Genomic DNA, 144,179 nt, shown 5'->3' on the forward strand with positions numbered 1-144,179 from the left:
GCGCTATTGAGTTCTTATCAGAATACTGTGAGACCAAGTGTCATGATAGGAAGACTCTTATAAATAATCCTTGCCTTCCATTGATGGATACAGCCACTACTATCGGAGCCATAGTATCAGGGGAATTGCCCATGGAATATTCCGGCTTTCAGGATGTGTTCGATGAAGGGGGTGGTACTGTTTTACCTCCTCACAGACCATATGATTGCCCCATTGATTTGGTTCCTGGGGCTAAGATCCCATCAGGAAGGATCTACTCCCTAACCCACAAGGAAGATGTCATTCTTAAAGAATATATTGATCAGGCTCTTAAATCAGGTTTCATTTGTCCTTCACGTTCACCTGCAGCCTCCCCATTATTTTTTGTACCCAAGAAGGAGGGAGACCTCCGCCCATGTATAGACTATAGGGCCCTTAACGCCATCACGGTGCGTAATCAGTATCCCATACCACTTATTTCTGTACTCTTGGATCAGTTGGGATCATCCGTAATCTTTACAAAATTGGATCTCCGTGGGGCTTACAATTTAGTAAGAATCCGTAGCGGAGACGAATGGAAAACAGCCTTCAAAACCAAGTACGGCTTATTTGAATATAGAGTCATGCCATTTGGGCTCTCTAATGCACCCGCTACTTTTCAATACTTCATTAACGACGTCTTCCATGACATGATGGACCAATTTGTAGTGGTTTATCTGGATGATATCTTAATCTATTCTGCATCCTATGATCTCCACATGGTTCATGTTACTCGTGTCCTTCAGAAGTTACGTGATAACTGTTTGTATGCGAAATTAGAGAAATGTATCTTTCATGCTACAGAAGTCGAGTTCTTGGGGTATGAGATATCCGGTAAAGGTGTACAAATGAGTACCTCTAAGGTCAAGGTAGTTTTGGACTGGCCAGTACCCACAACGTTGAAGGCATTACAGTCATTTTTAGGCTTCGCTAATTTTTACAGGAGATTCATCAAAGATTTCTCATCCTTGGTTGCTCCACTGACCGCGTTGACTAGTAGCAAAGTAGCATTCCTTTGGAATAGAGTTTGTGATCGAGCTTTTCAAAGTCTTAAATCGGCGTTTACCAGTGCACCGGTACTACAACACCCAAATCCTGAATTACCATTTGTGGTAGAAGCTGATGCATCTAACATCGCTCTTGGTGCCATTCTGTCTCAAGTATGTCCGGAAACTGGAGGATTGCATCCAGTGGCCTTCCATTCAAGAAAACTCACCCCTTATGAAAGGAATTATACTATCACAGAAAGGGAGTTGCTAGCAGTACGTGACTCGTTTTTGACTTGGCGACATCATTTACTGGGGTCAGCCTTTCCAATTCAGGTATTCACTGATCATAAAAATCTGGTAGCCTTACAATCCGTAAAGTGCTCCACGGCCCGACATGCTAGGTGGCATGAATTCTTTTCCATGTTTGATTTCACCATTACATATCGACCCGGTTCCTTGCACACTAAAGCGGATGCACTCTCACGTATACATGGGGATTCATCTCCCCCTAGATCAGACGGTCCGCTTCTTTTACCACATCAGGTGATTTGTGGGTGTACGCTCCAGTCTTCTCTCTGTAATGAGTTACGTGAATGGGTAAAGACCCACCCCACAGACATTACGGAACTTAACCTCAACATTGTAGAGGGTTTACCCCATATCAACGGTTTATTGTTCCTTCCGGATGAGGGTAGCAGGAAGAAAGCTATCCAATGGTGTCATGATGCCAAGTTGGCTGCTCACCCGGGTAACAAGAAGACCGTTGATCTTCTACAACGTTGGTGCTGGTGGCCCTCTATGTTAAAGGATGTGGCCGTTCATATTGCTCATTGTTATATATGCGCCCAGTGCAAGACCTCAAATTCCAAACCTGTTGGACTTCTACAGACCATGCCGATTCCAGATTATCCTTGGTACATGATTTCAATGGATTTTGTGGTCGAATTGCCTCCGGTCTGTGGTTATGACACCATATGGGTGGTCATCGACTATTTCACCAAGATGGCTCTTTTTGTACCTTGTCGAGGTGTTCCTTCTGCCCCACAGTTGGCAGATCTATTTCTCAGGAAAGTCTTTCGTCGTTTTGGGCTACCGTCTGTTATCATCACGGATAGAGGTTCCCAATTCACTTCTCATTTCTGGAAATCGCTCACTGCCTCTTTTGGCATCAATGATAGATATTCCACTGCTTACCATCCTCAAACAGACGGACAGACGGAACGTCTCAACTCCACCATGGAACAATATCTCCGTTGCCTTACGCACCAGTATCAAGACAATTGGTTGTCATTACTCCCTATGGCGGAATTCGCCTATAACAACTCTTTGCATACATCGACGCATTCCTCACCATTTTTTGCTATGTTCGGCAGGCATCCTAGATCGTTACCTGCTTCTCCTGTCCTGCCCGCACGCCATCCGGCGGCATCGTCCTGCATTCAACACATGTGTTTAGTGCATCGACGGGTGAAAGAACATTTGGAGACGGCGCAGATTAACACTAAGAGGAGAGGTTCGCAGATGCCCATCGTTCTCCGGCTCCCGCTTACATAGTAGGCAATAAGGTATGGTTATCCACCAAGAATCTGCGGATACCTGGAGGGAGGAAGTTTCTTCCGCGTTTTATAGGACCATATGTTGTTACGGCGGTGATTAATCCTGTGGTAGTGCGTTTATCTTTACCTGCAAAGTGGAAAGTGCATCCGGTGTTTCATGTTTCCCTTGTCAAACCTTTTCTACCGGATACTACCCTTCCTTCTCGTCCTCCTCCAATCATGGTACAAGGGGAAGAGGAGTACGTGGTGCGTAGGATTTTGGATACCAAGGTTTCCAAAGGGGTCAGGATGTATTATGTGGATTGGGAGGGTTATGGTCCGGAAGAGAGGACCTGGGAGCCTGTCCGGAACATTCATGCTCCCCGTTTGAGCTCCGATTTTTGGGCCTCAAGGAAACGTGGTCGTTCTTTAGGGAAGGGTACTGTCATGCGTGGACCGCTGCGCGTTGGTTCACGCAAGTTTGGTCCCGCTAATGCAGTAAGAGAACATTCGAATCGGAGCACGGCTCGCCACAGTGAATGGAGGTTGCCATGGAAACTACGTGATACGTTGCTAAGGAAGCGCAACGTTCGTTTGGGATCACGGCAGTGATCAGGTGACCTGGACTATTTAAACCACGCCTCCACGTTGTTCAGTGCTTCTGATCGAGCTTTCTTTGGCGTTCGGTTTTTGGCCTTTTTTTTCTTGTTCTGATTTAATACACGTTCCTGACCCGGCCTTCTGACTCGACTACTCTTTTGGATCATCCTTGCCTGCTTTGAAAACTTTGGTCTTCTTGGTAACGAACTCTTGCTTTTGTCCCTCGATTACGTCTGGCCTTTTTTCCTTCTGTTCCTGTTCTTGCCCGCTTGGATTTACGACCCGGTTTGTACTTGGCAACTCTTTTCTTTCTGTTGTTTTGCACTCGGTAAAGACATTATCTCACCTCCGCGTTTTAGAGACTAACATAACCATTGGACACCGTGGGACAGCCGCCGCTGCACCGTGGGACAGCCTCCGCTGCACCGTGGGAGAGCCGCCGCTGCACTGTGGGACAGCCTCCGCTGCACCGTGGGAGAGCCGCCGCTGCACTGTGGGACAGCCTCCGCTGCACCGTGGGACAGCCGCCGCTGCACCGTGGGAGAGCCGCTGCAGTACCGCGGAACAGCCTCCGCTCTACCTAGGAAGAAGGTCTCACTTGGTAAACTTTCTCCATTATTATAAGCAAGATATGGTTCTTGTTGCTTATTGTCACTCTTCATTTGATCCCAGGGTTATAGGCTCACATTGTTTTTTCCTTCTTTCAGAACATCTATTGGGTTTCCTTTATCCGTTGTGAAGTCTCTAAACATTAGTCAGGTTAGTTTGGAGTAACTCTAGAGAAATTAATTTCTGTACCCATTGTCAGTTGTTCTAATCATATCAATCTTGTTTATTTTCTACAGCCACGAGGTCTCGATGGGAATCCAATCTTCCAGTCAATAGATTGCTTTGTATGTTTATTTGCACATTCAAAGTGATATATTAGCAGGAAGAATTCTTCTTCTACACTACAGGGCCAAGTCCAAGAGGAAGAATTCTAACAAGAACCCCGTCATGGAATGCTCTAACCGAGCGGGGCTGCTCATCGCTGTCCTGATCTGCTTGAAGCTCATCGAACGAGGCGGGAACAGAGGCGGGAACAGAGGACTGGTACATTACGCATACCGCCTCAGGTTTTAATGTGTTGTCCTGGTCCGCCAGTGTCTTCTCTATAGGAGACAACAGAGGCAGAGGAGGAAGAGATGGAGGCGGTCCAGAGGCAGCAGTGGAGGGAGTGGCACCACCGGAACCTGCAATGGACCAGCCGGGGGCGAAGGTGGGACAGGGGGCTCAGGATACATTTCCCTGAAAAGACACTTGAAATACACCTTCATAGGGTCAGAGTACATGAGCATCTGAAACTTCCCAAAAAACTCATCCTCAGCCGAAGGCTTTGGTGCTGGTACAGGAAGAGGCTGCTCGTGAGGGGCATACCCCCATGAACGCAAGGAGGATGGTTGCCAGGAGGGCCCACCGCCGGCCGGATCTACGTAAATCAGTGGAGCAAAAGCAGGAGGTAGCGAGACTGTATGATACAGCAGTGTCCGGGCGCGCCAGTCAAATGAAGGGTTAAACGGATTTCTGTTGTCATGGAAAAGGCTGCTCAGCCCCAAAAGGAATGCTCCCAGCACCAGGCGGCGTAAAAGCCGGTGTAGAAGAGGTATCCAAAATGCCCGCCGTAGACTACAGGGGTTGGGCCACCATTTTTTTCAGGGGAGTCAGGGGATTCAAGTAACACATTAGCCTTGATACAAGAATCCTCGGCAGAGCCGGTACTGGGTGGTCTCGGATGTTTACTGGACATCTTAGAACCGGTAGCCTCCAGTGGAGGAACCTCAGCAGAGCCGGTAGTGGAGGTGTAATGGTCCGTGACCGCCCTCTTTGCCCCCTCGACAGACCCGGTACCACCACGACCATGAGCGTGGAACGTTTGAGGGATATGCCTCACCGACAAGACCTTCAAAGATGATCTCTCAGGTCTATTGGTTCTTACTTTAGCTTCAAAAAGAGGAACCTCGGGTTTTAACCCGGTACGTAAAGCTCCCTCAAGAGGGGCCTCCAGTCGTCACTCGCTATGGAAAGCTCCATAAATGGAGACCTCTGGGCGTACCGCAGTGTCAGTGTGGAAAGCTCCAGAAATGGAGACCTCAGGCGAACCCCGGTATCCAGAGCTACAAACAAACTGGGTTTAACCTTAGCACCGAAATGGTGAACCTCGGAACGATGTCTGGTACTGGCAGGTCCGCTGCGGGAACCCTCGGAGAACACTCCAGTATGCCTATTAGGCCCTTGGAGCACCTCAGGGTACCTCCTGGTGACAGAGCTACACAAGCCCCTCCTGGACCTGGAAGACCCCAGGAAGGAGTCCCCTGGCCGGGGAGCACTAAAAAGTAAAGAACTTACCAGATGTTGCAGTAGAAGCACAAATCCCAATGATGTTCTGGGACTAGACACTCCAAGCAAAGAGTGTGGGGATCAGCCCCAGCGAAGCCGCGTTCGCATGAAGAACAGGACACAAATCCCAGATGCTCCGCTATAGACGGAGGACTAGATAACCGAGGAACTGGAGCAGGAAGGAAGAACAAAGGGAATAAAAATTCCCAGTGATGGTAGTGCGTCCAGCCCCTTGCGTGGAGAAAAGGACTGAAGGGCGATGCGCAGGGCGGAGCTCGGGAGGGCGGGGTTACGGCCATGTGCGGTACCCCACGTAAAAATAAAAGAAGGACAACATTTGCAATTTTTGATGCTTTTTACAAAAGTGCTCCGGTCCCGTCCCGAAGGACGGAATGTCCCACAAGTATGAAGGAAAGGGGACGGGGCGTAGGAGTAATCCTTGAAACCAGAGGATAGTTCCCTTCCCCTGGATTTTTAGGTAGGATGACAAAAGTGTCTCTTTTCAACAACTGTTTCTTGAGGTCACAAGGATGTCTCGCTGTCCAACAATTCCTTAATGTTTTTACCCTGGATTCAGAAAGTTCTTATTTACACAATTTGTTCCATAACATCCAACAATGCCTTTGTAGTCAAAAGTGTCTCTCTTGAACAACAATATCTTTATTCACACGTTTCTAGTTCTTGTAAACTTAAACATTTGGCCGTTGCAGTTACATATCAGAACTTCTTTCAGGTACTTTCCAGGTTATTTGGTACACTTCCTTGCCAGGTATGTTATATTACTGTTAAAACATTTCTTTACATGTCTAATGGATTGCCTTGTATACTTCTCCACCAGGAATCCTCTTATGGGTTCTTCAGATCCCCTTGTATACTCCCCTGCCAGATATCTTTCCACAGTTTTCAAAGCACCTGCTAGCTTTGGCTGCCAGGACCTCTTGTATACATTTCTTCTTTGGTGGATTACCTGGTATACTCCTTTGACAGGAATCTTTTCAGGGGGCTCTTCAGATTCCCCGGTATACCTCCCTGCCAGGTATCTTCCCTGAATGTTAAAGTTTGTTATACAGTTTCAAAAGAATGGTGCATTTCACTCCCAGGACATATATTTATGCCCTTCCTAGATCCCCTGCTATACTTCGCTGCCAGGAATCCTGCCACAAGGTACAAGTCTATTCACAGCTTCAGTAGATTACCTGGTATACGCCACTGCCAGGAAACCTCTTTCCTTTGGGGTATTACAGATCCCCTGGTATACTCTGCTGCGAGGTATATTTCCCCAAATGGCAGCTGCCTGGTTGCCTTCTCTTTACCATGACTTCCTTATTGGTTTCAATATAAAAATTGTTTCAACTGTCCCCCACACTGATATCTCATACATATATATTTGTTCAGGCTTCGCTTCTACACTTTCTGTATTCAAATGTTCTCACTCTGGAACATGGATTTAACATTAAACTTTGTCGGCATTAAAATTGCCTTTGAGTATTGTCTAAAATATCAATCTCACATGATTCATTCACTTGATTGCCTCTTTGCCGGTACGCCACAGGGTGCTACCCAGTATTCGTGGCGTCTCCAATTTGTGGCGTACCTCAGCAGTGAAGCTTCCTCCCTGGATTGGCTTCTCACGCAACGAGGGCGTCTTTTCAGCGTTAACTGCAGCTCCGCAGTTACTCACTGGCTTCGCGCAGTGGCCTGGACTGGAGAACACGGATTCCTGCTACGCCCATACTTCCAGGAGCTCTGCTGTGCTTACCGATGCTGCCGCGGTCTTTCAGGTATGCCTGCTGTTCCACTCCTTCCTTCACGCCACACTGGGGTCTGTAACCCGCGTTCGCAAGCTGCTGGCTGAATGGGCCAGTATTCAATTCCACAGTTCTCGCCCGTACTGCCTCGCTGAATACTGCGGTTGCCATTTTTAAATGTCCTGTGCGGTTTACTTTGAATGAAACAACTAGTCTGCACGTTAGTCTTCGGAATTTGCTTAGTTTGCATTAACTCTTCCCTCCTCTTTCTTGTCTCAGTACTTAAAGCTTTATGGGAGTTGAAGTCCATATATCCAATGGGTTTTCCAACATGATGTTGTTCCAAAATAATACATAAAGAAATGTCAGAAACAGAAGATGTTTTACGTGTGTTGTGAGTGTTTGAGGTATACATGGGGTTTTGTCTAGAGCAAAAGAAAGGACAGGGTTTCTGAGTTTTACCATGGGAGGGATCTGTCGGGTGACAATAGCGAGAGGCTACCCAAAACGGCATTGCCATGACGACTAACTCCATTTAGCTTTGTACGGCCGCGTTTCTCCCTTTTCAGCCTCCAGTTTCACGCTCGGAGCACACAGCCATCCCGGAGTGGCAGTTTCCACTACAGTTCGGATGCAGGGATGAGATAAAGTGTGACACCGCAACCACGATCTAATATTCCCCCAAGAGTGAAAGTCTCTCACCAGCTAATACAGCTGGATTTGAGCCCATTTGCTATATCCCACAACAGGAATATATGTTTCCAGAATACCAGCCCAAGTCTGCATCACTACAGTCTTTAAGCTGAAAAAGACCCCCAGGCAGTTCCATTTAAAACTAAGGGGAGACCACCAGAATCAACATCAGGTGCAGGTGCACACCAACACTCGTTGCACTACAGGACTACAGACCACACAGCGATCAAGTCCAAGGATTGCCGCGTGCTCCATTCCAGACATGACTCAAGAATTGGGATATTAACCCTTTAAGTGCCAAGGACGAGGTATCTCGTCCTTGGAAGTGCACACGCAGTGCCAAGGACGAGATAGCTCGTCCTTTTTGGCACCTTGTTTTGAGCGATCCCTGCAAAGCAGGGATCGCTCAAAACTGTAATCCAACCCCCGGGCTATGCGAGGGGGAGGTCCCCCCTCACTGCCCGGGGGTTGGATTTCCTTCAGTTTCACGCCGACGTGCGTTACGCACGTCGGCGTGAAACGGAAAGTATTTCCAACGCAGCAGCCATTTTCGGCTGCTGCGTTGGAGAGAGAAGGTGAGTGCCCTTCTTGTTCCGCCTCGATCTCCGGCTGTATTTCAAGCCGGAGATCGAGGCGGGTACCGTTGGAAAGGGGAGATTCTCCCCTTTCCAACGGTACCCATTGTGTGACTTTGCTGCCCGCGGATCGGGCGCAGGGCGCCTCGATCCGCGGGCAGCAACGTCACGGATCAAACGAAGATCCTTTTGTGACGCGTGGGGGAGGGGGGGCTGCTTACTAGGTAAGCGGCCCCCTTCCCCCGTGGCCCCAAAGCATGGGGCCACAGCGCCAGGGACCCCTGGGGGCAGATGATCACTGCCCCCGGGGGTGGGGGGGAAAAAAAAAAAAAAAAAAAAAATCGAGGGAAGGAGGGAGGTGGGAGGGGGTTTTGGGCCCTGGGGCCCACTGGGCCACCAGCGATTGACCTAAAAGTGGTGTCCCTGGAAAGGGGACTTTCTCCCCTTTCCAGGGACACCACTCATATGCCGCATTGCTGGTCACGGATCAGCGCAGAGCGCTGATCCGTGACCAGCAACCCACTGAACCACCATGGATCTGTTTGCGAGTTGGGGGGGAGGGGGGCTGCTTCAGGTAAGCAGCCCTCTCCCCCCCCCCCGGCCCCCAAAGCATGGGGACACATGAAAATGTACCCTGGGGGCAGATGGCTGGCCATCTGCCCCCAGGGAAATATATATAAAAAAAATAATAATAATCTGAGGGATGGGGGGAGGTGGGAGGGGGTTTGGGGTCCTGGGGCCCACTAGGCCACCAGGGATTGAACAGAAAGTGGTGTCCCTGGAAAGGGGACTTTCTCCCCTTTCCAAGGACACCACATATGAGGCATTGCTGGTCACGGATCGGCGCAGAGCGCTCGATCCGTGACCAGCAACCCACTAGACCACCATGGATCTCTTTGTGAGGTGGGGGGTGGGAAGGGGGCTGCTTCAAGTAAGCAGCCCTCTCCCCCCTCCCGACCCCAAAGCATGGGGGCACGTGTATGTGAACCCTGGGGCAGATGGCTGACCATCTGCCCCAAGGGAATGTAAAATAAAAAACAAAAATGAAATGATGGGAAACAGGGTTGGGGGAAGGGGTGGGGGCCACTAGCCACCATGGATTTTTTACTGAATGAAAGGGAGGGGGTGTCCCCCCATAGGGGCGGGTGCCCCCCCAACCAAAGTAGAAAGGGGGCACCGCTTGTAACCCTCCCTGGGGGCAGATATCTGTTCCTAGGGAGGGCCATCTGACCCCAGGGAGGGATGCATGAGGTGGGGCCCCCCCTATCTGCCCCCAGGGAGGGTTGCATGAGGTGGGGCCCTCCATTTGGGGTGGGGGGGGGTTGAGGGCCACCCCCCGTTGCGGTACATCATGCGCTGCCAATTTAGGGTGGCCCTCAGCCCCCCCTAAAAAGCAGCCTGTGGTTTTGTAATTTTTTTTTTGTTTACCCAACTTTGCTTGGTGCAGATGGCCACATTAGTGTGGCTATCTGCCCCCAGGGTGCCCAAACCCTACTGCCCCATCTATTGGGGGTCCAGCCCCACCTTTTGGGGTGGCCCTCTTCCCCCTCACCCCAAATGGAGGTGGGGTGTACCTCACGCAGCCGTTTGGAGGAGGCCCAGGGAGGCCTGCATGAGGTGTGTCCCCCAGCCATTGGGGGTGGGGTGGGGGGGCACCCCAAAAGCTGGGGCAGGACCCCCAATAGATGGGGCAGTAAGGTTTGGGCACCCTGGGGGCAGATAGCCACACTAATGGGCCCATCTGCACCAAGCCAAGTTGGGTAAACAAAAAAAAATATACAAAAACACAGGCTGCTTTTTAGGGGGGGCTGAGGGGCACCCTAAATTGGCAGCGCATGATGTACCGCAACGGGGGGTGGCCCTCAACCCCCCCCCACCCCAAATGGAGGGCCCCACCTCATGCAACCCTCCCTGGGGGCAGATATCTGCTCCTAGGAAGGGGCATCTGACCCCAGGGAGGGATGCATGAGGTGGGCCCCCCCCTATCTGCCCCCAGGGAGGGTTGCATGAGGTGGGGCCCTCCATTTGGGGTGGGGGGGGGTTGAGGGCCACCCCCCGTTGCGGTACATCATGCGCTGCCAATCTAGGGTGGCCCTCAGCCCCCCCTAAAAAGCAGCCTGTGGTTTTGTAATTTTTTTTTTGTTTACCCAACTTTGCTTGGTGCAGATGGCCACATTAGTGTGGCTATCTGCCCCCAGGGTGCCCAAACCCTACTGCCCCATCTATTGGGGGTCCAGCCCCACCTTTTGGGGTGGCCCTCTCCCCCCTCACCCCAAATGGAGGTGGGGTGTACCTCACGCAGCCGTTTGGAGGAGGCCCAGGGAGGCCTGCATGAGGTGTGTCCCCCAGCCATTGGGGGTGGGGTGGGGGGGGGCACCCCAAAAGCTGGGGCAGGACCCCCAATAGATGGGGCAGTAAGGTTTGGGCACCCTGGGGGCAGATAGCCACACTAATGGGCCCATCTGCACCAAGCCAAGTTGGGTAAACAAAAAAAAATATACAAAAACACAGGCTGCTTTTTAGGGGGGGCTGAGGGGCACCCTAAATTGGCAGCGCATGATGTACCGCAACGGGGGGTGGCCCTCAACCCCCCCCACCCCAAATGGAGGGCCCCACCTCATGCAACCCTCCCTGGGGGCAGATATCTGCTCCTAGGAAGGGGCATCTGACCCCAGGGAGGGATGCATGAGGTGGGCCCCCCCCTATCTGCCCCCAGGGAGGGTTGCATGAGGTGGGGCCCTCCATTTGGGGTGGGGGGGGTTGAGGGCCACCCCCCGTTGCGGTACATCATGCGCTGCCAATCTAGGGTGGCCCTCAGCCCCCCCTAAAAAGCAGCCTGTGGTTTTGTAATTTTTTTTTTGTTTACCCAACTTTGCTTGGTGCAGATGGCCACATTAGTGTGGCTATCTGCCCCCAGGGTGCCCAAACCCTACTGCCCCATCTATTGGGGGTCCAGCCCCACCTTTTGGGGTGGCCCTCTCCCCCCTCACCCCAAATGGAGGTGGGGTGTACCTCACGCAGCCGTTTGGAGGAGGCCCAGGGAGGCCTGCATGAGGTGTGTCCCCCAGCCATTGGGGGTGGGGTGGGGGGGGCACCCCAAAAGCTGGGGCAGGACCCCCAATAGATGGGGCAGTAAGGTTTGGGCACCCTGGGGGCAGATAGCCACACTAATGGGCCCATCTGCACCAAGCCAAGTTGGGTAAACAAAAAAAAATATACAAAAACACAGGCTGCTTTTTAGGGGCGGCTGAGGGGCACCCTAAATTGGCAGCGCATGATGTACCGCAACGGGGGGTGGCCCTCAACCCCCCCCACCCCAAATGGAGGGCCCCACCTCATGCAACCCTCCCTGGGGGCAGATATCTGCTCCTAGGAAGGGGCATCTGACCCCAGGGAGGGATGCATGAGGTGGGCCCCCCCCTATCTGCCCCCAGGGAGGGTTGCATGAGGTGGGGCCCTCCATTTGGGGTGGGGGGGGGTTGAGGGCCACCCCCCGTTGCGGTACATCATGCGCTGCCAATTTAGGGTGGCCCTCAGCCCCCCCTAAAAAGCAGCCTGTGGTTTTGTAATTTTTTTTTTGTTTACCCAACTTTGCTTGGTGCAGATGGCCACATTAGTGTGGCTATCTGCCCCCAGGGTGCCCAAACCCTACTGCCCCATCTATTGGGGGTCCAGCCCCACCTTTTGGGGTGGCCCTCTCCCCCCTCACCCCAAATGGAGGTGGGGTGTACCTCACGCAGCCGTTTGGAGGAGGCCCAGGGAGGCCTGCATGAGGTGTGTCCCCCAGCCATTGGGGGTGGGGTGGGGGGGGGCACCCCAAAAGCTGGGGCAGGACCCCCAATAGATGGGGCAGTAAGGTTTGGGCACCCTGGGGGCAGATAGCCACACTAATGGGCCCATCTGCACCAAGCCAAGTTGGGTAAACAAAAAAAAATATACAAAAACACAGGCTGCTTTTTAGGGGCGGCTGAGGGGCACCCTAAATTGGCAGCGCATGATGTACCGCAACGGGGGGTGGCCCTCAACCCCCCCCACCCCAAATGGAGGGCCCCACCTCATGCAACCCTCCCTTGGGGCAGATATCTGCTCCTAGGAAGGGGCATCTGACCCCAGGGAGGGATGCATGAGGTGGGCCCCCCCCTATCTGCCCCCAGGGAGGGTTGCATGAGGTGGGGCCCTCCATTTGGGGTGGGGGGGGTTGAGGGCCACCCCCCGTTGCGGTACATCATGCGCTGCCAATTTAGGGTGGCCCTCAGCCCCCCCTAAAAAGCAGCCTGTGGTTTTGTAATTTTTTTTTTGTTTACCCAACTTTGCTTGGTGCAGATGGCCACATTAGTGTGGCTATCTGCCCCCAGGGTGCCCAAACCCTACTGCCCCATCTATTGGGGGTCCAGCCCCACCTTTTGGGGTGGCCCTCTCCCCCCTCACCCCAAATGGAGGTGGGGTGTACCTCACGCAGCCGTTTGGAGGAGGCCCAGGGAGGCCTGCATGAGGTGTGTCCCCCAGCCATTGGGGGTGGGGTGGGGGGGGGCACCCCAAAAGCTGGGGCAGGACCCCCAATAGATGGGGCAGTAAGGTTTGGGCACCCTGGGGGCAGATAGCCACACTAATGGGCCCATCTGCACCAAGCCAAGTTGGGTAAACAAAAAAAAATATACAAAAACACAGGCTGCTTTTTAGGGGCGGCTGAGGGGCACCCTAAATTGGCAGCGCATGATGTACCGCAACGGGGGGTGGCCCTCAACCCCCCCCCCACCCCAAATGGAGGGCCCCACCTCATGCAACCCTCCCTGGGGGCAGATAGGGGGGGCACCACCTCATGCATCCCTCCCTGGGGTCAGATGCCCCTTCCTAGGAGCAGATATCTGCCCCCAGGGAGGGTTGCATGAGGTGGGGCCCTCCATTTGGGGTGGGGGGGGGTTGAGGGCCACCCCCCGTTGCGGTACATCATGCGCTGCCAATTTAGGGTGGCCCTCAGCCCCCCCTAAAAAGCAGCCTGTGGTTTTGTAATTTTTTTTTTGTTTACCCAACTTTGCTTGGTGCAGATGGCCACATTAGTGTGGCTATCTGCCCCCAGGGTGCCCAAACCCTACTGCCCCATCTATTGGGGGTCCAGCCCCACCTTTTGGGGTGGCCCTCTCCCCCCCTCACCCCAAATGGAGGTGGGGTGTACCTCACGCAGCCGTTTGGAGGAGGCCCAGGGAGGCCTGCATGAGGTGTGTCCCCCAGCCATTGGGGGTGGGGCGGGGGGGGCACCCCAAAAGGTGGGGCAGGACCCCCAATAGAGGGGGCAGTAGTGTTTGGGCACTCCGGCGCCAGATTGGCACACCAATGTGCCCCTGTGCACAAAGGGGAGTTGGGTTACCAAAGGAAAACAGTGAAATTGTTGGAAGGTTTTTTAGGGGGGGCGGTGGAGCACCCCAAAGGGTTGGGAAAGCTGAATGGGGCGTTAACCCCCCCCCCTGCCCACAATGGAGTGGGTGCCATGTCATGCAGCCCTCCCTGGGACCAGATATCTGCTCCTAGGAACGGACGCCTGAGCCCAGGGAGGAGTGCAGGACAGCCTTCCCCCTTATCTGCCCCTTGGGAGGGCTACATGAGATGGGCCGCCCCTCAAATTGGGGTGGTGGTGGAGAGGTGCAACCCCCCTCACGTTAGAAAATTCCACAGCGGTGTAGGGGGCCCCTCCGCCCTCACAAAAGGGCAGCCTGCCATTTTGAATTGGGTTCTTCGTTTACTATACCTGCCTTTGCGTAGAGGGGCACATTGGTGTGCCAGTCTGGCGCCGGGGTGCCCAAAACGTACAGGCCAATGCTACAGTGGGGCCAATATGGGTGGTCTGGTATGTGGGTGGGCTGACACAGATAATATATGTTTTGTTCTTCCCTTTACAGGTCTTGAGCAGTTCAAGCTTCTCCCTTGTTATGTACGTATGAAATTTTGCTTATTCCAACATTTGATAGTGGGTGGAGGGCACATTGCTATTGGGGTGGGGGTGAACAGGGCCTGTAGTGTTCTGTTGTGAAGGAAGTGGGTGCTCTGGGGAGGTATTGGGGTGGCCAGGAACACACTTGTCCAGGTTGCGGACAAAACGCCCCCCAGTGCAGCTGAACAGTGCTGTTTCCCTGGGAGGGAAGTTTGCCAATTAGCCATCTGTGCAATGTTTGTTTTGTGTGCTGGGGGTTGCCATACACCCATAGGTCTTAGGCCAGTTTGCTATCACTGTGCAGTCCATCCTTCTGTGGAGGTAGATGACAGAGAAGTTTCATGTATGTGGTGGAAGGAGCTGAAAAATGTACAGATATATGCCAGACAGTTCGGATGTGTTATTGGTAGGCAAAGCACTGAATGTAAATCTTTTATGTTTCTGTTGCAGTTGCGGCTACAGAAAAGCTTATGCTGACTTATGTAAGTACCACATATATTACTTGGTAATGTGCGGGTGGAGGGTTACTGTGGTGGAAGAAACTGTGGCTGCAGTGTCAGTGGTATGGGGGAGAAAGGGTAGGAGGGCGGTTCGGGGGCCAGTGATGGGAGTGCCTTGCATTGAGGAAGGTGGCTGCTTTGCAGAAGGAAAAACTGGGCAACATAAGTAGCAGCTCCTTTTCAAAAATGTTGCCGGTAGTAATGCAGATGGTCATTTTGTTATGAGCATGGTACGCGTACTTGATACAGAGAACACTACTTTTACTGCAACGATCACCATTTCTGTGGTCCTTTTCCAGCAGTCGTCCCAGTGAGCCCCGCCTGGCTCCCCATCCTTTTGCAGGGGGAAAACCTGTAACGCAGGGTAGCTAGAGGGGCAGGAGGGGTGGGGGATTAAGTCATTGCCCTTGGGCGTCCATCTCCCAGATGGATATTTTGTCCCTCAAAAGCAGCAGTGGGTGCAGGGTGCCCCGGCACGGTCCCCATCCCGTCCTAGAGGGGAAAGCTGCAGTGCTGGCCAGGCAGAGATGTAGTGTGGTGGTGGTTGATGTGTGTGACCTTGGCTGCCTCTCGGCCTTGGTAGTTGAATGGCCCCAAGTTCACCAGTACTTTAGGAGCTGCGCCCCAATTTCTCACAATCAAAGAGTCCAAATGTGCATGCATTTGTAATGAAAGGGGCACATTCTGTCAGAGGAACTATATTCGGAGAGGTTACAAAACACCCTTGCTGCACAGGTCATATCCTCTGTCAGACTAGTCACCCTGCCAAAGTGTAATGGTGTAGCATGTGGAAGTCACTTTACTACCGTGCAGTGCAGGCGGTGGGCCACAGGAGCAGACAACCTTTACTGATTACAATTGCCCCAGCAGAACTGTGTTATTGGCACAAGGTGACATACTGTCTTCCTCACCTCCTTCCCCTAAAACACAAGTGCCAATTAAGTAATGACCTACTGTAAATTCACATGAGAGGTGCATGTCCGAATAGGTGAAGTGTGTGTCTGGGAGTGTTACAAGAGCCATGTGTTCACACAATCATTCAGCTAGTTGGTAAACTGTATGTATAGGCATATTCATGGGGGTTCACTTGTTTCCATATCATAGTGACGATGAGGGTTGTGTAGATAATTGCCTACTCTTTCACCCAAAGGGCTGCACGATTTTCCGAGGGCCAACCACATCTGGCTCTCAAAGGGATGCCCTCCTGGTACATTGGTTTGGGGTTAGGGGGAAGTGCTTTCACCAGCTCAGAGGAGCCATCAGCGATGTCCATGCAAAAGGAGATGCAAACCCAACACCCTACAGTGGTGCACCTGGGAGGAAAAGATTTAGCGTCTGTGGGAGGGGAAGGGATACATGAGCTGCTAATGGAGGAACTGGAATGGATAGCACAGATGTTTCCAAACAGTGATGGGTTGGTGCCAGATTTCCGGGATTTATTTATTTTTATGTTTTTTCTGCAGGATGCCATATGCCCACTTGTCTTATTTCCATTTCCAATCCGTCTGCAGTCTAGCCTTCCGTAGTGGTAGATGACTGAGAAGTGTCATGGAAGTGGTGGAAGGAAGTGAAAAATGTACAGATAGTTGCCAGACAGTTTGGATGTGTAATTGGTAGGCAAAGCATTGAATTTTAATCTTTTATGTTTCCTTTGCAGTTTCGGCTACTGAAAAGCTATTGCTGACTTATGTAAGTACAACATTTATTACTTGGTAATGTGGGGGTGGAGGGTTACTGTGGTGGAAGGAATTGTGGGTGCATTGTCAGTGATAAGGGTGGGAAAGGGTAGTGGGGAGGGTCGGGGGCCAGTGATGGGTGTGCCTTGCATTGAGTAAGGCAGCTGCTTTGCAGAAGGAAAGGTTTGGCAGCAAATTTTAAACATTTTTTTCCAGTAGTTATATAGAAGGTCATTTTTTCTGAGCATGCTATGCACACTTGTTACAGAGCTCATTCCTTTCACTGCAAAGTTCACCATTTCTGTGGTCCAATTTCAGCAGTGGTCGCAGTGTGCCCTGTCAGGGTCCCCATCCTTTAGCAGGGGGAAAAAACTGTAACGCAAGGTAGCTAGAGAGGGGGGTGTCATTGGCCTTGGTCGTCCGTCCCCCAGGTGGATATTTAGCCTCCAAATTCAGCAGTGTGTGCAGGGTCCAATCCCTTCCAGGAGAGGAAAGCTGTAGTGCTGACCAGGAAGCTATGTAGGGTAGTGGTGGGTGATGGGTGTGACCTTGTCCACCTCCCTTCCTTGTAGTGAAGTGGCCCCAAGGTCACTAGTGGTCCTGGAGCTATGGCCGAAACACTCACATTGAAAGTGTCTGAAGGTGCACCCATTTGTGGTAAATGTGGCACATTCTGTCAGGGTACCTATATTCACAGAGCGTACAAAGCACACTTCCTGTGGACTTCATATCCTCCGTGAGACTAGTCACCCTGCCAAATTGTAACGATGTAGCATGTGGACGTCACCTTACCACCGTGCTGGGCAGGCGGTGGGCCACAGGAGCAGACAACTTTTACTGATTACAATTGCGCCAGCACAACTGTGTTATTGGCACAAGGTGACATACTATCTTCTTCACCTCCTTCCCCTGAAAATAACGTGGCAATTATGTGTCGACCTACTGTTATCTCAAATGAGAGGTGGTTTCCGAATGGGTGAAGTGTGTGTCTGGGATTGTTACAAGAGTCATGTGTTGGTGCAAATGTTGTGTAATGTGGTAAAATGTATGTGTAGCCATAATCATGGGGGTTTTCCTGTTTCCATTTCCTAGTGAGGATGAGGGTTGTGTGGATTTTCGGCCACTCTTATATCCAAAGGGCTGCACGACTTTTCCGAGGGCCACCTACATCTGGGTCTGGAAGGGATGGCCTTGCGGTGCATTGGTTTGGGGTGGGGGGGATGCGCCTTCACCAGCTCCGAGGAGCCATCGTCGCTGCCCAAGAAAAAGGAAAGGCCCCCCCCCCTGACCTTATAGTGGTTCACCTGGGAGGAAATGATTTTGCGTCTGTGGGACGGAAGGGGGTACGCGAGCAGCTCATGGCAGACCTTGAATGGATTGCAGAGAGGTTTCCAAACACTGTGGTGGCCTGGTCCCAGATGATTCCCAGGATGGATTGGAGAACTGAAGGGAATAGAAGGGCCATCAACCGCTCGGTGTGGAAAATGAATGGCGAGTTCACTAAACTGACAGAGGGCAACACCAGAATACGGACCATTCACCATGGCAATATCAAAGGTGCTGTGATGTTTCACAGAGATGGGGTGCACCTTTCCAAAACAGGCATGGAGCTGTTCATTGGAAACATAATGGATTTTGCCCAGACGCTATTTTAGGGGGAGTTTGCCCAGTGACTGATGGACACACTGGAAGATCTGAAAGGTGAATAGAAGTGGTAGTAAGTATGTTGGCAGTGAGACTTCCACTTTCTAGCAATTGTTTGCATTCATGGCATGTCAAAGCATTTAGTATGTTTCTGCTACTTATTTCTTTGGTACCCATCACTACTTGCTTCAGCCTACATCAATTTGCTTGGCCTTGCAATAATTTTGTCCATGTGAGCTTTCCCCTTACAATAGACACCCCTATATGAATGAGCAGGTGTTATTGTCAAAAGTGTGCCAGCAGTTGGCCGGAAGGGCCAGCCGTGTACTGTATTTATCTTCCCTCTCTGCTTCTTCATTGCCTATGGCTTTTCAACTCACCCAATCACTAATACGTTGCATGGTTCCTTCTCACCTCGATTTCCCATCCACAAGCATCCCATGGGGGAGGGCATGGTGCAAAGCATGTTGGCTGTTTCTGAATAGGTAGTGTGGCTGAAATCCTCGTCCCCACGCTTGTATTTCTGTACAGTTTAGCGGAATAGTACATTGGCCATAGATTTTTTGTTCTCTTTCTTTTAGGTGCAGGTGTGTTGTAGCTGTCTACACACTTGTAGGAAAGCAGTCAGCTGGTCCTTAGCATTTCACGTGAGTGTTTGCAAAGTACTACTCTGTTTATTGTAGCGTGCAGGGAGTACGTCATATTGCAGAGGGCTGCTACTGTTAGTGAGCAAAGTCTGGACCTTTTGGTGTACCTGTGTGGAGTAGGTTTGTGGCACTGAATACCACTTACTGTGCTACGTTCCATACTTTCAGAAGCACACATACTTCTTGTTTCAGTCTTCATCTGGTCTTTGGGCATTGAAGGGTTCCATAGCGAAGGTACTCATGGCTTCTCGGCGATCAATGTCTGGTGCGGAGGCATTAGCTGTAGTGATGGAATCTGGCTCAGAGCAAGGCACAGATGTGTACATGCATTCTGAAACAGATAGTGCTTCTGAGGGGCAGGAGGGAAGTGATTGGGGAAGTGAGATGGCCATTGACGAAAGTCCCTCCTCCCACTCATCATCGTCATCATCTGATGATGAAGAGGAAGGAAGAGTGCGTCCACCTTTTCGCACACTTCCCACACGCAGGGGACCTGTAAGGGGGAGGGGACGTGCAAGACTGCCACGCAATGTGGCAGTTCCTGACATGACTCAAGAGTCGCTCTGGGTGCCTCCAGCAATGGCTCAGCCTGTTGTGCCCCCTTTCACTGGTATATCAGGGTGCACAGTGAATACAGAAGGGTTTCAGCCTATTGATTTTTTCAACCTTTTTGTTGATGATGGGTTCATTGCAGACGTGGTTGAGCAAACCAATTTATACGCTGCACAGTTCATGAGGTCTAGGGGTCCCACTCTGAAACCCCACTCCAGAGCACAAGCATGGGTACCCACAAACGATGTTGAAATGAGACAGTTTTGGGGTCTCATTTTGCTCATGGGAATTGGACACAAGCCGTCTGTCGCAATGTACTGGACTACTGTAGCACCACTTTATTGCCCGTTTTTTTCAGCTACAATGAGCAGAAATCGCTTTCAAGCACTGCACCGTATGTTGCACTTCAATGACAACTCGGCAGCATTACCCAAAACGGACCCAAACTTTGATAGGCTGTTCAAACTTAAGCCATTTCTGGACCATTTCACTCACCGATTTGCAGAGGTGTATGTTCCTAGCCAGAACATATCCATTGATGAATCGTTGGTGTTGTTCAAAGGTCGCCTTGTATTCAGGCAATACATTCCTAGCAAGAGATCACGATATGGGATTAAAATGTACATGTTGTGTGAAAGTACCACTGGGTATGTCAGCAGCATGAGAGTCTACACCGGTAAAGACTCTACCCTAAACCCTCCGGGCTGCCCAGCCCATTTAGGGACAAGTGAGAAGATTGTTTGGGATCTTCTCACACCATGGCTCCACAAGGGACATCATTTGTATGTAGACAATTTCTACACCGGAATTCCACTGTTCAAGGAATTGTTCAATGTGGGCACACTCGCATGCGGTACAATCCGCAGTAACCGCAAACGCTTCCCCAGACAACTTGTGTGTAAGAAGTTGGCTAAGGGACAATGTATGGCATTGCGGCAGGATGAATTGTTAGCAGTGAAATTCTGCGACAAAAGGGATGTGTACATGCTAAGTACTATTCATGATGAAAGTACTTCAGCTGTCCCTCTGCGCAGGCAGACTCAGCAAGTGTTGAAACCCAATTGCATTCTGGATTACAACAAGTACATGGGTGGAGTAGACAAAAATGACCAAGTGCTTGAGTCATACCACGCTGAACGCAAGTCGCGTTTCTGGTACAAAAAGTTAGCCACACACATTGTGCATATGGCAACGTACAATGCTTATGTGGTGTACCGTGCAGCTACTCCACAAAACAAGCTCTCCTTTTTGGATTTTGAATTAGAAATTGTTCAATCTCTGGCTAATGTTCATGTACAAATTCCCTCCTTTCCAGAGGTCGAAGATGTAGCCAGATTGCAAGAGCGACACTTTGGTGATTATGTTCCTCCCACTGCCACGAAGGCACAACCGTACCGAAAATGTAAGGTGTGTACAAAACAAGGAAAGAGGAAGGATACTCGGGTGTACTGTCCCCAATGCCCTTCCCAGCCTGCCCTCTGCTTTCAGCCTTGTTTCCTTTTGTATCATACAAAGGAAAAATATTGGGAGATCGACTGATTTCCGAAAATGCCCATCATTCCTTGAAAGGGACCCTTAGCCCCTGAAATCGTGCATGTCTTGTAAAGGAATGGCACTCTTGCACCCTGCCCTGGAGGAGTACCTTCAATGAAAATGCAACAGGATGTCAACTCACTTCACTTGATTTAGCGTGCATTCACGAGCATCGCTAGTCCTGCTTCCTCCACTCGAGGCCTGCCTTGGAAAGGCAACCACAGCCGTAGCTTTCCCTTGAGGCCTGCCAAGAAAATGTACATCAGTCTAGATCCCTCAGCTCAAAGCGTGACTTGCAAAGGAACGCTAATCAGGCTCCTTCCATTGGAGGCGTGCCTACGAAATAGTAATCATTATGAGTCCCTGTACTTGAGTTGTGCCATGCGGGTCTTTCCCCTTTGGCGTGCTTTGGCAAGCAATGCTAGTCCTGCCCCCTCCACTTGAGGCCTGCCTGGGAAAGAGACATCACCCCCGGTACCTTTCCCTTCAGGTCTGCCTCCTAAGGAAAAGGCAGTCTAGCTCCCTCTGCGCGTGGTGTGCCTTGCAAAGTAACGCAATGCTTGTTACGTCCAAAGCAGGCGCATCTTTGAAAGAAATGCCACTCTAGCTCCCTCCACTTGAGGTGTGCCTTGGAGTAGGTGGGGACAGCACTCTTGCTTTACTCCCCTTTGGCGTGCTTTGGCAAGCAATGCTAGTCCTGCCCCCTCCACTTGAGGCCTGCCTGGGAAAGAGACATCACCCCCGGTACCTTTCCCTTCAGGTCTGCCTCCTAAGGAAAAGGCAGTCTAGCTCCCTCTGCGCGTGGTGTGCCTTGCAAAGTAACGCAATGCTTGTTACGTCCAAAGCAGGCGCATCTTTGAAAGAAATGCCACTCTAGCTCCCTCCACTTGAGGTGTGCCTTGGAGTAGGTGGGGACAGCACTCTGCTTTACTCCCCTTTGGCGTGCTTTGGCAAGCAATGCTTGTCCTGCCCCCTCCACTTGAGGCCTGCCTGGGAAAGAGACATCACCCCCGGTACCTTTCCCTTCAGGTCTGCCTCCTAAGGAAAAGGCAGTCTAGCTCCCTCTGCGCGTGGTGTGCCTTGCAAAGTAACGCAATGCTTGTTACGTCCAAAGCAGGCGCATCTTTGAAAGAAATGCCACTCTAGCTCCCTCCACTTGAGGTGTGCCTTGGAGTAGGTGGGGACAGCACTCTGCTTTACTCCCCTTTGGCGTGCTTTGGCAAGCAATGCTTGTCCTGCCCCCTCCACTTGAGGCCTGCCTGGGAAAGAGACATCACCCCCGGTACCTTTCCCTTCAGGTCTGCCTCCTAAGGAAAAGGCAGTCTAGCTCCCTCTGCGCGTGGTGTGCCTTGCAAAGTAACGCAATGCTTGTTACGTCCAAAGCAGGCGCATCTTTGAAAGAAATGCCACTCTAGCTCCCTCCACTTGAGGTGTGCCTTGGAGTAGGTGGGGACAGCACTCTGCTTTACTCCCCTTTGGCGTGCTTTGGCAAGCAATGCTAGTCCTGCCCCCTCCACTTGAGGCCTGCCTGGGAAAGAGACATCACCCCCGGTACCTTTCCCTTCAGGTCTGCCTCCTAAGGAAAAGGCAGTCTAGCTCCCTCTGCGCGTGGTGTGCCTTGCAAAGTAACGCAATGCTTGTTACATCCAAAGCAGGCGCATCTTTGAAAGAAATGCCACTCTAGCTCCCTCCACTTGAGGTGTGCCTTGGAGTAGGTGGGGACAGCACTCTGCTTTACTCCCCTTTGGCGTGCTTTGGCAAGCAATGCTAGTCCTGCCCCCTCCACTTGAGGCCTGCCTGGGAAAGAGACATCACCCCCGGTACCTTTCCCTTCAGGTCTGCCTCCTAAGGAAAAGGCAGTCTAGCTCCCTCTGCGCGTGGTGTGCCTTGCAAAGTAACGCAATGCTTGTTACGTCCAAAGAAGGCGCATCTTGGAAAGGAATGCCACTCCACCGCCTCTAGTTGAGGCGGGCCATGGAGAAGAAGGGTGGAGCACTGTGGGTCACTCCCCTATGGGAGTGCAGCTTGCTCCTGTTCGGGATTGCCTTACAAAAAAAAAACGTCTGGAAAACCCCATCCGCTTCTGGCGTACTTTGGACAGGAACCCAAATCTGGCTCCTTCCACTTAAGGTTTGGCAAGCAAAGAAAGGCCAGTCCCGCTCCCTCTACTCAAGCCGTGCGTTGTGGAAGACCAGAACGGCATTCAGGTTCCCTCCACTCAAGGGGTGTTTTTTCAAAATATTACACGCCACTTTGGCTCCTTCCCTTGAGGTCTAAGTGTCATGAAAGTGGTACTTGGACACCAACTATATGGCAGCGGTGTCTTGCGTACCTCGTAAGATCCTGCCTTGTTTATTGTTTTACCTCGAGTAATGTTATGTGTGGTGTAAGTGACACGTCATCTGTAGGAATGAATTGGATATGATTGGTGTGTGAATTAGGTAAAGATACAAAGAACATGCAGTTGCAATTTCTGTGAATGGACTTTTCCAGCAGTGACGAAATGATTGTCATTTTGCAGGATGGCTGTTTTGTGTGGGTACGGTGGGACATAAGAATGTTTGGCCATAGTTGCTATGGGCATACTGAAAGCTGGTGTGGAAGATAGCGCCTGTAGGGCAGGGTAGTGAAGTCAGGCAGTATGCACTTGCTATCACTGTCCACATGTGATTGCCAGCACATAAAGTTTGCATGCAGACACAGTTGCTATGAAATTGATGCCAAATGATAGTTAAGATATTGCTAGAGACACAGTTGCATTGTACACAGATGTCCATGTGGTATAAGTGTGTAGATATGCTCATGTGTAGATACACTTGCTCTGGTGCTAGTGATTTCGTAGAAGTGCAACTGCTGAAATGGATGCCGACTGACTGCAGACACGAAAGGGATACGAATGGCCAGTGATCCGGTGGGTGCCTTGACGTGGCATCACTGCTCACAAGGACAAACCTTCTTGTGCAATACAAGGAGGTTGGTCCTTGTGCTAAATCCCACCTTGCGTGTCTAACTGCATTGCGTCTGCTATGTATGGGAAGTGTGAGGAAAGGTGCATGTGAAATGGCTTACTGGCAGTACTTTACTGTTTCCTAAGCGCACTACAGCGAAGTTACTATACTAAAGATGTGCCCATTGTCACTCAGGTACCACACCTGCACACAAAGAGGTCAGCCTCTCATTGGGACACGTGTGGCGATGCGGGAAGGTAGGCCACGTGTTGTTGGCGGTGTGTTTCGGTGAGTGGCCAGAGGGAAATGTCTGAGATTTGTCTTCATTTCCGGCCAATTTCAGAGACATTTCCCTGTGTCCACTCACCGAAACACGTCGCCAACAGCAGATGTCATACCTTCTCGTGTTCCCACAGGTGTTCCGACGAAAAAGGTACCTCGCATGTGTGGGTGCACCTACCGGGGTCGCAAAAGGAAAAGGGTAACCCGCTGGTAACCCCAAGCCTTTCGCCACAGCACAATTTGTTCATGTGGGCAACCTACAGATTTGGGCCTAGGGTGTCGAAGCCAGCAAGGAAAACAGGGAACCCCATGCATTTACCAAAAGAGGACACCCGTGGGAAAGCACAGAGGTCTGATTTGCGCACATCGCCCCAGATTTTTTTACCCAGACAGCCCTGCAAAGTCGGAAATGTGGGGAAAAAAACGCTTTTTCCGCACATTTCGTTCGCCGCACCCATCGAAACACGCCCCCCACAACACATGGCCTACCGTCCCGCGTTCCCACAGGTGTCCCGATGAAAACGGTACCCCACATGTGTGGGTGCACCTACCTGGCCGCCAAGGGGAAAGCCTAAAACACAAGTAACCCCAAGTCTGTTGGCAGAGGGAAATCTCAGACATTCTGCCGAGCCGCGCAACTTACAGATATGGGCCTCGGGTGTCCAAGCCACCGAGGAAAACAGGGAACCCCAGGCATTTTCGAAAAGAGGACACCCGTGGGAATCCGCAGAGGTGTGATTTGCGCCCATCGCCCCAGATTTTTTTACCCAGACAGCCCTGCAAAGTCGGAAATGTGGGGAAAAAACCGCTTTTTCCGCACATTTCGCTCGCCGCACCCATCGAAACGCGCCCCCCACAACACATGGCCTACCGTCCCGCGTTCCCACAGGTGTCCCGATGAAAACGGTACCCCACATGTGTGGGTGCACCTACCTGGCCGCCAAGGGGAAAGCCTAAAACACAAGTAACCCCAAGTCTGTTGGCAGAGGGAAATCTCAGACATTCTGCCGAGCCGCGCAACTTACAGATATGGGCCTCGGGTGTCCAAGCCACCGAGGAAAACAGGGAACCCCAGGCATTTTCGAAAAGAGGACACCCGTGGGAATCCGCAGAGGTGTGATTTGCGCCCATCGCCCCAGATTTTTTTACCCAGACAGCCCTGCAAAGTCGGAAATGTGGGGAAAAAACCGCTTTTTCCGCACATTTCGCTCGCCGCACCCATCGAAACGCGCCCCCCACAACACATGGCCTACCGTCCAGCGTTCCCACAGGTGTCCCGATGAAAACGGTACCTCACATGTGTGGGTGCACCTACCTGGCCGCCAAGGGGAAAGCCTAAAACACAAGTAACCCCAAGTCTGTTGTCAGAGGGAAATCTCAGACATTCTGCCGACCGGCGCAACTTACAGATATGGGCCTCGGGTGTCCAAGCCACCGAGGAAAACAGGGAACCCCATGCATTTTCGAAAAGAGGACACCCGTGGGAATCCGCAGAGGTGTGATTTGCGCCCATCGCCCCAGATTTATTTACCCAGACAGCCCTGCAAAGTCGGAAATGTGGGGAAAAAAAACACTTTTTCCGCACATTTCGCTCGCCGCACCCATCGAAACGCGCCCCCCACAACACATGGCCTACCGTCCCGCGTTCCCACAGGTGTCCCGATGAAAACGGTACCTCACATGTGTGGGTGCACCTACCTGGCCGCCAAGGGGAAAGCCTAAAACACAAGTAACCCCAAGTCTGTTGTCCATTCTGCCGACCGGCGCAACTTACAGATATGGGCCTCGGGTGTCCAAGCCACCGAGGAAAACAGGGAACCCCATGCATTTTCGAAAAGAGGACACCCGTGGGAATCCGCAGAGGTGTGATTTGCGCCCATCGCCCCAGATTTTTTTACCCAGACAGCCCTGCAAAGTCGGAAATGTGGGGAAAAAACCGCTTTTTCCGCACATTTCGCTCGCCGCACCCATCGAAACGCGCCCCCCACAACACGTGGCCTACCGTCCCGCGTACCCACAGGTGTCCCGATGAAAACGGTACCTCACATGTGTGGGTGCACCTACCTGGCCGCCAAGGGGAAAGCCTAAAACACAAGTAACCCCAAGTCTGTTGTCCATTCTGCCGACCGGCGCAACTTACAGATATGGGCCTCGGGTGTCCAAGCCACCGAGGAAAACAGGGAACCCCATGCATTTTCGAAAAGAGGACACCCGTGGGAATCCGCACAGGTGTGATTTGCGCCCATCGCCCGGCTGTCTGGGTAAAAAAATCTGGGGCGATGGGCGCAAATCACACCTGTGCGGATTCCCACGGGTGTCCTCTTTTCGAAAATGCATGGGGTTCCCTGTTTTCCTCGGTGGCTTGGACACCCGAGGCCCATATCTGTAAGTTGCGCCGGTCGGCAGAATGGACAACAGACTTGGGGTTACTTGTGTTTTAGGCTTTCCCCTTGGCGGCCAGGTAGGTGCACCCACACATGTGAGGTACCGTTTTCATCGGGACACCTGTGGGTACGCGGGACGGTAGGCCACGTGTTGTGGGGGGCGCGTTTCGATGGGTGCGGCGAGCGAAATGTGCGGAAAAAGCGGTTTTTTCCCCACATTTCCGACTTTGCAGGGCTGTCTGGGTAAAAAAATCTGGGGCGATGGGCGCAAATCACACCTCTGCGGATTCCCACGGGTGTCCTCTTTTCGAAAATGCATGGGGTTCCCTGTTTTCCTCGGTGGCTTGGACACCCGAGGCCCATATCTGTAAGTTGCGCCGGTCGGCAGAATGTCTGAGATTTCCCTCTGACAACAGACTTGGGGTTACTTGTGTTTTAGGCTTTCCCCTTGGCGGCCAGGTAGGTGCACCCACACATGTGAGGTACCGTTTTCATCGGGACACCTGTGGGAACGCGGGACGGTAGGCCACGTGTTGTGGGGGGCGTGTTTCGATGGGTGCGGCTAGTGAAATGTGCGGAAAAAGCGGTTTTTTCCCCACATTTCCGACTTTGCAGGGCTGTCTGGGTAAAAAAATCTGGGGCGATGGGCGCAAATCACACCTGTGCGGATTCCCACGGGTGTCCTCTTTTCGAAAATGCATGGGGTTCCCTGTTTTCCTCGGTGGCTTGGACACCCGAGGCCCATATCTGTAAGTTGCGCCGGTCGGCAGAATGGACAACAGACTTGGGGTTACTTGTGTTTTAGGCTTTCCCCTTGGCGGCCAGGTAGGTGCACCCACACATGTGAGGTACCGTTTTCATCGGGACACCTGTGGGAACGCGGGACAGTAGGCCATGTGTTGTGGGGGGCGCGTTTCGATGGGTGCGGCGAGCGAAATGTGCGGAAAAAGCGTTTTTTTCCCCACATTTCCGACTTTGCAGGGCTGTCTGGGTAAAAAAATCTGGGGCGATGGGCGCAAATCACACCTGTGCGGATTCCCACGGGTGTCCTCTTTCCGAAAATGCATGGGGTTCCCTGTTTTCCTCGGTGGCTTGGACACCCGAGGCCCATATCTGTAAGTTGCGCCGGTCGGCAGAATGTCTGAGATTTCCCTCTGACAACAGACTTGGGGTTACTTGTGTTTTAGGCTTTCCCCTTGGCGGCCAGGTAGGTGCACCCACACATGTGAGGTACCGTTTTCATCGGAACACCTGTGGGAACGCGTGACGGTAGGCCATGTGTTGTTGGGGGCGTGTTTCGATGGGTGCGTCGAGCGAAATGTGCAGAAAAAGCGTTTTTTTCCCCACATTTCGGACTTTGCAGGGGTGTCTGGGTAATAAATTCTGGGGCAATTTGGGCATATCATACCTCTGCGGATTCCCACGGGTGTCCTCTTTTCGGAAATGCATGGGGTTCCCTGTTTTCCTCGGTGGCTTGGACACCCGAGGCCCATATCTGTACCTTGTGCCGGTCGGCAGAATGTCTGAGTTTTCCCTCTGAAAACAGACTTGGGGTTACTTGTGTTTTAGGCTTTCCCCTTGGCGGCCAGGTAGGTGCACCCACACATGTGAGGTACCGTTTTCATCGGGACACCTGTGGGAACGCGGGACGGTAGGCCATGTGTTGTTGGGGGCGTGTTTCGATGGGTGAGTCGAGCGAAATGTGAGGAAAATGCGTATTTTTTCCCACATTTCGGACTTTGCGGGGGTGTCTGGGTAATAAATTCTGGGGCGATTTGGGCATATCATACCTCTGCGGATTCCCACGGGTGTCCTCTTTCCGGAAATGCATGGGGTTCCCTGTTTTCCTTGGTGGCTTGGACACCCGAGGCCCATATCTGTATGATGTGAGAGTGTGACATTTCCGGTGTGAAAACAGACTTGGGGTTACTTGTGTTTTAGGCTTTCCCCTTGGCGGCCAGGTAGGTGCACCCACACATGTGAGGTACCGTTTTCATCGGAACACCTGTGGGAACGCGTGACGGTAGGCCATGTGTTGTTGGGGGCGTGTTTCGATGGGTGCGTCGAGCGAAATGTGCAGAAAAAGCGTTTTTTTCCCCACATTTCGGACTTTGCAGGGGTGTCTGGGTAATAAATTCTGGGGCAATTTGGGCATATCATACCTCTGCGGATTCCCACGGGTGTCCTCTTTTCGGAAATGCATGGGGTTCCCTGTTTTCCTCGGTGGCTTGGACACCCGAGGCCCATATCTGTACCTTGTGCCGGTCGGCAGAATGTCTGAGTTTTCCCTCTGAAAACAGACTTGGGGTTACTTGTGTTTTAGGCTTTCCCCTTGGCGGCCAGGTAGGTGCACCCACACATGTGAGGTACCGTTTTCATCGGGACACCTGTGGGAACGCGGGACGGTAGGCCATGTGTTGTTGGGGGCGTGTTTCGATGGGTGAGTCGAGCGAAATGTGAGGAAAATGCGTATTTTTTCCCACATTTCGGACTTTGCGGGGGTGTCTGGGTAATAAATTCTGGGGCGATTTGGGCATATCATACCTCTGCGGATTCCCACGGGTGTCCTCTTTCCGGAAATGCATGGGGTTCCCTGTTTTCCTTGGTGGCTTGGACACCCGAGGCCCATATCTGTATGATGTGAGAGTGTGACATTTCCGGTGTGAAAACAGACTTGGGGTTACTTGTGTTTTAGGCTTTCCCCTTGGCGGCCAGGTAGGTGCACCCACACATGTGAGGTACCGTTTTCATCGGGACACCTGTGGGAACGCGTGACGGTAGGCCATGTGTTGTGGGGGGCGTGTTTCGATGGGTGCGTCGAGCGAAATGTGCAGAAAAAGCGTTTTTTTCCCCACATTTCGGACTTTGCAGGGGTGTCTGGGTAATAAATTCTGGGGCAATTTGGGCATATCATACCTCTGCGGATTCCCACGGGTGTCCTCTTTTCGGAAATGCATGGGGTTCCCTGTTTTCCTCGGTGGCTTGGACACCCGAGGCCCATATCTGTACCTTGTGCCGGTCGGCAGAATGTCTGAGTTTTCCCTCTGAAAACAGACTTGGGGTTACTTGTGTTTTAGGCTTTCCCCTTGGCGGCCAGGTAGGTGCACCCACACATGTGAGGTACCGTTTTCATCGGGACACCTGTGGGAACGCGGGACGGTAGGCCATGTGTTGTTGGGGGCGTGTTTCGATGGGTGAGTCGAGCGAAATGTGAGGAAAATGCGTATTTTTTCCCACATTTCGGACTTTGCGGGGGTGTCTGGGTAATAAATTCTGGGGCGATTTGGGCATATCATACCTCTGCGGATTCCCACGGGTGTCCTCTTTCCGGAAATGCATGGGGTTCCCTGTTTTCCTTGGTGGCTTGGACACCCGAGGCCCATATCTGTATGATGTGAGAGTGTGACATTTCCGGTGTGAAAACAGACTTGGGGTTACTTGTGTTTTAGGCTTTCCCCTTGGCGGCCAGGTAGGTGCACCCACACATGTGAGGTACCGTTTTCATCGGGACACCTGTGGGAACGCGGGACGGTAGGCCATGTGTTGTGGGGGGCGTGTTTCGATGGGTGCGTCGAGCGAAATGTGCGGAAAAAGCATTTTTTTCCCCACATTTCGGACTTTGCAGGGGTGTCTGGGTAATAAATTCTGGGGCAATTTGGGCATATCATACCTCTGCGGATTCCCACGGGTGTCCTCTTTTCGGAAATGCATGGGGTTCCCTGTTTTCCTCGGTGGCTTGGACACCCGAGGCCCATATCTGTACCTTGTGCCGGTCGGCAGAATGTCTGAGTTTTCCCTCTGAAAACAGACTTGGGGTTACTTGTGTTTTAGGCTTTCCCCTTGGCGGCCAGGTAGGTGCACCCACACATGTGAGGTACCGTTTTCATCGGGACACCTGTGGGAACGCGGGACGGTAGGCCATGTGTTGTTGGGGGCGTGTTTCGATGGGTGAGTCGAGCGAAATGTGAGGAAAATGCGTATTTTTTCCCACATTTCGGACTTTGCGGGGGTGTCTGGGTAATAAATTCTGGGGCGATTTGGGCATATCATACCTCTGCGGATTCCCACGGGTGTCCTCTTTCCGGAAATGCATGGGGTTCCCTGTTTTCCTTGGTGGCTTGGACACCCGAGGCCCATATCTGTATGATGTGAGAGTGTGACATTTCCGGTGTGAAAACAGACTTGGGGTTACTTGTGTTTTAGGCTTTCCCCTTGGCGGCCAGGTAGGTGCACCCACACATGTGAGGTACCGTTTTCATCGGGACACCTGTGGGAACGCGGGACGGTAGGCCATGTGTTGTGGGGGGCGTGTTTCGATGGGTGCGTCGAGCGAAATGTACGGAAAAAGCGTTTTTTTCCCCACATTTCGGACTTTGCAGGGGTGTCTGGGTAATAAATTCTGGGGCAATTTGGGCATATCATACCTCTGCGGATTCCCACGGGTGTCCTCTTTTCGGAAATGCATGGGGTTCCCTGTTTTCCTCGGTGGCTTGGACACCCGAGGCCCATATCTGTACCTTGTGCCGGTCGGCAGAATGTCTGAGTTTTCCCTCTGAAAACAGACTTGGGGTTACTTGTGTTTTAGGCTTTCCCCTTGGCGGCCAGGTAGGTGCACCCACACATGTGAGGTACCGTTTTCATCGGGACACCTGTGGGAACGCGGGACGGTAGGCCATGTGTTGTTGGGGGCGTATTTCGATGGGTGAGTCGAGCGAAATGTGAGGAAAATGCGTATTTTTTCCCACATTTCGGACTTTGCGGGGGTGTCTGGGTAATAAATTCTGGGGCGATTTGGGCATATCATACCTCTGCGGATTCCCACGGGTGTCCTCTTTCCGGAAATGCATGGGGTTCCCTGTTTTCCTTGGTGGCTTGGACACCCGAGGCCCATATCTGTATGATGTGAGAGTGTGACATTTCCGGTGTGAAAACAGACTTGGGGTTACTTGTGTTTTAGGCTTTCCCCTTGGCGGCCAGGTAGGTGCACCCACACATGTGAGGTACCGTTTTCATCGGGACACCTGTGGGAACGCGTGACGGTAGGCCATGTGTTGTGGGGGGCGTGTTTCGATGGGTGCGTCGAGCGAAATGTGCGGAAAAAGCGTTTTTTTCCCCACATTTCGGACTTTGCAGGGGTGTCTGGGTAATAAATTCTGGGGCAATTTGGGCATATCATACCTCTGCGGATTCCCACGGGTGTCCTCTTTTCGGAAATGCATGGGGTTCCCTGTTTTCCTCGGTGGCTTGGACACCCGAGGCCCATATCTGTACCTTGTGCCGGTCGGCAGAATGTCTGAGTTTTCCCTCTGAAAACAGACTTGGGGTTACTTGTGTTTTAGGCTTTCCCCTTGGCGGCCAGGTAGGTGCACCCACACATGTGAGGTACCGTTTTCATCGGGACACCTGTGGGAACGCGGGACGGTAGGCCATGTGTTGTTGGGGGCGTGTTTCGATGGGTGAGTCGAGCGAAATGTGAGGAAAATGCGTATTTTTTCCCACATTTCGGACTTTGCGGGGGTGTCTGGGTAATAAATTCTGGGGCGATTTGGGCATATCATACCTCTGCGGATTCCCACGGGTGTCCTCTTTCCGGAAATGCATGGGGTTCCCTGTTTTCCTTGGTGGCTTGGACACCCGAGGCCCATATCTGTATGATGTGAGAGTGTGACATTTCCGGTGTGAAAACAGACTTGGGGTTACTTGTGTTTTAGGCTTTCCCCTTGGCGGCCAGGTAGGTGCACCCACACATGTGAGGTACCGTTTTCATCGGGACACCTGTGGGAACGCGGGACGGTAGGCCATGTGTTGTGGGGGGCGTGTTTCGATGGGTGCGTCGAGCGAAATGTACGGAAAAAGCGTTTTTTTCCCCACATTTCCGACTTTGCAGGGGTGTCTGGGTAATAAATTCTGGGGCAATTTGGGCATATCATACCTCTGCGGATTCCCACGGGTGTCCTCTTTTCGGAAATGCATGGGGTTCCCTGTTTTCCTCGGTGGCTTGGACACCCGAGGCCCATATCTGTATGATGGGAGAGTGTGACATTTCCGGTGTGAAAACAGACTTGGGGTTACTTGTGTTTTGGGCTTTCCCCTTGGCGGCCAGGTAGGTGCACCCACACATGTGAGGTACCGTTTTCATCGGGACACCTGTGGGAACGCGGGACGGTAGGCCATGTGTTGTGTTTGTGTGGTTTTCATAACGTTTTGACCCATTTGCTGGAGCCCTTTGTCTCACAACCCTTTCTTTTCCCAAATGTGACCTACATTTAGTCGCTGCTTTAGCCACCATACACTTTTGTAACCTGCACAAGTCACCTACCCTTGAAAAGGTCTGCCTGTGCTCTTTCAAAAAATGTATGGCTGCCGTTCCTCACCACATTGGTTTTCCCAATTTACACATGCTAAGTGCGTCTGGTCAGACCGTGAGCGTAAAACTCCTGTGTACCATGGCTCAGTGTTTGGCTTGTGGTATTGCTTGTTTTGTACAAACACTACAAAAATGGTATGCTCTCCTAACTGCAAGAGTCGGGGGAATGTAGCGGAGCATTGCTTTTCTCAAAATTCATAGAAGCCATTGCCGTACCAAGCCAACCATGTCCAACACATACCTTTTTTTTCAGTCATTTTCCCGCTTTTCCCCCATTCGATGGCAGTTTCCCCTACCTAGTTGTTGCCTGACCTATACAAATCACCCCTTCCTAAACTTGGAATTTTGTCTACTTTTCAGAAATATATGCCTTTCTGTCCTCCAATTTGGCTTTCCTGCCCTTTTCTTCCATTCCGTCCATGCATGTCCAATTGGCAAAAATGGCAAAAATCGCCTACCTCTCACAAAACGGTTGATATCCCCATCAAAATAATTTTTTTCCATTTCCACTCAACCTGTTCCTGAACTCAGCACAGCAAACCATTTGTTCCTAGCTCTTACAAGGAAAAAACCACTGGCTTCTTTGTGCATCATTTTATTGGCATTTTTTGAAAAAACCCAAAATTTTCGCACATTTTCCTTATTTTCTCTCACCCCCCTACAGCAACCTGGGATTCCTGGGTGGCGTTACGACCGCCTACATGTGGGAAGAAAAGGAGCCAAATTTGGCCGAGATATCTCATGTAACAAAAAAGTTACAAGCCATTGAATGGCCACATACCAAAATCACCAAAAAAGGCTCTGGCACTGGGGAGAAATACCCATGGCACTTAAAGGGTTAAAGGATAGTTCCGGGACTTTTTTTTTATTGTCCCTACGGGTCGGCCATGTGTTTGTAAGCATAAATCGGTAGATCGTAGGAAACTTTCCTATGGACCTTACCCGACTTTTCGCCCATTATCGCACTCGAAATCAGCCTCCATTTTGTGATAATCCTATCATTCCGCCGCATCGACCTGGCTCACCTGCCTTTGCGGCACTAAATCAAATCCCCCGCCCCTGAAACAGACTTTATCAAAACATTCATATTCCCCGCCTCTATCCGTGACGTGACTGTGCTGCGTAGGCAAACGCGCCCAGGCGTCTTCTACGCGACTCCACACAGACCCCGGAAATCAACACAGATCAGCTCACAATACAGCGCACCACAATTCGGAATATGAAACTGTACTTTGAAATCAAACCGCAAGATTGTAAATGTGGTAAAGTACATTTATTTGACATCAAATGTTTAGAGAATATTCAGCGATTTGCATTTTTATTTGCTCATGTTCCAAAAAGTTCGTATTGAGGAACGCGATGGTCCTTTGCTGTACACAGGGTCTTAGAGCATCTCACAATACAGCACCACAATTCGGAATGTGAAACCGTGGTTTAAAAGCAAACGGCAAGATTGTACATTTGGCAAAGTACGTTTATTGGACATCAAATGTTTAGAGAATATTCAGCGATTTGCATTTTTATTTGCTCATGTTCCAAAAAGTTCGTATTGAGGAACGCGATGGTCCTTTGCTGTACACAGGGTCTTAGAGCATCTCACAATACAGCACCACAATTCGGAATGTGAAACCGTGGTTTAAAAGCAAACGGCAAGATTGTACATTTGGCAAAGTACGTTTATTGGACATCAAATGTTTAGAGAATATTCAGCGATTTGCATTTTTATTTGCTCATGTTCCAAAAAGTTCGTATTGAGGAACGCGATGGTCCTTTGCTGTACACAGGGTCTTAGAGCATCTCACAATACAGCACCACAATTCGGAATGTGAAACCGTGGTTTAAAAGCAAACGGCAAGATTGTACATTTGGCAAAGTACGTTTATTGGACATCAAATGTTTAGAGAATATTCAGCGATTTGCATTTTTCTTTGCTCTCGATCCAAATTAGTTCGTCTTGAGGGAAGCGATGTTCGTGTGCAGTACACAGGGTGTTGGTTTACGATAAAAATAAGCTCTTCTGTCGAACTGATAATCGCATGGCTGTTCCAACAACGAGGCACTAGGCCACCACAATGGTAGGTATGTTGCATCTAACCGTTAGTACCGCGTAAGGGCATACTTGTACTTGGCGATCGTCCCATAAAATGGTCAGGGTGGTAACGTTGTTCACGCGGAGAAGCAACTGGCGGCTGTAGAAGCCGTCCGCCGGTGTCTGGTACTCGTGACACAGACAGTAGTGAATGATGTACCTAAAAACATAAAAAATGAAATTAGTCTCACCATCAGATCCTTATTAAAATTATTCATTTCATAGCGAGGACAGCGCTACTGGGTGTACACAAGTGTTTAAAGGCGTGGCGAGGCATGGAGGGGGGGGAGTGGAGTACAAGGTAAGTAGCATAAAATAATAAATAAATAGGGCCAGCTGGTGGCAAGTGCAAGGTAAGTGCAGAACAAGTGCTGGGAAGGGGGGGCTGTAGGATACTGAGACAGTCCCCCAGTGCAGGGGTTGACAGGGAGGCAGTGCAGGTGGAGAGTGGAAGGGCCCAGGACCGAGGTCGCAGACAGTGGACCAGTTGTAGCAGGGGAGAGGGAGAGAGAAAGCAGAAGCAAAGAGGAAGGTTTTGAGGTGCTTCAGTAAAAGAAGATGGTTCTCCTCCAGATAGTGCGCGGTAGAAAACACTATGCCACATAGAACGAACAAGTACAACTGAACCCGTCTTTAAAGCCACTGTATAGTAATGAAATTGCGGTATAAACTCATCAAAAGTTACTTACATTATATTTGCATTTTCCATTGTGTCTCTGTGTAGGGCAGACCCGAAACACCACTCCTTCTTTGCCGACGTTACTTCTTCTAATGAACGTGGCTCATCGTTTCGTTTCTGAAATTTTATTCATTATCTTTTCTTAGTCTTTCAGGATGGTCCCGGCCTGTCAAGGTCAAATCACAATAGAACCTTATATTGGGTCGTGGGCCTTTCCGCCACCCGAGCAAAACATCAAAGCAGCTGACCTTCACTTTGAGCGAGCACACATTTCTAGTTAGCTCCAGTTAGTGTAAGGGCATCTTGTCTGCGTGCCTTTTTTTTTATTGTCCCTATGGGTCGGCCATGTGTTTGTAATACGGAAACATTCTATAATTTTTGTAAAAATGATTTATATTACTGTTTGGTTTAATTGCAATGGGCCTGCAACATGAGGAGACTCGAGAGAACAGACAATCGAATTACAATCATTTAAACCGTGATGTGTATTTCTCAATGAGCTCTGCTTTAGGTGGACATGGAACAGAGGCAATGTTGGGTGGCAATGCAGTTGTCCCCTGCATAGGTTCGTTCACCACTCCATGTATGTGCCTATCGAGGACATCTACGATAAGTCTCTCAATAAACTCATATTGCATATCCTCAAACACTGGTTTGATCACCCATTGTTTACTTCTTTTAGTGAAGGCCTTATTGTAGCGAAGCGTCCCTAAAGTTCCGGTCGTCCTACTTTGTTGACGGCCAACATTATGGTTATGTGCCAAGACCGCTAGAAGAGTCCGATTTATCATGCCTTCCATGCCAAAATGCAATCTTTTGGGCCTGTACTTTAGGCACATATTGTGGAACACCTCCAAATCTCCTGTGTGGCAGAATTCCGTGAGTCCCCTCAAATCTCTTGTTATAGTTTTATCAAATACAATCTTTTCAATGGCCTTGTGAGTGGGTGATGAAGGAATCAACCACTTCTTCTTCCGTGCCTCCTCTGTGGACAAATGGCCATGTTCACATTTGTGGAAATGCTCATTTGTCGACCATTGATGTACGTTGCTACAGTGCAACATTACTGACCGCCATTTTTCCAGTAGAATTTCCAACGACCCTTCACATGTTTTTGAGCTCCACCAAAGATGGTTGCTGATTGACTTGGACCACTGTGAAATACCTTGCATATCTTTTTTTTTTCCTGCAGCCGACAATTTTTTATTGATTGTTTTTGCAAGATGCCATACGTCAAATTGGTGATTTATATTTTTGTACTGTTCTCTCATTGTCTTGGCAATTGAAACGTGTCTGTCCGTGGCTATCAGGTCGATCACCATTCCCCGCGATTGTAGTTCTTGCAATGATGCTACAAAGCCAACTTTCTCCATGGCCACTGAGGATGTACTTTGTGACACCTGCACGACCACCGAACTCACAATTTTCTTACTTTCCATGTCCTGAAAGTGGTAGGTGCAGTACTTGGCTGAAAATCCTGGACTGTCGCATTGTCCATCACCGGCTAGCCTGAAGCGTTTGCCCGCGAATGTACTTTCCATTGACATTTTTTCCATTCTCCAAGCTTCGCTGATGGCTGGAAATAGATAATCGGTTTGGTATTTGTAGAACTGACTTTTCGCAATGAAATGGATTCCCACAAACTGAAAGAAATACTGTAACTTTTTAAAACTTGAACCACTAAAAAGTGCGGCCGCTGCACAAAGTAGATTGCCTGCTGGCAGTTGCCCCAGCATGGGTTGTGCAGACCATGCGAACGGATGATATTGTGTACAGGTGGCATGTATTTTAAGGTTAGTGCCTCGAATTGCACGAGTCACATTAATCAATGGCTCCCCACATACTTCCCCACCAACCCAATGCCCACATTTCATCATCATAATAATATCCATCAAACAGCTATCGAATACAATGAATTTGGCCTCTTTCCTTATACTGTCACTCTGCATCCCAGCTGGTTCGGCCTGTAACGTTGAGGACATGTCACTCGCATGAAAGGTACAATCTCTGATATCGTCTTCCGCTATGCTGAGTGATATTGATGGTGTTTCATTGTCGTCCACTTCATTCTCTTCCATTGCAACATCTGTTCCTTGTCCGGAGATGGGAGAAAAAAACAATGTCTTCAACTTTCGCGTGCTCTTATTTTTTGCGGGTGTGGATTCTGTGAATTGATCTACGACTGCATCCAAACTACCAGGAGGACATTCACTATCAATGGCTGGTGGTGGTATAGCTTCGTTGTCAATCACTTCATATTCTTCCCATTGGCACGATGCATCTCCAGTCTCAAGTCCCTGCCAAAAGGTTTGACAAGCAACATCTCTCGTTCGCTTCACTGTCTGTGTAGATCTAGTTCTTACACCCACTCGCAACTAGAGGACAGATTAGAAAAGGGATGTTCAGTTTAAACACAACTTACAGTATTGAACTATTGACAGTGAAAGACAACATAATATAGTGAACAGGACACTAACCTTCTTTTGCTTTCTTTTCTTTGAAACTTTCTTTCCTCGAACTTCAACATCTGGACGCTGTTGCTCCGACTCGTGTGTGCATGTCTCCACTTCCTCTCGCGCTGCAACGACTATACTTTCATGATAAGCACATCCATCACTCACTGAGGCTCCATCGACTCGCTGAAACATAGAACTTTCATTAGTATGTATAATAATATTGAAAACACAAAATGTACTTGGGGACCAATACCCATACGTACATCTCAATAGCAAAACACGAATGAACGCATTGTGTAGAACATTCAAACGACAATAGTTCACGCATTGTTGATCTAGTTAGATTGAACTGTCAAGATCCATACCTCGGGCTCCGCATAGACTTCCATTGATGATATTATTGAAGATGACGCTTCAGCAACTCCCTGAAACACAGTAATTGCATTAGTATGGTTTTCTATTTTGTTTAAAAGAACATAAACTTTCTGCAGGCGTCAACGGCTCATCTAAATAGACCTGCACAAATGATCAGTTGTCTAAAATAAATAATGGATATCCAAATATGATTCGATTTGCTCCATCGTTGGAAGTGTCACCACCCAGAGATCTGCATCAACTACTAGGGGTGATGTTCTTGTTGAAGAAGCTCCGTCAGCTCCCTGAAACATAGTACTTGCGTTAATAAAGAAGGAAGTATAGCGGATGTAATCACGTCATTTGATCTCGCATGATTGATCTGTCAGTATCCATACCTCGAAATGCATAAGAACATCAAGGGACGCTGTAACTGCGGTGCACACTTCTGCAAGCTGTTGCGCCGACCCGTAACTGCATGCTCCCCCTTCCTCTTGGACTAATGCTCCATCGACTCCCTGAAACATAGGACTTTCATTAGTAATGAACACAATATTGAAAAAAGAAGACACATAGGAGGGCGACGACAGAAGGACATACCAATGGCTAAAAACGAAAGAAACATTGGCCCTCATTACGACCCTTGCGGAAATTGACTGACCGGACCGCAACAGCGTAAATAGCGTTTCCGCCATTGCACGAAGGAGCAAAGTGCGGCTAATTACGACCCATCGGGCACGAGCATTACGCCATGGCGGAATCCGAAAGGCTGCGATGGCGGAAATGACCCCAAAACGGCCCTTACCGCCGCCGTACGCTGCACCAGGTGCAATACCGCCACCCATCTTAGCGGTCACCGTAATGAGCGGGCACCGTAATGAGCGGGCACCGCAAATTACGGGCACCGTAAATATACGGAAACGGAAGTAAAAGCATGTGGCCGGAACGGGAAACAGCACGCCGCACAACTATAAAATCCGAATCCCAACACAACCATTAAAAATCCGACCCTGACACACATCCCAACCCGTTAGCAACCCCAGTTCAAAAAATAAATATGGGAAAGGTAGCCAAGAAAGCGTGTGATCGCAAGCGGCAGGTCCACTTCTCCCGAGAGGAACTGACCGTGCTGACCGAGACCCTGCAGGAAAATGCCGCCGTCGTCTTCTCCAGTCAAATGACCAGGACGGCCCTTGCCAACAAGAAGGCCATATGGGCCCTTGTGGCACAGCGCGTAAGTGCGGTGGGGACAACACCCCGCACGCCACAGCAATGTCGCAAGCGGTGGGACGACCTGCGGATCCGCGTACGCAGCATACTTTCTGCGAACAGGAACATCGCCACAGCTACCGGGGGGGGATCAGAGTCGCCCATCAAGTTGACCCCCTGGGAGGAGATCTGCGCCTCCACCATAGGAATGGAGAGCATAGAGGGAGTCGGAGGGATGGAGAAAGGAGTGCCGACATCCGGAGAATCAGGTAGGTTTGCCAAGAGAAACAATGCGAAATCCACAAACCACGAACATGTGCAGTACCATGTGACCCCATAGTGCAATACATACTTTGCCCTGACAGCGCCCTCTAAAAGTCAGAATGAATAAACAAATTAATCAAGATGCCATAAACAACCCCTACATGTGCAGCATGCACCCCCTAACTGCAGGCAGCCAAATGAATGCATCCTCAATCCACACGAAAATGAGACCACCTCCAAGGCCCAGTCCCATATCAGCCTCATGTACCACCCCAATGCATTTGACACGTTGCCATTCCAAATCCGACAGACCCATAACTAACGCTCGCCCCTCTTTACTCCACCACAGGGTCCGATACCAACGACGAGCTGCAGGACACCCCTACCAGCACGCCTGCAAAGAGGGCCAGGACCAACGTCCCAAGAGCCTCCACCTCAGGTGCAAGGATCAAGACACGGCAGCAGCAGGAATCAAGTGCCAGCACACTGGAGGGGACTGCAACAGGCACCCCAGCAGCCAGCAAGTCCACAACCCCAGCACCACAGGTCCCCCCAAAGAACGTATCTGATGGCACTGCCTCTGGTGGTAGCAGCACCATAGGTGACACAGCTGTCATGCCAGCATGCTCCGACACGGAAAACAGTGCTGGCGACGTAGGTACCATCCATGACCTTTCCCAATCCCCCTGCATGTTCCATCCCCTACACCATGACGAAACCACGCAGGGGCACCCTGAAGACGACGACTGGCCAACCCCCACAAGTCCTGTGCCAAGGCAACATGTGTTGAGCAGCCCCCCTGTCACACCACCGCAAATGTCCATGGCCCAGCAGAGGCAACAGTCCCTCGACCTGCTGATCGAGCAACAGCAGGAAGCGTCCACGCTACTCAAGGACCATGCAAATGAATGCGGGGGTTCCAGGGCAGCCATGGAAACATCCACCGAGACACTCAGGGCACAAATAGAGAAAAGTAGTGAGAGCCTCAGGGGAGAAATGGAGAGAAGCACCGAGAGCCTGAGAGCACAAATGGAGAGAAGCACCGAGAGCCTGAGGGGGGAACTGCATGCGACGTCCAAAGACGTTTGTGCTGAACTTGCTGCTGTGCGCCGTGTGCTCTCGGAGCTCTCACAAACCCTCAGAGACATGCATGGACGCGAGCAGGCAGAGACGTCATCCGTGGCAAGTTCCGTCCAGGGCAGCCCCCAACGCAGATCTGGCAGGAACCTGCGCTCCACGGGCAGGGGTGCCCCTGATACCCGTAGAGGGGGCTTGCAATAGCGTCTACCCACGGGCAGCATGCATATCTGGACACTGGTGTTGGGGGGGGAGGAAGTAGGGTGGAGGGGGTGTGTTGGGCTTCACTGGGTGGCGGGTCCATAGGGTGTATGAATCAAATCACATTAACAATACAGCACTTCATTATCATCCAATGACATGTGTGGACATTGATATTTGCGTACGAGGCCTTCATAGGCGTACAGTCCACTATGTGCCTGTACTACACACACACAGTGCCACAGGTCCCCTTTCCGTGTAATAGGCACCATGCGTGGTTGCTAGAAGCATGCATCTATGATGCTCTGTCGGATTGCACGTGCATCCTGTGCCTCATGGACTCCCTGGCGTCCCTCCACATCCCCACCCTCATCATCATCATCTTCAGGTGCATGCAGTACAGCGTCAGGGGGCATGGGCACATTCCTACGTATGCACATGTTGTGCAGCATGACACATGCCATGACCATCTTAGAAACCCTCTCATGGCTGTACATGAGTGCCCCGCCAGACCTGCTGAGGCTGCGGAAACGAGCCTTCAGTAGGCCGAATGCCTGTTCAATGACCACACGGCTACGTGAGTGGGCATGGTTGTAGTCCTCCTCATGCTGGTTCTGTGGGTTCCGGATTGGTGTAAGGAGCCATCTCTTCAGTGGATACCCGGCATCACCTGTATGGGACGAATAAAGGGTGTCAGTGGAATGATAGTGCTAAGTAGCCCCCCCCCCCTCCTGCAAGGTCATTGACGCATCAAATGGGCCACGATGTCATGCATGGAATGAGACTCACCGAGTAGCCAGGATCTGTGCCCTGCGTGTCGCTCCATGTAGCGTGGTATTCTTGTGTTCCTCAGGACCATAGAATCATGGGTAGATCCTGGAAATCTGGCACAACAATGCGTAAAGATCTTGTTGGAGTCACACACCATTTGCACATTGATTGAATGAAATTGTTTCCGGTTGCGGTACTGGACCTCCATGGCATGTGGGACAACCAATTCAACATGGGTGCAGTCGATGGCACCAATGCAACCCGGGATGCCGCCAAGTGCATGGAATCCCACCTTTGCGTTGGTAATCTCCTGGTACGTGCGTGGTAGTGTGATGTGGTCGTCGGCGTGCTTCAGGAGGGCATCGTGCACTTGGGAGAGTGTCCGTGAGAACAGTGGCTGTGAAATGCCATGCAACTGTCCCACTGTGTGCTGGTAGGTGCCTGTGGCCAGGAAGTGGAGTACAGACACCACCTTCAGTAGGGGTGGGATGGCGGTTGGGCTATCTATCATGCTCACGAGGTCAGCATGTGTCATGTCCACAATGGCGATTATGGTGTCCCGGTCCAAACGGTAGAGGGTGTGGATCTGCTCAGCAGTGAGGTTGAACGGATCAGCTCGGAGGCGTGGGATTGCGGGCCGCCTGCGTGGTGGTAGTGGCAGTGCTTGTGGGCCTTGCTGACCCTGCCTTGCCCTCCTCCTCCTCCTTCTCCTCCGTCTCCCCTGTGCGCCCGGTTGTTGTACCTGTTGTTGTTCGTCGTCTTCTTGTAGTTGTAGCACTTGCAGTGCTATCTGGTGCCCCAGGCCCAACATCGCTAGTCCTGCCGGTAGCATTTTGGAGTGGGAGTGGTTGTGGGAGGGGTTTGGGTCTGCTATATATGTGCTGTCGGCCTGTATGGCCTCCACCTGTGCTGATTGAATGAATCTGTGGCAGATGCAATCCCTTCTGGCCGAGCACGTCCCGCACGTAAGGCTGCATTTGGCCGCATGGCATCTTGGGATTGGAATCATGTATCAAATCCCGATGGCAGTGTGATGTACTTTGACTGATTTTCATGCTATGCTCCCATTGTTACACATGCTATGATTGCAGCCGCTTACATACCTGTGAAGAGTCAGTGGTATGTAGGGCTCGATCGATGGCCGACCCTCATGCAGCACAGTATCGTACTTCACCGACGGGCGTGGCGTCCCATTTGTGATTGCAGCCAGTTAGCATTATGACACACAGCCGCACTACATTGATGTAATTGTGAATGCAAGCGTTCACAGAAGCCTTTTCGACGTAATGTTGCAAGTGAGGAATTCGAAGGCCAGGATTTTTGGTTGCGAAGTAGCGGTGAGGAGACGCCCACAGGTCTGCCTGGAAATGTAACGTTCTATTGTTGAATGTCCTTGGGACAGGGCCCATAACGAGCAAGCAATGAATGACATGAATTGAATGGGATGCGCAATAGCGTAGTGGACGATAAGGCAGGACGTTCCCAAGTCCATCTAGCTTCACGACACTACAGATCCGGCCAGGAGCACAGTGGTTTTTGCAGACTGCATTACGCACAGACGCGATGGAAGTTTCACATATTATGTGAGTGAATGTTCATGCGTTTTCATTGCGGGATGAGGGAATGATGAATGGATGCATGGACAGATGATTCCATTTAGGGTCTGCCATGTACATGTGTTTTTTGATTCAATCCCCTTCCCCTGCGCTATGTGATGCAAGGCTGCCATAGTGGGACTTACGTCTATCTGCCCTTGTCGGATCCTCCCTGTCTCGACGCGCCTTCATACACTTGTGTCTAGGCACGTTACTAATCCCATGTCATGGGTTCTATCTTGACGGACGCATGCACAGTAACCGACGTTGCCAATGGTGTATTAACCTCGATTGGTTTCGTTATGTATCGATACTGATTTAGGGGTGTGTATATTCCTTTGGAGTGGGCTAGCATGCATATGGGTCTGGATTTGGTGTGTTGAATGAAGATAGTGATGCATCATGTGTCATGTAGTGCAATCGGTTAATTTGTGTTTCATTTTGGTGACAGGTATCTCCTGCCCTATTGCAGATGCCATCTGTACGCCACTCCTCCAGATGGTTTTTACTCTCGACACCTGCAGCTTCGGGTGAATCAGTGGAGCAGCATTACGATCTTATGGGACGATCGCCAATGGGCCACATGCCCTTACGCTGTTCTGGTGGCTAGGTGCAACATTTCGGCCTTTCAGCTGGACTAGTGCCTGCCTCATGGGACGGACCTGCGGTTCTTGCCGCTTCCATGTTGCCTTTTGGAACGTTGATGTTGGCCCTGTGTGCCATGATGGTACAGGGCGTCACACAAGTGGAAGCTGGTCAATTATTGCAGATGCAGCCCTCGGTGATGATGGATGTTTTGGTGTTATTTTACAAATTGCTGTGAGGCCTTTGTCATTTGGATGTGCATTTAAATTGTATTCCGATATTTGGCGTGTTGCGTTATTCTTTGCAGGTGATGTGGCGATTTTCGATTTGTGGCGGTATGTATTGCGAGATGATCTGCATTGTGTTCCGCCTTCTGAGTTGAGTTGTGTGGTACAGTACTGGCCGCTTTTGCCTACGTAGCACAGTGTGGTCACGGATAGGGGCTGCCATTGTGACTGTTTACATGATGTGCTGTTCAGGGGCGGGGGATTGGCTTTTGGCCGACTGGTGCCTGTCAGCCAGGTCGATTGATGGTATGATGGGATGTTCAGAATGTGGCTGGTCACAGGTGCCTGTGTTTGCGTGCGTTTGTTGGAGGGGGACTGGGGTCATGTCCATTGGAATAGCTTCTGTATTCATGCCATCTGTGCCCTGCAGCTCCCATCGGCCCCTCTTGGGATGTGCCTGGCTGCTCAGTCACTCTGCCAACTTGTGTGGTACATGCTTCTGCTGATGGTTGGTTTGTTTACTGGCAAGAGTACAGGTCTGGTGCAATCCCCCTCAGGATGCTGTTTTGGATGTTGCCTTGCGCTGGTGGCAAGCGATGGGGGACTACTGTTGTTTTGTGTCATGTGTTCTTGATTTCCATTTTGATGTCTTGTACCTTCACATGCCTGTGCTGCATCAGTACGGCTATGGTGAAATGCCGTACATGGATGCCCACTCACGGGGCGCTTCGAACACCTGCATGCATTTCTACGTTGGCATGCATGGGTGAATTGTAGATTTCACTGGTTGCATGGTGTGAGTACATTGCGCCTGCCAGGAGTTGTGCAATGTGGCCAGGGAGTGGAGTACAGGCACTCAGTGGGCCATTTACGGTTGGTTCACGATGCCGTATTTCTCGCCATGGCGGAATGGTCCATTCCGCCATGCCTGATGGCGTTAGGTACATGTCCGCTAGGGTCGGAATTGCCGTACCGTTGCACCATGGTGGTGTTTGCGGTTTGGCATGGTGCGCGCGCGCGTGCTTAGTGCAGTTAGCGTTGGCGTTCACTACGGTGTCGCTAATGGCTTCGTACTTTGCGGTGACGGGTCATAGTCGCACCGAGCGCTTTTCGATGGCGGTATTGCATTTCCGCCATCGTTTTCCCCTTTCCGCCAGGGTCGTAATGAGGGCCATTGTGTGTAACAATCACGCTACAAGAATGCAAGATCTGATGATCTCCATCGATGGAACTGTCCGGAAACGTACCTCGAGCATCTGAGTGACATCTACGGTTGTCGTCAATGCGTTGGACTCCTCAGCATCTCCCTGAAAGACAGTACTTGCATTATTTTGGATAACAATAATTATAACTGAAAACAAAGACTAGAGGACAAGTACTGTGGTGTACCATTAGGTAAAATAATTACACGATCAATTAAAACTATTGATTTACATGCCTAAAACAAGTCAGTGTCAGAATAGCTAAGTAAGATTACCCGATAGGCGCTTGAAGTGGCTGATGACTGCAATAACGACACGGATGGAGAATCTTCAGCCTTCATATTGAGTGGATACATAAATGGGGAAATTATTGTTAGCTAATGCTACACACTACCGCAATGCCGAGAGATAAATACGTAAACTTGACTCACCAGTGGAGGGATGTGGACGAATAGAGTGGGAATAGCGGTTGAGAGCAATTTTCGCCTCGCTCGCGGTGTTTTCGTCCTTATTAGCAATGATGTGGAGTACATGTCTGGGCTAAAGTGCCTGCTGCAGATGCGGTATCGATCACCCCTCTTGTCCGCAAAGACTTCTAGGACTCTACTTTCTATCTCAGAGGCTGGATATCCGCAATATCGGACCCATTCTCTTATCTGATCTATTGTCTTAGGGAAAACATGCATTATAGTACCTTCAGATTTGTTATGGGTCTTCGAAGGGCAACCGCCAATGGAACAGGCAGGCATTATGGAAAGTTCTGAAAAGTAAAGATCAACAATTCTCTATGAATACCAATGTGTTAAAACATTAAATGACACATAAAAGGTTCAATGCAAGGTCCGTTTTGGTTCTTGGAACTATACATGTTATTCACATGCGGATAAGTATTTCAATAACTTTCAAAAAATAGAAAAAGTAATTTGACTAAACTCAGAACATGTGACTAGTTCCTTGCATGTACTGTCGTGAACGAAAAGAAAACATGGATGCAATTTGATGACTACTAGCAAATAGATATAAATTAAAAAATTGGACGCAAAATGATTATGGTACATGGACTTACCTTGACGAACAAACAGTTAGATGCAGGGATCAGAGTAGTTTCTTGTCGTAGAACAGGGAGCAGTTCACAGGTTGCAAACTGACGAGTTTGCTCAAAGTGGTCACGGAAGTTCACAGAGACGAAGAGCAGATAACCAGCACCTTCACGGGTTGACTAGCAAAGCGCAAAGACGTTCTCATTAGAAATATGAAGTGGGTTATAAAGAATTCGAAACAGGGGTGTGTTTGTGAATGAATGACGTGTATATGTCGTGGCATTATGCGGTCTGCAGGGGGCCGTCCAGCGTGAGGGGGGATGCTTGGCAGGAGACACGGGGTCTGGAGGTAGACATGGGAACAACAACCCATGCTCTATAGACCACTTTGAAGTGTACATGGTCTTTGGCACCTCTTGGCCTTTATCGCTCCCTGACAGCTCCACTTGCCAGCACAAGTACCCCGGTGCGAACTGTCTTTGATAGGGCGGGGGGGTGGATCGGGGCGGTGGTCGTGCAGACAAGACACAGGAAGACTCGTGAATGGAGACACACTTATGTGGATTGCAGGGGGCCGTCCAGCGTGAGGGGGGATGCTTGGCAGGAGACACGAGGTCTGGAGGTAGACATGGGAACAACAACCCATGCTCTATAGACCACTTTGAAGTGTACATGGTCTTTGGCACCTCTTGGCCTTTATCGCTCCCTGACAGCTCCACTTGCCAGCACAAGTACCCCGGTGCGAACTGCCTTTGATAGGGCGGGGGGGTGGATCGGGGCGGTGGTCTTGCAGACAAGACACAGGAAGACTCGTGAATGGAGACACACTTATGTGGATTGCAGGGGGCCGTCCAGCGTGAGGGGGGATGCTTGGCAGGAGACACGGGGTCTGGAGGTAGACATGGGAACAACAACCCATGCTCTATAGACCACTTTGAAGTGTACATGGTCTTTGGCACCTCTTGGCCTTTATCGCTCCCTGACAGCTCCACTTGCCAGCACAAGTACCCCGGTGCGAACTGCCTTTGATAGGGCGGGGGGGTGGATCGGGGCGGTGGTCGTGCAGACAAGACCCGTTTGCCGCAGGGCCTCACCAAGGAGAGGCCATCTAACTGAATGTAAGAGGATGGCTGCAGGATCTACTACATGGAATGCAGGGGGGTGAGTTTATAAATACCTCACCCTCCCAGGAGAATATACACTAGATTCATTTAAAAAATCAAAACAACCATTGTTAAAATATATGTTGGGCTTTATTTTAGATTTTAATTAAACATAAATAATAAACATTACACATTGTAAAGTTGAGGTTGCAGCACATCGAGGGAAAATCCGCGGTATTGTCCACTGTCACTGGGGAAATGTTGTCTAATGGCAAGTACCGCACAGGCAGGTATTACTCTCCGAACGCGGTGTCCGAGCCTCCCGTGAAGCCACCAAGTGAAGCAACGATAGGCCACCAGCCTGTACCACCTGTGAAAAAAAAAGATGCAAACTGTATTAAACTGACCAAACTTTCTTATCAATGTCGATTCAGGTAACACATGTCATTTTTCTTAGAAAAAAATTATATCTAGAAAATGCACTATATGGAACAAATTTACATGCGTTCGAATGATATGTAAATGTAATTTTATATGTGGGAGACGACCATGAAATAGTGGTGGCATCACTGACATCACAAACAGAGTATACTTACTCGTTACTCGGATTACGCGGACGAACAGTGCCGCGAAGTTCGTGCATAAGCACCATCATCATCCTCAACACGGTCCGTGAGAGGCAGGCTTCCCTGAACTCTGGCAGCTCGGTGATGCATTGCGGACTTTGCTCGCCTTCCTGCAGACTTTGCTCGCTTTCCGAAATGTAGGCCAAGCACCCGGAATTTTCACGGCAGCAGCAGTTCTCCTCCTCAGTTGGCATTAGCTCGCACCGATTGCACGTGCACCAGGTGGAGACGCCGTCCATGCGACATGGTCCAGGCTCTTCATCCGTTGACTGGTCCTCCCAACTGCCGTCCGAATCCCCATCGTTTTCGCGTGCTTGACTTTCCAGTAGTTCTTCCTCGGTGTACTCGGGCTCGTACATATACGGCATTATTGTGGCCATTGTGCGGTAAAGATAGTAAAATAATTTACAGAGATGGTACAGGTGTTCACACGGGCTACAAGCGGCGAAGGTAGCTGACCAGAGCACTGAAACGAGTCACAGAATACTCAAAGTAACACAGAGAGAGGAATGGAATCGAAAATCTGCTGCTGTGTGTTGTGAAACGGTCTGTTTATACTTATTGGGGAAAGAGGCGTCCTGCCATTTCCATGGCAACACGTCAATAGCTGAGGCGCAGCGATTGATGACACGAGACGTGCTTGAAATGGGCAGTACGCGTCTGCTGATGTCAGGCTCAGGGGCGGGGGATTTGATTTAGTGCCGCAAAGGCAGGTGAGCCAGGTCGATGCGGCGGAATGATAGGATTATCACAAAATGGAGGCTGATTTCGAGTGCGATAATGGGCGAAAAGTCGGGTAAGGTCCATAGGAAAGTTTCCTACGATCTACCGATTTATGCTTACAAACACATGGCCGACCCGTAGGGACAATAAAAAAAAAGTCCCGGAACTATCCTTTAAGTACCGGCAGGGTCTCCAAACTGACGCCCTGACGAGGCAAAGATTTCTTTTACCTGAAGACGCGGATATAGGCCCAACCTAGCCCAAGGACACTATCCGACATCAGAACTCTCTGTTTTACACCAAGCAAATAGACACTTGGTATCTCAGGAAAAATTCTAGAACACTTCTTATCTTAGGTCTACAATTGGGAATTGAACCAAGTCTTGCAATTGACTTATTCCTGGCTTTTCATTCACATATTAGGTTTATGTTTTTTGATGTTGATTGAGGACTACATTGTATTATGATGTTATTTGTTTACTGCACTGTTTGAGTTTACTCCTTTAGAGACATTTCTTGAAATATTGTATTGTTAAAGTCATACCCTTTTGTTTTCCCCTTTTTTAGTATACGAGAATTAAAACACCATGGGCCTCATTACACGGTAGGCGGTAAAAAATGTGATTTACCGTCATGGCGCTATTAGCGTGTCCGCCATCGTAGGAGACCGCTAATAGCGTTCCATTACGAGTTAGCGGACACGCGCATAGGGCCATGCCGGTAAATGACCTTACCGCCATGGCGCAAAAGCACCTTTCCGGCTCCGACCAAAGTGCTGATAGCACCTCCGCCCTCATGCTGCACGCTATTAGCGGTCACCGCTGTTAGCGGTCACTGCTATTAGCGGTCACCGTAAAACACCGGAACCGGAAATAGCGTCATCGCACCGGAACGGGAAAGAGCCCGGCGGCCATCTTTAAAAACACAATCCATTGCCATCCCCTGCACTCAGGACCTGCAGCAACACCACGACTGGCAAAACCACATCCCACAAGAATAAACAATGCCGAAGGCCCTAAAGAAAGCCGATGCGCGCCAGCGCAAAGAACGCTTCTCAAACGAGGAATTGAAAATGCTGGCAGACACCCTGGCTGCAAATGCAGACGTAGTCTTCGCTAGCGACATGCGGCGCCCTGCACTCCTGAAAAAAAAGGAAATCTGGGCTGAGGTGGCGCAGAAAGTCAGTGCGGTGGGCTCCACCCCCCGCACCGTAAAGGACGTGCGCAAGCGGTGGGATGATTTGCGCCTCCGTGTACGCAGCATTTTATCGGCCAACAGGAATCTGGCCATGGGCACAGGAGGCGGAGGTGGATCCCCGATGAAGATGCAGGAGTGGGAGGAGACATGTGCCAGCACCATTGGCATAGAATCCATCGAGGGAGTGGGCCGAATGGAGTGTGGTGTGGCAACTACGTCAGACGGAGGTGAGTGACCACGCAAAACACAGCAATGCTAAGCATGAGTCCCTCCCCCAAATGTGAAATGGGAATTAGCTAATGGATGGGGTCATCACACACACATGTACACAACCCTGCATATATGCCGTGCACATCCCCACACAACCACATGCATGCAGCACCTCACACACGTGTCACCCTGACACATGTCCGGATGACCCACCCATCTGGCCAACAACCTGCAGGCCCAAACTAGATGTCCAAATCCATAGAACTGCAGCAACAACAACATATGCATGATGCACGTTGACCCATCACTGATGCTATCCCTGTCTTGCTCCCCCACAGGGTCACATTCTGACAGTGAGGAGCTGGACTCTGCAACGCAGGCCCCACCACCCAAAAAGCAGGCCAAGGGAAAGGATGCAGGCACCAGGCCCAGTACATCGAGGGGCACTGGGATATCTGGAGTGGCCCAGCGTTCAAAAGCCACACACGCAACAACCACACCAAGGATCGAAATGCCATCCGACACTGTGGCAGCACCCCCACCACCCACCCCCACCACTCAGGAGCCAGTGCCAGAAGGCACGCCGTCCGCAGCCAATAGCTCCGTCGGGGAAGCAGCAGCCACGGCACCTATGAGTGATGTGGACGACCCATGTCCGACACCGGAAGGGCAGCGTACACCCAGCACCCAGCTGTCCCCACTCCACAGCCCATGCAACACATCCAATGGCAGCATCCATGAGGTGCATGCCGGAGATTCAATGGATGGGTCATTCAGTCCCGTGGCGAGCTCACCTGATGTCGGCCACATGCAGCAAGCTGCACCGAGGAGTAACAGGGGCAGGGCCGCAGTCGACACCATGAGCCTGATACGCCAGCGCCAGGAGGAGCTCAATGCCCTGGTTGCCCGGCAAGTGAGCGAGGCTGCCTCGACCAGGGAGGAGATCCGGGTGTTGTCAAGGGACATGAAAGCTGCCATGGACAGCAACACGACGCGCCTATGTGACGAGATGGCCGCTGTGAGGCAGGTCCTAACGCGCATTGCTGAGGTGATGGAGAGCATGCGTCACTCACAGGGAGCAGATCAACCAGCCACCCCCTCGTCTACTAGCTCTGACCAGACAACCATCCTGCGCAGGTCCAGCCGGTCCTTGCGGCGGTCAGACTCACAACCCCCCAATGGTGGTAGTGGAGGAGGGAAGTAGGGCCAGCCTGTCCCTGTTGACACTTGGGAACTAATGCAGCACTGATGTGCACACTATGTTTGGTGGAGTTGTGGGGGGAGGGGGGTGAGGGTGTTTGGGGGAGTTGTGGGGGGAGGGGGGTAAGGGGGTTTGGGGGAGTTGTGGGGGGAGGGGGGGAGGATGTTTGGGGGAGTTGTGGGGGAGGGGGGGGAGGGTGTTTGGGGGAGTTGTGGGGGGAGGGGGGGAGGGTTGTTGGGGTGGAGGGTACATGCACGTTTGAATTACATTATGCTCAATACACACGTAATGGCATGGATAATCACATGACTGGACATTGATCATTGTGTATGTGTGCTTTATTGTTGAAGGGTGCACTGTGTTTATGTCCTCCATACACCCCGTGCCCTGAGCTGAACACCAATTGCACCCTCCTAATCCATGTGCATCAGAAACAATGGTCTATCAGGTGCTGCCGCACAGCACGTCACTCATGGGCATCGCCACCTGCATGACCTGCAGCCCCCTCTCCTCCATCCTCATCCCCGTCATCATCCTCAGACGGTGGTCGCAGTTCTATGTCAGGGGGCATTGGCACATTCCGTCTGATACACATATTGTGAAGCATGACACATGCCATGGTGATCTTGGCCACCTTCTCATGCCCGTACAGGAGTGCCCCGCCCGACCTGCTGAGGCACCGGAAGCGTTCCTTCAATAGGCCGAATGTCTGCTCGATCACCACGCGGGTACGGGTGTGTGCATGATTGCAGTCCTCTTCGTGCCTGTTCTGTGGGTTCCGCACAGGGGTAAGGAGCCACCTCTTCAAGGGATAACCTGCATCACCTGCATGGGTGCAACAATGGGTATGTGTAAGTGTCTACATAATGTGGAGCGTGCACATATCACACAAACAAACATTGCATATTCAACGACATCCACAGATCCAAGCACGCATGGCAATCAGGGTAACTGCAATGTGGGAAGGTGAGGTGGTCCTTGCAAGTGGACATGCGCCATGCATGCATACGGCAGGGATTGCCATGTCCCGCCTGAGTTTAAGTGATTTGTGTTTCCTGGCCCTGGCACCGTTAGTGCCACACTGCTAGTACACTGCCATTCCTTAGTTGATGTCCCCATGCTGTTTGATGGCAATTCAGTGGTGGGGTACGGGTGTGCCTCACCACAATGGCTACAGGGGATCCATTTGTATGCACTCATGTGCGCGGACCATTTCTGATGTTGTTCAGCGTACATTGCAGTTGTGATTTTGATATGCATGTTGCTGATATGTGTAATGGGGGGAATGGTGTGTTGTGTGGTGTGCATGTTGTTTGGAATGGCCTGTTTGGCGTAATGGATTGATATGTTTGTCGTGGCACTCACTTCCAGCATGTGGTTTTGTCTGTGGTCCATTGTGGGCTGCCTCACTGTACAGTGATGCAAAAATGTATGTCCATTCTTCTCATGACACCAGTTCACGCCCAGTTGGAGTATGCATCTCCCCCCCCCCATTCACGCCCAGTTGGAGTATGCATCTCCCCCCCCCCCCATTCACGCCCAGTTGGAGTATGCATCTCCCCCCCCCATTCACGCCCAGTTGGAGTATGCATCTCCCCCCCCCCATTCACGCCCAGTTGGAGTATGCATCTCCCCCCCCCATTCACGCCCAGTTGGAGTATGCATCTCCCCCCCCCATTCACGCCCACTTGGAGTATGCATCTCCCCCCCACTCACAATCCACATCACACTGACATGTGGTCGGCCTGCTACTCACCAAGTAGCCACGAACGTTGTCCAGCATGTCGCTCCATGTATCGTGGTATTGTCGAGTTCCGCAGGACCATTGCATCATGGGTTGAACAGGGATATCGGGCACAGCAATGTGTGATGATCTTGTTGGAGTCACATACCATTTGAACGTTGATGGAGTGGTATAGCTTTCTGTTACGGTACACTGCCTCATTGGCATGTGGGACCACCAGTTCTACATGGGTACAGTCGATGGCCCCGATGCAACTTGGGATGCCTGCCAGTGAATGGAAGCCAACTTTGGTGTTGGAGATCTCCTGGGCAGTCCGTGGCATGTATATGTGTTGACTTGTGTGCTTCAGGAGGGCATCGAGCACCTGGTTCAGTGTGCGTGAGAATACTGGTTGTGATATGCCATGCATCTGACCTACCGTATGCTGGTAGGTGCCTGTGGCCAAGAAGTGGAGCACTGTTACTACTTTCAGTAGAGGGGGGGTGGCAGTACGGATGTCAATGAGACTCACAATGTCGTTGTATATCATGTCTACTATGGTGGTGATGGTATCCCAGTCCAGATGGTACAGGGTGTGTATCTGCTCAGGGGTTAGGTTGACTGGACTGGCTCTGATCCTGGGAATTGGTGGCTGCCTCTGTGGTATCACTAGGTGCACTGGTGGTGCTTGCTGCGCCTGTCTTGCCCTCCTCCTCCTCCTCCTCCTCCTGCGTCTCCTATGTGCTGCCTGTTGTTGTAGCTGCTGCACTGCAATCATGTCCTCTAGCCCATGTAATGCTGCTAGTATTGCATCCATCTTGGTGTGGGAATGGGTGTGGGGAGGGGTGTGGTGTGCTCTTTTGTGCTGCCAGTCTCCATTGCCTCCACCTGTGCTGATTTTGTCCACCTGTGACAGGTGGGAACTCTGCTGTGCTCTTTTAACGTGTGGGTCGCGATGCCGGTATTAGCGCCTTGCCGGTAAGGGTTCTTTGGGTCTACTACATGCCGGTATTGCCATGTACGCATGGCTCGTGATGCCGTGATATTAGCGCTATGCCGCTATTTCCGGTCTGAGGGGGCGCGCGCTCACGGACTTGCCGCTAATAATACCACCGTACTTAGCGGTGTCGCTAATAGCGGTATGTCCGGGTCGTGATTGGGGAGGGGATTTACCGATACCGGTAATCCCTTACCGGTAACGGTATGTCCCTACCGCCTACCGTGTAATGAGGCCCCATGTGTTTCAGAACTATTAATCTGGTTATTAATTTGCACAGTCGAGACATATGATAATTGTTTGAACTTTATATAGAGCATGTGTTCCCTCTCCAATAACTTCAACTGTCTGTAGACACTGTTAAATAATTGGTCTGGATGCTTGAAGATACATAAGTGACACCCGCTTAGCAACAGTTGGGGTGTTGAGCAGAACAAGTTTTTCTCCATATATTTGTTTCTTTTTCGGGTTGGATACACCTATATTTGTATATAGAGCAACAAAAAGGACATAGTTTCTGAGTTTTAGCATGGCAGGGATCTGTAGGGTGACAACAAGCCATCAGGAACGTAGGTATGATAGGGTCTTCTGTGTCTCATCCAATGGAATCATCCCCTCTCCCTGGTAGTTGTCCCCTCCCATGTGATCCTTCCTCATATAACCACCCCCCGGGTCAGGATCAGGTAGTGGCTGCCATCCCCTAGCCACATGGGAGGAGGTTACCGCCGGGGAATCAGTGATGAGGCCATTAGATTCATCACAGATGATACTGGCTTTGTCCACTTTTACAAGGAACATCATATTATGCTGCCACTAAGAAACTACTCAGTACTTAACATCTCCTTCTAGTTGAGGGGCGCACACTGTATCTTCTACCCTCCTGAAAAAACATCCCTCTCAGAAACAAAAATCTGTACCTTCTCCAAAGGTCTAGTTTATTTTTGGAATCTGTTCTAACTGAGAGCTCTTCGACTGTTTTAAATCAGTGCAATGTATTTTTGCGCACGTTTCATATACAGCACTTATCTTCTTAGAACTGATCTAGTGTTTCTACTGTACCGTTGAGAATTGAAAATGCTACTTAGAGACGCTGAATATTTCTTGCTAATAGGCTATGATTTGACAAGGTACGGTGATAAATAGGCTTTGACTTGACAGGGTACAGTGATAAATATCTGTACCCATGTAAAATGATTCCCGCTCTTCTTCAGACTAATGAAAACAGGGTCAAGGACACTACTTCAAAGAAGGCCTTTAAATAAATTGTGAAGAGTGCATCACTTCCATGATAGCCAATCTATATCTAGCATTTGATCTTTTGATTGGTCTTGACTGGTCTTGGCTGCCATCTAATCTGCAAGCGAAAGATGCAGCCAATCATTGTGCAGAACAGTATATTTAATAAATCCTCACTAAAGTTTCTTTCTTAGCATACCCATGGCCCTGTCCATCTACTTGAGAATGTACACTTATGTACTTGGCTCAGGGAATTTTCTATTCTATTTTTACAAGACGTTTGCCTGCTAAACCCCCTTTATTGGGATCTTTTTAATACTAACCTCCAACTGGATTCTCAAGGTATTCTTGGAAAATCTTCTTTAGGCCGTATTATTTCTATAAATCATACACTAGGGTCACAAGCCACTCGTTGGCATGGCGCCTACACTGGCCTTCTTGCAATGGCTTAAAACTGTTCCTTTAAATGTGCATGTTTTGATACCTCTCACATAATGAGTGACAGCCATTTGTAATGGTTTTAGATGATATATTGGATACACGGCATAATGAATTTAGCTCAGGTCAAAAACTGTTAGTGGGTGATCCAAATTCATGCTGCCTGGATTTAGAAATTGAAGTACGTAATTTACCTTTTACAGACATACAGCGTTATCCCTGGGATAATTTATTTGCAAATTGAGGGCTGTTTAAATTAATCTAAAATGTGAAGGATGACATTCTGGCCAGACCCACATGTCATAGGGGTACCAGCCATTTTTGTATTCACTCCATTTATGCTTCTGCCTTATTACATTATTCATTTAACCTGGTTAATACATCACTTAGTGACCATAACATACTTTAGCCCTTTTTACTTAAGATCGATTTTTGAATGTATCTTACAGAATACCTACTGGTCGTAAGGTAAATGTATCTAAGAATCAATTAACATGGCATTTTAAGACCACTAAAAATGTAATCAGATAATTTAGAACACATTTTTCTTATTGTACCTTAGAGCAAAGATTATTAATGACCAGGTTCAGTGCTGGTAAGCGTCCCTATTTTCTTTCCTGGACCGACCATGCAGGTATTCCTTTTAGCATTATGATAACGGGTGATTGTTCTTGTAGCCTTCCAAACATTCGTATTTAACCTTTCATAAACATGATGATTTGCTTATAAAGAGCCTTTGCCCTTTCTTGGATGAGAAGGAACAGAAAGCTTTATATTTAAAACAATCTCAAGACAATTAGAGAGGGCCCGAAGGAACAATTATGACTAAATGCATGTTTAGGCAGCACTTGTGCATCTATAAATAAAAATGCTGATTTAATCAAAGCCCCACTTTTGCTCAAGTCTTATAATGCCCTGAACAAATACTGCTCAGTAATTATTTGCATTGCTGTGAGAACTCCTTTCTAATCCAGCCTTAAATGAATCATTCACTCTGACCCTCTGTGATGATTTGGCCCAAATCTTTGTGGACAAAAACACCAAGATTCAGGTCAAGCAGGCTGCCTTTGAGCGTGGGGAAATAATCTGGCTTCCAGTGGTTCTCTGAAACACATAGGAAATACAGACTATGTCCTTCTCCTGTATTTTACCAGTATTTAGACCACAAACAGTAACAAACAGATAACATGTATCATCAGGTAGCAACAAGACTCAAAACCTCTTTAGTTATGTGCAGGAAACGTTGGATACATTTATTTCACAAGACAGTTTCCTTATTGCAAAATAAAATCTGATATCGAAAAATATAATTCACAACATGATTTTCACAGATACAAAACATTGTTCATGGGTTAGTATACAAAAAACAGACTGGCATTTTTGTTATGCCATCTGATCATGACTTCTACAACAACATAAGAAGGATTTGTAGAAGTAAGCCTTAATTATTAAACACCTTTTTTTAAAGAGCAGTTGAAAAACCTAGAGACAGTCAAGCACTTACACAACATGATTTCTTATTTAAAAAAAACTTTTGACATCAATAGTCTCTTTTCATTTGTTACACAGTTTGTCTGTTCTTACACAGAACACAATACCCATGGTCTTATCTTGTACCCCTGTCTCTTCATTGCTTTCTAGGTCTCTTTGAAGTAATAAATGTCCGTTACTTCCACAAATATTTTTATTTGGATTGGATGTTTTTCAGGATAATGTGTCCACGCACTGCCTTTCGGCCTATACTAACAGGGTAAACCCCATCCTCAAGTAGGTTTTCCCAATGTGTTTAGGGAGGCCTTCGTCAGGACAGATGATGATTACTTTGATAGATCTTTACTCTTCTAACCCTTTACTTAAAGTACTCTAAAAACATTAAAGCAAACAGGACAGTGAGTCAGTTAAACTAATTAAAGTGATTAAGAAATACCATTGGTCACTAATTGGTCTGGTCTACTAACCTTATTTAGTAGACAGGAACAGGGACAGGATTCTTATTTCGGGGCCCACTTAGTGAGGCCATTTTTTTAAACTGTTGAGAAAAACATACAGGATATCTATTTAATTATATTATAGGTGCACACCTATATGGATTAAATGATGGTGAATAATAAGGTTACTCACCGTAATGACCACCTGACTCCTAGTCCATAGTCCCCTTTCCTCCATACTTATGGGACATTCCTCCGTCCTGTGGGACGGGACCGGAGCACTTTGTAAAAAGCATCACATTTTTCAAAAATGTGTCCTTCCTCTCTTTTTACACCGGGTACTGCACACGGCCGTAACCTCACCCTTGTTAAATCTGCCGAGCGCATTGCCCATCAGTCCTTTAGTATCGCCTACAAGCAATAACAGAGGAACCTTATTAGAGGGGATGGCGGGCGGGCATATGGAGGAAAGGGGACTGTGGACTAGGAGTAAGGTGGTCACTACAGTGAGTAACCTTATTATACTCCTACGTCCCGTCCCCTTTTCTCCATACTTATGGGAGATTCCCAAGCACTCCTCACAGGAATTACGGGTGGATGGAAAACTCCTTACTGAAAAATATTTTTAAGCACAGCCTGGCCAAACGGAACATCAGACCTTGAGCTCAGATCCAAACAGTAGTGTTTACAAAAAGCTGATGGAGAGGCCCAGGTAGCTACTTTCGCGAAGGTCTTCCAGGGGACATACTTTTGAAAGGCAACAGCAGCTGCCCCGTACCAGATGTGCATGAACCCCTTTTGGAGGTTGAAGACCTTGAACAGCGCAAGACTCCATAATACAGGCAGCGATCCATCTGCAGATAGTTGCTTTGGAGGCCTATTTACCCTGCGGATTACCGAAGGTCACCAAGAGTTGAGAAGAACTCCTAAATTCAGATGTTCTGTCCAGATAGAACATAAGAGCTCTTCTAACGTCCAGGCAATGCAAAACCCTCTCAGCCTCTGAGGCTGGGTTTGGAATGAAGACAGGCAAGGAGATTGACTGATTCAGATGAAAATCATAGACCACTTTTGGAAGGGAAGAAGGATTCGTCCACAGGACAACCTTATCCTTATGAAAAAACCAGAAAGGGGTGCTCCACCGACAAGGCCTGGAGCTCACTCACACGTCTTGCCGAAGTCACAGCGACCAAGAAAGACACTTTCCACGAAAGGTGCTTAAGGTCTACAGTAGACACTGGCTCAAAAGGCTTATGGCACAAGGCCATAAGGACCACGTTCAGATCCCACGTCGGATGCGGTTTGCGAACAGGAGGGTAAATATGCACGAGACCCGCAAAGTGCCTTTTAACCACTGGGTTTGACAATGAAAAAGAGCACTGGTCCATGGATAGGTATGCAGCAACCGCCGAAAGATAAGTCCTGCATGACAAGACATGAATGCCTGATTCTGCTAGATGAGAGACAAAGGACAGCACCGCGTCACGTCGATCGTAGACCCTCTGGGATCCAGCTATCTGGCTAAGCACCAGTGGCAGAACCAAAGCCATTTGATCCTGTATTGAGATCTCGTCGAGGGCTTCCTGGCCACCTGAATAATACGCATGTTATCAGTAGACAAGTTGAGGTGTTCTAAAGATCTGAACTCAGGCACCATGCCGCAAAGCTGAACGATTGTGGGGAGGGGTGACACAGCTGCCGATCTCTCTGGTGAAGCAGGTCGGGAACCAACGGAAGCATGATCGGTGCACACACCGACAGATGCTCCGACAGATGCTGAAGCTCTGAAAACCAAAACCTGGCTGGCCACCACGGTGCTATGAGCAGAAGAGAACAGTTCACCGTGCTCCTCAGCTTGCACAGTGTCCGATGAATCAGAGGCAGAGGCGGGAAAGCATAGGCTCTCATGTTGAACCAGGGAATTTCAAGGGCATTCCCCAGATAGGAGACTCCCAGCCCGTTCCCGGAATACAGGGAAAGTTTCCTGTTTGACGCTGTTGCGAAGAGATCCACTTCTGGAGTGCCCCAACACCGGATGATTTGCAAGAGGACCTCCGAGTTCAGTTTCCACTCGTTGCTGACCATTGTACGCCGGATGAGGGCATCCGCAGTAACATTCAGCTGACCCGGGATGTGTACTTCCACCAGTCAGATGCCATACTGAATCGCCCATTCCCATATCTGAATGGCAAGATCCACAAGAGGAGGGGACTTGGTACCCCCTTTCTTGTTGATATAAAACATGGACACCACATTGTGCGTGCCAATCCAAACTACTTTGTTGACAATGACAGGCCGGAACGCTTTGAGCGCCAGGAAGATCGTCAGGAGCTCCAAGTGATTTATATGAAGGAGTTTGTCCTGCGGTGACCAGAGATCGGAAACCTGAAGAAGGTCCAACATTGCATCCCCATCCCAGCAGGGAAGAGTGCTTGTGATTGTCACTAGCGGACCGGGATCCTGAAAGGCCGCACCCACCTACAGATTGCTGAGAGACGACCACCACACAAGGTCCGCTCACATGAAAAATGGAACAGGAATCATTTTGTCTCAGTCCACTGCTTGGCACCAAGAACTCCGAAGAGCCATCTGTGTTTGCCTCATCTTGAGACGGGCAAGAGGAAGAGCCAGCACACACGAGGCCATGAGGCCCAGAAGCCTCTGGAACCACCAGGCCGACATGCTGTCTGACTGCGCAAACACCTGACATGTGGCCAATAGATCCGCTACTCTGTCCCCGGCAGATACACTCTGCAGTCGATCGTGTTCTACCGAAAACCCAGGAAAATCAGGTCGAGAGACCGTCATGGAGGATTTTCCACCAGTTCACCGACAGCCCGAGATGGAACGGGAGCTGGAGGAGAGACTGAAGGTTGCTCAAGGCTGATTGAGGACAAGGACTGCGCAGCAGCCAATCGTCCAAATACGGATACACATGTATACCCTGAAGCCGAAGATGAGCTGCGATAAATGACATCATCTTCGTACGCAGTGCCGAGCTAAGGCCAAACGAGAGCACTCTGAACTGGAAATGCTCCTTCTCCACGGAAAAACATAGGTATTTCCGATGCAGACTCCAAATCAGAATATGCATATGGACATCCTGAAGGCCCACCACGCTGAGCCAATCGCCCTTCTGTAAAGAGGACTTTATCTGACAGGGCGTGACCATCTGGAATTTCTCTTGGGGTAGAGAGAGATTGAACTGGGAAAGGTCTAGGATGGTGCGCAGGCCAGCCTGGTTGGGTTTGGGCACCGTAAACAGCTGGGAGTAGAAGCCCTACCCTCGCTACCCTAGGGGAACGGGTTCCACTGCTCTGAGATCCAGCAACTTCTATATTTCGGCTCTGAGGGAGGGTGGCCCGACTGCTGGAAGGGGGGATTGAAGGGTGGGGTAGGGGGAAGGGGCAAGCGGAAGCACGCCCGAGCGGCTGACAAGACCCACCGGTCCTCAGTGATGGCCTGCCACGCCTTCCAGTGTGACGCAACGCGCCCTCCCACCGGGGTCTCTTGCGAACGCAGAGAAACTTCATTTAGTTGGTTTATTGGTGGCGGCGCCACCTGAACCTGAAGTGGAGGCTGAGGAATGGGCGAAAAACCTGCCCCGTTGTTGCCGTCGGGGGGAATTTCCTGATGGGGTATCGACCCTACAGGACTTCAAATCCAAAAATCCCCTAAAACCAGAGGAAGACCGAGGCTGCAAAGCCGTTCTCTGTGCCCTGAAAGGCGGTTTCACCAAGAAAGACAAGGACTTGTCGGTCTGGGTGCTGTCCTTAGTCTTAGTCAGTTCAACATCATTTGTTAAGTGAAAAAGCTCCTTTCCATCAAAAGGCAGGTCCAGAACTTTATCCTTCACCTCTTTAGAGAACTTGGTAGCGTGCAGCCAAGCCTGACGAGAGGTGTCCACGCCAAGCATAAGGCCCCGGGCCGAGGTGTCGACATGATGCACCACGGCCTCCAGCATATCCTGTGCCAGGACCCTGGCATCTGACAATCCCGCTTTAAAATCCTCTAGTTTATTAGCGGGAATTAATTCCCCAAATTCTGACAGACATTTCCACATTTTCATATTTGCCCTCGCTAATACCAGTTCCGCATTAGCTTGATGTAACTGCAGGGCTAAAATAGCGAAAATCGTCCTCCCCAAAGAGTCAAGAAGCTTGTCCTCTTTGGCCAGAACCTGCGTTGCCACTGTAGAAGACAATGAAGCGGGTCTGGATTGTAATGTAGCAGCAGCCACCACCGTGGAGGAAGGGGGTGGACACGACGCTAAGGCCACTTCTTCCGAAGAATTGAGCCTATAACGAGCATCAATCTTTTCGTTAACAAACAGTCCAGAGTGTGGTTGCTCCCAAACTTTACGGACCTCGGCTAAAACATCCTTTTGCAAGAACAAGCAGGTGTGCTCCAAGGGAGACAATGTGAGTGCCCCCGAAAGCACCCCTTCCTGTGATTGGTTGCCTTAGGTACTGGAACATCCAAAAGACACATCATGTCCAGAACTGGGTCATGAAAAGCTCTAACAGAGCGGGTCTGGTCCTTGTTGTCCTGATCCCCCTGTGCGTCGTCCAACACATCTGGCACTCCTGGAGATTTGTCCACTGGAGACAATGGAGGCAAAGGAGGGGGGCTGCCGGGAGCCCGGCCGGTAGAGGCGGCGCTGGCAGAATCACTGGTGCCACAACTGGGACTTCATGGGGTCGGAGTGCATTAGCTTTTGAAATTTGCCGAAAAAAGCGTCCTCCGCCGACGATTTAGGGGCGACTGGAGGAGGCCTCTCATGAGCGGAGTAACTCCATGGACGTAAGGGAGAGATTGCCAAGAGGGCCCTTCTCCGCTGTTATCAACATAGATCAAGGGCGCAGATGGCGCAGGGAGCAAGATGTTGTGCGGTAGGGGCATCCGAGCGTTCCAGTCAAAAACTGGACAAAAGGGATGCGCACAAGGAAAACTATGTTCACCTGAAATGCCACTCCCCACACCCAGCGCCGATGGCGTAGATGTAAGGTAGGTATCCAAAATGGCTGCCGTAGTCTTGGTGGAAGTAGCCGCCATTTTGTCAGCACCTGAGGAGAACTGCGACGCATGTGAAAGTGAGACAGGGGTCTCCACGGATGGGTCAGGGGTTTTTATCTTAGCCTTGACACAAGGAACCTCAGCCGAACCGGTACTGCGTGGCCTAGAATGTTTTTGAGACATGGTATCAGCCAGAATAGCCTTCAACGGAAGGACCTCGGCAAAGCCGGTAACAGAGGAATTCTGGTCAGAAACCTCACTCCGTGCCCCCTCAGCAGAACTGGCGTCACCGCTTGAGCAGAAACGATGAGGAGTACACCTCACCGACAAGACCTTAACAGGCCTCTCAGAACTGTCAGTCACCTTAGCCTCCAAACGAAGGACCTTGGACCCAAGCCTGGTAAAAGCCCCTTCTGGAAGGGCCTCGAACTTTAGTTCGGTACAGAATAGCTCAAGAGACCCCAGGGCGTACCCCAGTGTCTTTACTGGAAGCTCCAGTCAAGGAGACCTCGAAGCAAGCTCCGGTACCCGCCGCCTCAGTAGAACTGGGCCCACAAACAGCCACCACAGGAGGGGCCTAGGATTGTAATCCGGTGTCAACAGGCCCCTTACGGAGGCCCTCGGAGAAAACGTAAAGAACTCACCGGGCTTTTCTTTTTCTCGTCGATGAAAGTGTGAAAGTGCGTAGGGGGAGTGCGCTGAAACACCGCCTCCCACCGTTCTTAACGACGTTGAAGCGCCCGGACCGAAAGGGCATCGCAGTAAAAACACGAGTCCCACCGGTGGTCCGGACACAAACGCTCTAAACCATGAGGATGGGGATCCTCCCTAGCGAAGCGTAGCTCACAGGAAGAACAAATAGGAAAATCTAACTGAACCGGCATAGACGGACTCCCACAAGACCGCTAAGCCGGAGCAGGAGAGGAGGACACTGGAAGGAAAACATCTTCCAAAGATGCAAGTGCGTCCAGTTCTGATCGAACGGAGAAAAGGACTGATGGATGATACGCTGGGCAGAGCTAAGGAGGGCGGGGTTACGGTCGCGTCCACAGGACGGAGGAATGTCCCATAAGTATGGAGGAAAGAGGACGGGACGTAGGTGTATATTAGTTTACCATTGTGTGTACTTGTGCATTAAGGGCGTTTTAACAAACCTTACGATCTTGACGAGGTGCCACAAATCACTGGGTGCATCAAAAGAGTTTCCTCTCGTCGATCATCGTCCTGTTGGTAAAAGGGGAGACATTTACTCTCCTGTCTAGCATTGTACACCTGGTATGACAACATTACCTCATAGTCTCTTATGTGTTTCCCTAGGCCAATAAAGACCTTCTATGCATAAACACAAATGCATTTACTCTCCTCATCAGTGCTGTATGGGGGTTGTGTACCTTGCTGCATCTTTACTTATATATTTTATCTAGGCCAGTAAAAGCCTAATGTGTATACTGCACTGTCTAACATAGACTATTCTGCTCCATTAATACGGCTCCTGCTATAGATTCCTATGTCGTCCCTCTCTTATTTGTGCAGATGCTGGGTGTTGATCTACATGTGCTTCAGGTTACAGTTACTTGAGCACACATACAGACCACCCCACGAGACTAGGAAAAAGTAAGGAAACTGAAGACTCGCCTGGCAAATATATTTTGCATGTGGTTTCAGTTCAAAACAAATACATTGAGTAGATACGGGAGAAATGCTTTGCCGGTACTTAGAAACATGTGTTCCATTCCCACGCAACCGCTCGTTACTCCGCTTGTTCTTACCATTCTAAAATCAGTATTCTTTTGTCGATATTGACAACTGCTTTCGGCTAATACTGTTCAACACACTCGGAACGCCGAACGCCGAGTGCAAAAAGTCCCTCGCGTCTTTCTTCAAAGTCAACCATTTAAAAGGGCAGCGTGGTTATTGCTCAATGTTAATTATAACAGCTAGAAATGGGACTGAACCTAATCACATCATAACTCCCTCCAATGGAGGTTCAAGGTGGAGGATAACAGATACAAAATGTATTATATCTCGCACTCATTTCTTATTCGCGAATTTTATTTTTATTTTGATGGCGTCTTTTATTTATAAAACAAATACATTTTCTTTTCTAGGTCCAGTTATGCAAGGCGAAACACCTGTCATCATCACATTGTGTCCTACTTATACATTTCAGCACTAGGGGCTAACTGACACCACATTTGTTAAATGTTGTTAGCACATAGAGTATTGATGATTCTGTATTCTCCACATGCTGTCTAGCCATATATACATGGGCCTGCATATATTTCATACAGTTCATATATCTTCACGTCAAAGCGCTTTTTACTGACTTTGTGTTACATTAAAAGAAACAGCCACATTATTTAAGCATATAAATTGATGATGACTTGTACTGACTTCACTTTTACAAAGCATACATAGCTTCATATTATACATTTATAACAAAAACACATCAAATTGTCCTTATGTGCAATAAACTGGTTTCCTTTGTACTAGGGTACATCATTGCTTGACATCTTTGTTGTCAATACATCTGCTGCACAAAATAAATCGATGTACTTTTGCTTAGTATTTTGTACCGGTCTACCTAATGATAAACGTGATCCTCACAGGTGCAAGATCTTGAATTCAAGACATTTTGTACAGTGTCCAATCTCTGGATCAATTTCTGTTCCAACCTCTTAAGCACCAGGTTCCTATAACCCCTTCGGGTTTTTGCTTTCACAGTCTGTATCACAAACCATTTCATATTTGGGTATATGTGTTTCTTGTTTACATAATGGTCTACCAGGGGTTTATCCGGTACGTTGTTTTTCAAACAAGACCTGTGTTCACATATGCGTTGACACACAGGTCTTTTTGTTTTGCCTATGTACCAGGGGTTACATGGGCATCTGATGCCATATATTGCCCACATAGTCTTACAGTTTGTAAATTCTATCAGGTTCCATTTGATGTTGTACAAATCAATACTTTTCGTATTGGCCGTCAAATCGCATACGGAGCATTGCCCACATTTAAAGTGACCTATTACTGGAGGAAGTGCCCACAAATCGGTTTTTATTATTCCTCATGTTCTGTTAATCTTTATAGGTATGCACCAATATTTGTTTGAGGTTGCTGGGTTTTTTAAAGAAAATCTTGCTTTTTAAGGGTTGAAGTTAGGAGTCTTTACCAGAGGCCAGTGTTTCAATATGCTCTTCTTGATTGCATTGCTAATTGTACTGCATGTCATAACACATGTAATTTTGTCGTTGGAGGCCTTGGTTTGTTTTGTCAGGCAGATTTCCCGCAGGTTGTTCTTAACTCTTTTCCTTGCATTTTTCATACATTTGCATGGGTACCCTCATTGTTCCATACGTTCTGTCAGGTCAGTGGCATTTAATTTGAATTGTTGGATACTTGAGCAGTTTCTTCTAATTCGTAGGAACTGTCCGTACGGTAGGTTCAATTTCAAGTGGGTTGGGTGGTAACTGCCATATTGGAGCAAAGAGTTCTTGTCGGTTAGTTAACAAAATAACGTAGTTTCCAGCCTACCTGGGCCCTCTTTCTTGATCATTAGATCCAAGAAAGCTAGGGAACGTTGAACCGCCACCATGGTACATTTCAAGAAAGGATCTTGGGTGTTCAGCCAGGTTTTGAAATTATCCAATTCTTGTCTTGTATCCGTGGTTCCCTACATAAAGGTAGAACACCTGTGGACCTCTTCTCTTCATTTCACCCCATCTCTGAATCCTCCTTGTTGGAGGCAATGAGGGCTCACCTCCTGTCTTGCTAACCACATAATCCATGCTCAACAAGGACCTTAAAGAATGTAAGACGTCTGAGATCTCTCCTTAATGGTAAACAGTTCCTTTGAATGCAACGTGGTTCTGAATAGGTTTAAGAGAGCAGCAGTGACCCATTCACTAAAAAGCCAACGGACTGAAACACCGTTTCCGCCGCCTGAGATCCCGGTGCCACTGGGACATTACACGTCTCGTCGTCCCAGGATCCCGGGATCTCAGGCGGCGGAAAATGTTGTTCCCCATTCCCATATAATCCCATATGACTCTATGAGAGTGGGCACACGGAAGCACCAGCACTGTTCCTAATGGTACTATTGCTTCCGTGACAACTGTGCCTACCGGGGCCGCTCCGCCTAGCATGTCAGTCCTGCCGGGTGCAGAGGCCCCGGCAGGCCCAGTCTGCCGGTCCGGAATGGGTGCCGGTACGTTGATAACTGCACCCTAAATTCCGGACCAGCAGACTTATAATGAGGCCCAATGTCAAAATGACAATCTTCTGTGGAAAATCACAGCTGTTGATACTGCACAGGTGGAGTTTCGACCCAAAGGTAGCACAACATTGGTGGTTGTGGCAGCTATGGATGATCTTAGATGTGTAGTTGACAGCTACGGTATGGGGGTTTGATCATACAGAACCTCTCCAACCATTCTATTCTCGTATCTCGCCTTCATGAATTTGGTATTAGAGATAAAGCGCTCACCTGGATGTCTTCATTTCTTACTAACAAAGTCCAGTCAGTTGGGGCAGCCTCTATTTGAATCAATAGTCAAACCTATTACTTGCAGCGCCCCTAAGGTTCATCTCTAAGCCCCCTTTTGTTTGATTTATATATAAGAGCTTTAGCAGATTGAATTAGGTATTTTTGAACCAGGTTTTATATTTAGGCCTACGACACCCAACTGATCTTCCACTGATCGTTCCACTTAGGAGAGCCAATTGGTTTTCAAGCTGACTGTTTCAAGAATTGTTTGGAACAGGTCAATTTATGAACTTAAATCGTTTAAAGTTTATCATTCAGAAAACATAACTTTTGGTATGCTCCACTCCCTCTTATAATCACTCGCCTGATAATCTGGTAGAATCTTTTGTGTCTGATTCTTGGCTGCCTCCATTTTGTACCCCAATGTTGATGCCTGCCCAGCTCCTGAGCCACGCGTCTGAAATCTGGGAGTATAGTTGGACCTTTCTTTGTCTCTGGAACATCATGCTTTTATGGTATCTAGATCATGCTTTTCCATCTATGCTCCTTAAAGAGAATTTTAGATGATTTTACATTTCCTCACAATGTTCAACTATTAAATGCCTGTGTGTCCAGTAGATTGGACTTTTGTAACGCAATTTACCTTGGCCTGTCTAAACTGAACCACCATACACTGCAAATTGTTTAGAATGTGGCGGCTGGGCATCTGTTACATTTGGGTTCGGGAGCTCACATCTCCCCAGCATTATGCATATTACATTGACTTCCAGTTGAACAACATATAAAGTTCATGCTCTATTTGTTGCACACAAGGCCTACTACAATCATGCTCTATCCTTCTTTAGTGATAGGTTTCGATATTATTCACCTTCCAGAGTGCTCTATTCAGCATCTGCTGAACTTCTTTCAGATTCAGCTATGTAAGGTGGGGTGGTTGCGCATTCTGTCTTCAAGCAGCCAAGCTATGGGATTCTCTGCCAACTTTCCTTTGCCTCACAGCTAACCATCTGGATTTTAGATGAAAATGAAAGACTTTGTTGTGTCCTCATTAATGTCTGTTAACTTTTCTGAAATGGGTGGGGCATTTCTCTGTTTATTTTTCAGCATCGTGAGGCCTTACCAAGGTGGACTTTTGCGCTACATAAGTCCCTCTTACCTTACATGCCATACCTCACATTTACTATTTTTATTAAAGAATGATTTTAACTAATCTTGCTCCTCAGAATAAATGAGCTAACTGTAACCAATGTCCATACTCATTTTATTCATTAGTGTACAAGAAGAAAACTTAATTGTGGCATAAAATGAGACAGATTAGAAAGAATAGGCAGTAGCTACATTATGTTGAGGAACATAGCAGATAGATGCGACCGGCCTATAAAAACGGACATATTAAGTCAGCAGGATAGTCAACTGAGGGCATTATTCTAAAAATCCAAAGTGCCATATTTTGGTCCTTAATTTGAGAACACACAGATGTCTGGGTGCAACATTGTTCTGAATGATATGCTCCCCCATTATCAAACACAAATTCTACTTATATCCACAAAGCACCGTGGGAATTTTGCTTTGGCCCTCTGGATATTTAAAATGTAAGCTACAGGTTCAGATGGATTATCTAACCTTACTTGTAAAGGCTCACCCTCCATGTGGGCAATGATACTTACTGAATTATTTTTTACATGTACTGGAATCTCGTAAAATGCCTGTAACTTGTAGTAATCTGAACAGAGTGTCATTGCGCTGAACGCTTCGGAGGGGGACACATGCAGACGTGGGATCAATTGTTGCTGACAAAGCAAGGGATGGGATCCAATAATAAGGAGTTCTGCGTAGGCAAAAGGATGGGGAATAGCAGGACCAGTGAGAGAATGATCACCAACCACAAAATAACATATGGTCCCGCAGGATGGAGGTGATGGGAAACCCCAAGCGGGCAGGAGCCAATAAGAGATAGAGAAAGGGGGGGGGGCGTGGCTAACTGGCCATGGAATAGGATGTGCCTGAGAGAGCAGCTCCGCGGATCCGACATTGATTCGTGAGAACATGCACTAAATATGAACAAGCTACTTCAGGAATGGAGACACGGGTGTGCGAATGGGTTCCCTGCCATAACTGCAAAAACCAAGTAAATCGTGCCGAGCACCAGAAGTGAAACTGACTTTGAAGCATTAGGCAGCTCCGAAACAAAGTATCTAAAATGGCAGACAACAAAGGAGGTGCAGCCCTGGAAGTGAGAACAGCTTTAGAGACCCGAGCGCGAAGCGGATAGGGAGACACTGTTCCTTGGAGGTTGTGTGGAGCCTTGCGCCCGGAACGGTGAGCGGGGACCGCCGGTGTGGATGCAGAGCCAGCGTGTGGGGCTCGGTGTGAGGGGCGGACCCAGGTCGCGAGTGCGGTGATCGCTTGCGCTGGAGGGTGGGGACCGGCATCTGGAGCCCGCGCGGCCCCCCCCAGCTACACAAGACTGTCAAGTCTGCTGCTCCCTGCCGCCCGCGGGGGATTGTGCTTCGGGAGACAGGGGCTGCATGTGAGTGCGGATGACCCTTGTGGAGAGCGGTCGCTGGGCTCTGGACCAGCGGGGAACAGAGGTTCCATGATCGCGCATCAAGCGCTCTATTCTATGAATACATAAAGGCACCCGTGCGTGCGGGACCGGTGGACAAAGGCTTGCTGAATCAATAATTACTGGCATTCAGGCCGAGCTGAAAGAAGGATAGGCGCGGCTTGCCGGGCACTTCTCCTGCACGGCAGGTGGGATCGGATGAAACCATAGCTGAAACAAAGCGCTGCCAGCATACAAGCGGGTACACAACGGCATGGGCCTCATGACAGGGCACCCCTTGTTCCACGCACCCAATACTGCATATGGAACAGACCATGGTGGAGAGGCTCTTGCAGCGAATAACAGCTGTGTGCAGGAGCTGCTAAACCACGGAGAAGCCCTGAAGGCATATCGTGAATCCCCTGAGCCCGCGGCTGCAACCACCCGCAGAGAGCTGCCAGGTGAACCACGGCCGTTATGTACAATCAACGGATGGCAAATCGTGTGGTGTGGGATCCAAGGGAGCCGCACAGTGCAGCTTCAAACTAAGTTAAATTCCGGCAAACAAGAGTGGCACGCCTATGCAGAACGAAGGGAGGAAACACAGTGATTCTGAAGAATAAAAGCAACATAGGAACCGCGCTGAGGGAGAAGAGCTAGAGCGGCCCACTGGAGATACCCTCGCCTATAAATACGTATGGGACTGGGGACCTGAGGCAAACCACTGACTGGGGCGGCTATCAGCTATAGGGGGTGCCAATTGAGCACCTCTTACAAACAAAACTATACCATTGTACACAAGAAATATAAGTGCCAAATGCCAAGGGAAAGAAAAGGCCCTCCTGCCCTGTCTGAGACATATGCCTGAGTGGCTTCTCTGTCACACGATCCCTGAGGCGTCAAGTAAAGGCAAATGGCCCCGAAAAGAGCAATGACAGTACATTGAGTGCCGACAGTGAGGAGCGCAAGGCATAGGACTAAGCTTGGTGGCAGACGGCATAGGAATGGCCCCAGTGGACACAGATAGAAGGCGTAGAATATAAGGAGCCCAAGAGACTGATGGTCCAACGGGGACCAGTAGCAATCCACAGGAGGCAGTGAGGCCGATTGGAAACGTGGGAGGACATACCCACCCAAAGACATAGCTCAGCGCACACAAATCCACATGGGACATTCCAATGATAACAGCCCAGGCCTGGAGTGACGGCGTCACTGCGAAACAGAGTAATAGAATTGCTACACCATGGACAAAGTGGTCTTGGACACTTGATCCAGATCACAAGATGGCGGGAAGAGTTGTCAAGAGCAAAAGCAAGCAACCCACGATGGATGCGTTTGCTAAGACACAGCAGTCTCCAGCGGTGTCGACGCACACTGGCGTAAATGTACCCATGTATAGTTCCCCAGAGACTGAAAGCCACCAGATACTAACGGCCATAACGGACCTAAGAGACTCATGGGGATAGCAATGGCGGATCTGCAAACCTCCTTAGAGGCTAAAATAGACGCAGTGGGAATAGAGGTTAACCTGCTGCGACAAGATGTCAGGGCGCTGGCAGACAGAGCGAGCAGCTTGGAGAGTGCGGTCAAAACGAACACGGACAACAGCACTGACAATGCAAAGGAGGTCCACATACTAAAGCAGCAAGTGGCTAACCTGGAGAACCGTGCAGAGGAAGCCGAAGGAAGAGCGAGACGGAATAACATCCTCATGGTTGGCCTACAGGAGGGAGAAGAAGGCCAGGACCCTACGGATTATGTGGAGAATATGATCATGCAGGAAATAGGGGATGATAAACTCTCGTAAGGATTCACAGTGGAGCGAGCGCACAGAGCCCTCATGAGAAAACCAAAGCCTGGAGCCCCTCCCCGAGCAATAATTGCTAAAATACTGAACTATAAAGATCCAAGAAGATTTTGGAGTACTTTAGAAAAGGGGGAACGATCGAAAGAGCTTCGGCTACTATTACAGCGTATCCTGATTATACAATGCTGGTCCAGAGGCAGAGGTATAGCTTTGGGCGGTGAAGAGGAGGCTGCGCATGGCCGGCATCAAATACATGCTCCTGTACCCTGCAAGATTGAAAGTGTTGCACAAAAGTAGAATGTTCTTTTTTGACACCCCAGAGGAAGCTGCTACATGGCTGGACCTGCAGGGCTGTCCGGAATAAGATGCGGAACGGGCCCAGGAAGAGCAAGATAAGTGACTGGGACGTTCTATGCATATTGGTATATCGCATTGCGGGGTATCCCAGTAGAGACTCGATAAAGACACTGATAGACGTGCATGGATGGGTAGTGATGAAGCCAGGGTATGATATCCTTGAGTCTGCTGATATGTAACGGACTGGAATATAGAGTATTGAACATATGAGTAAATTGAACAGTAGTGTGTGTTTGAATTGAAGCAAATAGGAGCGGCAGAACACAGGCACCTTGCCCCCCAAGTAATAGTCGTAGTAGCAGGATAGCCATTAGGGCAACTTCACCCTGCTGAGCTTCGAGTACAGGCAATCGCCGAAAAGAGCTAGATGCGGGGGTGCCTGAGATCCAGGGTTGGAGCTGGGCAACAGTTGGGGGGGGGGGGGGAGTTGGGGAAGGGAAGGGAGGTGGGAGGGAAAGGGGAAGGGGTGTTTGGGGTGTTTGCAGTTAAAGGAAGTTCGAAATGGGGAACAAGCCTACATAGACTGAGATGGAAGTTGGATCTGGACTGCACCGGTAGGGGGGAGGGTGAACTCTAATAGGCCATGAGGGACCTTAAAATAATTACGTGGAATGTCAGGCGGCTTAATAGTTATCTAAAGAGAAACAAGGTCATGTTGTACCTGCGTAGACAAAAGATAGACATTGCACTGTTGCAGGAGACTCACATGACACGGGAAAAGATGGAGATGGGTGTTAAGAAATGGAAAGGGGTTGTGGCGGGCTTGTCATATTCTGCTTACGCTAGGGGAGTGCTCCTCTGGGTGGTGCTGCATGTCCCGTTTCAATTGTTGCAGGAAACGGCGGAGTCGGATGGGAGGATGGTCATAATTAGGGGATTGGTCGAGAATAGGGAGATAAGCATTGTAAACACATACGCCCCCAATCAAAATATGGCTGCATATTTCAGAACCTTGTGTACTAACCTTAGCATGTGTATGGGAAGTGTGGTGATCTGGGGTGGGGACTTTAAAACTGCGTATTAAACCCTAGGGTGGATAGATCAGATGGGAAGACTGATAGACCCACCCCAGCTGCTAAAGCGTGACAGACATTACTGGACGACTTTGGTCTGGAGAATGTGCAGAGGACGAGACACCCCCCAAGAAAGGCAATACTCGCACTATTCCGCCCCGCAGCAGTTACATACGAGGCTGGACAATGTCTTTGCTGCACCGGAGGTAATAACAGAGATTATACAGGCGGAATATAAAGCGAGGGTCCTTTCGGACCACTCGCCCCTGGTCCTCAGATGGCAATACTGCCCCCCCAAGGGCAAGGATTCCGACATGGCTCCTCCGGGCGGAGGCATTTAGGGATCCCTTTTTTAGGGAGGATATGAGGGAGGAGATTATAAACTATTTTGAGATGAATACTGGTAGCGTGGACTCGGTGGGCACATTATGGGAAGCCTTCAAGGTTGTGATGAGAGGCATAGCTATTGCAAAATCCAAAGGCCTGCAAGGTGGGATCTTGGCTGACCTACAAGAAACAGAAAGGGAACTGGAAAAGGCACTAAGAGGGGGAAGTAACATGAAGGAAGACATGGAGATGATACTTAAACTGCAGCAGAAATGCGCCGGGCACTGGGAAAAGACTGTGTAACCTCAACTATAAAAAATATATAGAGGGACAACATGCGGGAGGGGATAAGACAGGAAGGCTTTTGGCATGGTTATACAAGAGTGAAACCCCCAGACCCAGGATTAGAACAATAACGAGAGAAGATAGTAGTGTAGCCGACACCCAAGAGGGAGTTAATCAGGAGTTTGCAGATTATTATAGGTTACTATATGAAGATGAGGGGGGAAGTAGTCATGTCATGATAACAGAAACACTGGAGGACATAGGACTGCCTAAGATAAGTGTTGAGGAAAGAGAGGAGCTAGGTGCATCGATTACTTTGGAGGAGTTAGAAGAGGTGGTAAGGCAGCTGCCCACTAGTAAGACTCCGGGGGCTGACGGGTTTCCGAGTGAATTTTATAAAGTATATAAGGAAGAAGTGCTCCCCCCAATGTTAGAAATGCTGAATGAAGCTTTTGAGGTGGGACGGCTGCCAGAGTCACTTAGAGAAGCGATTATAAAACCGCTTCCCAAACCCAATAGGCCTGGGCATAGCTGTGGCTCCTACAGACCTTTGTCGATGTTGAATCAAGACAGCAAGTTATTGACGGCTGTCTTGGCAAACAGACTGCAGAGAGTAATTGCCAAAGTAACACACCCAGACCAGACGCGCTATGTCCCAAATAGGAATATAACTCATAATCATAGACGACTCCAACGGGTTGTTGAACTGGGGAGCTAGAACAAGGGTGAAATGGCAATTGTGTCCTTGGACACAGTAAAGGCTTTCGATTCAGTCAGGTGGCCATGGCTGCTGGCGGCCCTGGCGGGCTATGGAATGGGGCCTGGATATATACAGTGGGCGAAGATGCTATATAGTGAACCGTTGGCCAGAGTTAGAACAGGTACAGTGATATCGGAAAGATGGCAACTCCGTAGAGGCACCAGACAGGGATGCCCATGGTCCCCAATGCTCTATATATTAGCCCTGGAACCCCTAGCAATATAGCTTAGACAACAATACGATACTATAGGCATCGCAGTGGGAGGGGAACAACATCTGATCTCCTTATATGCAGATGATTTGCTGCTGTACCTGCGGCACCCGGAAGAAAATCTCCAGTACATCTTGGAGGTGATGGAGAAATATGCGGGGTTGTCTGGTATAGCGGTGAATCCTCAGAAATCTAGCATTTTCCCGTTAGGTGGTTATAGGGGGATTCCTGTGGGACGGTTACCGGTGTTACAGATACCATGGGCGGTTAGTACTTTCCGTTATCTTGGGATAGACGTGTATCACACAGTGGAAGACGAGCACAGGCACCACACAGAGGTAGCCATCAAGAAAATCGAGAATTGTATGAGATTTTGGGTGAAGTTGCCCCTAGCAATGATGGGACGGGGGGCAATGCTAAAGATGGTGGTCCTACCTAGGCTCCTGCACTATTTTGGGAATATACCATACGTGATACCCAAGAAGTTTTTCACTAAACTGAACAGTATGTGTACGGATTTTCTGTGGCATGGCACGCGAAATAGAGTGGCACTATGGAAGCTGCAAAACTTTTATGAGAAAGGGGGTATAAAACTGCCTAATTATGAGGTCTATTATGTAGCGGGCCAACTGCAGTATTTCGCTAAATGGCTCTCAGATGAAATGACCCCCGAATCCAGGTTGTTTGGACATGATTGTGCTCCATTTTACTTAAGAGAGATGATCTGGCTGCCCAAGACAGAAATGGAAGGGCACCCCACCCAAAATGATGATGCTTGGGTGGAAGATGTGGCGCCGAGCATGCCGGATGATGGAGAACCCATTCCCATGCTCCCCGCAGTTACCGCTAGTTGCACTGGCAGGGGGAGATAAGCAGCTAAGGATGATAATCAGGAACCACTGGGAAACAGTGGGGTTAGTAACAATGGGGGATAGCTGGCGAGAGGGGACCATCGTAGATTTTGAAGCGCTGGGGGAAGAAATGGTGTTACATACGGGCCAATATATTACATATCACAGAATGGTGCAGAGAATTAGGATAACGTGGCCTGAGACGGTACTGGAAGAAGAACCGGATGCTACTATAGATACAATATATGACATAGCGGAAGGGGGGCACGAGATCTCTAGACTGTACAAGATGATGATGTCTAAGGTGGGGAAGGAATTAACACAATTGAGACTAGACTGGGAAGCGGAAGTAGGAGCCCCGATAGAGGACGGGATGTGGGAACGTGCCCTGGGGTACCATAAGAAGGTGTCGAGGAATGCGAGATTAAAACAGATACAACTATATATTACGCACAGGGCATATATGACACCCCAGAGGATATCTAGGTTTGAAAATGCAGGACAACAAACATGTCCCAAATGCGACAAAGAAAAGGCTGGCATGGTACACATGTTTTGGTCATGCCCGGTTATTGAGCATTTCTAGAGTGAAGTAGCACAGAAACTAGCGGAGAAGGTGGTCATATATTATTATGGGCCTGTTTGCTGGGGGGGTTCCCCAGATCGCAGAAACTCAAGCATGTGAGTAAATTGAAGGATCTAGCACATGTGCTCGCAAAAAGGAGAATTGCCATGGGGTAGAAGACATGTCACAAACCGCGTGTGGAGGTGTGGTGGAAAGAGTTGCAGAAATGGGCGGAGGCAGAAACCATGGTATGGCAAGAGGCGAGCAATGTAGAGGGAGAGGAGGAGGCGGGAACCCTGATGGCCTGGAAATCCTTAATAGCGGAATTGTTTGGATCAATACAAGATCTGACAGAACCCACGGAAAGGGAGACCCCACTATGTGAAGCAGAAACAGAGTGTGAGAAGAAATAGGCTTGTAATAGGGGGTGGGATAAGTGGAGCAGTGACTGAAATTAAGCAATGTACAACTGAGCTGTTGATGTATGCACTGCATGTTTGGTTTGTATTGTTTTTGTTTGTGTGAATAAATCAATAAAATTGATTGAAATTTTTTTTAAAAATAAAGAGATAGAGAAAGGGTCAATTCCCCTGTAGTGCTAAAATGGGTATAGCGAGTGCAGATGGAGGGAAATTAAGGGCCAAGGGAGCTTTCAGGTAGTACTGGAAGGCAACCAGGAAGAAAGCACCAAGAGACTTGGGGTAAAACATGGGAATGACACAGGGAGAAACGTGAGTTATTTTGGGCTGAGAAGGATATGGGAAATTACAAGCTGGAAGAGAGGAAAGTAGCAATGGACACACATATTTATAGCACTGGACAGCACAAAGCACACCTTGCTCAGCTGAGGGGAGAATGTTGTGGGCAAGGACATAGGCAATGGGTAACAAAGGCAATGTATATTATAAGGTCACAAAGTAAATATTATATCAGACTGGCGAATAAACAATTCGGTATGGGAGACGATCAAGAGAAAGGGGACAACAAAGGGCAAGTGAGTGTCATTAGAAAAAAAGATAAAATAGAACATTGGTAGATGAGGAATACCAAACCCCTTAGGGCATTTTCATTGGCAGCCACATAAAGGACACAACGGGCAGGTAATATAAACAAATATTCAAGTTTCTACATACAGGTTTCGGAAAAGTCTAATGAAGGAGAAAAGGAGCTGTAATGCACGTCATATGTCTCTGTGCACAGTAAAATTGGATTCGGTTTTTGATGCAGGGTCATTTTATTTGTGAAAAATACTCAGGGAGAAGGGAAGTACAGCCATGTTCAAATCCAAAGATGTGATTAGAAATCCCCATGTTTGTTTCAGGGGCATTGCTTGTATCAGGCGCAATGAGGAAGTTGGGACAAGGATGAGGAATGTCATGTCAACATAATGTGTGAAGCTAGACATGGCGGTGTGATTACAATGGAAGGTTCCAACATGATCATTTGAAATAGTTAATGTGGCAGCCATATTACCACTCACTCACCCCCTGTCTGTCCCGCCCACTGTTATTTAGTTGTATAGTAATAGCCACAAGACATCCAGAAATGGTGTGCTTGATGGACAATAACGGGGCTAAGACCCAAGGGACCTGTAGGTTTTGCTACAAAGGTTCATAATGAAGGGGCAATTCCCAGTGGTCCAGTGTTCCAGCCACAATTGCAGCAGAATTGTGTTGTTAGAGAACAGGGAGAAAGCTGGCAGGCATTTTATGCAAAGGGCTATTTTGCCTTTAAGGGTGGACAGTTGGTAGCACTGGATGTCCAACTACCCTGATAGATGAAGAGAAGAGATGTTAATAGCTAGCTTATGAGATGGACGCTGGAAACCTTCTACGTGTCTGTGAGATAGGAGATGAGCAGAGAAATTAACATTGGCAATTGATAGCAGTATTTGTGGCACAAAAACTGCAAAAATAAAAGCATGGAAGTAGAACAGCAGCCCATTCTCAGTGGTATCCTTGGACGATGGATCAACTTGCCACTACAAGTGGCACCAAGCAAGGCAAAGAGTGAACTCAGAAAGAGCCTCCACTGGCTATGGAAAAACCATGGCCAGATAATAATTTATTGAGCAGACATATTACTCTTTAGAACACCCAAACTTTGACAGCTGATGGATAGCTCCACGAAATTCATCATTTTTGAAACATAAAGCATAATCTGGATTCAGCACTGAAATGATGGTCTGAGTTTTATAAAGCCCTCTCCTACCTGGGCTACACCATATAAATGATATTAAACAAATACTGGGGCACCTAAAATTCCCTTGCATGAAGGATATTTGCCAGAATTTGGCATTCTTGAAGGCAATGCCCAAAAAGCCACTTCTCAAAAAAGAATGCATAGCAGAGACAGAGAAGATTTAGCATTATTGCATTCGTTTGTGGAATCAATCAGTTCTGTTTGAAAGTCGGCTCCTCACAGACCACCTTCACGGGTTAATGCAGCCATTTTCAGATGCATCTTTGGCCATAGTGGTAGTTTATTGTGGGATGGGAAATGGTGTGTGGAGGTGAGACCTAGGGCATGGGAGAGTTTGCGAAAACCAAGGCATTCTTAAAATTCTACCCTGTGGTAGTAGCATTGAATTCATAGGGTTAGTGTTATAAAACAGGAATGTGACTTTCAATATGTTAAATGAGGAGGTAGTGTCTGTTGTGAATAGATCTCAAACTAAGGACCCACTGTGGATGCAGAGTGCTCATATGGATTTTCTTAAAATGGAACCCTGACATCAATGAAAGGCACAAAGCAGGAGCAGATACCATTGGATGGCACTGAAGCAGATGACTACTATAATACAGAACCTTGTTTCTTTGGGTGTTAGGCATGTGAACGTATTGGCAATGCTACTGGATGTGGAATATACTGGACCACAGACTTGTGGCATGACACTTAAATGTCAAAATATGATACAACCTAGAACAGTAGATGCCCAGGAATCAATTAATCTTTTCAAAAGTCCTACAGTTACTTTGGAGGATCCTGTGCACAGGCAACAGGACCAATCACTTGTAACTGAGTAAGACTTTGGCTAGGAATGTAAATGCATGCTAGACAAGAACTAGCTAGCAGAGCTGAGTCGTAGGACCACATCTGCTTTTTGATGTATGACAATTTTGGAACAAGGCAAGAGTTTGGATATGCCACTGGATGCCATAAGTAAATTAAGACCGATGAATTCTGCTTTAACACCTACCTGAATTATTATAGCACCATCATCCAATATGGAGTGGTGGGGTGGAGTCAGTGGACATGTCCTGTAGCTCCCTTCAAATAATTGAGCAACCCGAGGAAGACCGGGTTTTATTAATAGTATAAGAACGTGATGTCTAAGCGGCCAAAGGGAAAAAGTTTTTTTTTTAAACTTTGTAAACAATTCCTAGATGTATTCCGGGCATACGTATACATTAATTTGTTAAAACGCACTCTTTACCATTGATAGAAAGAGGGATTAGTACCACCAACTGTATATATGCTTGTTTAACAGTAATATTTTTGAGAAAGGGCTGTTTATATGAATTTGATAATTGTTCAGTAGCTGTAACTATATATGTTGACAAAAATAGTTTTGTTTGTTTCTGTTAGAGCTGTAAATTGAGGCTTGGACAGTGGTTGGAGGAAACAGGTAGGTTTATTGTCAGCAACCAACAGGCACGGCCACATACACCGCTCCCTGAGGCAACCGTCCCCTAACAGTCCTCCTGTATCGTTCTTGAACCCTGGGGCTCCCGAACGATACACGAGATTAAATAACAACACTTTGCCCCCATTCCAACAAAGAAAACAATGGGAAAAACAGTTGGCGAGGGCAGCAGAGGCAGGGGGAAAAGGCACATGTTGGAAAGACAAGAGACAACAAAAGAGGGATGGAGGAGAAACAGTGGTTGGGGAAAGGGGTAAAGACAGTAATAAACAAGTAATAACAAATAATAAACAAAATCGCCTCTCAAATGTGGGGCGATCTTCCTTGCTTTGGTAGACTTTTCCATGAATGGGCACCAACACCAGGACCACCTGGAACAGTCTCATAAGACGACGGGTCCCGATCAGGTAACAGATCACTACTAGGAACAACTCTCTCGTTGGAGGAGCAGTGAACAAAGTCATCAAAAGACCACTTCTTTCCATCATCTAGCACACCATTCTTACTCCCAACACTTCTAACTCTATGTGCGCTCCCGTATTTGGACAATCCTTTAAGTAACTTTCTAGGGTTTTTCACCCTTACTAAATCCCCCTCCTTAAGCGCAACACCATGTGTCCCTCTGGTGCAATCGTAATGTTCCTTGTATTTAGTCTGCTTTTCTCTCACTCTCTTCAGCACCTGATCCATATTCACAACTTTGACATTTCGAGTTGACAGCCAGGCAGGACTCAAAACGGCTGCATGCAGTTCTTCTCATCATGACAAACAGCTTAACCGCAGTGGTGGAATGTAGAGTCATCCGATAGGCATTCAATGATTCCTTGAGGGTGTCTCTCCACGGTAATGAGTTTGGAAGACCCAGCTGTATCACAGCTTTTATGAACCCATTCATATGTTCTACTAAGTCATTCGTCATGGGATGATAAAGCGAGAAGCGCTTATGTTGGATCCCTCTATCTTTCAAAAATATCAGCATTTCTTCAGCAATGAACTACGCCCCATTGTCAGTAATAATCTCCTCCGGATCCCCTTCTCTACTAAAACGTCATTGAATACTGCACAACACCCCATTCTACCGACTCGGAGGTGTAATCCATCAGTACGATAATGTAAACCTTTTAGGCCTCCAAGGTTTCAAAGGGGCATGCAATGTCAATTGGTAGTTTATTCCAAACACAATCTGGGACCTGTATAGGTTGTAACGGTATTATGTTAGGTTTCTTAGACTTGTCACTGACGGCACAAGCATAATACCCTTTTATAAGTTATTCCACGTCGCTCAACATTCTTGGCCACCAGTACATCCCTCTTAATCGTGTCATGGTGAGACTCCTCCCCAAATATCCTTCATGATTGAGCAATGCCCAGGACCTTCTCTCTCAACCCTGTTAGCAGAATGATGCGATCATCTCTCATCCCAAACAGAGAATGCTCCATGACCTCATATTGTCCTTGGAATATTTTGTAAGGCCATCTCCAATGCTGTTCCATCCCTCTCTAATAGCTCGGAGTAGTAATCCCTGCTCTGGGTCTTCAACTGAGGCCTTGATCCAATCGCCTTTAGCAAACCCTGGCTGGGTCTGTGCAATGATGCATTCACCTTTGTCTTCAACCACGCCCGGCTCCCCCTCATTGGTCCATGGAAGTCTGGAGAAACAGTCCGCTATCACATTCCCTGCATCTGGTGTATACACGACTTTGGCATCATACGCCATAATGTCAATCATCCACCTTCATATCCACGGGGAGGTCAAATGTGGGTGATTGGAATTCAAAATGTTTATCAGAGGTTTGTGGTCAGTCTTTATAGTACCGGGCAGACCCCAAATAAGTGTCCCGAAGTGCTCTAAAATCCACCTCACTTGACTCCTAAAGTCTCTTTTTCAATGGTCGAGTAATTTAACTGTATTCTTCAACACACGAGAGGCAAATGCAATTGTTACCATTGCACCTTCTTGCACCTGTTGCAGTACTCCTCCTAAACCCACAGAGTGGGTGCTGTATTGATGGCGCTCTTGACATCTTCCAACTCTCTCCGACAGTGTTCTGACCAATTGAACTTGAACTTGGCACACTTCTTCAAACATCTCATGTGTAGTGTCTTGTCTGGGAAATGTGGGAAGAAATTGAACTAGTACTCTGCCATCCACAAAAAGGAGCGCAACTAATCTTTACTAATAGGAGCTGGCATGTTTGATATTATCTCGACTAGTTCCTTCTTGGGTTTTATACCTTCACCATTTATCACATGCCCCTGATATGTTATTTCACTCACTTTAAATCTGCACTTCTCGATCTTCAAGGTGAGCCCCTTTTCTTGAATAACCTGTCATGGTCTTCATCTGTCATGGACGCCACAAGAATGACATCGCGGAAAAAATAAACACTTGTTAGGCCACTAAACAGATGATGCACGAGTCTCTGAAAGACCGCAGCCGCAGAGGCTAATCCGAAGGGATTGTGCTTGTATCTGAAAGCTCCTAAGGGTGTGACAAACGATGTCAGGTGTCGCAATTAATCATCAAGAACAACCTGGTAGTAGGCTGAAGATAGGTCTAGGGTTGTGAAGTATTTGGTAGGTTTCATTGTAGTTAATGTTTCATTGATGTTGGGAAGTGGGTGCCTAACGACCCAGATGTTAGTAAGAGCACTTGTTTTGGAATGTACAAGTCGACTGACAAACTAAAATTGTGCAACTGTATGACACTTTGCCCTTCGGATACAGTACAATGTGTGTATGGTTAATATTACAATTGTCATCGACTTGTTCCTTGTAGGAGCATCATGTTCATTAATACTAGGCATGCAAATGTGCTGCAGATGGTCATGGGATCCCTAGCATTATCAACATAAGGACTGTACAGAAAAGCGTGGTCTGAATTTGAGGAGGTGGTTCAGGTGGGGCACACAATTTATTTATTTATTTCCAAACTTGTAAAGCTCAGTGGTCGTCCAAAGGCATTGTGGCGCTAACTAACAACAGAGAAGGGCTGCAATAAGAAACTAACACAGGTAGGTCTTCAGAGCTCTCCTGAATGACATGAAGTCATCCCTCCTGCGAAGGGAGAGGGATCGAGTTCCACAATACTGAAGGCACCATGGAAACAGACTGGCCCCCCCCCCGAGGGAAGCCCGCCACATGGGACCTCAACCAAGAACGGCTCAGCAGAGCGTTAAGAGCGATGAGGCACATAGGTCCTCATCACGAGTGGACGGTATTCCGGCAGAAAATCCGCCGGGATACCGCTCAATGCAATTAGCGTTACTGCAAGTTGGTCTGGCGCTATTAGGGCCAGATCACAAGCTGCGGTACCACAGTAAATCCCTGTCACGATCCATGCCCCTGTCCCGCTCAGGTATAACAGCCCCCTGGCAGCAGTGGGGCTAAAGCCCTTCACACTGGCCCCAAAGGCCTTAAAACTCCATCAGAAACATACATGGAGTCAGTCCTAGCGCCTTTGGCGCCAGGCTCATTATCAGGAATAAAGCAAATACCAGTTTTGGACCTTAATCCAACATGGAGACCTATTACACAGCTCAGTTTTTTAGAACCAAGCCATGAGGTCTAGTGTTTTGGGTGTGGCTGGGCCTGGAACTACTTGGCCTGGAACTACTTTACCTGGGCTATTTAAACCACACCCAAACAGCAGAACACGCTTCGCGTTATTCTGCACTCCTGCAGCGTAACGCTCATCTGTGTCCAGCTCCTGCTCATCTGCTTCTCTGGCGAGCCGATCCTGAAGCCCTAGATCCGGATTCCATTAATAACCTGGAAGAACAAGAACAGCATTAGTGAGCGAGAACACTTAACCTGTTTTAAATAACCAGTCTTGAATCCATCCTGCGATTCGCTTACCTCGGCCATCTGCAGAGTTCGCCGGAACCCTTGAAAGGTAAAGCAACAAGGACAGCATTAATAACAATTCTTTTTTTTCCCGTATTATTTTTATTGATTATAACAATTCATAATCTCATCAATTCATTTCACCTCCTCAGAATTAAGCCCCCATTTAATAATTCATAACAGTTTAGTATCAATTCATAGAGCATAACACAATCATGTACCAATACATCCATCAATAATCAATTATAGGGAGGGAAGCATTTGAACAGTCCATTTCCGGAAGCGGAGGGAGAAGGGAGAAGAAAAAGAAAAAAAAAGTTGAATTGAAGGCCATGACATCTGTATCAGGAGTGCATAAAGTGTCTCATCAAGATCGGTTTAAGGAACATCTGCTCTCTATCTGACACATAGTTCAAAAAAGGGTTCCAAATCAGTATACATTTCGAGAGCTTCCCCTCAAGCATAGCAGTAAGTTTCTCAAGACCCAGTAGTTCCCACACTTTCATCCACCAGTGCGCCATCTGCGGCCCCTCCACAGATTTCCAGAAGCGAGCTCTTGTGATTCGTGCAACAGTGAGCAGCTGAGCAATTAGGGCTGCTCTGGAACCCGACATTGTAAAGGATCCATCTTCTGGCACATCACCCAAAATTAATATGCGTGGGTCCATGGGGAGAAGTGAGCCAGTGATGTCCTTGATCTTAGATCGCACTTCCAACCAGATAGTCTGGATAACCGAGCAATGCCACCACATGTGCCCTAAGTCTCCTCGTTTACCACAACCGTGCCAACATGTGTCTGGGTAGACTGGATTAATAGCGTGCAGTCTGCTAGGGGGGGAAGTACCAGCAAAAACAGATCTTAATGCCGTTTTCCTTTACCAACGTACATCTAGAACTCTTATAGGCTCTATGCAATATCCGCTGCCAGGACTCCTCCGGAATATCCATCCCCAATTCCCTCTCCCAGGCCAGCATATAAGGAAGCTTCTCGCATTCCGGAACATTTTCCAGAAGTTTATAACAAGTAGCCAGCCTATGGGAACGCTGCACTTCCAGAATATTGAGTTCTATACCCAGTGGGGACCTACCGGCAGCCTGGCGAGTGACCCTATAAATCAGACAGTGTCGGAGTTGTATATACCTAAACCGCTCCATTTCGGACACCTCAAATTTTTCCTTGCACTCCTGAAACGTCAGTGGCTCCTGGTCTATGTACAGGTCCCCAAGTCTTAAGGGCCTACCCGAGTTCCATCCCCAAAATGAACTAGGATTCAGCCCCGGTGTGAATGCCGGATTTTGGACAATGGGAGACAGTGGGCCCAATCCCGAGGCGATCCCTCTTTGTGCGCTTATCTTATCCCAGCTCCGGAGCGTTACCAGAGTGGTGGGTAATAGCCCCCCCTTGATAGCTTCATGCCTCTTTGGGTAAGAAAGGAAAATATTCCAACGGGAAAGGGGAAGCTGCTTGCTCAATCTCCTGCCATTTAGGGGGTTCCAAAGAGCTCCCCCAAGCTAGCATAGGAGCGATTTGCGCCGCTCTGCAATAACGCAAAACTGAAGGAAGCCCTATGCCTCCGGATGCCGCTTTTCTCATAAGGAGCTTGTAGGGAATCCTGGGATTCTTTTTCCTCCAAACAAAGTGTCCTATTTCCTTTTGCATAGCAATTAAATCTACTTCGGGGATCAGAACCGGTAGAGAATGAAAGGCATACAGCAGCTTCGGAATAAGGGACATCTTAACCGCGCTAACTCTGCCCAGCCATGAAATTTCCTGAGAATCCCAGCGTTGAAGCCAATCTTTGGCTTCCCTCAGCAAAGCAGGTATGTTAGCTTTAAATAAGCCTGCAAAGGTCGGGGTCAAGTTTATACCTAGATAAGAGATGTTTGTAGAGGTCCAGCGGATGGGAAATGCTGCTTGTACCTCTGCCAAGCCCGCAGGAGATTCTGTTTGGCAGCATTTACTTCAAAGCCAGAAATTCTAGCAAAGTGGGATAATAATTTCATTAAGGGTGAAATGGACTTAGGGGAATCATTCAGGAAACACAACAGGTCATCTGCATATAAAGACACTTTATGACATTGTCCTGCAAATGAGGAATACGTCGGAGGAACATCCCGTCGAAAGAACGTTACAAGGTAAGAAGTAACTTTTTCTTCGAAGGGATTGTGTCCTCCGACGTATTCCTCATCTTAGATAGGCTCCCATAGCAGTATTCTATTATTGGAGGAGGGAGTACTGTAACGCTCGCCTGATTCCCACGGAGGCGCTGGTCCCGGCTGAACTGTTATAGTCTCTTCAATTGAGAAGCGTAGAGCTCGGATGACTCTCTGGACTGGGCTTCCTCTTATTGACCGTCTGGCTTGCAGGGTAAGGTTTCTGCAGGCGGAAGAAAAAAGGGTTAATGACCGTTTGGCTGGACTTCCTCCTCACTAATCGCCAACTCTCCGAAAGTCCAATGTCCTGGTGAGCTCTCACCTTAGGCGTATAAATGCTGGGCTCTCCATCCTGCGACTTATGCAGGGGTGCGTGGGTTCCAGTTACGTCACTGGAGATCCTCAAAGTCTTTTGTGGCCTTAGAAGTGGCACAGGTGCTGAGATGCCAAAAGGTGATGCCGCCGTTACTGCACGAGCGGATGCCAGTAGGTATAAAGAGTTTATAGTCTTGAAGAGATGGGCACCTTTAATGAAGTCTTTGCATTGTCTTTTTCAGGTGCCTGGATGCTGAGGGCGTGGTCACTGAGAGCGTGACACGTGCGGTTGTACGTAGGTATGGGAATTTCAATGACACCTCAATAATGTCCCTTGTTTTCTGTTTTCAGGTCTTGAGATGTTGCGGGCGTTGTTCGTCCGTTGCCGTTGCACGTGCGAAGTACGTGAGTATAATGATCTGTGACCTTATTATAGCACCTTTAACAATGTTCTTTTCTTATTTGCAGGTGTCGGGACCTTGCAGGCGTTTTCCCAGTCGCGGATGCACGTGGGGAAACACGTAAGTGTTAGGCTTTCTTGCAGTCTTTGATGGCACTTAAATAATGTCTTTTCTTGTTTTCAGGTGCCGGGCTGCTGCGGTTGAAGAGATTGTAATACGCGCACAAAAGCAGGTAAGAAAAGTAAATGCGGCCGCCTTCACCCGATTCCTACTTAACAATGTTCTTTGTCTTTACAGGTGCGTTTAGGCTGCTGAAGAGAAGGCCGCAAAGAATCCGTGAAAGCACAGATGGATCAGGTAAGCGAGCGCGGCTGCAAACGTGTTGCAACTTGCTAACCTTATGTTTCTTTTGCTTGCAGGTTCTGCCGGTGTCTGGATTCCTTGATGGTAAGTATAGTTCTCATGTCTTTCTTCCACAGGTTGCTGAGCTGGAGATGTCACTGGAATGCTGGAGCTGACTCGGTGAGCGTCCTGCTGCAGAAGCAGAATAACGCGAAGCACTTTTTCCCAATCGGGTGTGGTTTAAATAGTGTTGGAGTGATTGGGTGTCTTCTTCCTCAGCCTCGCCCAGGTAAAAGAGTTCCTGTGTTCCAGAGCTAAGGAGTGGCACCAGCCCCACCCAGGTAAGAAAGTAGTCCCAGTTCAGGGAATAGTTCCTCCCAGCAGAAGGCTGGGGACTTCATCCTGCCAGCATTTGCAAAGGTGAGTATGCAGCATGGTCTGCTACAGGTAGGTCCACCCAAGCACCTTTGCAAGAATTATGAGCCCTGGCACCGGGACTGAGGTTCCTTATGAGCCTGGCGCCAGAGGCGCCAGGATATGGTCCAAAGGGGCCCAATAGGGGTTTGCTGGAGCCGGGGACGAGGGTCGTGAGCCTGCTTCCGGGGATGCTGGGCTTGACTTGGCTTCTCGGGAGCAGTGCTCATGACAAGTACTGACTTCACGCTGTCATCTATTGATGAATAGAATGCAGTACAGCCCTTCCAAACCAAGTCTCTTGACTGGAGGAGGAATCCAAGTTCTAAAATCGTGTAAAGGTATGGACAGACGACCATGTAGCGGCCGCACAGATGTCTTTAACCGGCACACCTCTTTTGAGGGCCGATGAAGCTGCAATACCTCTGGTCGAATGAGCCCTAAGGTTTTGAGGGGGCTCTTTCCCTGCTAGTTTATAACATTCCAGAATGGCTAGAATGATCCATCTGGAAATGGACTGCTTAGTTATTGGTAACCCGAGCTTGTGACCTGTGTAACCTACAAACAGCTGGTCTGCCTGTCTTATCCTGGCCAGTCTACTGATGTAAAAACTTAAAGCCCTTCTAGGGTCTAGCCTGTGTAACCTCTCTTCCTCTTTCCCCGGATGAGGAGGAGGATAGAAAGATGGTAGGGTAATCTTCTGAGTGATATGGAATTCAGAAACCACCTTTGGGAGGAAATTAGGCCTCACTTGCAGGACAACTTTGTCTTTGTGAAAGATTTTGTGAGGGGGTTTACAAGAAAGAGCTTGTAATTCGCTCACCCTTCTAGCAGATGTAAGTGCTATTAATAAAACAGTTTTAAGGGTAAGGAATCTTAACGAACAAGAATGGAGTGGTTCGAAAGGTGTGCCCATCAGGAAAGTTAGGACTAAGTTTAAATCCCATAGGGGAACTTGGAATGGTCTTGGGGGATAAACATTGGTTAACCCCTTTAGAAACTGTATTACCAAGGGTAACTTGAAATAGGATGGTTCTTCCGCAGTGCGCTTAAAGATGGATAGCGCTGCAAGATAGCCCTTAATGGTGCCAATTTGAAGGCCTGAATTCGCCAAACATAGTAGGAAGGACAAAACCATTGGTGTACCACATGAAAAAGGGTTGATATTCTGTTCTCTACACCAGCTGCAAAATCTGTTCCAACGGCAGCGGTATAAAGACTTTGTTGCTGGCCTCCTTGCCGAAAGCAACACCTCCATAACATCATCAGGGAGGTCCCAATCCTTGTACCTCAGCCTTTCAGAAGCCAAGCGTGAAGGTTGAGGGTTTTGATGTCTGGATGGAGAACCTGACCTCCCTTCTGTGAGAGTAGGTTCTCTCTGAGTGGAAGTCGAATTGGAGGGCAGATGGACAAGTCTAGAAGGTCCGGGTACCACGTTCTCCTGGCCCAATCCGGGGCAATTGGATCATGGTTCTCCGGAATCTTCTCAACCTCCTGATCATTTGAGGAATGACAGGGACCGGTGGGAACGCGTACAGAAGCGGAAACTCCCAGTCCACTATGAACGCGTCTCCCAGAGCTCCTCTCGGGGGGAAATTCCCTTGAGCAGAACAGATCGCATTTCCTGTTGAAGCTGGTGGCGAACAGATCCACCTGAGGGGTTCCCCAAAGGGCGAAGATCTCTTGAAGGACTTCCTGAGCTAGCTCCCACTCGTGGGAGACTGTGCTCTGCCTGCTCAGAGCGTCCGCTGTCAAGTTCTTCTCTCTGGCTAGGTGAACTGCCGATAGAGAGATTCCTTCTTGGATTGCCCAAAACCAGAGCTGCATCGCCTCTCTGCACAGGGGTAGTGATCCTACGCCTCCTCTTTTGTTGAGGTAATGCATGGCCACAGTGTTGTCCGTCATTATCAGGACGTTTTTCCCTTGTACAGCTGGCAGGAACGCCTTCAGGCAAGTCTGATGACTCTCAGCTCTAACAGGTTGATATGTAGTCTGGACTCCGATGGAGACCAACGACCGCTGATGGTCAAGTCGTTGGCGTGGGCTCCCCACCCCGTGAGTGAGGCATCTGTGACTACTGTTATCTCCGGCCATGGTTGCCAAAAATGTTCTCCTTTCAGAATGTTCTCCTGACAGGCCCACCACTGAAGGTCCCGAGCCACCCTGTCGGGAACCTGAAGAAGATCTGTCATTCTCCCTGAGAATTGTGACCACTGAGTCCTCAGTGCCCACTGGAGGGATCTCATTCTCAGGCGAGCCTCTGGCACTAGGAAAATGCAGGATGCCATAAGGCCTAGCAACCTCAAAAAGTCGAAGGCTGGGAGACGTTGGGCATCTTGGAACTTGGTAACCATCTGTAGAATATCCTGAGCCCTCACCTCTGGTGGCGAGGCTTTTCCCAGGGAAGTGTCCAGGATCGCTCCTATGAACTGGAGTCTCTGCGATGGTATCATTTGTGACTTCTTTAAATTGAGGGAGAAGCCCAGTTTGTGAAGGGAGTGGCACACGTGATCTAGCTGGATCTGAGCTTGTTCCGAAGAAACAGCCCTGATCAACCAATCGTCTAGGTAGGGGTAGACGTGAATCCCTTCCCTCCTTAGACTTGCCGCCACTACCGACATTAACTTGGTGAAGACCCTCGGGGCGGAGGTCAGCCCAAATGGCAGCACTCGGAATTGATAGTGAGAGTTGCCAATTGCGAACCTCAGGTATTTCCTGTGTTTGAGATGGATAGGCACATGGAAATAAGCGTCCTGAAGGTCCAGAGATACCAACCAGTCCTGGAACTGAAGGGCCTGGAGGATCTGAGAAAGAGTGACCATCTTCAATTTGTCTTTCCTGAGGAATTTGTTCAATTCTCGCAAGTCCAAGAAGGGTCTCAGTCCTCCGTCTTTCTTTAGAATGAGAAAGTAAGGGGAGTACCAGCCCTTGTTCCTCTCGGCTACAGGTACCTGTTCTATGGCACCTTTCTCTAGCAGGTCCAAAATTTCCTGCAAGAGGAGCGGATCTGGAGCTTTCTGAGAGCTGATCCCCGGTGGATGACTCTGAGGTATGCGTAGGAAAGGCAGGCAGTAACCTTGGGCAACTGTTTCCAATGCCCAAGCATCTGACGTAATAGCCTGCCATACCGCCAGATGTTGAGTCAACCTGCCTCCTACAGGTGTCCTGTGAGGGAAGTCCTCAGAGTGGTTTTGGGGCGGCTGATGGCTGATGCAGATGCCGATGGTAAAGAGGCACCTGCTGTCGCTGCGGCTTTTGAATATCTACCCCGTCCACCTCGGGTAGTTCTTCTTTGTCCCCTTTGAGCCGGTCGTCCTCTACCTCTTCCGAATGCGGAGTAGAAGCGAAAGGACTTGCCCCTCGCAGAGGTTTCTGTGGGACGAAAAGGTGTCTGACGGATTGCAGCGCCTAGGGATTTTGCTGCTGCTTTTGAAGTTTGCAGTTTCTCTAAACTGTCATCCGCCTTTTTTCCGAACAAAGAAGAGCCATCGAATGGCATGTTCAAGAGCCTGGCTTGCACATCTGGGGCAAAACCAGACTTTCTCAACCAAGCGAATCTCCTGGTTGTTGTACTTGCCGCCATTGCTCTGCTGATACTGTCAGCCGAATCAATGCCCGTCTGGAGGGATTCGCACATAGCGTCTTTACCGTCCTGTATGATATTCAGGAACGCCTCCATTTCTTCTCCCTCCGGGATGCAGTCAGCCACTGTAGAAGCACACTCCCAAAGTGTATGGCTGAATCTAGCAAGGGTGCAAGTAGCATTAACAGATTTTAACGCCATGCTACATGCCGAAAAAACTTTCTTTGCCATAGCATCATATTTTTTACCGTCCCTGTCCTGTGGGACGGTAGGATAAGCCGTCTTGACATCGGTAGAAGATGCTGCCTGTACCACCAGACTTTCTGGGGATGGGTGTTTTGACAAAAACTCCGGGTCTGTAGAGGATACCCTGTATTTTGTAGACAGTTTTTTATTTACTGCTGCGACGACATCTGGGGTTTCCCAGTTCGTCATAATCTTCCTCTGAAGAGCTTTATGAAAAGGCACCACAGGTTCCTCCTGTGGGCCTTTGTCAAGAATATCCGTGAGGTCATCTTGTTGGAAAGATTGTAAAGGTGCAGACCACCCCATAAACTCTGTGATCCTGGCCATTAAGGCTCTGTAGGGGGTTTCAGCATGCTCCCCCGGGTCTGGCCTAGCAAACTCCACCTCAGGGGAAGTGTCTAACCCACTTGCCTCATGTAAGGAATCATGAAGATCCTTTAACCTGCGTTCTTCAGAGGAAAATTCCTCTCTAATTGGGGTTACAGGTCCCTGCAACTCAAATGTGTCTTCCTGTTCAGACAATTTACCCTCTTCCATAATTGAGGACATAGTTCTCAATTGTTCTGAACTCATAAAGGGTGTAAACCCCATTTCCAAGGCAGAGGGTGCCGAACTTGTCATAATCGGCCTCGAAAACATCGATGTCGTCGACGCCGACATCGAAGGCTTCGAGCGTGGCGTCGAAAACAAAGGCGGAGGCCTCGATGACCTCGACAGAATTGGGATTCTGCTCGACAATCTCGAAGCCATCGTCGTCGAGGACCTGGGGATAGTCACTAGGTGTGTCGTAACCGTGACTTTTCTTGGCGTCGACGCCGGTGTCGAAGCTGGGGTCGAGTCGACAGACCCGTGTGTCGAAGGTCCCTTCGACAACGGCGTCGAAGACACCGACCTCGGCGTCGACGGAACCTTCGTCGACGGCGTCGACGGAACCTTCGAGTAAGGTTTGGAGGTCATAGTCCTACTCGAGGGTTCGAGACGCGCTCGAGAGGTTTCCTTCGCCGGGTACTGCGACTCGCGGCGTTTTTGACCTTCGTGTCTTTCGGCCAGAGCATCTCGAAGACGCTCATCATATTTTTGCGGAATTCCTCCCATTCAGCCCGGGAACTATGTTTCGTGGGGCAAGGGATTCTCTTTGGCGAAACAGAGGAAGAGGAAGACGGAGAAGGGGATCTTCGACGTCTCCTCTTCGAGTGCTTCGATCTCGAGGAGTGATGGGACCCACTCCGAGACCTGGAGCGCGAATGGTGACGAGGAGACGAATGTCTCGACTTCGTCGACGAAGAAGAAGCTTTAAAAGTCTTACCTTTCTCCAGCTTCGCCCTACGCTCCTTCAGGGCCTTAGCTGTCATCGACATACAGTCCTCTCACTCCGAACAATGGTGTTCAGCTCCCAAACACCACAGACAAACTCTGTGAGGGTCAGTCAGCGACATCTTTTTCCCACAATCTCGGCATTTTTTGAAGCCGGATCGAGGAGTTGTCGGTTCCGACGAAGAAGCCATCGAGTACGGATCGAATAACTCGAGGTAAATAGGTTTAACCTGACAAAACTGAGCAACGGTATTCCGAGGCACTGAGTAAGCGCGGAAAAACGGAACTGAGCAACGGACGCTGCGCGCAGCCTTTATAGGCAGGATGACGTCGACGTCGATACGGCGGCTGTCGAGGGACAACGACTCGGAGGACGTCGACGCGCAGCACCCTCTAGCGAAAAATTTCCGAGGCCAGCAGAGCTGGAAGGAGATATCTAAGATGAGGAATACGTCGGAGGACACAATCCCTTTGAATAGTAGGTATACTCTGGCTCCTCTTGGTGATAAAATCTCCACACCTCTATAAGGGAATGTTCTCAAAGGAGCCTTGTAAGCGCTAAATAATTCATTTTGTCAATGCTAGTTGGAGGAAGAGATTTATCCATTAATGGATTGATCACCGCGTTGAAATAACCCCCTATCATGATTTCCCCTTCAGCGTGTTCAAACAGAAGCTTTGAGAAAGAAGCGAAGAACACGTCTTGGTGAGAGTTGGGCGGATATAAAGAAACCAAAGTCACCTTTCTCCCTTGTAACCTAGCCACTACCAGAACATATCTACCTCCCCTATCCCTCAGAGTCTTGCAAACCACCAACGGGGTCCCCCTGCGGATCAAAATGGCCACCCCACTTCTCTTAGTCCCCGAGGAGGCGCAAAATTTCATGGGATATAATTTATTAAGCCTGAATTCATCAGATGGGAGGAGATGAGTTTCCTGAAGAAATAGGAGCGAGGAGTCAAGGGTGGCCATTCGATGCATCAAAGCCCTGCGTTTAATAGGGAATTTAATCCCTGCACATTCAGGGAAAGGCAATGGAAATTTGGATTAGTCATAGACATAATATTTCTTTCTCCATGCAAATATCCCCAAACATCTTTTCCTCAAGGACTAAAGTTACATTCCATCCCCTTCGTCCATCTGCATCGCCTGTTTCCCTGCTCATTGACCCCAAGCAGACCAGGCATACAAAAGAACCACTTCATTTCCCCCGCCATCCCCAACATTAGCCCTTCCTCGCAGCACATTTCAGAGGAAGATAAGAAAGCTATGGGCATAGCAATCAAGAGAAATTCCTGCCATAAGCCTTGTAGACTAAACTCCTTAATGTGACATGAAGTTATATAAAAAAATAGCAAAAAGAAAAAAAATGAGAAAAACAAGTTGGTGATTATTTGTAAAACCTTTAGTACAACTAACTTAAACAGCAACGCTTTCTGGGTAACAGTAACGGGCATATTCCATGAATCAGGCATCAAAATCAAGAACATTTCGTATTTGTCCCAACAAATCCCAAACAATATTATCCACATACAGGGGGGGATGCGAGAAGGGAACCAACTAGATAGTGTTACAACCCCATACGCACCAGCAGTCCATCCCCAACACCTGGAGCGGACAAAAGGGAGACAGTTATTACACCCGTTTGTTAGCGGAAGTGTCTTGACCAAGCGACCCAAGAATAAGTTCCAGCCAAGCTGCACCTGTCACCCTGCAGTCAAAGACCATTTTGCAAAGCGGAAGCCTGTCAAATAAGGGGGACAAGCCTCCACCAAAGTAAACAACCTGCAGAACTGCCGGCTTCCGTCAACAAGAACCTTTCCAGTCCCACACCGACTCGTGGGAGCTCTTCAGTCCAATAGTCACCATCAGCTCAAGGGGGAATAGTGCTGCCCATCTCCGAAGCCTCCGATTCTTTGGACGCTTTAATTGAAGCCCAACCCCTAGGTTTTCGCCTTTTGTCCTTTGGCGTGGTCTTAGAGTTGACCTCCTTAGGTCGGCAGTATTCATGTCATCAGACTCACCCGCAGTGTCCCGTAGCCACTCATCTGCTTCTCCTTTGGAATTGATAGCTTAAGGGCGGTTATGATATTCAAACAATAGTTTACATGGGTAGCCCCAATGGTGGCAGACCTTTTTCGCCTGCAACCAAGTAGTGACTTTCTGGAGGCGCCTGCGGTTTGCTAAGGTATATGACGAGAGATCTTGGAACAATGATATAGAGGAACCATGGAATTCCACCTTCTCCGCCCTTCTGGCTGCCGCCATAATTTCCTCTTTTTGCCGAAAGAAATGGACTCTGGATAGGACATCAGGGAGGAGATTACGCTTTTGCTGGACCGAAGAATAGACCCGGTGGGTCCTGTCTAGGATCAAGTCATCAGAGTCTCCCAGGCTCAACAAGGATTTAAAGAGGGCCCACACATATTCAGAAAGCTCTTGGTTTTGAACCTGCCTTGGCACTCCTCGTATCCTGATATTATTCCTTCTCGAGCGATTTTCGAAATCAGCTTGCTTGGCCGTCATTTCCTCCAGTCTATCTTCCACATTCCGGGCTCTCTTGGTGAGGTCATCATTGTCCTGCTCAAGCTCACATACTAGGTTTTCCAGTTCATTAAATCTGGTCTCAAGGCCTGTTAAACTGGAGCTTATTTCAGCGATGGAACGTGCCAAAGAGTCTTTTGAGGATTGAATCTCCAATTTTATTTCCTGTTTGATATCTTGCATAAGAGACTTTAGCATTCCCTCCAGATCTTGCCTAAATAAGGCCATATTAGGGGTTACATCAGACCCCTGAGAAGCATGAATTTCCGCCACAACAGACTGCATCTTCTGGGGTGCAGAAGTTGCTGGGGCCAGGTAGGCTGTAATCTTGCTCCCTTTATGATTATGTCCTGTCTTGTGCATTGCCAGAGGGAGATTATTCACATTAAGAGGGTGCCCGTTGCATCCTTAGAGGTTATGTCTGTAGACTGTGACACTTTAGAAAGCCAACACTCTGGTGATTCCGTGATTAAGGGTGCCAAAACAGCACCCCACACCCCGGAGCGTTTACAAACTCGGATGATGCACAGCCCTCCAACGCAGGCTCCCACAGGCTGTTCACCCGGGGATTCACCTCCCGAGCTAAGCGTCAGAGCAACGCCTCCAAAACCAGCGGCCCAAATGTCCTCTCCCTTCCTCACTCCACTGAGGCGCTCTTCGTCTCCAGCCCCCAGGCGCCCGCCAGCACCGAGGAGCGAAGGACTCCAAACGATGTATTTCGCTCCGCTCTCACATGCCCCTCCACTTATGGGCGGCTCATGGCAGGCAGAGCGCTCCTGAGTCGGCACGCACCGCGGGGGGGCAGGCTCGCAAAAAGCTACGCGGCTCACTAGCTTCGCCTCCGCTCCTCCCTCAGGCAGGCTTCCTCAGGCAACCCGATCCACGCCAGTATAGCGCACCTTCTCGTAGGACTCACTGCAGATGGAAGGGGAACCGCCAAAGCGTCGTCGCTTCACCAGCAGCTCTGATCCCCAGAGTCTCTCCCCTCCAAGTCAGCTCCTCCATGCTCCACAACTGCCTCCCCAACTCTCAGCAGAGCGTATGGGCAGCTTTGCTAGCGCGCCCGCCATCTTGCGCGCCGCAGGCATTCTCCAGTAGGGCTCCAAAACAGTAAAATTCAGCTTCCAGGAATTCAAAACGTTGCCAGTGGAGCCCCGCGGTCCTCAGAAACGCTTCATGCTCCTTCCATGCGTAAATTCGGGAAGCCGGGACATTTATTGAGTTATAAACAGGTGCCCGCTCTGGAGTCTACAGCAGGAACGTCCAAATGGCGCCCTGCCTGGCCACGCCCCCTCATTAATAACAATTCTACCTGGGCAAGCAGCGAGTCCTGGCAGCACCCTGCGCTTCTCTTACCTCGCCCATCTCTGGGTTTCACCGCAACCTGCATGGGAGAAGGAACAAGGTCAGCATTAACAAAGCACTTACCCGGGCAAGCAGCGCTTCGATCGCTCATCACTCTGGAACATCACTGCAACGTGTACAAAGAAGGGAAGAGAACACAGGTTAGCAATTAACACCAATGACCAGCACAGCACTCCACGCATCAATAACTCACCGTGGTCTTCGCCACCAGCGCGGCAACTCCGAGATCGCAACCATCCCTGTGAAAGCAAAAAGAGACATTGTTAGGGAACAGCGTAGTGGAGCAAGATGCACAGACGACAGAAAACAGAGGGAAAGAAAGAGACAGAATAAAGACGGAAAAGACATTATAACTCACCTGGAAGATAGCAAGCAAAGTCGGAATCACAGACAGTCAGGACCCGACATAAGGGCACACGGACCAGTGAAGAAACTAGGTCCACGGAATGCCCGCACCAACCACGCACCCCTGCACATAAACGCAGGACGGAGAGTTCAACGCACAAAAACCCCAAGGGAGGGGATTTGACCTGAGGGAAGTGGGAGTCCACCCATCACAGAACCAGTATCTTAACCCTCCATTCTCCTGTTATAGGCGCTACCCAACATCTGGCACATAACCAAGCAGAGAGGGGTCCGGGATAGCGCTTAGACCTCCATCCAGTATCGTGTGGCGCCCCCGTGGATACCAGGTGAGCGTAACAATCCCCATTTCTATTGAGTCCATGTGACTCAATGGGGCATTTTTGGCGCAATTACTGAAAGCTCTAATTGCGGCGTGGTAATTGCGCTGAAGGTGGACTGAAAGTCGGCCCATTCACCTCCAGCTCAGGGCTGGAGGTGAATGCTCTGAGTTACGTCCAACTCGGGATTGGGCGGAGTGGTGATGTGGCAGTAATAGCGTTACCGTCGCATTTTCACTGCTCTGCCCAATTCCTGATGAGACCCATAGACTCTAACTTTGCGCTTAAGATATACAGCCCTGGTGCCATGAAGGGCACGGAAAACCAGGCAAAGTGCCTTAAACTGCACTCTCTTTCCTACAGTTAGCCAATGAAGGCTACGAAGGATGTGGGAAATATGGGTGCCGTAAGCGGTGGAGGACACTGCGCGTGCCACAGAATTCTGCAGAATCTGCAGTCATCGAATCAAATAAGCAGAATGCTTCACAAACACCACATTACAACAGTCCTGGGAAAACACTACCAAGGAGGAAACCACCAGGGCCAGAAAAGGCGGTGGCAGGAATGGAAGCACCTTCTGCAACATCTTCAATTTAAGATGGCCAGCTTGGCAGATAGCCCTGACCTGAGCTGCCATAGATAAGGAAGAGCTGATTTTAACCCTCAAATCTTTCACAAGTGAAACTGGAGAAGGACATATGCCCAGCATAGGGGGCCAAAATAGAGGTGACCAGAGAGAAGCAGCCACAGAAGAACCCACCACCAGAACCTCTGTCTTTTCCCCATTCAGCTTCAGCCACATCCGCCTTCCCACAGCCTCCAAGCACGCCCCAAGCTTGACAACAGTCTCTAGTAGGGTCAAATCCAGACGAACCAGGATCTGCATGTCATCAGCATAGGCATAGCAAGTGAAGCTGTGGGATGCGATGAGCTCTGTAAGAGGCTGAACATAAATGTTGAGCAGAATCGGGGGAAATGGCAGAGCCTTCAGGAAAACCACAGGACAGTGCAGTAGGGGTTGACCGAAAAGGTGAAAGAAGCAGAGATTGTGATCGATCCGAGAGGAAAGAGGTGAACCAGGACAACACTGCTCCAGTGAGGCGATTCAGCAGGACTGCGTGATCAATGGTGGCAACGGTGGCAGACAGGTCAAGCAGTATCAATGCCCCTGTGCCGCCCTGATCACGCAGTCGAGAGAGATTGTCCACAATTGAGATCAGAACACCCTCTGTGCCATGGCCTGGTCGAAATCCTGACTGAAATTAGTGAAAATAAGAGGAATTCTCTAAAAAAGTAGTGAGAATTGGACCAACGCCTCCAGCAATTTCATCAGGAAAAGTAGCAAAGAAATAGGGCGAAAGTTAGAGAGCACCAAAAGGTCAAGAGTTGTTTTTTTCAGTAGAAGGATCACCAGGGGGTGCTTAAGAGAGGCTGGGATAAAACCAGTTTGTAGTGATACATTAACTGCTTGTGAAAGTATTAGGGCAATTTGAACTATCACCTCCTTCAGTACCGCCAAAGGAATGGCGTCAGCAGCAGAAGCAGACTTCAGCCTATTCGACACAGTAATGATTTCCCGAGGTGAAATAAGAGGTAACACATCCCAATTGGGACAGAGCGTGGCCGTGCCAGCATCAGGAAGAGTCTGACAGGATAGTAAGGCTGAGGTCTGAATACTGTCACGGATGCCTGTGATTTTATTCACCAAAGACAAAGAGTCACACAGCCCTTGTGACGCCGGCACCCCTCTGAAGGGGAGAGCTCGGTGTGCGGACCAGTTTAAAAGGTTCCCGGGACTGATTAAGGGACCCTTCCACTTGATGGGAAAAAAGGCATATTTTTTCCTCTACTATGTCCTTATGGTATTGGCTAGTCCTATCCTGTAGAATATGCTTAGCCATTGGACAGTACTTACTACGCCAACTGCGCTCAATACAGATCTTTAAGAGGATAAATAATGGAAGAAATGTAAGGAAATGGAACTGGTTTATGAGACATGCTGCTGGGTATGAAACTTCAGCAGGGGACATAGAGCACAGGATTTAGGAGGGGAAGGAAATAAGTTAAAAGCAACCCTTTATTAGTATCATTGTTAACCGATGCAAGAATAGCATAGGATCAGTCTGTGCCTCTGCTGTTCCAGGCTGTACTTATGAGGTCATAGACAGGAAGAGTCCATAGTATTGCGAGGGATGATCGAGGATTTAAGGCGAGGTAGGTGAAAATAAGTTAACAAGGACTAAAACAGAGCAGATCGAGATGGGGTCACTAGTGAGAGTGAAGCAATGGTGATATGATAGTGTGTGCCTGTATGGTACTTGATGGGGTTTGAGAGATATGGCAAATGATTAGTTACAGGTTTGAACTAATCAATTTTTTAAAATATATGTTTTTTTGTATTAAGATAGAGGAGTGGTGTGCAAGTGGCAGAACTCTCTGTGTGGCTGATTTGAAGTCTGTTCACTGTGTTTCCTATCTGGAGGTGGAGCTGCTGCACAAAAACCCCAGCTACCGCACAGCGGCATGCAGTGGCGTGCAATTAGTAGTCCGTGTACTGAACTTGCTGTGTGGCTGATTTGAAGTCTGTTCATTGTGTTTCCTAGCTGGAGGAGGAGCTGCTGCACAAAAACCCCAGCTACCGCAGAGTGGCGTGCGAGTGGAAGTCCCTGTACTGAACTCACTGTGTGGCTGATTTGAAGTCTGTTCACTGTGTTTCTCATCTGGAGGAGGAGCTGCTGCACAAAAACCCCAGCTACCGCACAGCGGCGCAGAGTGGCAGTCCGTGCAGTCAGTGCTGGCAGCTTGGGCTCGGGCAGCCTGTGCCTGGGTTTCCATTCTGCGTGATCAGCTGCCGCTTGACCTGTGAGCAAGCCGTTGTCTTCATCAAGCGGGGCAGGTGAGTGCTATTACAGTTCCCTTCCTCCTGCGAGGACCATTGACTATTAAGAGCATTGCCTTAAACTAGCTTGAACCTAAAACAGATGGTCATGTCCCCCCATGTATCGTCTGAGGAGTGGTAAACTGACGATGCCTCTGACCAAGAAATATGCACATTTGTCGGATGAGGAGATTTTGGCTGCGGCGAATATACCTTTGCCACCCTCCCCTCAGGAGGGCGCGTGTATGACGCCTAAGGGTCCTCCTCGGCCTCATCCGACTGATGGAGCCAGCCTGGGATCAGATACAAGACATACATGGGTGACGGAGGATAAGCAAGGAATGAGGAATATAAATTCTAATCCTCAAGGTTTGATCACAGCGTTCTTCAAACCAAAGGCACTTAAAACAACATTACTATATCCAAAGCCAAGCACTCCTGTACAAACATCTAGACCCTTAGCCGCCCCCAGAGTTACATTTCCGGTGCCATCTATCTCTATTGGAAGTAATGCAAGTTTCGAGTTATTTGGACTTGCTGCCTGATTTGGGTAAGAGTTATGTAATGGACTTTGACTCCACTATCTCTTCAATCGGCTCCCCACCACCACTTGTAGCCAGTGGCAATTCTGATGTGCCTTTTATAAGGCAAAATGACAAGTCGCCCCTGTGGGCAGACTCTCTGGTGGAAATCAATCAGGTCCTGTGTGTCCTGGTCTCTCTTTATGAGAGCTTAAAATTAGAGATGAAATCTAACGGAGTGCTTTTGGAATCGCTCCAATTCCAATTTGACAACATAAAACGAAATGCTACAGCGAAGGAGTTCTTGTTCACTCGTGGTGTGACTGACATTAACAAACATCTTAAAGTAGTGGAGGATGTGCTTGTGGAACATAGACCTATTGTGATAAACGGACCAGACTCCAGAGGAATTGAATTGATCTCCCAGTGGGAGAAGGCGATAAACCAGAAGTTGGAACAGTCGCATAATAGGGCCAGACTAACGGACAGCATCATACTATGTTACCCTGACAGCATTCCCATTAATAAGACTATAAAATCACAAGAAAATAAGAAGTTGTCATGCTTGGCGTCTCCACTGCCTGTCGACTGCCAGAGGGAAGTGGGTCATATGACAGGAGGCAGTGACTCTCAAGTCCTTATTGTGTCCTCGGACTCCCTTTCGGGCCCTAGGTCTGTAAACACGGACCTGCCTAAGACCTCTGGAAGGAAAGTGTGGAAAAGGAGGGTGGCTTCAAAGAAGAAATCTAAAAAGCGGTCGCCAGTAAACTTGAACCCTCAAGCCTGCAGATTATTTTTGCGGTCCCTGTTCCCTCAGTTAAACATGGACAAGGAACTGGAGCCACCCAAACTTGGAGCTCTACCCGCATCTGTTCCCCCACTTGATGGCGTAACTGCTTCTGTATCATCTGTTCCCAGTGAATCTTCAACTAGAGTGGGGGAACCAGCTCAAGCTACTATGCAGCAGCGGGTCTTGTCAACTAATCCTGTGAATCCCCAGAGGTGGTGGCCCTCCCAATCCTCACATTTGGAGGTGGTGAGGGAAGCGCTGGGGGATGTCACTGGGCTAGAAATACTCAGCCGCATGGGCGATTGAATGAAAGTCAGGTAAGTAACGGGTGGAGGAGGGAGGCATGGCCCAACGGGCTTGGGCCTACTCAGCCACTACAGAGACACTGGACTAAGAATTTTGAGACCACTGACAGATACGAATAAGGGCACAGGTATTCTATTTGAAAGTGTCATCCCTGAGAATATACCTATCAGTTCAAATCGTTCTAATGTCTTACGTTTGCTTTCAGAGGTCGCTAACTTGAAAGGGATTTCAACATCTGACATCAAAAGAGTTCACTTTCCTGTGAAACAGCGTTTGACTGATCTGTGGACTACTTTAATTCAAAGTTGATTGCAGAGTTAGTATTAGATGAGAGAGAAGCTATCAAAATATTTAGTTTTGATGTGATTTAACCTGTGGATGACTGTCTAGCAGAGAGTATCATCAAATCTGTAGGGTTAGATGGGCAATAAAAAATGAATATCAATGTCTTGAAAACTAAAATGAAAAAATGAAAACCTCTGAAGCTTCAAATGACTGGTCCTGGCAAATATGAAATGTGCATCATTAACCATTACAAGGTGCCCCATCTAGTCTGGGGACACCTGACTTATTCTCTAGCTTGTCATGGAACACACAGGGTAATTCGGGAATATTACATAATCAAGTGGTAGGGTGGGAATTTAGGGCACAATGGGTAGTTTGCCTACAAGAAACCTGGCTTCTGTCCCCTCCTGTTCTGGACGGGTGTGTGATCAGTGATCAGTCTGCCAGGAGGGGGGACTGTGGTAGACCCTATGGAGGCCTACTAACTTTGATTCGATCAGATGACAGGCTTAGGGTGATCCAGACTGTCAACGATTTCTATGGCATCTTACAGACCCATGTTGAGTTGGTTGATGAGGCATCTACTCACTTGTTAATCCTCAATGTCTATTGGCATGAGAAAGTGCTGGATTAATCTACCTTCCTATATCACCTAACAGTTTTCATCCATGATTGGTGTGCCTTGCATTTGGGAGACCAAGTTATATTGGTTGAGGACTTGAACTCTAATTGAATGATACTAGGAGATCCTGTGAGCTCCGAGGGTCGACACAGAGCCGAAGGGTAGACTTCCAGCGCCTTACTGGTAAGGTGCAGGGAGATATTCCACACAATTCTACCTGGTCCAACGGCTCATTGTACTCAACCATTATGTATTTGTTGTTTTAAAAAAAAATGTTTTATTGTGGTATAGCCGTAAAACAGATTTTCCCAAATTTTGTTTGAGTTGAATGTACATGGATGTGTCAAAAAACATGAAAACAATCGTACAACTTAATTAATTTGCGTCAAATCATTCAAATAGAATTATTACAATTAAAATACTTGTATGTATTCAATTAATTTTATGTTTGCTTCATTTTTGGAAGACCAGATGTAGCTCCTTAAGGATTTTCAAGATTTTTATTGTCAGCCCAGATTCATTGCCCAACACTAATCTTTACCAGAAGGATAATGCAGATATCCACCAATTTTTGTCCAATTTACAATTTTTCCACTCCAAGTTTCACTGTTCCTGCACACTCTGGGCCTCATCACGAGTTGGGCGGTAACGCCGGCGCTAATAGCGCTGGCGCTATCTGCCCTACCGCCAAACCCCCGGCACTATTAGCGCCGGATCATGGGTTTGGCGGTATTAGAAGTCCCCATTCCCCACTGAGCCCATTCGAGAATGCCCCATTCCCCATTGGGCTCAATGGGGAAATTTCGCGCTCATACAGCTGGCGGATTTCCCACGGGCGGTATGAGCGCAAATTTTCGGCGGAATTCCCCTCAGCTCAGAGCTGGGGAAAAATCCGCCGAAGCCCTGATTTGGCAGACCCTTAAATCCGGCGGTAATAGCGCTATCGACGGATTTAAGGGTTACCACCAAACTAGTGATGAAGCCCTCTGTCATTAGATGTTTTAGAGGTTGTATGTGTTTTTCAGGACATAAGTCACATTTATTGTCTGGATAAGACTCCTTGTATCTTATATGAAATATCTCCCTTGTTGGTAAGAGGATAAGGCAGAATCTTAAGAATTCTGTCATCCATCGTGAGCTCGGAAAACATCTCAGATATCTGGGACACCATCCTCTATGCTTGTGACATGATAATATTTACTGGAATAATCGTGATACCCGCATCATAGAGATTGTGTGAATCCAATCTGCCCTCTTTTTTTTATGTTTGATGATTTTTATTAGAGAAGTAAATAAGTAAGTAGTACATGAACAGGTAAACCATTTTTTAAACAATAATATACTGTCAAGTATTATAACTATTACAATTGATAAAAACAAGTTGAGCAAAATAAGATCAATGAGTTTCTTTTACTGAATAATAATTAAGGCAAACGGGGAAGACAAGAACAAAGATACACAACAGAAGACAGTAGCGAAACAAAGGGCCGCGTTAACAGTACTGAAAAGATGATAATATTTTGTCAAGATTGTTAAGGTATTGCCTAAATGCATTCAATTTTTTGTTAAATGTATGCATAGAGTCAAAAGAGGAAGCATGGCAATTCTCAATCCGGTGAGTGGAGCAAATAGAGTTTATACGTAATGTTATGAAACGCAATACTTATAAACAGATTAAACAAAGTAGGAGAATCAACCTGTCGTATAGTTGGGTTAACAATGGAACCAATCACAAGGTTAGAAAGCGTTAAAGGTTCTGGTAAATGACAAATCAATTGCATACATGACCAAATCTTAGTCCAAAAATCATTTGCATATTCACATTTAAAAATGAAGGGGGTAATTCATAGAAATTTGCGCACAAGTGGCGCACGCGGCTATCACAGTGTGCGCGTGCAAATCTCTGCGCCAGCCGCGTGCGCTAAGATCCATTTCCGCGCACAGCGTATTCATGGATTTTAGCTACCAAAACCAGCCGTGGCGCACAGTGGCGCAGCGACCCTGCAGCAGCGCCAGTTACGCCCCCAAGAACGCCCCTCACGCAGGGAAAAGGCATCAAAATCCCCAATCCAGCGCAAAGGGCTGCGCTAACCCTGTACCAGCACGGCAAGCGGGGAACCTGTATTACTGGAGCTCGCGGGAAGTTTCACACGCGATAGGCCCTGTGCGAGTGGGGTATGTGTATTACTGGGGTTCGCGGGAAGATTCACACGCGATTGGAGCAGGGTACGTGTATTTCAGGGGTGCGCGGGAAGTTTCACACGCGATTGGCCCTGTGCGAGTGGGGTACGTGTATTACTGGGGTTCGCGGGAAATTTCACACGCGATTGGAGCAGGGTACTTCTATTTCGGGGGTGCGTGGGAAGTTTCACACGTGATTGGCCCTGTGCGAGTGGGGTATGTGTATTACTGGGGTTTGCGGGAAGTTTCGCATGCGATTGGAGCAGGGTACGTGTAATTCGGGGGTGCGTGGGAAGTTTCACACATGATTGGCCCTGTGCGAGTGGGGTATGTGTATTACTGGGGTTCGCGGGAAGTTTCACACGCGATTGGAGCAGGGTACGTGAATTTCAGGGGTGCGTGGGGAGTCCTACACGTGAATTGGCAGTGTGGGTCCTCCCAGGTGTTCCCACTACACCCTCCACGGCCCCTGCAGGCAGCCCACACCACAGGGGACTACCCTGCACCCCTGGTCATGTCCCGCAGGCAGCCCATCCACCATGGGCATGCCCCCCAGCCAAGCCACATGTCACCTTGCACTACTGATCACCAACTCATGTCCCCTTGCACCCCCACCCACCAGCACTGAGGGGCACCTGCCAGCAGGCCTCCACTCATGTCCCACTCATGTCCCCCTGCACCCCCACCCCCCAGCACTGAGGGGCACCTGCCAGCAGGCCCCCACTCATGTCCCACTCATGTCCCCCTGCACCCCCACCCTCCAGCACTGAGGGCCACCTGCCAGCAGGGCACCACTCATGTCCCCTTGTACCCCCACCATCCAGCACTGAGGGGCACCTGCCAGCAGGCCCCCACTTATGTCCCCCTGCACCCCCACCCCCCCAGCAGTGAAATGCCGATCTCATGACACAAACCAAAAGTCAACTATGTACATCAACACATGTCCGTCACACACATACACTGGTTGGCATTGCTTGTGTAAACCCACATTTTCACATGCATCAACCCAATGAGCGAATCCCACACATAGAACTAAAAAATGAAAATGTATTATGTACATAAAATCAAAAATGAAATGAAAGCATACCAAAATATGAAACATGAAATGAAAAGTATGTGAAAAAGATGATTGAATGAAAATGATAACCAATCCAAAAAAATTAGAAGGAAAAAACAGTCCAAAGTCACCCTCCAACAACGCAATGTAAAAAAAAAATCTCCATTGCTTCATGTTCATAATAAAAAAAAGAGAAATCAATCCATAGTCCAACTATTTACAATCCATTGTCCGGAAAAAATAAATCCATTGCTCCATGTCCATAATGTAAAAAAAAAAAATTAAAAAAAATTAATACATGATGAAACTATATACAATCCATTGTCCAAGGATGTAAAGGGTCCATGATCCCAACCAAACAAATGAAACCTACCTAACAAACTACCTAAAAATATAACTATATACAAATTTGTGTGGCATTGTCCATTGACCACAAATAAAAGAAAAACAAAAAGGAACCCTAACTCTAAAAACTATTTACAAGGGCAGCGGGCTAGTCCGACGGCTCACTTTTGGATGTCCCGAGCCAGGGCATGATCGAACTCCTGCTCAATGTCCTGGAGGCGGTCCTCTTCCAATGCCCGAGGGTTCGCAGGGATGACGACATGTTCTCCTCCAACTCCCTGCGAATTGCCTGGAGGCACTTGGCCCGCCTCAGGGCCCTCCGCATGGAGTTCCCCGACCTGACCATCGTGAGCCGTGCCTCTTCTGCCTGCTGCCGCTCCGCATCTATAGCATGGCGTAACCGCTGCCACGCCACACGGAAGACACTTACAGTCCTGGGTCCTCCTGCCCTCTGGCCGATGCCTGCCCCTCCGATGTCAAAGGCCCCGAGCCATGATGGCTCCCACCTTGTTGCTGCTGCTGCTGTGCCTCTGCCTGTGCCCTGGCTCCTGCTGCCTGCACATCCTCCTCCGGCTGGGGTGCAGCTGTTGAGGTGGCCACCCCTGCTGGACGTCCATCTCCCGACTGTGGCAGGGATGTGTCCTCCACCAGCCTGGCCGCAGGGTCAGAGGCAGCTCAACAGGGTACCCAGGTGATACATGGGTGAGAAGACGGCATGGAGGACGACAGGCGCGTAGGGGATTCAGGTGAGGAGGGGGTCGCAAGGAGGTCCAGCACACGGAGGAATCCAGCACTGGTGACCAGTTCCAGCAGGTCAAGGCGGTCAAAGAGGCACCCGACATGACGTGCAGTCTCTTCACGAAAAAACTGCACGTCACCTCGCATGCCCCGTTGACGCAACGCTATCCCGGCCAGGACAGGCTCAACACGGTCCCGGATAGCCACGTCCGCAGGGAGAGGAAGGCCAGTTGTTGTGTGCTCATCCCCTCCCTGAAAATGGGTCTGGACGTAGGCATCCCTGCTGGTGCCAGATGATGCAGTGACAGGATCAGGGACAGGATTGCACAAAGGCACCTCCGCGGCAGCCTGTGCTGCCTCCTGTCCCTGGTCCTGCACTGCACCACTAGCACCAGTGGAATCCCCCCCTCCAGACCCCGTGTGTGTCCCTTCCACGGCCTCCTCCTCCACCAAACCCCCCAACAACCTGGATGACTCCATGCCATCTTCCTCCGTCGGACCCTGTGGGATCTCAGCTGCCCCTTCTGCTGCCGAGGAGTCCACCTACAACCTCCGCCTCTTGGACCTACCCTTGGCAGCTGCCGCCTGGGACGCGGCACCAGACTCCTCACTCCCCGACAAGATGACAATCTGGGAGGGGAGCCGGGCCTTGGGTCTCCGGCTGGCGGGACGATCCCTGCCGCTGTGCTCCACAGCACCCTCTCCGCCCTCTTCTTCAGTTCACCCTGCAGACAGGGAGAGATAAAACACAGGCATCAGGGCACTGTACAATGGACTGATACACACATGACAGTTGCACATGAATGGCAATGTTTAACTTCAGACACGGCATCACACTCCATGAGACACATGTCATTTTAACTCACACACATGAACATTTCGACAGCAATATTGCACCAGGCAGCACCATCCATACACATACAACAGCATGAACAGCCAAAGGTGAGCCTGACATCACATGAAACACAAGGAGTGCACTAGACATGCACACACGCCACCACACTTACATGCATGTCTACTTCTCCTCCAACTGTTGCAGTGATGAGATCGCCATACATGTCACATCTGCCATTCATCCTTCTGCATATCAGTGTCACATGCATCCATGTTGCATTACAGTTGCACACTTGTCAGTTACACATACATTCACATGTGCACTGTGCAGATACATGAATTATGAACCACCATCCATGCCACAACCATGCCAATATACATACACAGAAATTCAAACATGTGTGCTCCCACACCTGCATTTGCCCAGCATGCTTACCAACACATACACCATCAATGTGTCTCACAACTGAGAGGACTCACATGTGGCAGCCTCATGCCCATGTTCATACACATCCCTACATGGCCCTACATAAACACATGTGCAACCTGCACACTACTGGCACACCACGACACGCACAGCGTACTATCAACATGCATGTACATTTACCGTTCGACTCCAGACGGGTCTGCCTCTCAAGGAACTGGACGTAGAGCGCTGGGCATATGCGTTCCAGGACCCTCATTTGATGGTTCGACAGCTGGCCCCGGCACCCCTTGGCATCCGCTGCCTTAGCGAGGCGCCGGGCCTTGTTGAGGGTCCTGGACCTGAAGTCCTCCCAGCACTTCTTGACATGATGTAAGTCGCGGACTGCCACCCCCTCCGTGTTGATGGCAGTCACAATGTCCATCCAGATCCTGGTCCGTCCTTCATTGTCGGCGCACGAACTTCCAAAGAGGGCATCATACTGCCCCAGGACTTGCTCCACCAGGACACCAACTTCGGTGGCAGTGAAGCTGGTGGCCCTCTGCCTCTCTGGCTGGGGGTTGCCAGTGCTGCCAGATAGTGTTGTGCTGGACATGGCAACCCCAGAGGCAGGAGTGGGTGGGCAACTGGGTCCTGGGGCTGGGCTGTGGAGCGATGGAATCCCAGTTGGGAGTCTTCGGTTCCATCAGGGGTGGTCACAACTACACCCATGGCTGACATGCAGGCAGCAAATGGCATGGCACGTGGGCAGCCGGCAGTCAGGCAGCAGCAGATGGCAGGTGGGAGCGTGCTCGGGGCTCTGGGGGGCAGTAATTCGGCCTTCTGGGCAGGAGCGTGGTCTTCTGTGTGTTTTCGCATGGCCAGCTTGATACGGAGTGATTTGGCACGTGAAAAAATTGCACGTCAGCGTGTAATTCGAGGAAAGGGCCTTAGCGTGTAAGCGCGTCAGCACACGCATGCAATTTCATTGGACCAAAGGCCCTTAGCGCGTAAGTTACATTACGCGCGCTGGCGTTTCCCTCATAGCACGTGATGACAGAGCACATGTGGAAAAACTGCACGTCCGAGTGTCATCGCGTGTAATTGTAGGAAAGCGCCCACGTACACGCGTATCTGACGTGTACGTGTGGGCCGGTTTAAAAGCTATGTTTAGGATGCCATTTCCTTGTACGTGCTTTCATGGAGAGCGAGTGGGTGAAATCTGTACTTCTTGTCGGTTCACATGCGATTACTTCACAGCGTTTCTAGTTCGTACTCCCTGTTACCTCTCACAGCTCTTTTCTGAATTTTTGTTGGGCCTGTTTCCTCAAACAGAGTTCACTTCTCCTTTTGCCCTGTCTCCTCAGACAGCGTACAATTCTTCTTTTGGTGGGGGTGTTGCAAAAGGGCACACGCGGGTATTTTTCACGTTCTTTTTCCAGGCAGACGGTGAGTTCCGCACGTACTTAGCAATTGTGCTTGCCCCGTGTGTCGCGTTCCGCTTCAGAGGTCATTGTAGGCTGCGTGTATTACGCGTACACTTAGTTTTGTGTTTCTGGGTGCCACAGCGTAGTGTGGGTTCATTTTTTCACGCACGTGGTATCTACGAGAGCTTGCGTGCACATTAATTTTTGATTTTGGGCTGCCTGTGCGTTGCGTGACCTGTCAACTTCCCCCAGGGATCAAAGACAGCCTTGTTAGAGCACTAGGGTACGAATTCCATCTAGTATCCTACCCCTTTGACCCCCAATTGCCCAGGACAATAATTTACTGCAACTCCCATACGCACAACAGTGCCATGGTTGGGAGGCGACCAAGCTGTAAGGGAGGCAAAGGTGGCAGACCTTCAAAAGGTGGGCGCGGTGGGCGTGGTAGGGGACGTGGCCGGGATTTGCAGGGTGCCCCTATACCCCCATGTGTGGAGGAACAATCAGGGACACCCATGCCCCCCCATGGTTGAGGGAAACGTGGCTGACACCATCCCAGCTCAGCCCCTGTTGGACAAGCCCATTGTGGCACCTGACCTGGCACAGGATGACTCCCTGGCTGACTTCCAGGTGAGCAAGTCTAGGCCACGTGTGGCGGTGCAAGTTGTTATCACCAAGCCACGTGGATCTTGGGCAGCTATGTCATCTGCTGCCCCAAGTATGCAGGGTGGGGAGGCTGCAGGGGCAGCTGCAGCTCCATCCACCCCAGCTCTGACTCTCCCAGCCAGGACAGTGTCAGTCCAGGTCCATCAAACTGACGTTCCCCCTGCCAACATTACCCTGCAACCAATGCCTGCATCAAGACCTACGGTCATTGTGCATTCCCACACTCCTATTACCCAGTCCACCGGTGATTCTGCCCCTACTGACCAGAGCGGCGTAAGCCACTCTGGCTCTGCTCCACCTTTAAAGAAGAGGAAGAAGGGTGCTCTGGCACGACAGGCTGAGACCCCAGACACGGCTACACACTCCGGTACCTCAAGGAAGCCTAGCTTTAATGATCCGTGACTTGATGCACTTGTGGCCTATGTGTCAGCACATAGCCACGAAATGGTGGTGACTGCAGGGTGCAAGACCACAGCTGATCAACGTAGGGCACACTGGCAGACCATCGCGGACCGCGTAAGTGCCCTTGGATTTGTGAGGCGCACAGCTGATGATTGCTACAAGCGGTGGAATGACCTGAAACGCAGAGAAAAGAACAAGCTGGCCTCAAATCATGCCGCTACTCTGGTGACTGGCGGTGGGTCTCCACAAGAGGACAACGAACTCACTGAACACGAGTCTGTTGCTGGGGCCTTCGTCACAGAGGAACAGATCCAAGGTGTGGGAGAACTACCTGATTATGATGCATTGTCCGGTGAGTGCCCATGCATGTGTGTGTAATGCATGTGTATGTTGTTTGGGTGACGGGTTCTGATTGAGTGCCAGGTGAGGGTGTGTGTGCCCGAGTGGTATGGGTCACCCATGTGCTTCATCCAAAACATTCAGCGGCCTTGGATTTGGGTGTGACAGTATCCCTTCTGCCCACAGTAGTAATTTAGCGCAACATTACGGCAGTTGCCCTTGAAGTGGCATCTTGCAAACAATATTGTTTGGTATTTTTCAGTGTTCATTCAGGCTGAATGTTTCAATTCTCCCACTTTTGCTAGGCATTCCTCAGCCCTATTGTCATATTTGTGACATGCTTTCATCATGAACCCCACATTGGCCCACATGTGTTACCTTGTTAGGTGAATGATTTGACCATTCAGGCTGATTGAGTATTGGCCTGATCACATAAATGTTTGGGGCCTGTTTGAATGTGCAACATGATAGTTGTTTCCTGTCATGTTGAAGTGCACAACCATTGATGTGTACATCGGCCTGCAATCACTGTATTTTTGTACACTGGATGTGTTGCAGTGTGTGGCACATGCCTATTTTGTCACACTATGTAGCATTTTTCATCTCATCATGTCCATCTGACAGTATTCATTCACTGACATATGGATGTACTTTTGGAATGTACCATGGCTATGGTACATGCCATCTGTGTGATGGCATGTGTCATGTATGTGTATTGGACATGCCACTCACAGGCCAATATGTGATGGCAGTGCTACCCAGCATGCAGCAAATGTGTTGCTATTCCATCTTGGTGTCATCAGTGTCTGCCTTTTGCCTCCCCTTCCAACTCAGTGACAGTGCATGCATGGGAGGGTTATAGTCATGTGGGACATGTGTAAATCATGTACTGGTTCTGTAGCTTGTCAGGCCTATTTGTGTGCTATAGTGCTAATGCCTGTTTCCATTTTTTGTCTTTCATGTTTTTGCAGGGGATGACGCACTTGATGCTGTTGAGGTTGAGGAGATGGTGCAGACCCAGGAGGGATCTCAGGCACGACCGGGCACCAGTGGGGGACGTGGTGTGGTGGTGGGTGAGAACCCAATCTTGCTGCAGACTATTCTGTCCAGGGGTGTCTCTGGGTGCACATCCCCAGACCTCTATTCAGGTGCTGATTCGGATGATGAGACCTATGTGCCGTCGCAGGTAAGTGTTTCTGGCAGGGATTCTGTTCTGTCCAACCCACCTGCACCAGGGGTAGAACCCTCTATGGGGATGTCAGTGTTGGTAAGTCCGCCTTTGGCAGTTACGGATGCAGGGTCACACTCCACAACATCTGATCCTGTTCCTGGGCCAGCAGATCAGAGGGGGAGTGCAGTCCTGCAGCCTCAGGCAGTGCCGGCACAGCAAGTCGCAGATCGCCTTGCCCCAAACAGGTGTGGTGCTCGCCAACGCGGTGGCCGTACGCCACCAGGCACTACCGCATGGGAACAATCCATGTACGGTATGGCAACCCAACAGGCAGCATCAGTTGAGATGATGGCTCAAGCAATGGAGAGGGTGGCCACTTCCATTGTCCCCCCCTGAAAGGCAGATGGAGCAACTACAGCAGGCAACAGACTCCATTTGCCAATCACACAGGGAGGACATGTTGGCGTCCAACAGGGACAGACGGGCAGCACTGGAGACTCTACGCCAACCGATATCAATAGAGTCCCAGGGCCACAGGGAAGCCCTGAGGGTAGAACTCAATCACCTCAGGGAGACTCTTGTTGATCTTGAGGCTTCCACTAACTTGAGGACAGAACAGCAGCTGGAGCGGCTCACACATTCGCTCTCAGCTGAGATGCAGGCAACTCGGGAGGAGATCCGGGCATCACGTCAGGTGGTGCATGGGGATCTCCGCACTATAATCCTCCAGAACGAGACCTTCCACACCCGCATGCTTGCTGCCATGGTGGACCATACCAGGGCTTTGCGTGGGCTGCCTCCCATAGCACCACCACCTCGTGTGAAAGCAGCAGAGGGTGATGAGAGCGACAGCAGCAGTTCTCCCACATTGGTATAGCCGTGCAGGCCATGAGCCCATGGAGGTGTTTTTTTTTCCCAACATCCACACAGGTGGCTGTTGGTGCGCACCCTGTCCTCAGACCTCCTGGGTGGCCTCCCCCACGCCCCCGGCCCCCACATGGCCCTTTTTGATTTTTGATTTTTTTTCGACAGTGTGTTGCCTTGTGTGGCTCCCGTGGGCATCCACTGTATTCCGGCTGGGCACATGCAGGCTTGTCCTAAGTTTGGGTTAGATGCTTGGGTTCATGAGACACACACCCCTCCTGCTTCCCGTTTCCATGGGCTTGCAAAGGGTGTGCCCAAGTGACAGTGACTTACACTGTGACGTTGGACTCCCATGAGCTGTGTGGGCAGTCTGTAGTCAATACTGTGCATACATTCCTAGTGGATATTGTTGTTGTATTGTACACTGCATGGTGTATTGATATGTGCTTGTGCATCCATGTCTTCCTCCTAATTTGCAGGTTCATTCCTCATGTCTTCACAAGGCCGTCTACTTTGGAGATGGAGTTCATGTTGTAAGCAGTGCACTTACACATTTGCTTGGCAGCAGCACTGTACAGTTGGAAGTGGTCGATGTGCTGGCATAATCAGGTTGTAAGACTACCACTACTTTAAGTTAGTACTGTCATGTTTATGCTATGTTTGAGGTTGTGTAGCTACATTGTATTGTTGGTACGTATTTGGTCATGTGTGTTGTTAGTTCTACATTACTGGGAGCATATTGTGTGTGACCAGTTTCCATTAGGGACACTGTACTTTGTGACACTTGTGTCATGTTTTGGGGATTGCTTTGTTTGCTCTCACATAGCATGACATGCCATGGTGTGTTGGGTGGCAGTGCTGGGGAGGGGTTGGGTGACACAGCACTGTTGTCATGTTGTATTTTGCACGGGGGTAATGAATTTAGCAGCATAGAAGTGTGTCTTTTGATGACACAGCATTGGTGGCGTTTGTGTAGGTAGGGATGCACACAATGTAACACTTCCAGGTGACCAATCTCAGGCTGGTATGGTTGTGACAGTTGACTGTCCCTTATGTCATCATCATTGATTGTCAGATGGTATGTGCCAGGGCTGTGTGCACTAAACAGGGGTGTGATTTTAGGTGAAGTAATTAGCCACCAGCTTCGTACGGGCTGCCTCACCCCGTGCCCTTTCCCCTCCCATGCGCAGCGGCCGTGCAAGTGGTTGGGGATGTGGGGGCACCACCATGTCCACGCGCAGGCCCCGGCGTGTTGCAACGTTGTGCAGGACACATGCCACTATGATCCTGCACACTACTGGGGGAGCGTATAACAGCTGCCCGCCAGAACGGTCAAGGGAGCGAAAGCGTGACTTGAGCACTCCGAATGTACGCTCCACTATGCCCCGGGTTGCAATGTGGGCTTTGTTCTTACCTCGGGTGGCGTGGTGGGGTTCCGAATTGGCGTCATGATGTGGGTGCTCAGAGGGTAGGCACTGTCCCCTGGGGAGGTGGTGATGGGTATCATTAGTGGGGTTGTGACATTACTCAGTATCTGACATGCATGCATGTGCTGTGGCATTTATACTCACCGAGCAGCCATGTATCGCCATGCCGCCCAGCTTCTAGGTCCCGGTTTAGGGTTGACATTCTGTAAATAAAACTGTCGTGGGTGGACCCTGGATAGTTGGCATATACTGAGGTGATGATTCCCTTGGCATCACATACTACCTGGACGTTGATGGAATGCCAGTGCTTGCGGTTTCTATAGATGTGCTCTGATGCCCTGGGGGGACGTAGAGCCACATGGGTGCAATCAATGGCACCTAGGACTTTGGGGAATTGTGCCACCCCGTAGAAACCCTGGACGGCAGCCTGCCTTTCTGGAGGTGTTCTGGGCAGGTATATGTGCCTGCGGACTGATGGGCGTGCAGTCATGATGGCCAAGACCTGGTGTAGGCAGCGTGACTGCGTGGCCTGTGACACCACCCCCACTATAGCACTTGCCCGCTGAAATAATCCAGTGGCCAAGAAGTGCATTACATTGAGGACCTTCTCCAGGGGGCTGAGTGCTTGGGAGCACTGGGTGGGTGTTGTGAGGTCATCCTCCCACTCACTGACCAGGTCGAGTATTATGTGAGGTGGAAACCTGTACCTCCCATACACCTGGTCATCAGGCATCCCAAAAAGGCTGGTTCTGGGTGTGAAAATTCTGGGCCTGACTATCCTCCTCCTCCTGCGGTATCCCACGACCACTGCTGCTAGGAACGGTATATTCATCCTGGCGTCTGAGCTTGTTTGTTGTTTGCGTGCACTTTTATGCTGCGCGGGTCCACGTACGCCTGCTTCCTGCTGGCGTACGTGTTTCCGGATTAGCGCGTCTTTTTTGGCGCACGCGTTAGCCCGTTCGAATCCATGAATACGTGTTTTGAACGTGCGTGTGGGCGTTCCGCGCATTTGCCTCCTGTACTTCCCCCATGACGGCCACATTTGCACGCGTTGTTCCCCATTCCGCGTGTCACGCCCTCTGTTCCTCCTACTTTTGTTGTGTGCTCCGCGCTATGTGCGATTTCGCTGTGCGCGTAGCGCACGCTGTTTGGAGACGTGTGCGCCAGCGTGCGCCACGCAGAATTTTGGTGCACATCCTGGGATTTACACGCGCACGGACTTCCATGAATCGATGTGCACGGGTTTCGCTGCGATTTTCGCACTGGCACTGCGATTCGCACGCTTGCGCTGAAAATTTTAGCGCACATTAATTCCATAAATCGGCCTGTAAATGAGGAAAATCAACATTTGGCTCATGACATGACCAACAATTATTGGATGCGTTATCTACTACCTTGGCAATACGTAGGGGATTATGAAAAGCGCAGTGCAAAATGAAAAAGTAGGTTTGAGTAAGATTGGCAGCGAAGGATGTAGAATGAAACATTTTCCAAATTTGGGTCCAAAGATCCATGTCAGGTTGAAAGTTCCAGTCAATCTCCCATTGTCTGATAATTCTAATACTTAATGGGTTCGGAGAGAGAGGATTGTTCAGGACATATAGCTTGGCGGCACTAATAGAAGGATTGCTAGTTAAAAAGGCAAGAAAGGGTAAAGAGGATTTTTGGGTCAACGCAGACAGGGATTTAGTTATTGATTTGACAAGGGATGTGTGAAAGTTGAGATCCGATGTAGGAATATTGTATTGTAGACAAATCTGTGTAAAGGGGATTTCTTTGAAAATTGTGAAAAGGTTGTTTGACAAATTTAATGCCTGACAAGTACCACCTGTAAATGGTAATGAGATTCGATTTGGTGAAATTTTGTTTATTGAACCAGAGAAAAATGTCGTCTGAATTGGTTTTAGAGAATGAATTGGTAAGGAGTTTATTCCAAATAGTTTTAAAGAGGTGCAGCAAAGGAAATTAAGTAATATTGGTCCAAGAGGAGGTCATGAAGAAGTGGGAAATAAAAGTAGCTTCAATATTAACCCAGCAAGGAGCATTTTCAATGTGGGATTCATAATGTTTGAAGATAATTAATTGTTTGAGGACAAAAGCTTTATGGTACAATTGGAAGTTAGAGAATTTAACCCCACCTAAGAGTTTAGAAAGTTTTAATTTATTGACGGCAATGCGTGGTACTTTATAATTCCATAGGAAATTAAGGAGAAGGAATTTAAGGAGAAGGGCGTAACGTTTTTTGTAAAATGAAGTATGAATTACAGTCGAGATCATGGATAAACTGTATAGGATAGTGGGGCTGATCATCATTTTAATAGTATCAAGGTGTCCCCACCAAGATAAGAGGTGACCACCTCAAAATCATTTCTGTGACTTTTTCAATTAAAAGGTTAGTGTTGAGATTAATAGTGGTGTGGTTATCTTTAGCGATTTGAAGTCCTTGATATTTAATATGTGAGGTTTGCCATGATATGCCGAAGAGAGGGGTTTGGCTGGACTACAAGCATTAGTGGGAGGCATGACATCGGATTTATCAAAACTTGATTCGTACCAAAAGACAGTAGAAAAGTTGTTGATGGTAGTTAGTAAATGTTGGATGGAGGAGGCAGGATTAGAAAGATAAAGTAGGATATCATCTGCATAAACTGATGTTTTATTTCTATATTATTAATGAAGATACCTTTGATGTTGCTGCTCATTCTGATGCTTTGAAGGAGGGGTTCTAGTGCAAGATTAAATAGTAAGGGAGAGAGGGGACAACATTGGCGGGTGCCTTCTTTAAAATAGGAAAGAGGAGGAAAGAGAGTTGTTAATATGAATACGTCGTAGAGGAAGAGTATAGGACTTTGACCAGATTGATAAAGCAAGGAGTGAAGACATGCCAAATTAAAGAGTGAAACATAAAGGACCAAGAGACTCGATCAAAGGCTTTCTCTGCGTCGAGGGCGAGGAGAGCTAAAGGGTCATCAGAATTTTGAGAGTGAGAAAGCACATCAAAATCTGCTATTAGATGAAGCGTGACGATCTTTGATAAAACCAGATTGGTGAATAAGCTTGGGAAGATATTGCTCAAGGCGCTCTGCTCGAATTTTGGCAAATAATTTTGAGTCGGAGTTGATAAGAGAGATGGGTCTGTAGTTTTTAATTAAAGAGGGATCTTTGTCTGGTTTGGGAAAGAGTATGAGGAGGGCCTCGCCAAAGGAACCACGGCTTTGAACAATTTCAACAAAGTACGAATATAATTGTAGAAGTTTTAGTGCAATGGAGTCGATGAAAGTTTTGTAAAAATCTGCAGTAAATCCTTCAGGGCCTGGCGCCTTATTGGTTTTGGTTTGGCCTAGTATGGCTTGTTTGATTTCTATTAGGGAAACAGGAGTGCCAAGGGAAGAGAGGTCAACAGGGTTGAAGGGATTTCATTTGTTTTTTTCAAAGAAAGAATGGATTTCAGAAGTATTAATAGAGGGGTCAGAGGAATATAGGTTACAGTAAAAATTAAGAAAAGTCTCATTAATATCTTTTGGGTTGGTTAATCTGTTACCATCAGAAGAGAGAATATGGGTAATAAAGGATTTTTCATTTTTTCTTTTTTAGGTAGGAAGCTAACATTTTCCCAGCTTTGTTGGAGCCACTATATATTTTAGCTCTAGACCTAAGTATGGTATTAGCAGCTCTATCGGTGCAAATTTGACTAAATTCAATACCTTTGGAGTAATTTTTGAGTTACGTCAAGCAATCAGGAGACCCCCAGAAGGCTGTCCCTCTCCTCGACTTGTGGCAAGCTGTTCTGTTATTGAAAACCCATCCACTTTGAAGCCATGTCTCTTGGAATGCAATTATGTCATAATGATTGAAAATGTCCTCCCTGTTTACGTTATTTCTAAATGGACTGGAGCCTCTCATGTTCCAGATGCACAGCTTCAATTCCTGTTTTGCTAGAGTGACTCATTAGGAATCCCCAGTTTCTTAAAAAATGTGAGTGATTATTTCTGGCAGTAGTGCCCATGCTTTGGTTTTGTCATTAATTTGTGGGCTTTCATTTTCATTTGCTTCTTCATTTTTTGCGCTGTTGCTATTTGTATCCGCCCTTTGCATTGAGCTACCCCTCAGGAGTGTCTGACCATCACTCAGCCTCTCAGTTTTACTTGGAAATTCAGTATAGGCAGTGCAGACCCGTTTTGTTGGTTCCCTATTTGCTGCCAGAATGGCACTAAAGCTTAGTCTAGATTTTAGACCTATTTCCACAATGTATGTGCAGTTGGCATGGGGGAATGTAATGTATTGTATGTCTGTGGTCGAGAAAAGGAAGAGATCTGTGGTTTCATTGAAGATGGAGAAAATCATGCTTCGATTTAGGGGTTTGAATTATGTCTGCTTTATAGCCACTCTTCTCATCCAGACCTTCGGAAACTGCAAAAGCTGAGGTAGTGGTCAATTTCCCTTCTTGCTTGTCTGCCTCCACATTCTCTTGACCTTTTGCATGATTACACATACATCTTGCTTGACACCCCCACTCCCTTTGCTGGGTGTATATTACAGGATTCATCTGTTTTTTTCTCAGCCACCATTCCAGTAGAATTAGTCGCTTGTTCCACATTTTCTAATTCTGAGCTGCTATCTTCTTTATTTTGTCTTCCATTGTGTGCAATTTTTTGTTTCCTCTTAGGAAAATGGGTGCCGATTTTAATGGCACTTGAATGGTGTCTGTTTGAATTCCTACCGTGTTTGCCACCACTATTGATTTTTGTGATATTGTTTCTTTATTTTTAGCTTTGTGGTCTTTTTTTCTGAGCCTTTTTCTCCCACAGGTTCTGACATTTTGTTTTTTGCATCCTTTGCCATTTTTGTTGTTGGCTTCTCAATGTTCCTTGCTGAAGGTAGTTTTAGAGCTTTGATAAATTCAGTTGTATCTGCTTTTCGTATTTTTTGCCTTTTACGATTTGTGGTTTTTGATTCTTGTAGTACTTTCTCTGTTTCCACAGTTTCAGGCTTTTGTCTGTTTTTCCTTTTTCTTTTATTTCCTTGATGCTTCTTCCTGGATTCTGCTTATCTGGTGCGAGTCATCCGTGAGGCACATGGGCTTCTTGTTCTGCAAGTATGCCTCTTCAGAGATTTGCACTAGATGTATGCACTCTTCCATTATGGACTCAGATAGAGATGTGTCATTCCATTCTTTCTCTCTATTTCCCTCTGCACAACCTGGAACTGCCATGGTCCATTCTTTTTGCTGTTGTAACTCGTTATTTATGGATGTTTCATGTCCATTCATGAGTTCCATTTGTATATTTGTTTCTGTCCATTTCGCCTGCAAGTCTCTCATTATGGTTGATTGTTGCATGATTTCTGTCTTTATCATTTTTAATTCGTCGTTCACTGATGAATTTATAGATGTTCTCAGCCTTACTAGAGAGCTTTGATACTCATCCACTTCCTTAATCAGTTCCATTAGGATGCCTATATGTGTTTGGACCTCCCCCTTCAACATCTAAACACATTTTCAAGTGAACGTAGAACATAATTCAAAGCTGAAATGGTTGAGTCATGTCCTTCCTTTGTGTTTATTTTGTTTCCTTGAGGCTTTGTTGTTATTTGAATCCCTGCCTGTTTTTTGTGCACTTTGCTGTTTCTCCTGTATTAAGACTGTCTGCTGAAAGTGGATTTACTTGATATGACGTTTCTAAATTGTCTGAATCACCTTCTCCCAATAATGTTGCTTTTTGAGTTGGTGGGCGATTCATTTTCATTTGCAATGAAGGATTAGATTGCAGATCGTATTCTTCTGCATCTAGCTGTTCAACATCTCACAGACTGCAACATTTCCGTTTGAGGAAAAATTCCATTATAGTTTTTTTCATCATAGTGGCTGTCAGTGTGTATTCTTTACTCTTTACTTGTGCGTCTTTGAAACTTAATTGATTGGGTGATGACTGTTGTTCTTCTCTCCCACATTTATTTAGCCCAGAACACGAGGGAAACAGTTCCTCTCCGATTGAATGTTCATTTTCTGAATCCTCTTGCATTTGTTCTCGCGCCAGGGGTTTGAAAATGCTTCTCAATTCACTCCTCTCTCGGCTTTTAGGTCGTCCCACAATGGTCCATTTCTTAGATTATATAAGCGTGCCATTTGTAACTGTTGTTGGCAGCTTGTTTTGTTTAATTATGTGGCACCACTGTGTTTCTTAATTGTGCAAAATGAAATAACTTCTCACTTACATGATTGGTCCACTATTGGCTGATTACTGATGAGTGTAGGTGCCTATTCGGCTTTCTCTTTCTTGTGTGTGGTGTGATTTGGTATCTGAGTTTGGTGTTTTGGGTGTGATTGAGTGTAATTGGATTGATGGTAGCAAATGTTTGTTTGTGTCTATTACAGTTCCTTAACTTTCCTTTGCTGTTGGTATTGTTTGTTCTGACCGCTACTTTTCAATCACCACAACATTATTGCCAATACAAGATGCGCTCATAACAATACAGACTCTTTCCTGCTCCTCCGTTCGTTGTCCTTGCGCCACTGATACCATGGACACTGCGCCCCACAGCTAACCCTGTTTGCCTCACTTCTGCTTGGTTCCTTTAGTTCTTCAATTCAAGGAACAGCTTGCAGCTTAAGGCGGAGGGCGTAGCAGGGTTCATCAGGCTCACCAGGAACACTGAAAACACACTCCACACTCTCTGCAAAACTCCACTTCCGGAGAGGATATTTTGTAGAATCAACTACCGGCTTGGTAGTAGAGAGGGAAAACAGACCTCTCTGGCAACACTGGAACCCTCTCCACACTCTCTTTTTATGCATTTGTTACTGACTGGCTTTTTGACAAGTGTGATACGCTCCTTATTTCGCAAACTTCATTGAACAACCACTCCAGGCAGACGGCTATGTTTTCTCTGGGTCACCTACATGCTCGCGTGGCCAGTGCGAGTTTGGACAATTTAGTTACAAATTCCTCTGGAATCCGCCTATATTGGAATGAATCACTTGCAAAGAGTGTTAATGGATCCTTAACTGAAGTGCTTTATAGCTCAACGCACGAATGGGAGTTATGGGAGCTGTGCCCTGCCAACTTTGAGGAGTTTGTGGTAAATTTGATTCAGTATCAATTGACTCAGAGCAGGGGCACGCTGCCCAAGAATTTTGGAACCCATGCACATGCCTACGACAAGGTAGTTGTGGCTAACAAAAAGCAACTTAGAAAAGAATTAAGATCATTAACACTTAGACATGATTTGGCCCCAGACATAGCTAGTGGGTTGCGTAGGCATCTACGCCAAACATATCGCAACTGGCTGCATAGCAGCAGGTTTAGGAGATGTCAGGAAGATGCAGAGGTGCTACTGCAGACTTTGCGGGATAAGAACTCACATGCTTAAGAATTGGTGACAAGGCTGGCGCTAAGAACTCACATGCATTTTGGCAACTAATGAATTCACTAGATTCCTGTCAGGTGGAAAAACAGATAAATGCAGTCTCTGAGAATGACTGGTTCCTCCACTTCTCTGCACTGTGTGCTCAGCCCAATAGAGTTTCTCCTTTTTTCCCACCTATCGCTGGGGAAAAGATGAAGCTTGCAGCCTTTGACCCAAACATTATTTTAGAGGTAATAAAGAAGCTTAGTCCATCGAGGGCCCCTGGTCCTAGTAAGCTATCAAATTACCTGCTTAAAGCTGAACCAACTGTCTGGGCTAAGGTGTTGAGAACCCTGTTTAAAAAGGTGGTGAGCTCAGATCAATTTCCATCTTCTTGGTCTAAGGCCCTTATAGTTCCTATATTTAAGAAGGGCGTGACAACAAACCCATTCAATTATCGACCTATCACTCAAGGTGTTTGCGTCCATCTTGCTGTCCCATCTGGAAGAGTGGGCTGTGGCTGCTGGAAGATTGACAAAGTGGGAGACTGGCTTCCGCAGAGCTCTTGGCACATTCCTGAATGGCTCTATTATCAGTGTAATCCAGCATCTTGCCTGGGATGGGATAGCAAATATAAGACAGTGTACATGGCATCCATATATCTAACCGCGGCATTCGATTCCGTGGATCGCCATCTTCTGTGGAATAAGCTCATGAGGTGGGGGATCCTTGGTGTCTCCTAAGACTCTTGGTAGACCTTCATGAGAACTCAGAGATCCAGGTACAGCTGAATGGTGCTGGGAGGCTCTCTCACAGCAATCCAACTGATAGGCTGGTTAGGCAGGGTTGCGTTTTGGCACCCTGTTTTTTCAACCTCTACCTGTTGGATGTGGGAGACTACTTAGGCCCTGTGGTATTGGTCAGTCCAGCGATAGGCCAGTTTAGGCCACATCGGTTATCCTATGCCGATGACTTCTTTCTTTTTGATTGTACACCAGTGGGAATGCAGCATTTATTGACAGAATTTGAGGTCTATATGGGGAAACATTCCCTTAAGATTAACACATCTAAAACAAAGATTATGTGCTGCTGCTGCTGCTGCATGAGCAGAGGGAACATCAATCCCAAATGGCATATTGGGAAGGAGCCTATAAGGAATGTAAATTTGCTGGTCTACCTGGGGTTCCATATTCAAGCAACACCCTGTCGAACAGGGCTGATAGACTGGGTTAAAGATTGTACCATGTTACTTACAAACCAACTTGTTAGAGTTGATGGTCATTATGGGAAATATACCTTGAAATCAGTCCTTAAATATTACGAATGGAAGGTTGTCCCTAAAATTCTATACGGAATGGACATCTACTTGCTAACACTCATGGATCTCCTGCCCCATCTAGAAGCCTTGGCTTGGCGTCGGGTGTTGAGGGTGTCTAATGCGGTCTCAATGGACGCAATCAGGTATGACCTGTGTATAACATCCTTACAGGCCTGTGTCAATTGGAAATGCTTGTCATTGGTAAGAACAATCCTCTGTCCAGTGGGGGGCTCCCTGTTTCTGGGCCTAAAGCCCATACTTGAGGGGAAGAAGAGCATGTGGATGAATGGCATTCATGAACACAGTTGTACCATTCTAAAAAATTTGAACTGTTCCCTAACTGAACTGTGTATCGGTTGGACTGGATTTCAACTATGGAAAAAATGCACTCATTACCCTCACTCGACCACTTGATAAAAAATGTGGCTGCCTAGCTCCCTTTTTGGTTTTATAACCTGCCAAATGGGTGCATACTACGTTCCTAAAATTTTGTTGGAATTTGATCCCCACTAAGCAAATCATGGCTCGAAGGGGCCAGTGGGGGGAGCCTGACGGGTTGTCACTTCTGTGAGAACGTCACTGTCTGTGAAACCCTGAAACATATATTTGTCGCATGCTCAGCGGTCTCCGAGTTGAGATTAAAGCATCTACGAAACTTTTCCCGAGATGGGGACTTTGGGATCACAGAGGCCACCTGGGCTACTGTTTATCTGGCAACTCTACTTCAATTGTAATTGCTGTTGTGACATTTTTAAAAGAATTAAGGCTAGATGAGGGCTCCTCCATTTCCTGAGGATACATGATGCCCACTTCTCATTTTAATATGTTGATGATATTTGATAGGTAATGATGAATTGATGCTTCATCACCAATTGTTCTCTTTTAACCATATGTTGTTTACTATTATTCTGATTATGCTTTGCTTGGCTTTTAACGTGACTTTTTAAAATTATTGTACAAGACTTTTTTCTTTTTCTCTGCTATGTAGCGTTTTTCCTTTTGTTTTAGTTAAAGGTTGACTTTAACTGGTAAACAACAAAAGAAAAAAGATAGATTTTCTCGTTTTCATTTCAAACGTAGCTCTGTCTTTTTTTACCAATTAAATCTACAGCATATGCAAGTTAGTAGTTTGTTGGTCACTGTAGGTATGTAAGCTTTGGAACCTCAGGGTACCACAGACAAGTGGACTGAAGCAACGCTCTCCATAGAACAGCTGGATTTGTAAAACATTCAGTGGCATACCAAGGGGAAATAAACTCCCAATGAAATCAGGCCTATAAAATCAGTTACAAAATGAAATAAACCATGTATTAAGCTAAAGCCAATTTAGTAAAATAGAGGAAAATAAACAGAATATTACAAAGAAAGCCCCATGTTAACTGAAGCTTTCAATCAAACAGATATTTTAAAAATATTAAGCCTATTGTTAAATGTTTGATTCATTTCCCGCTATCGCTCAGTGAATCACAATTTCTATTCATAACCAGGTGAAGCGTCCTTGAGTCCTATCAGTCTGGCTCCTGATGCAGCATGGAAATAGCTACCATCACAGTGATCGACAATGCCCTTAATGTGCTCAACAATGTGGCGTTAAGCCCCCATTCCAATGGCTAGAACAGGGGTTAACGGCCCAGAAGCCCAACTTATCGGCCTGAGCGAAACAAGGGCGGAATACAAGGTCTCCAAGTTGTTAAACCTCGTTCCAGCCCTGGAAACGGGGGCTTAATGCCGTTAGCACACCAGGTTACCGCTTTGGTAACCCAGGGTACTAAACCCGACTCCTCGTGCGTCCCGTTCAATGAATGAAAATCCATTACCAAGATGGCCACTATGGAAAGGGAAGGCAGGGCTCTGTACGGAGCCCCTCTTCCCTTTCCATGGCAGCCTGCTGGAGGAAAGGGGAAGGAGTGGATGCGACTGTGACACTCGCCACTGCCGAAATAAGGTAAGTGTGGGAGAGGGAAACAAAAAAGGGGACAGAGGGTGGGGGAAAATGGCGGCGGCGGGAGTCGGCTGTCAGGCGGCAAGGAACGTGGGCTTGAACTTGTGGTTGAAGCACATGTTCCTAGCCATCTGATTGGCTGGCTGCCCCTGCCCGGGTGTTAATGACCATTCTTGCCTCCTGGTTCTCCTCAACCTACCAGCAGGGTTGATACAGTAGACCACCAGACCCTCACCTGCATTCTACATTACTGCACTGAGTCAGCAAAACCATCCGCAGCTGGTTCAAATCTTACCTGCTAACCACCAAATATTCATCCAGATGGATTTCCCCAGGTCACTAACTCTATCCATCACCTGTGGGCTCCCACAGGGATACATCCTCCCCCAATTGACCTTCCGCTTGGAACCCTCTTGGCTCGACATACCATCAACATCCACTAATATGCAGATGACATGCAACTCTACTGCAAGTTACCTTCCCACAAAGACATCCAGAGACTCAATAACTGCATCACATTGATCCAGTCCTGGATGTCCAGTGCTTACTTGAAGCTCAACCCCTCCAAAGACTGAATTCCTACTGCTGACCAACAACACTGAGCACCCTGACATCCAGACCTGGCTTTCTCCTATGAACCTGGAGTGCTTAACACCGCAGCGAACCACCTACACCAAGTCCCTTGGGGTCTACATAGACAGACAGACACAAACGTCTTGGTACCAACTTTCACTCCTGCAGAAAGTCAAGCCCTTCATCCAAGCAAACAAGCAAACAATATCAGAACTGCTATGCAAGCCTTGATCCTCTCTCACCTGGATTGTGGCAATGCCCTTCTGGAAGGCCTTTCAGTGACCAGCCTGGAACTCCCGAGATGTGTCTTACCTGCTGCAGCATGACCCATCAATTTCTACCACATCACCCCAACCATCATCAAACCACACTGACTTCTGCAAGATCGGCAAAGCCATTGGCCTTCAGTCCCTAAGTTACCTTGCTGATAAGCTCTGCATCTCCGGAACCCTAGGATCCACCAGAAGTAATGACATGTGCAGACTTGAACTCTAATAGTGCTGAAAGGAAATACACAGAAGACAGGTCTTTTCTGCCTACATCCCCTGAAAGTGGGCAATCCGCTCCCACCTGTTTTCTCCCCTAGTTGCTTGTTGATCCCTTGCTGCTAAATTGCCTGCCCGCTCTCCTGAACACCCATTCTTAGCACCCTCTACCTCGAATCTCTGCCTCCTTATCTCTGTACTTGCTCCTATGACTTGTAAAGCGCTCGGTTGCTTCCTGAAGCTAGGCTCACGCTCAATATATACCCTAGTAATAATAATAATGATAATAGTACTACTGCAGCACATACAGCAGTAGATATTCAGGTTTGAAAAAGGGGTACAGAAGCAGCTACCAAAATGCTAGAAAGGACAGGGAGGCCTCTCTGGAAAACGCTTTTTTCAATTATCTTCGCAAGATTCGTAGTTGGTAGGGAGGACCACATTGCAGACCTGTTCTGGAACAGATTAATTGCTGGACATTCAAGCTCTCTAACAATAGCGGTGGTGGTCCTCAAGAAATTTGACATTGTGAAGAACAAGAAAATCCTAAAGACCTCCTAGGAAAAATTGGTACCCCTAAGAAAATCACTGACAGCAGAACAATAATATGAGGGACTAATACATCTGTATCCATATTAGTCATTGTATTAAACAGGCTTGTTCTTTTTGGTCGTCGACGGCGATGTTCTTTTTATATGTTCTTTTTATATGTTCTTTTTATATGATTTTATTTCTATGCGATTCCAGAACAAAATATAAACCATGAAGAGCTTATGACTTTAATTTTGCTGGTTAGGCACAGCGCCGGATAGCTATCCTAGTGCTTGGAAAAGGAAGTCTATTTCTTAGAAAAAAGTTATTTCTTTTCTTTGTTTTATTATTTGACTGTCTTTACCCCTTGGGATTACCTCCCTGTTGCCAAGGACGAGATACCTCGTCCTTGGCACTTAAGGGGTTAATGAAACAGAAAACATTAGAAGGCATTGAATGACGAAATACCAAAATCACCAAAAAAGGCCTTGGCACTGGGGGGGAATACCCATGGCAGTTAAAAGGTTAAAGTGAAATCTGAATTAGAACGTTTTGTAAAAGGTTTTCATCTAACCAAATACAAATAAATAAAAAAAAAATCTCTTTTTTATTAGGAATTTGCAATTTACAGAGGAATTAAAGAAATATTAACCTAATCATGTCACACTAATATATAAACCTGCCGTTTTATTAATGTCTAGTAGTCCCCAAATTGTGAGAAATGTATTCTTGCGGTCATTAAATTATATAATATTATTCTCCAAATAAGCTACCGATTTGAGCTCCTCCTGCCATTCTTCAAATCTCTGTATAATCTTAATTGTTAACCACCTAACTATAATCATCTTTGCATCTGTTGTTACTATACAAAACAAATTTGAGTGCAGCACTCAAACTTGTATGATTCCATCCAAATAAAGTAATCCCTATATTATCCTGAGTACTCAATCTGTTTATCGTGTGAATTTTACACAGTGCACACCTTATCACTGAGATATGACTGCTATTACATGTGAATATGCTCCAAATACCAAGACAACAAAGGTATTGGCAGATCCTGTCTGCAAATGCTTTTACTTTGATCAGGGTCGAATGTGGTCTGCACATTATTTTAAAAATCTTTATCTGGAGGAATCAGCTAGCCATCAAAGTGCCATGGAATAATTTTAAGATCATAAAACAAGTCACTTTGTCAAGAAAAAATCCTGGTTCTTCTCTTCTCTAGATTGGGAAAGAGATAAGGTATGGAATTATTTGAATCTGATGTGGCTTTTTCCAGCTTGCAGGGTCCTCCAAGGTGTACCAATTTATTTTAACCATTCTTAGGTTCGATGACAGGGTCTTCCAGTTTTTCCCCGTGCACCTTCTTGTGCTGATCTCTCTGGAGTTCATTTTGGAATAGATCACCAAAAAGTTGAATACTTGCTTGAGCAGTGATGGTTGGGGCAGATGCTGCATAATCACAGTTCCCCAGGGAATTTTCATCAATTTTAAATACCACTTTGACTTTAGGGTAGGCCTTTCTTTCTCCATGGGCGTGAAGGGGCCCCTGAGGGACCCTCGGATGTGGAAACAAGGCACAGTCACCACACACGAATAGATACCCCAGACACGAGGTTCTGTTCCCAAAATCTAGGGTTTATTGCAATACAAAATAGTCCCAGTTGGCCAAGTGGTCCCACGCCCTGCGACGTGTGTCTAACAGACCTCGGGGGGGCGCAAGAGAGTGCGAGACGTACATCAGTTAAATATATACAAACGGAGCATTTTACAATCAGTAATGACACATTTGATGCCGCCCCCAATTCATTTCCCTTTGAATTAGAGGAGATGATTGACCAGTGTGACAAATATGACACCTTAGACCACCATATTTAGTAACAGTTTGCAATCTCCAGTTTTACAGACACCATTCTTTGTTTGCGAGAACACAGCGTTTCTGTTTTTCATGGGCAAGCTGCGCGTAGGAGACTGGCACATACCAGGCCTCACTATCTCTAAGTTTTGATTCTCGCTCTAGAAGTCAGCCCGCTCTCCGCGGGCCTCACTGGGCTCAGAAAGGGGGGCCGTAAAGAAGATCATAATTCAACTCTTTAAATGCTAGTTTCGTACATTGCTATTCTTTCAGGAGACTCGCTGGCATTCGTATAATGATTAAATGCCTTGCTCCCTGTCTTCAAGGATACGTGAGGGAGGGAATTGGGCATTCCTGTCTGGCTCTCCAGTGTAATGTTTCAACATGTTTCTTAGCCTTGGACCATTGAAGCGAAATAATATCTACAGCAAAGCAGTTTTACATGAGGCAAAGTGGCAACGTTAGAGAGAGAGCAGAGAGAGAAAACAAAATGGCGATTCTGGTCATCTTAAAATGGCTTCACTCTAGTTAAACTAATAGCTACGTAATAACTAATGACTAATGAATATATATTCTTACACTGTAAATGAGGCGGTTGGTCTTCGGCCAACCAATTATCATTCATTTCCGGACCCTCAAGGGGTGCTTAGTTTTTTCTAGACTGACAAACCCTCCTCTTGGCCGTAAGCCAAACGTCTCATCCATACATTGCATCCTCCTCCGACCAAGTATTTGGATTATTTTCAGAATCTGATTCAAATTCGGACTCATGTACACTTGTTGTCTCCTCGTTACTATTATCAATATCAATTGCCATGAATTCTTTAATGGTTTCAGATTTGTTACTATGGCGAGTGCTTGGTTTAGTAATGTTTTTTCGTTTCATCATTTGTACACACTCTTCGCTAATTTCAGTACATATTATGGGGAGACAATGTATGCAACAACATGTCACGAATATTCCTAGGATTGCTACTAGGATTGCAAATAGTTTCCATCCCCAGGATCGCAACACTTCCCAGAACCAGGAGCTTATGTTTAATTGCCAACCGCCTTCAGGGGGGTGAAGATCGGAACTTAACACATGCAATTTTCTTATCGCCTCAAAAATCGTGGGGGAGGAGTCACTTACCAATACGCAGCATGCTGATCCCACGATTTTGCAAACACCGCCGCGATCAACTAAGATTATATCAAGGGCCATTCTATTTTGTAGTGACATTAATCTAATTCCTTTTTCTCCAAGAGTCATATTATATAATATATCAGTGGTTCCATTTATTGTTTCTTCTAATATCCTAGACAGTCGTCTTATGTTATAAGAGATTATCGCCTGGCCCCAAAATGGTATGAATGATTTTGCTATGTCCTCTACAATCAACCCGTCTTCAATATTACGGCAAGGTCGTGACCTAGTCAATTTGGTTATGTCTGTTGTTTTTAAAAGAAACACCCCAGGGAACAGAAATCCCAAATAACACGTACCTCCCCATTTCCTAGGTAACCAAGGATATGCTTTTTCTCCACATATGAAATACACAGGATCTCCCACATATATTGGTTGCACTTCTTTATCAAGAAATGCTATATTCCTGCATCTAGTAAATGTTCCTACCTGGAAAGAACCCTTTTTCTTTAGACAGAATGAGGGTTATAATTCACTGTATATGAAGGGGGTTCCGCATCCTTATTCCCATGTGGGTTCATGTGGAACGTGATCACAGAAGTTTTATAAGGTACAGACAATCTATCCGGTGGCATTATTGCTGGTGTAATTAATCTTCTTTTTTGGAACACGGAGCAACCCACCGGTTTCATAATCACTTCCTCGAATTCATTCATATTTGTTTTATCTAATTGACCAGTTTCACTTTCGTTCCATTTCCCATAATATAGGGCACTCAGAGAAGCATAACATGCAGAAGTTAAGGGCGGGGGCTGTACATACCATCCTATTCCCTGACCACCATTCTGCGGCAGGTGGGCACAAACCCAACAATTATTTTTTCTTAGGATTGAGTGTGTCATATTCATTATTAACAGCAATGTGTTGTTCCCATATCCTTCCCTATGTTTCTCTTCCATTGGGGACAAGTTATAGGAAATCACATGGACTGGGCTTTCCGTTGTGGAAATGTTCATCATGGGCAAAAGTACTTCAAGAGGGTGCATTTCCTCTAGGTACCATAACACTGTTATGGTCAACACTGGGGCTAATATACTCATTATGCACATTACTATGGTTAGACCCAACATACAATTCTTTGTCCTTTTTTCACCTTACTATGTACTACGTTTAACTCGCTATCAGCATTGGTGCAAGAGGAGGCATTTGCTGGTTCCGACATTCTTCTCTCGTCCTTCTTCTTCCGCTGTACTCGTCGTGAATATTGTTTGCTCTTGTGCTTCTCTGGATGTTGAACTAGTTCAATCAATGTCTACAATCTTTTTATGCCAGTTTTCTGTCTGCCTGGATTGCCCATTCATCTGGCAAGGCCTTCGTGTATTTTGCACATCGCTCTCCAATTTCAGAGCAGCTTCCTTTGTACCACGTGCGCCCCGCTTGTTCACTCGGGTTCCTGACACATGGATTTAGCACTGAGGAGTTGCGTTTCGTGAGCTGTCTAATTTGCACAACTCTTACGCCACCCTCCTCTAGGCCTCCGGTTCGCACTTCATCCGAAAATAGGAAACAGAGGCAAGAAATTCACCAAGAGATGAAAAATGTGATCACTCCTTCTTTCTGCTCCGCAGGTTTTACCGATTTGCTCCTGGTACCATGTGATCAACAAATAGTGCGGGTGCACTTCCGGTCTCGAGCTTGGAGTCAGCCTGGGGCACAATGGCAGATGATGATGGGTGCCCAGGCGACAATGCAGGCTGTGGCGCAACAGAAGATGGTGGGGGCCACAGAGGTATGCGCTTGATGTCGGCCAGCAGAGATGCAGAATCTGCTGGACAACGTTGAGGCACTCTTTGCTCTTCCGTTTTTATGGCAATCTCATCAGGCTTTGTTTCAGGATCAGGCAGTTTCTGTGGCAAGGGACTGGCAATGGCACTTTTCGTTTCTGGAACCGCTGCTATCTCTTTCTGGTCTTTGTCCCGATCAGTTGACGTGTGGAATGGCGATGGGACTTTCTTGGCGTGCGTGGCATGAATCCACGCCTTGCGTCCATCCACGCGTAATGCTGTCTGCGTGGTTAAAAGTACCTGGTAGGGCCCACGCCACCTGGGTGCCAGCAATGTTTTCCGCTCATAGTTTCTGATGAGCACCCAGGTTCCTGGCTCCAATGCATGTCCTGGGCCAGTATACCGCACCGGTAATGCCTCTTGCATCTTCTGATGAATCAAACTCAGTTTTTTTTACTAACAAATTACAATAAATGCTAAGTACAGGGTATTCTACCTCACAAATTTTCTTAGGCTGAGGTGCGCACCACACATTCGCCGGTCTCCCCATTATAATCTCATAGGGGGAGAGCCCAGTTCTGGCCTGCACTGACGTTCGCATGCACAGTAACGCTATTGGTAATGCATCTACCCAGCTTAATTTGCTACCTGCACAGAACTTACTGATTTTGGATTTCAAAATTCCATTATGGCGTTCTATAAGACCGGCCGAACTCAGATGTCTCCAACAATGGAATCGCTTATCGATCTGCAATCCTGCAAAAATCTGCATTATCACTGCACCTACAAAGTGCGGACCATTGTCTGACCATATGACACGGGGCAGACCAAAGCGAGAGAAATACTCTTCTAGCATTACCTTCGGCGTACTCATGGCTGTGCAATCTTTCAAGAGATATGCCTCTACCCATTTGCTGAATGCACATATGATCACCAGAACGTATTTCAGATTTTGGCATCTCTCCATCTCTATGAAGTCAAAGTGAATCACTTTGAATGGCAGAGAGGGAGGTCCAAAACTTCCTGTTGGAGTCACTGTTCCTTTTCCCACATTATGCTGTAGGCACGTGATGCAGTTCTGCAACAGCCTCTCAGCATTCTTTTTTATGCATGGATTTTCCCAGACTGTGGCTAAATGTTGGACTATTTTCTTCGCACAGATGTGTGAGGGACTATGAGCCATTGTAACCATTGCGTTTACATACGCATTTGGCAACATCCAATTCCCATTTTTTTTGTCCACCCAGCAACCCTCAGAATCCAGTTCTGCAGAGCCCTTGGCCCACCCCTGTATTTCATCGGCGGTAGCTTCCGCCTGCATTTCTTTAACAGTCACAATTCCATTTTCTATCATGCAGAGCACTTCCTCCGATTGTACTGTCAACATTTTTGTACTCAAATCAGTAGCAGTCTGTTTCGCAATCTTGTCTGCAAATGCGTTTCCTTCTCCCACTTTACATGTTACTTTTTTATGCGCCTCGCATTTCACTATTGCCAGGTGTTTTGGACACGTAAGTGCAGAGAGTAATCGCACAATCAGAGGGCCATGTTGAATTCTAGCCCCATGGGATGTCAAGAAACCTCTCACGGCCCACAATCGGCCAAAATTATGAACTACGCCAAAGGCGTACTGGCTATCAGTATAGATATTTACACTCAAGTTCTCCAAAATTTCACTAGCTCTTGTTAAAGCAATTATCTCTGCTGCTTGGGTGGAGTTATAAGGAATTCTTTTACTCTCCACAACACTTTTTAATGTCGTAACAGCATATGCAGCAGTTGATGTGCCGTCAGGTAGTTTAAAACAGGAGCCGTCACAAAACAGTTCCCCATCTGGTTCTTTTAGTGGTGTGTCACTCAAATCAATTCTCCCTTTTGTTTCTTCCTCAGTAACCATTAGGCAATCATGGGGAAGCAATTCAGTCCCACCACTATTTTCCCCGGGCATTGGCATTAATTCTGCTGGATTCAAAGCGCTACACCTCATAATTTGGATGTTGGGCGTGAACAATACAATTTCATATCTAGTCAATCTAGCAGAGGTGAGGTGTTGCGTCTGTGTTCTATTGAGTAGAACATCTATGGCATGTGGCACCATCAAAATTAAGGTGTGCCCCAAAACCATCCCTTCTGTTTGTTTCACTGACGCAGCAGCCGCTGCAACAGCTCGCAAACATTGTGGTAATGCGCGCGCTACAGGGTCCAGCGCAGAAGAAAAATAGCCGCACAGCCTAATTCTTCCACCTTGTTCCTGTGTTAAGACAGACAACGTGCATCCTTCATTCTCATGCACAAATAGCCTAAAAAACTTTTCATAATTCGGTGTGCCCAAAACTGGAGCAGAACTCAAAATGTTTTTTAGCGAATCAAATGCTTTTTGACATTCTTCATTCCACTGCAAAGGCATCACAGCATCCTTCTTTGTTAATTCCACCATTGGTTTCATAATTAAAGCAAAGTTCATAACCCATTGACGACAATAAGAAGCCATCCCTATTATCGCTCTCACACCTTTCTGTGTTGTTGAAATAGGCATACCAGAAATAGTCTTTATTCTCTCTGGTGTTAATCTTCTTCCTTCCTTTGAGAGATGGTAACCCAAATAAGCTATTTCTTTCTGACAGTACTGGCATTTCTTTAGGCTTGCTTTATGGCCATGCGTAACTAGATGAGTCAATAATAGAACAGTACCTTCTTTACATATCTCCTCCGTATCAGCAGCGATTAGTAAATCGTCAATGTATTGTAACAATACACAGTCTGCTGGTAATTCTAACATGTCCAACTGCTCTTTCAACGCTCTACTGTATATGCTCGGACTTTCAGTATAACCTTGTGGAATGCGTGTGAATGTGAATGATCGTCCTCCTAAAGTGAAGGCAAATAAATACCTGCTTTCTTTGTGTACTGGAATGCCAAAGAAAGCGTTCTTCAATTCAATTACACTAAAGTATTCTGCCGAAGCATGGATCATTGTCAAGATCGTAGTGATGTCTCGCACTAACGGGAATTGGGGATCTACCACTTTGTTCAGTGCACGGAGATCAATTATGAAACAGTACGGTACCTCGTTACCCCCTTTCTTGTACACAGGAAGAATGGGGCTGTTACATACACTACCTATAATCTCTTCAATCACTCCCAATTTCACCAAATCAGAAACAATACTTTTCAGTCCTTTTTCTCCTTCTGCTGAAATGTTATACTGCGGAATATGCGGTAGCGTTATTCCTTCTTTCAATGTAATTTTTACTGGCTCTATTTTCAAACATCCCACATCATTGTCATTCACGGCCCAAATGCAAGTTGGCACTGTACTCAATTCCCCTGTTAAGGGTTCCACCATAAATTCAGAAGTCGGCATAGTCTGGGGAGAAATAGTCAAAAATACCCCATCTGGTGTACAATGGATAACTGCACTTAGTTTTTTCAATAGATTCAATACTAAAAGATTCTCCCCACAATGCTCTGTTAAAAGAAATGGACAATGTTCAGTAAAAGGCCCTATTGTCACTGCCACTGATTTGGACTCGGGGTTTATTACTGGGGTACCTGCGAACCCTACTGAGATATTTTGTCACCCTGACAGAGGTATGTCTGGAAACAAGTGATGATCTATCGAGCACTTTTGTGCCCCCGTATCTACGAGGAATCTATGCTCATCATTCCCAATTTTCATCTCTACGTAGGGTCCTTTCTGGTTCACGGGAATTGACACTGGTTCTGACCCATCCTGGGCTGTCCTATTGGGGTAACAACACGTCATCCGATGTGTAGTCACCACTGTTATTATAGTATGCACCTGTCTGGTTATCAAAAATGTTCCCCCCTCTCCCTCTATTTCCCATTTGTGCATCTTGCTGATTTTGACTCTGAATAGTTTGATTCGGAGCCTGGCCTTGATTCTGTGCACCATTCCCTTGATTATTCCGATGCTACTGTATTTGATTTCTGTTGTGACCATTTGTTCCCATGTGCCCTCTGTGAGGCTTTCTCTGACTATATCCGCCTCTATTTTGCAAATGCGGACATTGTGCCCGCCAGTGTCCTTCCTCACTGCAGTATGCACATTGATTTAATCCCAAAGGCCCTCCATGCATATTCGAATTTCCCCTACTCTGTGCATTTCCCCTTTCCCTGTGGTGTCCTGCTATCTGCTGGAGTAACACCCCTACTATCGTCTGCAGAGCTTCTATTCTTACTTGCAAAGGATACTCATTACATATCTCATTTATCTCCCTTACCGAAGTCCTAGGGCTTGACATCCATCTCATCGTTTCCCGCACACACACCTGCAATCTTTGTCTATCACCTATCTGTCCGGCTGGCGGCAAGGATTTCTGCATATACAGTCTTGACGCTCTCTTCCTGTATTCTCAATATTCCTTCTCCTATTCCCCGGAGTGGCGAGTACTTCAGAATACTCTTCATCCAATTAATTCTTTATTTCAAACAGTCGCTTCACATGCTCTTCTATTTCTTCATCTCTCCCTCTACAACGGGCTAATGCATTTAAATCCAACAATCGTTGCGGTGGTAACTTCCCAATTAACTTTTTCCATTGTCCTGACAAATATTCCCCCATGCACTCCAACAATACCTGTCTTTCGTTATTTCTTCTTAAGTCATATCGGGACGCTAGCGTGGATGCCTCATCATTATCGTCTATATACATTTCCGCCTGTTCTTGCAGCTCACGCTTTCTCTCCTTACTGATCGCGCTGCGAGTTACTCTTGTACATTCATTCTGCTCAATTCCACTCATGGGAGGGGCAGTTTCAGTTAAGATTCTGTTTATTAATTTGTCCGATGAGTGTAGCTCTCTTTGTGGATATATTTTTTCTATGTTTAATTCATCGCGAAGTCTCGCCTTTCTCAAGCTATTGCTCCACTCCTCCTCCTCCTTAGCTTTCTCTGTCTTTGACTTATGCCTGCGCGCATGTTTCTCTCTACTTCTAAATCGGAGCATTGCTTCCCTCCTCCAGTCCCTAAGGATATCAAGTGCTCCAGGGCATGCTCTTTTGCTTATCAACACCTTTTCCAGGTTATCTATACGTTCCATCTCAAAACTCCCATCCCTCAGCCACAGAAGATTTTCCTGTTTTCTGGTTTGCTTATGCCAAGTTTCACAAAACATTATCGCTCCCATACCATACTTTATGAATATATCATAAGCCGGCGTTCCTCCCGGGGGTGCTTCCTGGCCAGTTTCCAAAGATTGTTCACCGCAGCGGAAAAATCCCGCTAAGGTGGACAATACCCAAGGCATGTTTTAACCTTGCCCTTGGCTAATCAAACTTAATCTGGGTGTTTGATTTTGCAAAATCAACTCTCAACCAATATCAGGATTACTTACAAATCGGCGCACGACTCACCTGATTAGTCAATTTGTCTTTTCAAGACACAATTCGTCCGTATACTGACGCAACCAATGACGTTGTGTCTGCGTATCTCGGCTCTGCCTCGTTTCGGGACCCTCGCCTCCTTGTTCACTGGCCAGGGACGTCGATCAGGGATCAGCTGTGTGCAGATCTGCAAAGGAGTCTCTCATCGCTTTCACAGGTGCGCCCCAAACACCTCTTGATCCCGGCTCAATCGCTCCCATCCTCGCCGTTCTTACCGCCTTCCCTATTTTGCAACGTACACGATGGAACAAGTGGGGGAGGGTCCCTATTCGGGCGCCATCTTGAAGGGGCCCCTGAGGGACCCTGGGATGTGGAAACAAGGCACAGTCACCACACACGAATAGATACGCCAGACACGAGGTTCTGTTCCCAAAATCTAGGGTTTATTGCAATACAAAATAGTCCCAGTTGGCCAAGTGGTCCCACGCCCCGTGACGTGCGTCTAACAGACCTCGGGGGATGCCAGAGAGTGCGAGACGTACATCAGTTACATATATACAAACGGAGCATCTTACAATCAGTAATGACACATTTGATGCCGCCCCCAATTAATTTCCCTTTGAATTAGAGGCGATGATTGACCAGTGTGACAAATATGACACCTTAGACCACCATATTTAGTAACAGTTTGCAATCTCCAGTTTTACAGACACCATTCTTTGTTTGCGAGAACACAGCGTTTCTGTTTTTCATGGGCAAGCTGCGCGTAGGAGACTGGCACATACCAGGCCTCACTATCTCTAAGTTTCGATTCTCGCTCTAGAAGTCAGCGCGCTCTCCGGGGCCTCACTGGGCTCAGAAATGGGGGCCGTAAAGAAGATTATAATTCAACTCTTTAAATGCTAGTTTCGTACATTGCTATTCTTTCAGGAGACTCTCTGTCTTCAAGGATACGTGAGGGAGGGAATCGGGCATTCGTGTCTGGCTCTCCAGTGTAATGTTTCAACATGTTTCTTAGCCTTGGACCATTGAAGCGAAATAATATCCCCAGCAAAGCAGTTTTACATGAGGCAAAGTGGCAACGTTAGAGAGAGAGCAGAGAGAGAAAACAAAATGGCGATTCTGGTCATCTTAAAATGGCTTCACTCTAGTTAAACTAATAGCTACGTAATAACTAATGACTAATGAATATATATTCTTACACTGTAAATGAGGCGGTTGGTCTTCGGCCAACCAATTATCATTCATTTCCGGACCCTCAAGGAGTGCTTAGTTTTTTCTAGACTGACAGGCGCATGCAATTCTTTTGTCCATGGGTTTTCACAAGGATGTTGTATTGCTCTCAAGTTTTCTGCTTATGTCTGAAGTTCACAATATTCAGTTCTTCCTGTTTGTCTGTGTTGGAGTTTTTCTCAGCAATGGCTATGTGGCCTTAGGGTGTGACACCAGTAAAGGGATATGCCAGGATCTCCATAGCACCCTCTCTGTCCAAACTCCCTAAGGGACATCGTAGTAGGGCGGTAAGGGATTACCGGCACCGGTCTCCTTACCGGTGCCCGGTATCCCTTACAGCCCTACTCGAAATGAGGGCCATTGTGTCACATACTAGAAACCAGACACCCATAACACGAAGTGTATATTGGTCACACACTCCATTTACCCGGGTCCCACCCCACAGGCGTACCCACAATATACAGTCATTGGGAAGGCTCCAGCCAGTCTGGCCTGGACTTCCCTACAATACCATATATGCAACTTCCACCCAACAGCCAGTCAGGGGAAGGGACAGAGTCAGGACTTCCCAGGACTTTGGGAAAACAAGGTAACAGGCAATAGAAAGCAAGAGGCCACAGGTGCATCTTGTCTCCTATCAGGAATCAACTGATTCCAATTGCAGGGCCTGGATATCCCAAAACGGAGGATACTCAGAGCACCTGTCAAATTCAGCATGGAGCTGCCACCAGCCCATACCCTGCTCTGTGGACCACACACAGGTGCCGAAAAACATACACTAGGGGTACAGGGTTATATCCCCACCCATTCGTGCCTTAAGGGTATCCCAATGGTCTGTTCACCAAACCAAAAAGAGGAAGAGCTGAACTGCCAGGAGTTCAGCATGGAACACAGAACACACATGATAAAAGGAGTACAGGACAAGGACATGGAAGCCCTGTCCCTCCAATGCATTTCCAGCATCACAGTCGCCACCCGCAGACTGAAGTTAGGGTGGCCTAATCTCCCACGAGATTGACACCCTCATCAAGACGGTCAACATACCTTCTGGAAAGGCCATCTGCATTATCATGACTCTTCCCTGGTCTATGCTCAATGGTGATGTCTAACCTTTGCAGGCTAAAAGACCACCTGAGCAGTTTCGGGTATTCATCCTTCATCTGCATAAGCCAAAACAAGGGCTTATGGTCTGTTTGGATCTTGAAGGTATACCCTGCAGGGTAGGGCCTAAAACGTCTAAGGCTCCAAACTATGCTAAAGCATTCATTTTCAACAGTAGCCCACCTAATTTCTCTACCCTTGAGTTGTCTACTTATGAATATGATAGGATGTTCTCTCCCTTTGTCATCTAACTGGGACAAGACAGCTCCAATTCTGGTGTTGCAGGCATCAGTCTGAACGATAAAGGGTTTGCTGTAGTCAGGCGCACACAACACACGTGCCCTACACAGACTTTCCTTAAAGCCAATAAAGGCCATCTGACAGTCACCTGTCCAATTAACCTTACCCGGTTGGTTGGGCAAAGTCAGAGCTGTCAGAGGGGCAGCTATGGTTCCATATTCTGCCATAAAGTTACAGTGATACCCAGAGAGGCCCAAAAAAGCTCTCACCTGTGATTGAGTAGTGGGAGTCTCCCAATCATGTACATCCTCTACTTTACTGGGGAGAGGTTGATTCAACCCCCTCCTACTTCATGACCAAGATACGTGACTTTCGTCTGAGCTATCTGACACTTGGTGGCCTTGTTAGTGATGGTAGCCCTTTTCAAGGCCTGCAACACCTTATCCAAATGAGTCAAATGCTCCTCCCAGGTCGAACTTGCCACACAAAAGGCCTCCAGCCTACTGAGTGCATGGTTGACTAATCTTTGGAAGGTGGCAGGTGCTTTCTTCAACCTAAAAGGCATTACTCTAAACTGGTAGAGCCCCTCAGGTGTTGAGAACGAAGTCTTTGCCTTAGCATGGTCAGTCAGAGCTATTTGCCAATATCCTGAGGTAAGGTCAAAGGTGCTCACAAATTTGGCAGCACCTATGGTGTCCACAAGCTCATCAGCCCTGGGCAATGGGTACGCGTCAGTTTTGGTGACAGCATTCACCCCTCTGTAGTCCACACAGAACCGCCAATCTTTGGTACCTGCCTGGGAACTTGCCTTGGGGACAAGGCCCACGGGACCGGACCAGGGACTGGTTGAGGGTTCAATAACACCCAGATCCAACATCTTTTGCGACCTCAGCCTGGATGTGGCTCTTAACCGTGTCCGACATTCGGTAGCAACTGCTTTTGACAGGCACACTGTCACCAGTGTCAATTTCGTCCCTGTACCACGGGGGGAGACCGGGTGTCAGTGAGAACAGAGGGGCATACTGCCGGAGCAAAGCCATGCAGGCCCTCTGCTGCTCTGGTGTCAGATCTGGAGAAAGATGCACTCCCTCCACTGAGCCATCCTGAGGGTTGCTATGCAGCAAATCAGGAAGGGGCTCACTCTCATCCTATTCTTGCTCTAAAACTAGCAAGAGGCATGAGACTGCTGCTCGCCTATGGAAAGGCATGAGCCTTGAACTGGATAAACCAGCCCCTTTGATGAGCAGCAATTACCCTCGAGATGGATGGGGATGCAGATCTTACTCGTACACCAAATAATAGAGCCGACTCAGGAAGTTGTCAAAAGGAAGACTGTTTTAATGTCAATTATCTAAACCAGGGAGCATAACGAACATCACGCAAATGCTCCATCTTCAAACTCAAGCATTTAAGAAAAAACTGTGCTTTTATAAGCAAAATGTGTCATTAATGACGTTTAACCTATGTGTTACCAACGTCATCCTACATGTCAAACTACAAAAAACAAACGGAGGGAGTGATTGGCTCTAAGTGAATATCTAAGTATATGATCCATACTAGTCTAAAAAAGTATAACTATCTGATTAGTTACTTAAAGTCAGGTGGGCAACTAAGCCCTCCACTAAAAATGACCACTATGAACGTCACTAAACAAACGTCGTCCCATTGGTTTACACACAATAGGATCCCTGAATACGCAGGTCCTCTACATTTAGTTGGCACTCTATCCATCTTCAGTACTTTTCCACCTACGTTACCAGCTTCTTGGGGCTCATCCAAGCTCGCCTTTCTGAGATCTGCATCTGTAATTCAATGTCTGCTTTTTTAACTGTGACACACTGAATTGAGGCCCTTTTGCTAATGTCCAACCTGCTTTAATAAGTTTAGTGGAAACATCCATAATTCTCTCATTCCTATGTATGTATATGTTGGCGCTTGCCGCAATCTATTTTACTATAAGCTTAGAGCTAGCTTCACAATTACTTTGCTGCTTTTGTTTCTTCTGCATCTGCACACATGTAAAATGATTTAATATCTTCATCTGTTTCTGTGCCATAAGTTTCTTCACCTTGAGCCCAAGATGTCACTTATCCTTATTGCTTTCTTTATGCCTTAAAGAATATCCGCATTCTCTGATCACTGCATCTTTTTGTTGTACTTCATCTTCAGCTCCATAGAACATATACTTGGCAATGGCTAATACTACCATTTATCTTTGCCATTTATTGGTTCTGCTTCTTCAGGAATATCATTCAGATGGCCATCCTATTTCTTTGTATGCAGATAAGATTTTCTCAATGGGTACCTCGGCTCCCAGATCCTCTTAGGCACTGGCCCTTTTATTGGCACTGGACTGAGTCTATGTTCTGCTCTTTGTCGATTCAGCTGTTCTGTATATGTCTCATACTCTGGTTTCCAGCATACAGGTAAAAGGGGCAGGTTGATTGAGGTGGGGGTACTTGGCTCCTTCTCTACACTCCCCCGTCTGGGCGATTCATCGACCACTCCCACATCATCCTTCACATCCAGGCAGCTTGGCCTGAAGAACAACTTCTTTGGGACCCATATCTTTATGACTCCCTTTAGGCATCCTGCTGTCTTCAAATGCTCATCTTTATTCCATGTTATAAGTTGGCACCGTCCATTTGGACTGCAGTAGATCCATCTTCCCACATATTTCTTAGGATTCTTCGGATACAGGAACTTTGTCCCCTCAGGTGCATATATACTGGCTTTCACAAAATCTCTGATCTCTTCATCTTTCAGGTATTTGGGCTTGTATCCTGATTCGACATCGATCATGATCTTCATTCCTATGGTTTTCTTTGCTCTCTTCTTGTATTGTGAGATTATCTTAATCACACAAAATCCAAGCAATATCATCACTATCAGGGCTCCAAGGAACTTGAAAATGTCTGCCATCAATTGTGGGACCCAAGAGAAGAGTGATCCAAACCAGCAGTCATCAGCAATATCTTCTACTTCCTATATTATCTGGCCATGGAGTTTTGTCAGCATGTCTATGGCCTCTGTCAATGTTCCATTCTCGTCATCATGAGAAGGCGTACATGTGCAACATGATTCTCTGAGTGTTGCACAAACACCTCCATCCATTGCTGTGATCATGTCTAGGACATATCTGTTCTGAAGAGTCATCAATCGTATGGCTTTCATCTTTTCTATGATTGCATTGAATCCTTTTATTGTAGTGTTAATTGTCTGCAGCAATTCCCACCTGGTGATTTGTAGCCACTTGGTGTTTGCTCCAACCTGAACATCCGGCATGAAGATCAACGTGAACACAGATGAGGTCTGACTAAACAGTCTGTGCTCATATGGTATGGCATCGGAAGCTTCTATTGAATTAGATGAGAAATAGTTTTCTCTCTTCATTCTCTTTATCAGCTCCACAGATCTCTACTTCCTCAGGTGAGCATCTGCTTTTGGGAAATTGTCAATGTATAAATGACCCTTTAGAATCACTAAAGCTGGAACATGGACATTCACCAGTGTGAATATTCCTCCCCAATCTGCAGGCAATATGATATAGGCTCTAGCTGCACAAGCCCAATAATGATCCATGATCACTGCTGTACCATGTACCATTCCTGGAACATGAAAGATTCAGCCACAATTCCAGTGACCTGCGACCTTGTTTGGATTCATTATTTGAAATTCAAGGAACTGTCACAACGCGACCCTGGACACTGTGGAAAAGATGGAGGCTAGTTTAGGCTCCTTGCGGTCCTTACCGTTCTAGTCTTTTTTGGTCCTTTTCCTTTAAAAGGCAGCCACGCCCACAACGCTGTGCGTTGCAACTCTCATTGTCAGCCTTTCGCTAACTTCGCCCGCAGTGCCGCTCCTTGAGCTTGGTCCTTTGACACTTCCTTTCTAGTACTCAGCCCGCTTAGGCTTTCCCTGTTTCTAGGCTCTTTCCTTCTGTACGGGTTCCCGTACATAAGGCTGTCCTTTGCTCCTGCTCGCCCTCTCCCTTCCTTGCCCGATCCCGCTTCTGTTCGCTCTCTCATTCTCCTCTCTCTCTCTCTCGCTCTCCGGTGTTGTCTCTCTCTCTCTCTCTCTCTGGCGCTGGTTCGCCCGCCTTTGCTCCCGCACGCTCTCTCCCTTCCTTGCCCGATCCTGCTTCTGTTCGCTCTCTCATTCTCCTCTCTCTCTCTCTCGCTCTCCGGTGTTGTCTCTCTCTCTCTCTCTCTCTCTCTGGCGCTCGTTCGCCCGCCTTTGCTCCCGCACGCTCTCTCCCTTCCTTGCCCGATCCCGCTTCTGTTCGCTCTCTCATTCTCCACTCTCTCACTCTTACCTGCAGTATAGACTTACCTTCCTTGCTGACAGCTCTTGTGCTGCCTCCGCTTTGCCCTCCTTGGATCGCAGTGGACTCTCGCCCTAACCTTCTCGACACCAGTCTACCTCGTCTGGAAATACTTGGATTCAAGTACGGTTACCGTATACAAGTCACCAGCCTCTTCCACTTCTGACACACTCCCTGCCAGCAAGGGCTCGCCATCTACAGGGTTTTTTCTGCCGTCACTGGCTTTTTCCCTGGTATTACGGGACTGGCTCCCCTGGGTCCACCCGACAGCTTGTTCCTACCACTGTCAGGGTGGCCTCAAGCAGAGCTCGTCCCTATCTCTACGAGCGCAAGAAGGAAAAGAAGGAAAGGAAGAGCACTAAGGCGGACGAAGAACCGCAGGAGATCAAGAAGGAAGGGAGAAGAAGACCAAAGACATCAACCCAGGAGGATTCCTCTAAGGAGTCAGGTGAGGAGCATTCGAGGGTGGTAGCTTCCGATTCTGACAGTTTGCAACGCCAACAAGTCAACATGGCCTCCC

Source organism: Ambystoma mexicanum, chromosome 6p (genome assembly GCF_040938575.1).
Source record: "Ambystoma mexicanum isolate Mex_15411 chromosome 6p, UKY_AmexF1_1, whole genome shotgun sequence".
Classification (NCBI taxonomy): domain Eukaryota; kingdom Metazoa; phylum Chordata; class Amphibia; order Caudata; family Ambystomatidae; genus Ambystoma; species Ambystoma mexicanum.